Below are 144179 nucleotides of genomic sequence, written 5' to 3' on the forward strand. Positions count from 1 at the left end.
TACTCTTGAAAAAAAAAATTTCAAGTCTTTCAATAATTTTTGGTTGATCTCTCCATAAAAATGGTTATAGGTATATATCTCTGTTATGGAATTCAAGAACTGTACTCTGGAGCAGAGTCTAATTGATTGTTTTCTTGCATAATAGGAATATTCTGAAGCTATGAACTCCACCAATAAACTATTTTAGGTACGGTATTTTATATTTTTTATTACTGAGTTTTAAGAAGCCCATGATGTGTCAAAATGATTCCATCAGTGGTATCCTTGATCTCATGATAATTTGCCAGCAATTTTGAAATGATTATGGAGTATGAGCATTATTCTTATGACTGAGTGTTAAGATATATTTGCATGCATTTGATTTTAGAAATGTAGAACTTTTAGTTTGGCATTGGGAGTTTTCAGTTTCAATTTGGAGTTTAGTTTAGCTGTGGTCAGAAGTAGAAACTTTTATATGGCTTATTGCATTGCATTTTCAGACTAACTCTTAAGTCACATAGTGAATGAGACTGATTCATAGAAGAGTTTAATGGTAGATTTAGCCCATACTCCCTTGAAAACATGGAATGTTGGGACAGTCTCCTGAGGCAGGATGACAAATGCAGTTGTTTCTGTATTTTCCTTATTATAAAAACTCAGTACTACATCTTTCCTATTATACTGAACATACCAATTTTCTTTGAGTACTTCATTGAGCAGACCTATTTTCTCCTATATTAAATTTCTTGATTATGTAACTAAGAAACATGAAGCTATTCTCTCTTGTGTTGAGGAAGACTAGAGGAAGATCATTTCTTACACAAATTGTCACACAAGAACCATTATATTTTCTCTCATTAAATAATTTGGCAGGTTTTCACTAGAATATTGTTCCATCCTGAGAAATTATAGTTATTCAGTGACCTCATTGTCAGAGCAGAAATCATTTACGTCTTGGAATCTTAGCAGGTGCAATTTAGGAGTCAGCAAAATAGACTGTGATGGTATTTGTGGAAAGGACTTTAAGACATAAAATAAAATTAATGGGAGGCTATTCTTTGGAATGAGCTTCTGCATCCATCTCCAGCAGACCAAATCAAGTCAGATCTGAGACAAGAGAGATAGGTGATGCATAATTACACTGATACTTGAATGAACAGCTTTCCAAGATGAAGAGATTCTGTGGACCAGTCAGGAATCAGCAATTGGTCTAATGAGGATGTTTCCTCTGTCCATACAACTCAGAGAAAATAATGTTGGAATATTGAAACTCCCCCTTTTCCTGGTTTCTGCTTTCTTTAGGCTTTTATGACTATAAAATTTGCCTCTTTGATTTAGTTGGAATCTTTTTCTATTTTATTGAAAGAAATATTTTATTACAGTTTATTATCAGGTAAAATAAAATAAAACTGTGTATGTCTTTGTTGCCATTCCAAACAAGATAAAAGCTCAGTGTTTGTCACGAGAAAGGGGATCTTCTGATAAGTTCTGCAGGTGCAGAACCCATAGGAGGGAACAGTGAACACTTGTCCTGTGGCTATGAAACAACCATGGGGTGGAGCAGAAAGATTAGAAGTCTAGAAAATGCAGGATACTGTATAATAGCTATGCTAGTATAGACGATGTTTATGTTATCAGGTAAAAGCAACCTCATATTTGCTTAAGGTTTTATAAACACATTTCAGCTAGTGCAGCAGATGGACAGCCCCATCTGATATAACTATGGAATATAATATAAATATCTTATGTCACAGAAATACTGTTATGTTTATAGTAGATGGGAATTTATCTTAGTACAGATCCTGACTACATTATCATAGGGCAACCAGTTATAGAACAGTGAGTATTTAATTCATACAGAGATGCTAAGAGTACATTTGCACTATTTTGCAAGGTAATTCCTGAAACTTAATTTTTTCCAGTCACATGTATGTGTGTCTCTCTTTGTGCATATGAGATGGAGTTACAGGTGGCTGTGAGCCACACGAACAAGGTGGAGTTACAGGTGGGACCAAAGTCAGATTATCTGGAAATAGCAAGTGCCATTAACTGCTGAACGATATCTCTAGCCCTAAACAATATAATTTTATAAGTTGCAGAAATATGTGCATATAAATATGAATATTCAAATTAATTAAAATGTAAGTGTACTGAAGTTATGTACTGAAGTTTATGAATATGTCTTTGAAAACTATTACAACTATGGTAATATAGGACTACATATACTTGTGTAGCTAACACAGATCCAATAATAATTGCAAAAGTCAGATTAATTATAAGATATCTACATAGTCTCGGTCTATAATGTGGAGCTTCTATGTGCTTTCCATGGACAGAAGCATGGGACGACTTTAAAGTACTATATACAATGATGGCAGCAATTAGAAGATGACTAAGTTCCATAATAGTTTATGGCTGAATTCTCTTCCACACTTTCTTCCCTCAAGTATTATCTTCAGCTATTTTTCAGGTCTACCTTAGTGCACACCTGACTGCCCTCTGCATCTCAGGTGCTTTGAAAATCAGGTCTGTCATTAAAATTGTGTTTGAGTAGCTATGCTGGGTAAATACTGTTGATAGGTAATGACAGTTAAAGGAAGGATGGCAGACAGGTGAAATGATAAATGGAGTTCTCTGGTTTCATGCAACAATATAGCAGATGGAGAGGAACAGCACTGCCAGGGTTAATCAAATATTTTTTCTTTTTTATGTTTTTATTTTTTATTATTTAAAGTAGAAACAAGATTGTTTTACATGTCAATCCCCGTTCCCTCTCCCTCCCCTGATCCCCTGCCTCCCACTAACACCCTACCTATCTAATACCATTTCTGCTCCCTAGGGAGAGTGAGGCCTTCCATGAAGGGTCTTCAGAGTCTGTCATATCCTTTGGGATAGGGCCTAGGCCCTCCCCCATGTGTCTAGGCTGAGGGAATATCCCTTTATGTGAAATGGGATACCAAAGTCCATTCCTATGCTAGGGATAAGTACTGATCTTCTACAAGAGGCCCCATTTTTTTCAAGGCCTCCTCACTGACACCCACCTTTATGGGGTCTGAATCAGTTCCATGCTGGTTTCCCAGCTATCAGTCTGGGGGCCAAGAGCTCTCTCTTGTTCAGGTCAGCTGTTTCTGTGGGTTTCACTAGCGTGGTCTTGACCCCTTTTCTCATCACTCCTCCTTCTCTGCAACAGGATTCCAATTCAGTTCAGTTTTTAGCTGTGGGTGTCTGCTTCTATTTCCATCAGCTTCTGGATGAAGGCTCTTGGAGGGTATATAAGTTAGTCGTCAATCTCGTTACCAGGGGAGGGCATTTAAGGTAGCTTCTCCACTGTTGCTTAGATTGTTAGTTGGTATCATCCTTGTAGATCTCTGGACATTTCCCTAGTGCCTGATTTCACTTTAAACCTATACTGGATCCCTCTTTGATGGTATCTCTTATTTTGCTCTCCTCTATTCTTCACCTACACAAACTTCCTGCTCCCTTATGTCCTCCTCCCCTTCTCATTCTTGTAGGTCCCTCTCCGCTCCCCCCATGCTCCCAATTTGCTCAGGAGATCTTGTCTCTTTCCTTTTCTCTGGGATGTTTCACGTATGTCTCTTTTAGAGTCCTCCTTGTTGTCTAGCTTCTCTGGTGGTGTAGAACGGCAGCCCACAGATTGGGAAAAGATATTTACCAACCCCATATCTGACAGAGGGCTGATCTCCAAAATATACAAAGAACTCAAGAAGCTAGTTTCCAAAACACCTAATAATACAATTAAAAATTAGGGTACAGAACTAAATAGAGAATTCTCAACAGAGGAATCTAAAATGGCTAAAAGACACACAAGAAAGTGTTTAACATCCTTAGCCATCAGGGAAATGCAAATCAAAACAACTCTGAGATACCATCTTACACCTGTTAAAATGGCTAAAATCAAAAACACCAATGATAGTTTATGCTGGAGAGGATGTGGAGAAAGGGGAACACTCCTCCACTGCTGGTGGGAGTGCCAACTTGTACAGCCACTTTGGAAATCAGTATGGAACTCCTCATGAAAATGGGAATCAGCCTACCACAAGATCCAGCAATTACGCTCTTAGGCATATTCCCCACAGAAGCACATTCATATAACAAGGACATTGGTTAAACTATGTTCATAGCAACATTATTTGTAATAGCCAGAACCTGGAAGCAACCTGGATGCCACTCAACTGAAGAATGGATACAGAAAATGTGGTAATTTATACAATGGAATACTACCTATCAGAAAAAACAATGAAATATTGAAATTCATAGGCAAATGGGTGGAACTAGAAGAAACCATTCTGAGGTAAACCAGTCACAAAAAGACAAACATGGTATATACTCACTCATGTATGGATTTTACACATAGAGCAAAGGATTACCAGCCTACAATCAACACTACCATAGAAGCAAGGCAATAAATGTTTCTGTCTTTTTTCTTTTCTTTTTCTATTTTTTTTGAGACAGGGTTTCTCTGAATTTCTTTGGGGACTGTCCTGGAGCTCGCTTGTAGACCAGGCTGGCCCTGAACTCACAGAGATCAGCCTGCCTCTGCCTCCCGAGTGCTGGGATTAAATGCATTCACCCCCAATTCACAGCCAAATGTTCCTTTCTTAAATGGAGAGTTTGCTAATAAAATCTGTGTACACACAAGTACATTGAAAATTAAATAAAGGTACTTTCAATTGAGTCACTAATGTAATAATATCAAGATGATGGGATTTGACTAGGATCACCAAAAATATTCTATTTATAGAGTAATTTAATAAATGTACACACAACTACAAATTACATTAGTGTTGTAAGTAGTACAAGAAAATAATTGACATCTTCAATAATATTTGAGAGACCTCCAGTCTCTTGCAGAAGCATACATGGTAGTGAGTTATTGTCTTATAGCTTGACATCAGAACTTTGGTACCTACTTCAAGTTGTCTGTTCTATTTTGTTTCATATCCTTCCTTTTAAGAAATTCCAATATTTCCTCTTTGATAATAATAGAGTAAGACAGAAAATCCTTCCTGCAAGCTGTTCTGATGATCAGGAAACTATTACATTCAGATCTTGGCAGTATGATTTAGGTTGAGAAACAGGACAATATTCTAATAGAAGCCCTCTCCCTATTTTCCTCTGGACTATGTTTTCTCCTTGTGGTCAACTGATTCTATTGGAAAGGTACAACATCAATCCTGTAGCTATAAATTTGGAAGCATAAAGAGAATCTGCTGAACGTTTTCGAGTTTTGAAAATAACACAGAGCCTTGGAATGAGCACCAAGTTACTATTATCTATCTACTTCTAGAGTAATGGGTAAAAGAAGAGACAGCCCATCCTTGTTTTTCTCTCTGCTAATTTGCTCTGTTCTCTCTAACCTCAACCATTACTGTAATCATTGCCCTACTGTTGTCTCTGCTCTCCCAAGGGAATATCACAGCCTGTACCTAACTTCTTAATATTTCAGTCTGTAAGTTTGTTTAGGAGAAAGGAATCAGGAATCAAATAAGATTTTTAAGTGGGATGCTCATGTGGACAATGTCTGGTGACCATGCATCTCCAAACATAAAGGCAGTAGGTACCCTCAACAGAACAGGTCTTGGGAAATAGGTCCCGCCCTCAACATTCCTCATCCTTATCTAGAAGGATGGATTTTCAGTAAAAGGGACGAACAGACTTACACCTACTATGATCTGTCAATATGGGAACTTGGCTTCTGCAGCATACATATCTGAACCAGAATAAATAAGACTCGTCAGAGTACAACCTAATTCAAATTTTGTAGGAAACTTCAAGCTTTTGCATGCATCTGAGAATGGGCATAGATGGAGCCATGGGCAATGAGAGGGTGACACAAAAATGTGGCTATGGCAGAGAAGGGGCAGCCAATGAGGGGCCATGGAAGAGATGGGCAGGGCTAATGAGTGGCTATGCAGAGGTATAATAGGATTTGGGTTTGGGGCTAAGGCAAGAATAAAGTGAGGTCACGGTTTGAGTAGGGTTAAGGTTGGAGCAGGGCAAGGTCAGGTTGTGGCTGTATTTGAATCTCAGAGTCTGTATGCTTCAGACTCTCAAGGCTAGGTTCACACTGGACTGATTTTAACTTGAAATTTTGTGTCTGTGGAAAACGAAGGTGATGCTACTAGATCTACACTCCTTGATATTAGCACTGAGTCACTATCATCTACTTATTTTTAGAGTAATGGGAAAAGGAAAACTTACATGTTTATTTCAGCCTCTGGAATATACTTAGGATACATTCAGCTGAAGCTACTAATAGACACAATGCCATTATAACTTAATCTGCACTCCATATTTAAGTACAAGAACTTGATATTGTTAATATTCAGATGATTCATACTCACTGTCTTGCATGCTCCACATTAATAGGTACTCATCAAAGTTTATTGAGTAATAAATATATTGTGGTTTGGAACCAAAATCCTCTGATATACAGATGCCATTACAGTAGTTGTAAGAGAATTTGGATACTAAAGTCTCCATCTTCCCATTCAAAGATTTTAGTTTTGTAAAAAGAAATATATCAAAAATTAAATTTCTTGTGTCTAAAGAAATTATTCTGGGTCTGGATTGGAATCACTATCTCATTACATAGCCACAATTCTCACTATATGTATATTTGTTAAATTATTCTGTCTTTATTCTATATGTATTGGTATTTTGTCCTTATTTGTACATGTACAGGTGTGTGTGTGTGTGTGTGTGTGTGTGTGTGTGTGTGTGTGTGTGTGTGTGTGTCTGGTGTTTGAAGAGAACAGTGATGGCATTATATATCCTGGACTGGAGCTACAGATGGTTGTTAGCCTCCCTATGTGTGCCATGGACTTGAACTATGGTCTGTAGAAGAGCAGCCTGTGCTCTTAGCTACTAGGCTATCTTTCCACCACATTTACATTTGCTTTTGATGATGAGTGAAATTTTATTCAATTATGCTACTCTGAGCATCCAAGTGATTGAATTGACACAAAATGAGGAAATAAACTGACTTTGAAATTCTCAGTTAAACACACAGCAACACAGATGTAAGTCAATGAAAGATCATCACTTTTCCTTAGAAGATTCATCTTATTAAGTGATTATGAGCATATAATGTCAGTGGAGGGATAGTGTTGTACTTCATTGTCTCTTAGATGCCTTTGATGAACAAACAATATTTTATTTGATAGTCACTGGAAGGACCTTTTGTAGCTCTATTTGGACACAGGCTTTTGCTGTCCATCAGCATTGTTCTAAAAAGCAAGAATATACAGGTGAAGTAAGGTGGTTCAATAATTCCCAGAACCTATTATTACTTAAAATTTAATTTCTTTGAATCATTTCTCAACCCCAAATCATTGATTTCCATACTTCTTTTGAATCACCAGCAACATTCTGCTACCATTTCCAGGCTAAAAAGTGAGAATTACAATGTTATTTTTCAGCAGCCACTCTGCATGTATGGATGTAATTCTCTGAGAGCCTGCTTATTTATCCTCACCCTGTTTTCCTGTATACTTGATGACACAATAGGTGTTCAGGCAATTGCAAACTAGATAATGGCCTCCAAATAGTTAGGAATAATGGTAAGGCAGCAGGATGTGTTTAAAGGAACTGTAACAATAGAGGTAAAGAACTCATCAAACTAAGAAAAAGAGAGATAATATGGATAGTATTTGATAAATGGACAGAGACAAAAAGAATAAAGTGAGACAGTAATATACTCATGTGTAAACATATGAAAAGGGGGAAGCATTACATTCCAAAATATGATGAAAAAAGTAAACATTTTAAAATAATACAAAGAAATCTTAGCCATTAATTGACTTTCCTAAAAGTCAATGAATCAAAAATTAATCATATATTTTATTGATAAGCTTAAGGCAAAAGAAGGTTAGCATCAAAATGTTTGTTTTTCTTTAAAGAGTGGCTACAAATAATGCTTCAGACAAACTTCTGGAGGCCATGGCTTTCTTTGTGACTATACAGGAAGTGAGGGGTAAGAAGGGAGAGCATGCCTGTGTATAAAGACTAGTGGAGGGATCTGTGAATATCCCTGAATATTGAAGATCACTGATTTTCCAAATTAGTGATGTTTACTCTCAAATAAGTTAGTACTATGCCAGGGAAATCAAAACATTACCTCATTGAAATAAATATTAGCTTTAATTTTTAGAGTAAGAAACAGGTTCACTAATTGTCTCTCATTTAGCCATTGGTACCCTGCTTAGCTAATAGACGATAAAGATGCATTCAAACACAGATTTAAACCTCATGCTGAATCCAGATGGCATCCAATCCATCTCCACTTAATTTATGAGTTTTCTCAACGTTTCCTTGGCAAAGATTGTGACAACAAGCTTGCTACTGTATCAGCTTTTTGGGAGCTAAGTTTAGACAGTGTTTTGAAATATGGAACAGATTTCACAAAGAATATATATATATATATATATATATATATATTTGTATATGTATATTTGTATACACGTGTGTGTGTGTGTGTGTGTGTGTGTGTGTGTGTGTGTGTGTGTGTGTGTATGTGTGTGTGTGTGTTTAGACTGGCACTGCAAAAGACACAGGGAGACGCAAGTCAACACCAAGATCTATTCTTCCCTTTGTAAAAAATAAAGAAAAATTGACTGACCCACAATGTAACATCAATAGAAAAACTACACCCAGCCTCATTGTTTCCAGCAGGAATAAAGAAGTCTTTATCTCTCCAACTAATATTCCTGTGTCAGGAACACACACATATGTTATTCATTCACTTATTTCCCCTCATTAAGACTTTTCAGTTAAGATTGTATGTTTATTTTTGTCAGTGTAATGTCTGTCTGTGTGTACATGCGAGTGAGCATGTTGTATTCAGTGCATGCATCTGGGTACAGCTCTCTTGCTCTATCACTGCTCTTCTTACTGTTTTGAGACAGTGTCTCTCAGTGAACCCAGAGCTAAGGAAGAATCCTTCGAGCACCAGAAATCTTGCTAACTCCCCTGCCTCTGTTACATTGTGGTTATAGGTGTGCAAGTGACCACACCCAGGTTTCTTAGTTTGTGCTTGGATCATTTTTAGGTCTACATGCTTATGCAGCAAAATGAGTCATCTTTCCATGACCATTTAAGATCAACTTAATGCAAAAATCATGTGGTACCAAAAACTGGATTTCATAAGCTAATTTATTTTTTCTACATATGCACTCTTAATGTTGGAGGAAACACACACACACACACACACACACACACATGCAACCTCCAAAAAATTGAAACAAACAAACAAAAGACACCTAAACTTATCTCTTTAAATTCAGGTTATATATCTCATTTTAAATCTAATCTGCTTTTTTTCATTTAATTGTAGCTCAGCTAAATTCGAAGTTTGTTTTGTTGATTTGATCAACACAAATTCTGTAACTTGACCATTCATCCTCTCTGTAAAACTTATGTAGTATTTTGTTTTTCTATTTTTAATGCAAAAAGAATCCATGAATTGAAATGACAGCAAGGGAGGCTTGGAAGAGAGTAAAGGAAAGGGAGAAATATTGCAATTATATTGTAATCTCAAAATAGTAATAAAACACTATAATATACACCTGGGATACAGAAAAATCAAATTAATTAGACATAAAACTGCTACATATTTAATTTTTGATGTAGATTAAAATCTTATTAATGTGAAAACACCCAGTAAACTTGAGGAATTCTTACCCATATGAACCAAAAAAGGTGTTTTCTCTGTTACTTCCTGAATTGTGCAGAAGCAGGACTTTGAGATCAGCACTCTCCTGAACCCTGTGCAGAATTACTAATGACATTTGTTTGGCCTTCAGTTACCTCACTACAAATCTTTGGAATGACCAGAGCACAGGAGAACACATCCCCCCAACCAGTGTCCCTGGAACAAAGGCAACTCTGCAGAGCAGAACGACCTCGAATTAATGCACCATGAATTTCCAGTCCGTTAATTTGCTTTGTGGAAAATCCTTCTGAGTTAGATTAATGGAAATTTCTGTGTGGAGAATTTGGAGCAGATAGCCATGCTGTGAAAATGGTCGCAGTTAGCCCCTTAGACACAGGTTAGAACTTGTTGAAACAAGCAAGTTAATAAAGGTGTGAGGAAGGCTATACAATCCAAACATTTAGATGCTGAAGTGCTGCAGTCCCAAGGCAAAGCTGCTCATTTTCATATGGTGTTACTTATTGTATAAAAAGTGTATTATGTCACTGGGCAGTAGTGGTACATGCACACCTTTAATCCCAGCTCTTGGGAGGCAGAGGCAGACAGATCTCTGAGTTTGAGGATGGCTTAGGCTGCAGACTGAGTTCCAGGAAAGCCATAGCTATTTTGAGAGACCCAGTTTAAAAAAAAAAACAAAGAAAAAAATTTGTTGTTTTACATGCCATGTCATGTTAATGTTACACAGAATTGGTCTCAGGAGCTGCTTAGAACAAAGTAGGATGGGTCATTTTATTTTTCCTTTAATTGGATAATTTTCTACTTCTGTTCCATCCTGACTATCTTTCAAATTCATGGCATCTTTTATAAAATTAATTTTCGTTGCACACATACATACATGTATGTACATATATCCTGCTGCAGGATTTCTCTTAAGATGTTTAAATACAGCTGTTCTTTGCCTATGTCCTAAGAAGAAGCATATCTATACATAGTCTTTTTCTGAGTTTCTAGTTTCCTGAGTTACTAGCATTCTCAAAACCCCTTTGTCCACAAATAGCCATTTGGAAAAGATCTAAACTGAACTGATAAAGTGAACATTAATCTTTCACTTTTTCTGTTTTAGATCAATCTTTAATTGCCATTGGTTGCTCAATTGAGCATAGGTTCTAGACTCACCCGATGACTCACAACTATAGATTTGTGATTTCCTACTTTGTTTTTTTTTTTTTTCTTGTAGAAGTTAAAGAAATGGAGGAAAGAGGAACTAATTTGGTGCAGCAAACTTCAGCAGTCAACATAATTTGTATACATGTCTGTAAAGCGTGGGTATAGCAACCAGAAAGTTAAGAAATTATACAACAATGTAACACAGAAAAATAGTGTTTGTTATCTTGAATCATGTATCAACACCGGATTAAGTTACTGCTGCTTGTTACTACAGCAGTTAGCATCTATATACAGCCTGTTAACTATTGTCTGTCTTTTAACATTTAAAGTATGTTGTAGTTTCTTTTCCTATTGTTGTGAGAAAATGCTATGGCAAAAGCAGTTCAAGGATGGGAGGGATTACTGTAGCTCTCAACCCAAGGTGGCAACATGAAGGAAACAGGATCTTGAAGCAAAGGTCACAGTCAGAAAGAGAGAGCCTTGAAATGTATGCAACAACTCAGATGATAATTAGGTATAATTTATTTTTATTTCATTTATTTTTATTTCTGTTTAATTACTGCAACTTCTCTAAGGCACCTGCAAGAACTTGCTCTTGCATGGAGCAATCCACACTTAAACATTTAGTAAATATATTAAAATGCATGAATTTCAGTATCCTGTTAAATGAAAATTGACATTCTCTGCCTTTAAGATTGCATTAAGGCACAAAGATATCAAGTGATGCCTGGTGATGAGGTTGTTGTTGTTGTTGGTGGTGATGATGATGGTGATAATAAGATATTTATAGATACATGATAAATAGATAGATGATAGATGGATATATGATAGTGTTGAGCCCAAAAGGGGCACCGACTTCTGCAGATGCACCCTAAGAGTCACTCACAGGATGCAAGTTCAATGCACAAGCAAAAGGATTTTATTCCAACGCGTTGGGGTCTCTCTCTGAGAAGTTTCCAAAGCAGACAATTTTTATATCTTTTTGGTGACTAGGCAGGATTATGACAACATATTGATTGGCTATAACATACGGATTGGTTGGGAACTGAACGTACAATTTTACCCACGAGGGGTTTGGAATGTTATTTTGGCTTTTACACCTGCAAGGCCATGGGACAGCTACTGTTTGTTCCGGGAACAGAGTGACTTATACTTATTTTCAAAACTTGGGTGCTCTGGAGCAGGGTAACCCTTAACAATTTTTAGAAACCAGACATTTGTTGAAGATGATAACATTCCTTGGAAACTAGTAATAATAACAATTTCCAGAGACTGGTCATTATAACCGACCATTTCATGTGTTCTTTTTCCCAGAGCTGTGTGTGTATCCAGAGTGATATTCAAGTACATGCTGGTGGATATCAGGCTGGGTTTGAGTTATGGTCTTTCAATAGATAGATAATACATTATTATCTGTGATTATAATTGCATTATCAATTTTCACATAAAATACATATATCAAGAGACTGAAACTTTTTAAAAAGAAAATTAAACTAGCCTTTTATAATATACTTTCTATATATTTTAAGATCTAAAAGTGTCAATACAACTATGATATGTTATTCAAATTTAGTTGAAATATTGGGAGTTCTGCACTGAGATTGCACAGTTTGGTTTGTTGTCTTTTCAGGTTTTACGTATTGCATAAAAGCAGAAAAACTGAAAAGGAAAAAAAAAAGTTGCCCTTTAGGTTACACTTCTGGCAGGAACACAATAGTACAGCAGATGTCAAGAACCATAGTCAACATCTCAGGAAGAAAACATTCTAGTCAGCTGCTCACTGTGGGAAGCAATGGCAGGGTTAGAAATCTGACAAAATTGGTCCATAAAAGTTCACAGTTAATTCCCTGAGACAGACTTGAAGATCGGTTTGTTGCAAAATAAAGAGATGGTGACTCCATTCCAAATGGAGGTGGTTGTGTTACATTTGGCTTCCAATGTTGAAGGAGAGAACACGATTGTGGTGGTAATTAAAATATCTCATGATCTCAAGATCTGCAGGAAGAGCAGATCATAAAATTGATTGTGCTAATTGACTTCATGTCATTTAATTATCTGTGTGCATTTAGGGTGTGTGTGTGTGTGTGTGTGTGTGTGTGTGTGTGTGTGTGTGTATGTGTGTGTGTATTTCCAGAGACAGTACTTATTAGTGAAAAAGACATTCACCCTGCTGAAGAAGTATAATAAATATAATTTATATTTCCTTCCTTTTGACAATCAGTTGTTTCTATATTCTTTAAAATCAATCTGCATTACCTGAATGGTTTATAAGATAAAGGTAGTAATTTCCATATGATGATAATTTTCATATCCTGACCTTGTATTTGTGCCATTAGATCCCAGAAGGGAAAAGAAAGAGTGGGGTCAAAAATACATTTCAAGAAACAATGTTTAGAATACACATCAAATTTAAAGAAACCACATAAACTATTAATAAAAGACATTTAATAAACCAAAAACAGGATTAATCAAAAGAAAACCACAAACTTCTGGTTAATGGCTAAGACAATCTTGGTAGCAGTGAGAAAGAAACTAGGTCCTTGCACACAGAGGGGAAATGTTGGAATCCTCACAGACCACAGTATTCACAGGAAGTAGTAAGTTCCTCAGTACTGAAAAAGAGCAATCAACTGGAAATTCTACATCCTATTAAGATGGTCTTCCAGAATAAAAGATCAAGAAAGACAGCCCCAGGAAAAGAAAAGCTAAGAGTATTTGTTGCCAAAGGACTTAAATACAATGACTAAGGAATTTTCCATCAGGAAGGAAAATTTAAAAAGCACGAGTCTTGCAACATCAGGAATTGTTTCATAGCAATATGGTTAGACAAGATGTATAATGCTGTTTTAGGTTTAAATTTGTTTTGTTTTGTGTTATTATCTGTACTGTAGATTGATCTACCTGTTCCTTAGAAGAATGTGTGTTCTATTGCTGATGGATAGAATATTCTGTATTTGTTTGTTTGTATCTAGGATTCTAGGAGATCTATCTATTGATGAAACTAGGTTATTAAAGTTTTCTGTTATTTAACACCCTGTTGATTCTGGGAACTGAATCTGGTTCCTCTACAAGAGCAGTAAACATTCTTAGTGACTGAGTCATTTCTCCAGCCCACATTTTCCTTAATTTTGATATTGCATGCTGTTGATATCACAATTTTACATATTTGTATTGTGGATTTATTGAAAATTATTGTATATAGTAACAGTTTTCTTACTCTTGACAGTTGATGTAAAATTGATTTGCACATCACAAGTTACTCTGAAAACATTCTGAATTTGACTGTAATCTACCTCTATCAGTCAGTTTTATCATTTTATATGTTACTTACCGTATTTTTGTTTTAATCTGAAGAACTTTCCTGACCCTTGTCATAAGAAATTTCCAATGATGATTGAATAATGTATTTCTTTTTAGTTTCTGAAGAATAGCTTGGTTAGGTATAATGTTGAATATTGATTGATGATTGATAGGTTGATTTTCTTTCTTAGCATTTTGAGATAACAGTCTACTCTTTCTTGGACTGAAAGATTTCTGCTGAGAAACTCACTGTAGGTAATTCCCGTGTATAAAGGTTTTCTTTTTTTCTGCTTCTTTGAAGATTCTCTTGCTGTGCCTATATCTTAATATTTTGGCTATAATATGTCTCATCTTCTTTTGACTAATATAGTCATTGCTTCAAGTTGATTTAATTCACTAATATAGATGTCTTTCCTAAAATTTGACAAATGTTTTTAAAGATTGTTTCATTAAGGTTTCTAATCTTTTCTCATTCTCTTTTCAATCCCATAATTTATGGATTTGTTCCTATCACAGCATCTGACAGTTCTTGTATCTTTCTTCATCTTCTTTCATTTATTTTTATCTTCTCTTCCTCAAAATGGCTAATTTCAAGTAACAGGTCTTAATGTTTGCTGGTTCCTTTCCATGTTGTCTAGTCTGCTTTTGAGGCACTGTGTTATATTTTGCATTTACATCATCATATTGTTCAACTCTAGAATTTTTTTTGGGTCATTTTTTGTAATTTCTTAAACTTCTTACTTTGTCCATTCCTTTGTGTTTCATTTAGTTATTTATCATTTTTCCACTTGCATCTTAAAGAGTCTCATAGACATTTGTTCTGAATTCTTTGTCAAGTAATTTTTATATATCCCTTTCCTTGGGGTCACTGCCTGAGACTCCATGGTTTCCTTTGGTGATGTCATTCATATATATATATATATATATATATATATATATATATATTATATGTGTGCATCTCAAACAGTTAAGATCCCCTTAGTGATGTATTCACAGGTTAGTGGATTAACTCTGTGATCTCAGTTGTTCTCAGTTGTGTATAATTTAAGCTGCATCACATTCTGCTGCTGAGCCCATAATGGAGTCTGTGTGTCTGTTCCAAGAACTTAAGAAAACCTGGGTTGTGTGTAGGGACTGGGTATATTGGACTGCCTACAGAACTTAGATCAGTGGGTTTAGTGGAGAAAAGGCATGACAGGTTACAGGCATGTTATCAAGTGCACGGGCAGATATGGCTTTCTCTTGGTCTTGTCAGGGTCTTTCTTGTGTACTTCAATTAGTCTCAGAACAGGTCACAATCTCCTTGTGTCACAAATAAGATGAAACATAATTTTTGGTGTATGTAGGAATTACAGCTAATACTGATGTCCCTAGATACTGTTCTAAATTTCTGTGTGCGGGAGGCAAGTGAGGTAGGGCTGTTAGCAGTGTTGACTGTGAGTCACAGCCCAGCAAAGATAAATCAATGTTTTGGGTTCAAGGTCAGCAAGCCTATGCCATAGGGATGGAAGGGCAAACTTGCCAGTAAGTCATTTATGAGGCAACACTGTTTTCAGGTAACATCTGAGATGGACTAGAGCATAGTTATAGTACTCGCGTCTGCAGTGGAACAGAGGTCAGCCAGCTTGCCATACAGGGTAAGGATGGGCTTAACATTTATTGGGCCCTACAGCAGGTGTGACTGTTCTCATACTATTGCTCAGAGGGGCAACTGCTGTATTTGAGGGCTTCTTTGGGATCCGTAAGGAGCAAAGTGATTGGGCCTATCATCCAAATTGCTGGTAGGTATGCCTCATCTCATATCATTTGGTGGAGGATTCTGAGCAAAAATGGGATTATGATTGAGTCTACAAATGAACAAGGCCATGTCTAGGTCACAAAACCTACCATGGACATTAAACTTGCCACTGACTGTCTTCGGAGGCATCACTAGGCTACTACACTTATACAGGATTGCTAGATGAACTATAAAACTGACAATTGAAATAGGATTTTATATAAGCAAATATCTTTTGAAACAGGGACTTTCTATTTGGTCTAGAGTGGCCTTGAATTTAGCCTTATCCTCAAACCTGCTGGTATAATAGGTGTGAGTCTCTATGTGTAAATCAAACAATATTTTAGTTTAAGCACGTCCAAAATGTTGTTTAGCACATACTTATACTATGAAATCTCATGGTACTTCTAGAGATTCAAATTTATACAAATGTTGTGTAAATTTACTGGCTAGTCCAATAATCCTTACACTTGGCCTTTTTGTTATAAATTACAATGCACTTTCAAAACATGGGTGTGATACTCAGCTGGGTAACCACAGCACTTTAAAATTGTGTGATTTTCTGTGCAATCAACTTCCTTCCTCATGCACACATGCTCTCTAAAGAGAAGTTCGGGCCATTTGCAAGGAATCCTCTGCAGATTCTGGAATGTTAAAAACGTTGCCTACACTGTTGGTATACTGTGATTGACTCCCAGAAGACGTAATCCAGAAATCACTACTGAGGTGAATGTTCTATATTAGTAAAATTACAAATTATTATACTTGAGATGCAGCATGGTATAACTTTAACTTTGGTGATATAAGGTGAAAAGAGACCAATGCATATCTGCAGTCCTGCCTTCCCTGACAGATGTACCTCTTCAATGCTGGTGTCTCTGAGATGACAACTATTTGGAACATGGTTCCCAGAAGCTCCACCTATGACTGTACACAGAGCCTTGAGCAGTGGCTGTGGACAACTGTTATGAACCTAAATAGTATGTTAAATCATCAAACCATTTCAGCCTCTGGACAATAAGACAGTTTCCAGCCATTCAAGTATCCAGCTTTTTGCAATCCTTTCAAAAGTGAATTCATCAGTCACTGAGGATGCACTATTTCATGCTGAGGGTTAAAATGCTATCCTGGGTAGACGAAAAAAAGCAGCATTACAGCACTCTCTACTGCTCACCTGACAAAAATTTATTCAATGTAATTGATGTTCTGGTCAAAGCTACAAGAACAATTTCTAAAAATCTCATGAAAAAACTGATTTAGGTGACTCAAATTATGGTAAAAGAATTGAAATTGTTTAATGATTCATCCCCAAGATTAAGGAAACCTGTAAATTTGAGAACTCCTTGAATATGCCAGGCTAGTGTTTCTAAATTTAAATTCACTGTGGGCCAGCATTTCCTTCTACTTGTTAGCATTGAACCTTCAAGTAAAAACAAAATGTAAGGATGGGAAAAGTTAGATTAGTGAACTCGGAGGAGTAAGTGAACTGCAATCAGAGAAGCAGAGAATGGGCAGCTGCAAGCAAACTCGGAGAAGCTCTGCTCTAGACTTCCATATCAGCATTGCTGTTCTTGCTTAAACCATGTCTTCCTTCCATTTTAACCTTGTTTTCTTCATGCCTTAGGTCTGTGGAATTCAGTTAGGCATATTGTTGTATAACCTGGACAATGTTTATTCAGTGCCCTAAGATTTTCATTCTTCGCCTTACAAAATGAATGATAATATTGACTGTTCTACCCGGTAACACACACAACACAAAGGGTAATGCAATTCTGAATCTATTTTGGAAATGCTAAGCATCTATTCTGTGGCAGGTGAATCAAGTAGTAGCAGGAATGTTACTTTTGCCAGCACACAGCAAAATACTGTTTAAAGGACAAGGGAATTTATTTTTGTCTTAAGGTGATTTGAAAACAAGGTAGGTTTTTCTACTAAGTTTCTTCTTAGATACTTATATAATGAAGCTTTTTGACTACTGCCCCCTCCCACTTTCTCCTGGATCCATCCCATGCTTACAACCCCACCCCCATCCCTACCAGTCCCCTTTACATACTGAAGACTTTAGGTTTTGTGTCCCAGTTAGTTTAACCAGGGCCATCTGTGTGAAAAATGGATTAGAATTTTTCAGTGGAGCTTGGTGGGTTCATCATTTGGCATACAACTGAAAGTAGTGAAAGAAGATGATAACCCAGTCCTGTTTCAAACCACAATCTCTTTGGTTACTGCTCCCACAAAAATGTGAGGAGTGACCTCACTCTCCTGCTTCCATAGCAACAAGCTGTTCTTGCTGCCATGCCCCCTCTCACATCGTGCGCTATTCTCTGAAGTCATGCTGAAACAAATCCCTCCTAAATCAAGTTGTTTCCTGTCAGATATCTGATCACAGAAGTGAGAAAAATAGTTTTATTTTGCTACTATTTGCCACTACCTTATTATCATGGTTAAGAACACATACGCCTGGAGCCATCATCTCTGGGATTAAAAGTGATAAGTATGGCATGGGATATTGTTACATTAAGCAACAAGTTCATGTAAATAAAAACTCTCATAGGTGACTTCACAACTAACTGTTAAATAGTCACTCTGTTCTGATAATAAATTAACATGTAATTTGAGTATTACACTAGTCACTAATTTTGAGGTATGTGTGGACATTTTAGAGAATTTAATTTGCATATTCTGTATTCACCCTTTACTATGTCAAGTGACTCCTAGTTATAGCTTCATCTGGACAACAGTACCAGGGTTTGCCCCTCACTACACAAAAATACAAAAGGGAACCCAAGGCCAATGCCATCCCTGTCAGCCAACACTTGCCAGTGCTTTTGTTGGTTGTCAGTGGCCATGACTGCATTTATGGGAAACTTGGCCTGCTCATATAATTTTTTTACCTTGTCCATTTCATATTTGCCTTTTGCATTTCCTGGTACTTTTATCCCATTCACTCTTGGTAGTCTTGTCTCTTTTCATAAACTCTGGTTGTGATGAGCCATATTGCTTTGAGCTTAATGTCTTTGCTGCCTTCTTCTCATGTCCAGTATATATATATATATATATATATATATTATATATATATATATGTGTGTGTGTGTGTGTGTGTGTGTGTGTGTGTGTGTGTGTGTGTGTGTGTGAGAGAGAGAGAGAGAGAGAGAGAGAGAGAGAGAGAGAGAGAGAGAGAGAGAGAGAGTTTTCTGAAATCTACTACATAAGAGCATTCAGCTATTAGGTCTCTAAAAAACAAGTTTCAAGCCAGATTGGTGGTACATGGCTATAGTCCCAGGCAGCTTTAAATTTATTTACCATTTGAATATTAATATACACAATTTGATTGGTCAGGTAAAAATTCCAGCAAAGACACACATCTTTCTTGAAGTAATAGGGCAAATACTTTTAAAAGAACGTTTTTTATTAATTCTATGAGAATTGCACAGTTTGTTTTGTGTTTTTCTTTCCCTCAACTCCTTCCAGATACTCTCCCACCTCTCTACCCAACCAACTTCATGTTTTCCTTTGCTCTCTTTTTAAACTAACATTTTAATACTGTGAAGATAACATTCTAATGACACAGTATCTAAAATTATGAGTTAAACATATCCAAATTTCAAAAATACCATTTATTATCAAAATTTCCTCACTTTCACATGTCTCATTGAAGACTAAAAATGCACCATTTTCAAAGTACTTTCAGGATCTTTGTCTTATATGATGAAATTGACAGACTACATGATGCTCATGTGTGATGGGTCACTATTACACCAATAATCTTATGACTTCTTACAGTTTGACTTTTTGTCATCTTGAATGCATTTCCTGTAGGATGGAAGGTGATTCTCACCAGTCTGCATGATAAGAAAGGTAGAGTCAACATGACAGATTGGTAAGGCATTGTTTGGAAACTCTAGTAATACCATGCAGGTATCTTCAGACTATATTCTGATAGAATGCTTGAGGAGAATTTTATATTGAACAAACATTTAAAGAACACCTGTCTATTCTACATGAGTGCAGATTGCTTCTGACACCTTCTCATTAAGGAAAAGACAATACATTGACTCTATTACTGGCCTCATCCCACATACATAAGTCCTTAATTTGAGCTAACATATCAGTATCATTTTTCAACACTGTAGCTGTGGTTGAAATATTACCACAACACTATTCTTAAATTACTAACTTGGTGTGAAATATTTTAACTGGTGTCAGATTGTGTTGTGTTTTTGTTTCTTTAATTTTGATAACATAGTACAACATTGGAGAATTTTTTCTAGCTCCAAAGGACATAGATTTCAACTAGAGTAAAAGACTAGTGAGACAGCCACAGGGTGTGTCTGTGACCTGATGAATATATATGGTCAGATTTTAGAGAACTTTCTGATGCCTCTATCCTCCCTCCGAACAAGGGAGCCTGATAATGCAGTCTCTGAATGTCAGTGTCATTTCAGATCCCATGTGCCACCACTCAGTGTGTCTTGATATTCTTTTTTTTTCACTAAGTTCTTTCATAGGAGCTTTAGTAGAATTATGCTGCCAAATGAAAGTCAGTCTCATCCTCTTAAGAGCAGTCTCTTCTTTAATTGCCATATCTGGAGTCAAGGAACAGGAGATCATGAATATCTTTGGAGTGAAACCTGTAGTATCTTGTTCCATTCTGGACATTTCAAAATTGTAAGCAAGAGGCTATAGTGTTGTTGTCTCTTTGTCTCTCTTCCCCAGCTAGTGATGCCATATGTTATCAACCATCTTCATAACATCCTGTGGGCCAAGACTTCTTGGCTGCCCTTCTGACTTTGATGGTCATTGTGATGATTGTGTCTTCCTGTTTTCTGGCAGTTAAGTGCCATCACATGCCCTCTATTATTTCAATAATGCATTACCCAATGAATATTAATGGGTCCTGGCTGAGACCACCTTTCTTAACATAAGCTCTAGCTTGAAGAGGGCAGCCACCAATCACTTAGTATTCTTGATCCCCCCCCCCCAACACACACATGTAGATTACCTGCTTGGGGATGTTTACAGTGTTATGAAACATATAGCAAGCTCATCATTCTTCCTTTATCTTTCAAATTACTTGCTTATAATCTTACAGGGAAAAATGGATTCTTCTATTCTATTCTATTCTATTCATAGATAGACTATGACTCCCAGACTTCTTACAGTAAGTTTGGGTCCTAGTTGTTAGGGTGTTAAAATCCTATATAAACATCCAGGCATAACAAGTCTATAACATTTTGACTTTTCTGTGTTTTGTTCTGGTTCACTTGCTCATAAAATGCAATCTCAGGAATACTCTGGCATTTACTAGTGCGCACTTGGTGGTAGCTGCTTTTTTTTTTTTTTTGCTTTTTTTTTATAAAGGATAAATTTAATTGAGGTGATACCTTACAGTTTCAGAGGTTCAGTTTATTATCATGGCAGGGAGCCTGATGACATGCAGGCAGACATGGTACAGGCTACATCTTGACCAGAAGGCAACAGGAAGTGTGCTGTGACACAGAGCAAAGAGACTTCAAAGACTACGCCTACAGTGACACTCTTCCTTCAACAAGGCCAACACCTACTTCAACAAGTTGGCAGTTGCTTTAAAGAACAATCTCATCTTTACTTCTCTCACATATCCAACCGGGTGACCTGAGGGCTTTAACTTAGACATCTGCCTAACAGCTTTGTACAACAGATTGTGTACTTACATGTATATTCTTTTAGTGTCAGGTTAATATAAAGTAGGAGTAAGACAGGATCTTACAGAAGATCACTGTTTACTTGAGGGAGCATGGCATTCCTTGGTATCTTCCAGATGGTGGGTGTGGGGGTGCAGCTCCAAATGAATATCTAACAGTTTTTAGGTCAACAACCATTATTATGCTCACAAGACAGTGCATCCTTGATGTTATATACCAATTCCTCGGACTCTTACAGTCTTTCTGTCTCCTCTTCCATGATTATCCCTTAATCTCTGTAAGAGATAGACTGATATTGATGATCCATTTAGGGTTGCCACATTCTTACAAATGATCATTGTTACAATATTTGAATTATGATATTAGAATACAAAATATATTGACATGAATATTAACATGAAAGTAAAACACCTAACTGATTGTGTACTTACATGTATATTCTTTTAGTGTCTTTTAGTGTAGGATATCTGGACAAATGCCACACTAATTAGATATTAATGACAAATATTCAAAGAAAGTAAAAGAAGAAAAGAAAAGGAGTACCTCAAAATGTATCATAGGTTGTAAAACATACAAGCCCAAGCTGCTGTTTTCTAACATTTTTCATTTATTTATTTATTTATTTATTTATTTATTTATTTATGTGTTCCAGTGTTCATATACATAGTGCATATGTGCTTGGAGGGCAGAAGACAACTTGTAGGGGGTCAGTCATTTCATTTTTCCTGGGTCTTCATGATTTTCAGCCAATCTCTTTAGTCAATGAGCTGTCTACTCAGACCCATGCTCTTGCTTACTTCCTATAAAACCCTACAGTTGAAGATGCCACAGTCTTGAGGTATCAATTGTGGAGAGGTCAAGATGAGACTCATCTGGAAGCTTCGTCCCTGCTGACTAGCATTCAAAGGGTTGGAAGGTGCATGCATGCTACCAGAGGAAAAGTAATCACTCATCTTTTGACTTCGAGCCTTGCCAACTCCAACACTGAGCAGCCTGATAAGGCTTACCTACTGGTACAATAGTAGAACAAATGTCATGGGAATAATTAACCACTTTCAGCTTGGATATAAGACCCAACCTACCAGTTGAATCCTATATCGGCACTATAGCTAGATGGACCCTAAAAAAGGACCTACTACTATTATTCTGCTAAAGGGACATGGTATTATACAAGTATGAGGAGTTATCATAGTATCCATAGGCCAGTAATCAGAGACACTGATCATTAACTCTCATCATAGACACATTTTTTTTTGTATTAGAATGCACTTAACACAGAGATTCATAACTAGTAAAGTTGTGGAGAATAAGAAACTTCAGAGATCTCAACCCTAAATGCATCATGCATATCAGGCTATGTCTTCCAGAGGCTAAGGGATAATCATGCAAGAGAGAGGCAGTAAAAATTTAAGAGCTAGAGGTAGTATATGACTACAAGATGCAATGTTTTGTGGGCACAAAAGACAGTTGCACAATAAGAACACACACACACACACACACACACACACACACACACACACACACATTTTGCTGAAATCAGGAGGTGACCTTTTATGAATAGTATAAGCAAATGAAACAGTTATAATTTTATGATGCTCAAACCTATTTAATGACTAGGAAAATGGAAACTGACTTCATAATGAGATAACACTACACACCTACCAGACTGGATTAAAATAAGCAATGGCTATAATATCAAATATTAGCAAGGGTGTGGAGCACTGGAGTCTCTTATGTATTGCTTATGGAAATGTAAAGTTTTAAACTCATCCTTGGAATTAGTCAATGTTTTCTCATAAAATTTAATGAAGATTTGTCACAGTTACCCTATCTGGAATTTCTCCCAAAGAAATAAAAACATATGTTAATGTAACAACCTCTACCGAAATGATGATAATATTCATCTACAGAGGTTAGTCTTTTTTAAAATTTCAGGTAGTTTTCAATGCTTGAATTCTTGAAGTGTGGAATGTTCATGCATATGAAACAGCATAGAATTTTATGGATGAATCTTTGGATAGTTTTTTGTCAGTGCATTAAGCTAATCCCTAAAGGATACATGCTGTGTACTTTCATTTTCATTGCAATTTCAAAATAATAAGAGATTAGAGGTTTTCTATGCATTTTAAAGGTCAATTACCATAACTACATACATCATTTTTATTATAAGAATTAATTTACATTGTGAAATTTAATGAGTTTATGATGACATTTCCACATATGCTGGTATTATACTTTAAATGATTCTACTCTCCATACCTCCTATTATCTATCTGGAGTTCCTGGACCTAGTGCCTGCTAGGCACTTTCTACCAAGTCACAACTACAGCCCAAGAGAGTGACTCTTTAAATAAAAATAAATCTTAACACTTTACAATATAAAAACTCTTTCACCAAAATCTAGCCAAGTCCTGAGCCAAGAAATCATCACAGCATTAATTAAAGTTTGTTTCTTAAAAAAAATATTCAAGGGAGGATGGGCAAATGGAATCCAAAACAGCTGGAAGTAGACATCCTCAATCTTATCCCTTAGGTCAGGGCAAACATGTAGGATCTCAGTACATGGTGGCATACACTCTTTGTTACCAAATCATAAAGATACACAAGTACCCCAACTCTGAACCTCAATATTCTCAGGCTCCAGGAAGATCTTGGGGCCTAAAAACACTGACAAAATTTCCTGATCCTACCTTTTATCCACACAGAGAAGTAAGAAAAATGGCAAAGAAAAGTGAAAAATGTTTCTAAACCCTTCTGAAGAGCAAATGCAGAGAAGGCTTCAGAGGGGCTGAAACAAATGAACAGAGGTAGCCTAAATAGATAGTGTAAATAGGAATCTTTCAACTGTGAATTTATGATTCCTTCATCCTAAGTACACCGGCATGAGTACCTTCTGACTGCCACTCAGTCTTGATAAAACCCAGTTTCTACCTATGATCACTAGAGTCCAGTCTTCTTGGCATCAATTACAGAAGGCTTGGAGAGCTGGAGAGAATAAGCACCATTTCTAAATTACGAGCTACCTACTAGCAGTATCATAAAACAGAGACACTGGTGGTGCCTAACAGTGATGCCCTGCAGTGTGTCTTATGTTCTTCAAAATATTCAGGTATATTCTTTTCAAAATTCCTTACACTGAATAATGTTTTCATTTGTTTGTATACAAGTGCATGGTAAATGGCTTCTTCATCTCCCACTTGTTATTAGATTGTCCCCAGCAGTCATTAGGTACTGCTGACTCACCCTGTCCAGATGTTGAGGTTAGTATAGGAATATTTTTCTGTTAGGTTTGAGGATGAGTGAATCTTAATGCAGAGGCATATGCTACTATGTGTCTGGACCCAGGTTGTCACACAGTGCCTCACACACAGAACATCACAACACTCAGCTCAAATCTCTGCTCTCACCATCTTAAAACATATTAGTAGTTCATAAACCATAGCCTAAAAATTTTGTGCTCACTGAGTTCTGCAGATTATGTGACTGGTACTGGTTGAAGATAAAGTCATAAGTAAAGAATACCTGTCTCTTTCCAGAATGGCAAATGCTCACCTGTCCCGACCTACCTGAAAACTTATCTCTAAGGTGCATCAAAAGCTGATGAGGCCCTGAGTGAATGTGGACTGTTGACAAGAGCATAGCCATGTCATCAAGGTCAGTGCCTTATACCCATGGGAATTCAAGGCCTCCAGATGGTCTAAGCAATGGATGTTGACAAACAATGACCTTTAGTTAAAACCAGCAGCTTCCTCAAACTGATTGAGTGCATTCAGAGACTGCTCCTACACAGAGACCATGGACCAGGATCAGTAAAGTTTATTGCAGATTACAGGGTAGCAAACATTTAAGGGTAGGGATGGGCATCAGTCAAATTGAGAATGGGCCATTGTAGACCAGAGCACACACTCTCATGGATTAAGAGTGTGCAGTGACCAAAGGGAACCTTGTGCCAATCTACATTTTAGGCAGATTTTATGTTATTTCTAAAGTCTCTTAAACAAATTGTCATCATAAAGACCCTTGTGCTGTCCAGATAGTTGACATGCCTGTTGGTTTGACCCTTACTGGAGTGGACAGTGGAATGCCATTTTTATTTATCAGAAAGCCTATACATTAATCATGTAAGATATGAACACCTGAATCTAGGTTAAAAATAGTTGACAATTAAGTTCAGGATCCAAAATCTCTTCACAGTACAAGAAAAGACTAAGGTTCCATTCTTCCCACCTGTAATCTGTGTTCTGATGTTTATGGTCCTTGGTTTTAACAAGATGTTTATTAGGGGATGGAGGTCAACCACAACATCATGATGTCATCCAATCCTGATACTATCTAAGGAGCTGTACCAAATTGACAAGGTTATCCTTGACAAGGCCACCCTTGAGCACATCTAGAATGCAGGCTGCTTTTGAACTCTGTAGATCAAGATTTCTTGAATTTTCATTCTTCTTAGCTCAGTTTCTTCTCTCTCTCTCTCTCTCTCTCTCTCTCTCTCTCTCTCTCTCTCTCTCTTTCTCTGCTCAGTTTCTTAATCTGCACAAAGTTACAGAAGTACTTGTTAGCAGGCACAGCTTAAGAAGTCACTAATCAAAATCAAGCCAACTGACTTCTGAACAGGAGTTTAATTTGGTAAGATGACAAGAATTTCCCTAGGAAATAGAAGAACAAACAGTTTAAAGGTTTCCCTCACAAGGAAATATAGTTTTCTAACAGGAGAAACAGTCTAGTGCCTAAGCAGAGTGTGAATTAAGACAAAGTCACTGTGGCCTGTGAGGGCAGGGTGAGAATATGTGGTAGGCTAAGTAAGGACTTTGGCCTCTTACTGAGATCTGAAACTTTTGACCTCATACTATAATAGTTTTAAAAGAGGCAGGAATCAGAGGTGAAAATCATTAGCTGTGCTGTAATGGACCAAGCAAAACCTGTACCATGTCACATGAGTTGAGACCAAGGGACATAAAAACTGCTATTCCCTAGATGCATGGGCATACTTTCCAGAACTTACTTACCTCCTGGTAGTTTTTTGTCTCCTAAACTCTTTTAAGGTTAAGAATCGCTTATGCAACTGTCCTTTCAGAGACTTTTGTAAATATTGTTCAAACACTTTTCTTCAAGTTGAAGAAAATGCCTTGGGTGGCTGCCTAGCCCAGTCTCATTACTATGCATCTGCATTGCCCTCCTGTGACAGGCAGCAGAGAAAACATAGAGACAGGAAGGTAGGGAATTAAATTATGTGAATTTTTCTCTCCTGACAAGGTGATGAATCAAATAACCCCACTGTTCTCTGAATAACTATTATTTTTTTATTCCTCATTCCAGGAGTTTCCTTAGCAGGTAAGTAAAACAACTAGAAAAATCTAGAAAATTCACTAACATTAAGGATAATTGGCAGACTTTCACAGTATGCATTTTATAACTGAGTCCTAATTAAAAGTAAGCATAGTCATAAAGAAGACAAAATTGTAAGGGTACTTGAATATTAATGTGTTTCCATCGTTGTCCTTGTATGTGACTGGTCATCTAAGTGATCCCAGCAAGAAATGAAAAGCACTGTTGATGGAAAATGTTGGATGATAAGCTCCAAGTTTCACCTACCCTTCGTAATTTTTCTCATTATACAATTTCTCTAGGCATACCATGTTTTATTTCTATACGTGGAGTTTTTGTTGTTACTGCTAAGTAGAGCTATTGTTTTCAGAGAGAAAAATTGAAAAGTCACAGGGCTGAAGCTGGTCAAGGAAATAATGAAGATGGGAGTATACTAAAGTATACTCTTAGAGGCAGCAAGTGTTTGCACCTATTGTGCTCACTCGGGACAACATTAGACCTCAATTTTGAATAATACTACTTAAGAGAAAGACTACAGATCCTCAACTAAGGAAATCTAGAAAGAAAAAAGTTTGAAAGCATAAGGAGAAGGTCAGTGTGTGAATTCCTTATCTAGTCATAGGGCATGCTTTTGATACCCATGTATCAGCCATCTTTGTATCTATCCACTCATTCATTATCAATAAACTATCCTTCCTCAACCACACCACTTGCCCCTTTGCTAATTGTTTTGTTATATGTATATTAGAATCCATTAATATGTCAAAGTAGCAAAGGGCAGTATATAAAATTGATCAAAGCAGAAGTGCCTTTCACTTCAACAGCCTCAGGAGCCTGGTGATTCAGCCAAGCATTATGTAATGCTCCCAGCACCCTTTCAGGAAGAGCATAGAGAAACAGACTTTTCTGCAGAAGCCGCTATGCTGTTCTAACATGCATACATTTTAAAAGAGTGGGAAAAAAACACAAATCAAGGAGCTATGAAAAAAAGAAGACACAGGCAAACCACTGGCCCAGGAGTAGACACACAGACTGGTTAAATATGAGAAGTCATGGTTTACTAATGATGAAAAATAGGGTTTTAAATTAAAACTCATATAGACATAACTCTGAAAAACTCATGGACAAAATCCATGTTAGGAAAGCTATGAACTTATGATAAACAAAATCAAAGAAATAGCAAGAGATTCTGTGTTTACAAATAAGAACATTCAATATCATCAAGAGATCAATTTCTTTCTAGTTAATCTATAGATTTGATGCAATCCAGTCATAATCCCACCAAGTTATTTTGTTCAATTCATCTACTTCATTAGAAATTTCTTACAGAGAATTAAAAAAAAGAGATCCAGAATAGACAATCTTATATCAAACAATCATGTTGTTGGGGTATTTATACCACGTGACTTATTAGTTAGTATAAACCTGCATGAATTAGAGTAGTGTGACATTGCTAAAGAAACAGACACATAGATAAATAGACTAGAATGGGCATCCCAGAAATACACCACATAAATATGGTATGCTGATCTTAGACACAGAAAAAATAAGGCTGTATGGTGGAGCAGTGACAATCCTTTCAACAATCAATACTAGAACAATATTCATATATATATATATATATATATATATATATATATATATAAAGATAACATAAGCCTTACATATTTTACCAGAGTTAGCTGTTAAATTCTGGAATAGTGCCTATCAATGGTGTTATTGCAGAAAGACAGATGCCTTATAATAATTTGCTAGAAAAGAGAATGTTATTTTTTTGTTGTTAAAATCTATTGGCTCTTTGGAAAAGATACTACAGTGAACGAATTGTAATTTGTATAATTTAGCGTCAATTAACATTGATGGTATTAATTTGCATATGTGATGGTCTGTGTGGTGAACAAAGCTGACAGATAATTTTATTAAATTAACTCTGATTCATGGAAAATGCAAACTGAGAGAGAATCGCCTGACAAATAGCATAATGATGACTCAAGATTTTGCATTTACATTAATGTGTATTAGTGAATCAAATAAACCCTAGGAGCTGACAAGATGCAACCTGAAAGCTGTAGTTTGTAAGGAGAATAACAAAGACTCACACAGTGAGGAACTCTTCATTGTCCTCATTTCAACCTTCACCAGCAGAGGACATGTACTCTGCTAGTGCTTCCTTCCAAGGGCAGGAAGTTTTACCATGACCCAGTTTTCCTCTACACCTAGATACTCCTGTATGCTAAGGCAAAAGACAGCTGAATTGGGTTACATTGTCTCAAGCTAATTATTCAATGATAGATATACTGTCGCCAAAACTCCAATCTATATCTAAAAGGGGAAGTGGATTACATTGAGCTATTTGAGGCAAAAGGTTTCTATTTTATGGGATCATTTTTTCAAAGAAACAACTGAAATATGAACCGTATAGTTCATATTTCATTGTAATTCAATCTCAGAAAGCAAGCAGTCTCAGATATCTTCCAATCTCCAAATCAACTCAACAAACACAGGAAGACTAAGGAGTAGTTACCAGGTAGGTCAATGTGAAATCAAAGTCTCTTCTTGAATAGATATTGGGGGATGTATCTTCTCATAATACACACCACCTTAACTTCCCCGCTTACATCTTAACATCACTGCTACAAAGTTTATAGCAGATAAAATATCAACATTCAATTTATGTTTGTGAGTACCCAGTTTGCCAACTAGTATATATTTTCTTGAAAACTTCAAGTCTGACTGAGCAGGCAGAAGGTAAAGAAATCATTGATGATGCACTTTGTATCTATCCTGGAAGCAAATTCTATAGAAAGATAAAATGTCAAATATATTTCACTTTTGTTTTATGTTAGTTCCCATTCAACTGTAAAATATGAAGACAGAGACTTTACCAATTCATGTGAAGTGGTTTTAGTTGTCACGTCTAGGACAATATTTTGGGGTTATTACTGATATAGAAAATCATCACTCTATAGTATTAGCTTGCCTCCAAAATACACTTTTAAACAATGTGTTCACTGCTCCCATCTCTGTTACAAATTTTAATGTGAAATGTTACTGATATACATAGCTGTACAAACATCTGGACCACATATGGCAGTCCTCCTCTGGAAAGTCATAGGGCTTGTGAATGAATGGCTTGGTCCTGTTTCCAGTCTTGCTTTCTGCTCTTTGACCTTCTCCTTCCCACCCTACCATGTGAGAGGGTCCAATATTCATTGCCACCTCCAGGCAGTGGCCCTGTCATACCCTCTCTGCTGTGATAGACTGCACCCACTATATATAAACATTTCTCTTTCTTCTTGCATGGAGTATGTCGTCTTTTTTATTTTAGTCTCAATATCCCATGGTATTCTATTATGTGAACATGCTACATTTTTCTGTTATAAAGCAGAGAGCTCAAGGCCAACACTCTTGCCCAAAGAGAGGAAAGGAATTCTTCTACTCTGGCCCTGATATTTCTCTAGCTTCATTAACTGGTTAGAAGAGCAAAACATTTTATTCACTTATTTTTATTTCCATCAGGAAAGTTGCTCACTTCCCAATTTGACTCAACACCCACTCATTGCAAGTCTGTCCCGAGTCATCTGTGTCTCATGATACAAATCTCATTTGTTTCAGATCCTTGCCTGGGAAAGTATCAATAGTTTAAAATTATATTATATTTTATAATAGTTTATAATTATATTCGGCTTAATTGTTATTTTAGCTAGATTGCCAGCAAATTTTCTTCCACAAAAGTTACCAATGTTTATGGCATGGAAATCAAGTGATGAAAGCCTTAGCTACACAAGCACCACATGATCCTAAGGAGTTAGATCATAATATTTCACCAAAGAAGTAAAATTAGTATCTTTGCTATGTTATCAACTCTGGTATGAAGAAAATATTCTTGAACTGTCAAATACAGATAATTAAAAAGGGGATTGTAACCACTGAGATGTTTCATTAGTAAATATGCTCTTGTATAAAATATATGAAAAAGTTCTACAAAATGGACTTGTGGATGCTAAGTAACAGCATTCTGTGTTCTTAGGACTATTTACAAAAATCTTCAAATTCAGATCTAGTTTTACATGAAACACTAGGTTCAGCAAATGATCAGTAATTACTCAGAGCATAATGCTTAAGTATTAAAACTAATATCCATAATTGTAACACTTATTTTACTTTATTTGGGAATTGTAAACTCAAGTACTGTATTACATCATTTCCACTCCATTTAACATACTTCAGATGAAAGGCTTGGAGAAGTAGAGCTAGATCTAATTTGTATCTGACATGGATGCCTCCTTCTGAAGGACTGGCTATCATAACATCCAGAGTTTCTCTTCAGGAAGCCAAATGAGGAAAGCAATCAGTACTGCTACCCAGCCGTAAAGCCTTTGGACTGCAATAGTGACCAGAATGGCAAGATATACCCAAGGGTTCAATAGTGGCACTCATACCTTGGAGACAACCAATACTCATTTAATTTGATCTATAAATATGTTAGCTATATATGCCCAGTCACAGTGAGGTGTGTGCCAGCATAGAGTAAAGGAAGGATATGAAACCGTATAAAAGAAGAGCATTCCTAAGGAGAGGCAGAACCTCCAGTTACATTCTTTTCTGAAGGGTGATTTTAGAGTCACCACACAATATAACAACAGGAAGCTGGTGTCCTAGGCACTGTACCAACTAGGATATCTTCCCAACTAAATAAAATGGTCTTTAAAAGCCTCTGAAATACATAGGGTCCTTTTATTTTCAGTCTAGGAAGCTGAAGATCTACTAAAGATAAGGATAAAATGCTCTCACTGTCTTCTTGGCCTATTTTAATAGACACAGGGTTTTCTCAGAACATTCTAAAACCTGTTCATAATTACAAATTTCTTGTAAGAGTCTTACTTTGTCTTTCATTCTAGTCACAGAGAATGCCCATAGATAACAGCTCCCAAAGCTATGACTGTGGATTTAGCCACTCCCATTTGTTCTGTGATGGAAACTCAAGTCACTTGATGCTTCTCTAGAACCAAGAACAGAAAAATTACATTTCTATTATTATTCATCAATGTCTCCAGAAAATTCAGTGATTTTTTTTTTAAATCAGTGCAGGAAATTTGCCAGGATTGAGATAGGAATCACTGACCAATAAAATAGAGCAACAGAAGATGGTTTTAAAGTCATCGATCAGTGGCTGTTGGTGGAGCTTAGTAAAGTTCTGCATTAGTAAGCAAAATGTGCATTAAGTGGTAACATGTAAGGTTATTTAAGGCTTGGATTTTATTTCATCTTACTCTGGCAATAGAAAATTCACTTCAGTGACCAGTCTATTAACAGATAAAAAGAGTAAGTGTGAATTTGTACCACACAGATGCAATTTAGAATGAGTCTAGTTGGGGATATACTGTGCCTATAACTGGAGACAGTGCTGTAAGGAAATATCACATACAACACACTCTGCTTCTTAACTCTCATGTTTTTAACCTTTACTTTTTATTGTAAATATTTAAACAGCTGGTGACATGGAGATACAGTCTTACAAGTGCTTGGCAACAAGGCCATGGTTAAAATCAATACACACTGATTGCAAGTGGTGACCATGTCTCCCAGGATTCGTGTAGCCTACCGAGAGCTCTGCCATGTGCTCTGGAGATGAATGCACACAACCTGACCTTGTAATACATAGGACATGGAAGGTTATAGATTAGGATTAGAGTCCAGCACCTCTCCTCCCTCTAGCATCTTAAATCTAGCTACATCCTTAAACCTAGCTACCTGAACTGAATGCGAGAGTAATGCTATTGATTTCAGAGGCCATTAAAGATTATGAAAGTTATTTGGAAATATGTTTCAGTTGGTTCACTGCCTGGCACACAAGTATGATGTCTCTAGTTAGAACCTGAGTGAACACGAAAAACTCTGAGCATAGCGACAAATGCCCGTGTTACCAGTGCTAAAGAAGCTGAGACAGAAGGATGCCTGGGGTTCATCAGCTAATCAATTAATGCAGAATTTGGGAACTCCAGGTTTAGTTACCTTGTCTCAAAAATCAAGAAAGACAGTGACTAATGAAGACACCCAAATTTGACTTCTGGCCTCAGATGTGCATATGCAGATACATGTGCACCCCCGCGTGCACACCCACACCCCTCACACATACTTGCATGTATGGGAACACACACAAATAGTAGAGATGTTTGTAAAAATGAATGTGGTGTTTGGGTTTAAGAAGCTTTTAAAAAGCATTATTATTGAATGAATTGGATAAGAAGAGAAGCTAGGATAATTACAGAAAAATGGACTAAATAAAAATTTAAACTAGAGAGTGTAATGGTTAGCAGGTAGAATTCATGGAGTCTTTGTTTTATGTCTTAGAATCAGAGAATTTTAGGATCATATAGCAGCAAATCTAGCTCCATCATGCGTCCCTTTCAGGTTTCTGCCATTCCTTTAATAAAGGGGGAATCTTTATTGCCATGTCTCTAATTTATCTCTCTTTAGATTTAGTTATAACCTACAGAATCTCAAAATGACACTGTGTTATGAAATTCTTCATCTTTCCTCACATTTTGTTATAAAATAAGAAATCTCAAAATGGCTCATTCATTATTAATTCTACCAGTATACGTGGGTAAGGTTTATCAAACTACAAAGTGCAAATAAATGATTTTTGTGCTGTGACTGGCATAGTATTCATTTCAACTCCTATCCCCAATCACCCACAATATCACCACTGCCATCACATCTACAGAAGCATATTTTCATACATATGTTCAATAGTAGGATATATAAAAATCCTTGTTCTCTGTATGACTTTTGATTTAGTTGCTTTGAGGAATCCCTGAAGAGTTACAGACATGATAATGACAATTTTCAAAGCACTTTCTTAGATTTCTGCAGACTTCCTTATCTATGAGCTGTTCCCAAAGTTATCTCCAAACAACTTAAATATTGCCAATATAACAGGGTTTCACTCACCAATCATGTGCTCCAGCATACTCACTCACAGTCACTCCTTCTCTGTGGAGACATTCTTGATTTGTATACAGACCTTGGTCTCTATCGTCTATTGTGTATGGTTAATATATCAGTTCTAGCATACAACTGCCCTGAGTAATTTATACACACATCCTCATTTCTCCAGCACAATGAGGGCAAGCACCTCTATAGATCATTTTATAGTCCAAATCTGGCACCACACTCAGTATGTGTTTTCAAGATGAAACACATATTATAAGAGAGGGATTTTAAAAATACTCTAATATGAGGAAAGCACTGAAGCTCTTATTTTATGACACACACAAAATCACATGAAAAAAGACTACAGTATCAAAAGATCTCCTAATTATCATTTCTCACTAAAACATAAGGTACAAAAATTGGACACTCAGAAAAGGCCTATATAACACTTACATGAGAGTTCCTGCAAGGCCATGTGATGCTATTGATGTAATAGATTATCTTATAATGTGATGAAAACAGCACCTACATTTTTTTGTTGTTTTAATGCAGAGAAATATATCCGTTTCTTATGGATTCATAGGGTTAATTTATTGGCTCCCAGAATCATGGAGTTAATGCACTTCAAGTTTACCTATTCAATACCAAGCTTTATATGTAAACATGTGGTGAGAGGTGCTTTAGAGAGACACAGTTTCTTTAGTCTGACAATCAAATTATCCATGTGTCATGAATATCATCCTGCTTTCTTATTACATAGGATCACTTAGCATCCTTTTAGTCATGAGTTTGACAAATTAGTAATTAATAGAAGAGTTAAACATTTCTCAAGAAACTAAACTATCATTTTTTATTAGGGTGCAGATAAAACATATATACAAATTCACTAATTGATATATCTTGTCATCAGACTTTAATCAAGTTTTCCTTTCAGCAGTTTCTTGTTAATTACTCTCTTAGTTCTCTCCATGGCAGAAAGTACACCATTGGCATTTTCATTATTACGGATTTAATTTAGGGTTTTATTTAAAATGTTGCATTTTAGATGAAAAGTGGAAAATCCTAGCAAGTGGAGAAAAGTTCCTAAGTCATATATTCCATTTCAGGGATTTTAGAAAAACACACAAATCAAAATCTAGAAGATAATCAGTGCCCCCAAGCAGGCAGGATCCTGCTGCAATTCGTTCTTTTCCATTCCAACCTTACTTTAGAGATATGTACCAACTCTGATGTATATAGAGTGTTTTTGGAGCCACAGAAACTTTATATCAAGTTTGACTTAGAATTCTAAAGCTAGTTAATTTTTCAAAATCTTTTTTTTTCCGAGACAGGGTTTCTCTGTGTAGCTTTGGAGCCTGTCCTGGCACTGGCTCTGGAGACCAGCCTGGCATTGGATTTTTCAAAATCTTCTATCCTTGTTCTACTAGTCATTTTCACAAAACATGAGTGCAACAGCTTGTGTTTTTTCTCATGTCCTCCTCTGTATCACTCCTCTCTCTTTACCTAATTGTACTTTGTTCCTTTGGATATTCTTTCCATCTCTTTTAAGCAGCATCAGCTCTTGATCATAGCCAGTCCTCTGTGGAACTTTATTTTCCTTTAGCTAAAATTTTGTTTTCTTCCAAAAAATAATAAATGGAGAAAAAAGGCACAAAACCTTCTGAACTCCAATCATGCAAGTGTGGAGGAGACATCACTGTTTTTAAAAGATATATTTTATTATTAATTATCACTGTCACTATTTTTGTTGTTGTTGCATGTGTATGTGTGTGTGCAAGTGTGTGAAGTTTCCTATGTAGGTCAGAAGCATTGGATATGGATTTATAAGAAGTTGTGAGCTTACTGGGGTAGGTGCTGGGAATTGAACTCTTGTCCTCTGGAAAAGCAGAGCATACTCTTAATTGCTGAGCCATCTTTCCAGTCTGACTTGCTATCTTTCTTTCTACTCTTACAGACAAAATTTCTCTCCTTACAGGAGAAAATTTTCAATTTCAAGTTTGAGGCAAAGGCCAAAATGACTTCTGTCTACATTGCTTTTTCCCCTAAGCCTTCCATGTCTGCTTCGGTCTCCTAGCTATCTAGGGTAAGCCTTAACAGGACATATCTTAACCACCCAATGACAGCCCTGCTGCACCATCCAGGTTCCTACTTTACATCAATGATACAAAGTTAAGGGTGAAACTCAAAATTTGGCATCTCACATTCCTGGGTGGCTTACTTATAAGTTGGGAGAGAGATACATAGTGCCCCATTCTACTTTAAGCACCATAGGTCATTTTTTAAAATCTGTTTCTCAATAGAAATTTCTAAGAGCTATTATGAGGTCCAAACATTTTTTTTCTCACATAAAGTAGTACACTTATGTCAAATGTACATATTAGTTGACTTCCTGGAGGAGAATGATATACTACTTTTTCTAAATTCTCAAACATTAGTCCACAGCAAAACGACAAAGAAATTTATATATCATTCAAAATGACACAATAATTTTATTATAATTAACATATCATGTAACATAAAACCTCAACATGCAGTCCTGTAATTCATGAGACAATAACACATTATTTCTAAGATATTTTATATCTTAAGGTAGTGAAAGGCTTTTATAGATAAATTATGCTGAGTTATGTTTTAATGTTAACCTCATATTATAGATGCAGTACTTTCCTTGTTTGTTTTCCATGAAATCAGGCAAATGTGTGAGAAGTAAGTTTACAGTAAAATAGAAGAGATGCTTCATGTTAAATATTGTGTTCAAATAAGGTTTGATTGCAGGCTATGAGTATAATACTTCCCTGGTAAAAACAAAACAAAAACCAACAGGGATGCAATAGGAGTTTAGTGCATGTCCTTTCTCCCTCAATGAGAGTTTTAGAAATCCTATGCAGTGGATTTCCTGCTCCTCTACTTTAATTAGATTCTTGGATGAGCAGCTCCTTTCCCATCTCTTGTCATCCCCCCAATTATGCCCTTCCTATCCTGCTTCATTCTGAACTGGTACATTTAAAATATTTTGAAAAGTCAAAAGCAGATGGGCTATCACTAGTTGTCTGGCTCTTGGCCATGGGTACAAGTGTTAGTGCATAAAGGCCTGGGATTTGAAAACTCAATAAAGGAAGTGTTTAGGAGAAAGGCTTGGTTGCACACCAAAGAAGGAAAACTAATTTGTCTTTACTAGTACCTGAAAATACCAATATAATTTGAATATATACTTATATGTATGTATATGTATGTTTACATGATCCATAAGAGAAGTATAACATAAAATGACATGTCCCTGTCATGCTTCTAGCTAAGCACAGGGAGGAATGGATGTGGGGCAGGTAGATTCAAATCCTGAATGCTCAGAATAAGTCATGACACACTGGGAATTGAGCACGGTAATGTCGATGGAAGGGCCTGCTCTTTGGTTCCCAGCTCTGCATAGGGACTCCAGGCATAAAAAGACAAAGCAAGCTGAGCTAATGGTGCCACTGCTTATGTGCTCCCATTTCAGAAGCCATGGTTACCAAAGCCAGCACTATGTAAAGAAGAGCTATGATGACGGTGAGTGCTCTTGGTCCATTTGGCATCCCTTGGGTGACTCTGGTGTAGAGTGCAAGTGTTATTGATAAAGCATCACGAGGGACATCACTGTTTCTTGCCCAGTTTGTCCCACCAGACTAGCTGGCAGAATGTTATCAGGGTTGGAGCTGTGAGTTGCCTAGTCTGGCTTCAACCTTATTAACCATTTCTCTTGCCTGTTAACTTCCCGTTAACAAGGTTACACCCTATCAGCTTCCCTAACAGTAAGTTTCCATGAACCATGTGTCTCTCATCCCACCCCTGAGCATTCTCTGCAGTTCACAGGAGGCTTCTTCACTGGCCCAGCACTGCTATAGCTTTACTGTTTCATATAAAACTATGGTTTTACTTTCCAAGTTTATGTTCTCAGCTCACTGTTTCTGAGTTCAGCTTCTTTGCTTAGATTCTTCAGATGCTTCTCCATGCAGTTAGCATCATAAACCTAACTTTGTAAAAACGAACACATGCTGCTCATGTTAAAGTTTTTCCTGACTTGATAACACAACAGATAAAAATCTCAAGCCATCATCATTCAGGCAGAGTTGTTTTTACCTCTGCAGCTTTTCTTTATGCTCATCCACACTTTACAATTTGTCTACCAAGCGTTATATGAAATAGAAAAAGACACCAATGAAGAGTTAGATAAGTAAATAGACTGAGTTCTGTATGGCAATAATGCCATTTCTTGGAAAATCTTTTCCTGTTCTTCTTATTATTTGGAGAAAAAGCAACAGGACAGAAAGAAAGTACTTTGGGATAAAGTCTGAAAATGAAAGTATTATGTAGAAGGGGTCAAAATAACTACATTCACAGACACATTTTGATAAAAATATTGAAGTTGCATTCACATGCACCCATGCTCAATGCAATGAGACATTCAAATGCATTTATTGGTGATTCACTGTCATTTGCAGCATAACCTGCCGGCCCGGTCTGTATTAGCCCCACGTTGCAGGGGCCATTTATTATGGACTGATGTCTTCGGGGCTTCGAATGGAACTAGTCTAACAACCCTGGGTCTGACCCTGAGTGTGGATATTTGTTCGAGGGAAAGCTAACTACCCGATGGTGTTAAAGATGACACAGAGACACCTGGTCATGTCAGGAGGGCTATCAGTTTTAATACTGAAGGCCTCGGTTTATTGTTCCATCATCTTAAGCAATCATCCAAAGGTGGTGGCAATGGCAGAAGGCATCTATTATCATGTATAAACGTCTGGTAGAAAATATTTCCCTTAACCCTAGAGACACTTCTTTGCAGCAGGTATGCAAACCCTCAGGTACCCCACACAGCATTTCTCACTAGCCCTCACATGGTTGTAGACTCATCCTGGCCCAAGTGTTTTGTTATTTAGACTAGGAGCCACTGAGGCCAGGCTATCCTGTGGTTAACAGCAGACATCTCAAAGACAATAGAAGTTCTGAGCCCTCAGAACTGTGGCCTGGTGGAATATATTTCCAAAATATTATGTGGGCCCCAATAATAACTCTCCCCCTTTAACTTGTTCTTCATATCTGCACTCATTTTTTTGAAGGGGGAGTGTTGAGACAGGGTTTCTCTGTGGCATTAGAGGCTGCCCTGGAATTATCCTGGTCTACAAGAGCTGACCTTAAAGGTATAGGTGTGGGAGAGCCAACCCTGCGGATGTGAAAGCAAGAGAGTCGTTGGCCGGGCTTCAGGCTTCTGGTTTCTGCTCACTGTTGATTCTGGGCCCTCACTGGGACGCCACTTGGATATCATGTTGTGTTGTGGAGATCCTGCAGCTTTGGGTAAGCAGTACTGGTTCCTTCATGTGCTCTAGCAGATCATAGACTGGGTGGATGTTGGTCTGGGCCATCTCATAACCCCGAGGATGTGAAAGCAAGAGAAATGGCCCTGACTCTGTGCCTGGGTAGTTGTAGGGTTGGTCACCTTGCCAACTTCATCTCCCATCTTCACCTCCAGGGTGAACTCTCCAGCCTTATCCTTGCTAGTTCATCCCTAGCAGTGATGAACACAGTAGGTAGGGCCATTCCTAAAAATGAGTGCAGATGTTGGGCAATGGTGGTGCACGCCTTTAATCCCAGCACTCAGGGCTTTCTTCATTGGTACTAGAAGGAGTCTCAACTGAAACAAGCCCTGCCACCTCCCACCCAACTTCATCATTAGACTTTATTTATGTTGAAGATTGCTATTACCAATTTCAAGCTCCTTCACAGGGAATGATGGTCAACTCAACGGGAAGCCCTCTAAAATGTCGAAGATCCAGGAACACAGTGTCCAATTAATCATTTTATTTAGTTTATGATAAATTGTTGTAATGTTGCCGATTCTGATCTTGGACTTGAAAAATCAAATCTTCTTCTTGTGTCAGCTCACAACTAACTAGAACCACACATCGGCTGCCATTATAGACTAGTTGTATTTTACATCATCCATTGCACTTTTATCTTAAGATGTGGAAAAAGGCTTTCAATATGTTCATTCTCATTTCTTAATCCAAGGCTAACTTTTGCCTTGGAATGGCTATTCCAAAATATGGAGTTTTCAGGGAAAAGGGGATAAAGTTCTTGCTTGTGCTTTTCATTCACTTGTGATTATCTTATCTTTCTTATATTTTGCTTCATCTTTTCTTAGGATGAATTGTTTCAAATATTTTATACTTTGTAACCCATCTTTTATTTTAACTCATGTTCCTGTCATCTTTAAAACCCTTACAATTTAGTTTCTCTACTCACCAATTAATATATTATTTATGCAATATAGATTGCCTCATAGTGCCCAAATGAGACTTTGATTAACACTAAATACAAAGCAATTTTTTTCTCACTTTCTACTTTCCATAGTCATTAAAAAGATAATCAACTGATATCACATTTCTGCTCCTTGTCCTTATCAAACCTTGTGTTTCGTGATCTGTTCATCTTCTTGCTGTTACCACAATGCTCAAGCCATGTTTATTAGATGCTTCTGTTCATATATGCTACAAGGGCCAAATTATCTTGCTAGAAATTCAGAGGTTAGGAACTCAAGAAAATATATCTTAGTAGGAGAAACAAGTCACTAACATGAATGTCTGTAGAATATCAAAAGAATGAGTATAAGAGCAGGGATGGCTACGCAGAGTATAGGAGAAGACTGGGGAGGAAGAAAGAACTCAGAACACAGTTAATATGCACATGGTATGTTAAGGAGGGTGAGCAGAGAATTCTTACAGGGTGGAAAGTTGTGAAGGGTAGGTAAGATATTAAATAAATGTCACATGACAGTACTTGAAGGCAGAGGGGACTGGACATGAGGCTAATATTTGGCTAACATTTTATTTATTGAACATCGATAAAATGAAAGAACAGTGTTCAAATTTCTTTCCTGGTGCTTTCTAGTAATCAAAATGGTAAGTAGCTTGTGTCCCTTTGCTTTTATTTTCATATTCATAAAATAAGGATACTTACTACATCTACCTGATGGATTTTCAGTGAGAATTAAAATGCCTAGCAAAACAGGCTGGCACAAGATGAGTCTTAGCTAAATTTACTAACTGATATTTCTGAAAGGAGAAATGATGGACATCTCCTAGCTATTTTTGATGTTTCAGTGTTCTTCAAAATAATAGTGTGAGATATATAGTGAAGTGGCTGGTTGTAGGACTTAGGTGGGCAGTATGTAAAATGAGTATATGGTATTTCTATAAACTCAGAAAGTGCAATGAAAAGGTATAGGAATGTCTAGGAGCTGTGAAAGCCAGATGAAACAATCCTCAAAGGTCAAAGTTAGGATCCTTTTGGTAAATATTAGTTAAAACAGTACTGGATCATAAATCTAAGCATAACAAATCTAATTTGTCACTACTGTTATACATAAAAGAGTAATACTTCTATAAGGAAGGGTAAGAAAATCTTGTACAATATTACATCATTAGACACCCTGCTTTCACAACCTGGTGTTACTTCCTAATTTTGTAAGGGTGGACCACACATGGAAATTCCCTCCCTAAGAAGTACAATACAGAAAGGGCAGGGGTGACTCCATGAGATAGAAGGCAAACACCACCTATGCCATGTCAGTAATGTTGACATCACTAAGTCCTAAGTCTTAGTGATGGCATGCATTTTTATAAGTTATGATAACAATTATAATTTATCTGTGTGGATTCATCTCTCTCTCTCTCTCTCTCTCTCTCTCTCTCTCTCTCTCTCACACACACACACACACACACACACACACACACACACACACACACACACAAAAGAAAAAAACTCATAGAATTTCATTTTGGAATGTTTTACAAAATATCTCACCAAAACAATCAAGGTCATCAAAATCTAATCTGAGAGAATGTCACAGCTAAGAGGAAACTCTATAGGCATGACATACGTATAAGCAATATTGATCTCAGTGAGTGGCCTAAAACATAAAAGGTAATCAGAAAGAAACTAAGGAACTCTAAAGAGTGTATAGCCATTGGTAATAATTCCTCAGTGTGGTATTTTTAATTGTGACGAGCCTGTCATGCCAAATACATTGATAACAGGACAGAAAACAATGTTGGCATAGGAAAACTCTATCTTTGTTATTTTTCTACCAACTATATGTACGCAACAAGTTTATGTGTAAAATTCACATATAATCCTTAAAACTGAATTTGAATTCCACTCATTAAGTTTCATTGCCTTAATCCCAGAATGCATAATAATACAATCAACGAATCTATTTTATTGGGGCTATCACATCAGTAAGACTATTTAAACAGGAAAAAGACAACATAAAATAAAATAAACTTCAGTGATGTCTGCAATCTACCATTAATTATATCCTCCTCTATCACAAATATATATGTTGCTTATACTATTAATTATAAAAAATAATTGTTTGATAGAGAAAATTTGATGTCTTATAGCACTGACTGGAAAGCTACTCATTTGCTGAGAACACTGAAGAATGCTTGATGGAATAATGGAATGAATTCTCATTATCACCTGGTATTTGTTTTTGATTTGGCATCAGAAACCTGTAGATATTTTTATCCATGCTTGTAAATGGGCTCAGTGGCAATTGGCATAATTATTGCTTACCGAAATATTAAAAGAATCATAATTCTGTTGATCAAGCTAAAGGACATTGCAATGTTAATTATTGTCTAATTTCTTCAACTTGAAAAGGTTTCAACCAGACTGATATTTTTGTCTAATGTATCAAAATGTTGCTCCTGAGTCACCAAGTATGCATTTTCATTTAAATTACAAGGTTCTTTCTGTGAAACCAGAGGAAACTCAGACCTAACCTGAATACATTGAAGCTGCAAATGCAAGAAAATGTATGATATTGACTCTTAATAAGATAAAGGATTGGTGGAGAAAAACATCTATCTTCAAAGCCACTGTGAAAATTCTAACAGGCATATTCACATGAACAAATGTGTTTGAAGCCTGAGACAGCGATTTGAAAGGACAATATTTCTTTCCTAAGGTTTGTTCAACAGCATTAGACTTTTTCTAAAAGTCTCTGAGGAAAGAGGGGGGAGTGCTTTGACAAGAGGAATAAAAAGCCAAATTAGGTAGCCGGGAATATATATCATCAGGAAAGACTATATACAGAGCCTGGAGGAGTGGGAAATGAACCATGCGGTGAAGTATAATAGTTATAACCTCTATGTGATAGAATTGAGGGTGGGCTAGCTCTGGCCCCAACATTCTCAGTCAGATTTTGTCCTTGGTGCCCATTACCCATGCCTTCATTCTGCCTTTCAGGTTACAAGGAACCAATCAGGTGCAAACCATCGACATGACCACTCTCTAACATCTGAGATTCTTTCCCTATAACAGGTATGAGTTAAGGGCTTTCTTCCACTTGACCTTTTACAAAAGATTTTTATCTTTCAAAAGATAAGTATTACATAATGCTTTATAGGGAACCCAATTAAAAGTTTAAATAGGTGCACCAAACACATTCAACCTTCAACCATGGAATTAAAGTATTAAACTTACATAAGGTAGCATCCTCCTCCCTCCTCCTTTGTAGTCAGGGTAGAAAAAAAAGAGGCCATGGATTTGAAAAAAAAAAAAAAAAACATGTAGAGGGTTGATGGAGGGTGAGGGAGGGAGAAATGATATAATTGTGTAATAATCTCAAAAATAAAAATTAAAAAGTGTTGGAAAAATCCCTGTCCTTCTTCAAGGCCCAAGTTCCAACGCTTGAAAAGCAGGAGGACCAAGGAAGGCCAGAGCATCAAAGAATAAATCTGGAAGCATAAGACATCCTTCAGTTCCTCAGAGTGTAGATTACACATGCAGGTATATGCAGACAGGCATGCATTTCCGTACCCAACCAGTCATAGACAAACAAGTTACATGTTACACAAATATGACACACATATGCTGGTTGGTAAAGTTGAAGGCTGAGACCTTTGATCTCAAGGCCATATTGAAACAGAATCACATCAAAGTAGCATTATGCAAAAATAGTTATATAACAGCCTATATTATTTTTTCTTTGAGGTTCCTCAGATATTCTGTAAGTCATCTTATGTTGACTCAAACCCACTCCTGTGGTTATGTCATCTTGTTTTAATGGATTCATCACCGCTGTTCCCGCCAGCTCCATGTTGTGTAGCTGTAAACTGGCCCTTGGTGTCTTTGTTCCCAACACTTGGTCTTTATTTGTATTTCTTTAGAAATTATGCAATTAACATTTGTTTTTTGAAAATAATTAAAAAAGACACAGAAACAAAGAACTTAAGGAAGACATCATTTTATAAAATTATTTTGGAAATTTACCACTGGTCTAGTAAAGGATTAGAACATATGATCCCATCTCTCTCAATTAAAGTTTCTTTTCTATAATGAAGAACATAGGTTTCTCTTCTATAATAAAGAACACAGTTGAGAGACAAATTGCCTTAAATTTTTCTTCATTTTATACTTCATAAACATGAATTAGAATATTCTGTTCCTTACAGTTTCACTTGAAGGAAAAAATAGACTATTGTATCTGTTCCCTTTACTTTCATTTATTTTTCTTGACTTCGTGGTTTAATTAAAATATTTGTTTTTTAAAGTTTTTATTGCACTTTTACATCATGTGTATGTGTGTAGTACATTTATATTCACCTGTGTGTGCCTGCAAGAGTTCAAATGCCATGGCACACATTTGAAAGTTTATAGGACAATTTGCAGGAGTTTGTTATTTTCTTCTGTGATACTGTAGTCCAGAAATCAAACTCAAGTTGTCAGTCTTGAAGGATCTTACCTGCTAAGCTATCTTGCTGGATATTTCTTGATTTCCAAATTCAACTGTTGCATTGACTTTTTCTTTGATGGATCATAACTTTGCTTAAGACATAACAATATCCAGGAGAATGATCACACTAGAGAATTAACAGCACAACTGAAAGCTTTAGAAAACAAAGAAGCCAATAAACTCTGGAAGAGCAGACACCAGGAAATAATCAAATTGAGGGTTGAAATCAATAAAATGCAAACTAGGAGAATAATACAAAGAATCAATATAAAGAAGAGTTGGTTCTTTGAGAAAATTAAAAAGATAGACAAACCTTTATCCAAACTTACCAAACAACAAAGAGTGAACATGAAAACTAATAAAATCAGGAATGAAAAGGGGGACATAACAACAGAAACAGGAAATCCAGAGAATCATCAGGTCACACTTTGAAAACCTAAATTCCTCAAAATTCAAAAATTTAAAGGAAATGGACAATTTTCTGGACAGATTTCACTTACCAAAATTAAATCAAGAACAGATAAGCAACTTAAGTAGACCTATAACCCCCAATGAAATTGAAGCAGTCATCAGAAGTCTCCCAACAAAAAAAAAAGCCCAGGGCCAGATGGCTTCAGTGCAGAATTCTACCAGAAATTCAAAGTACAGGTAATACCAATACTCCTCAAAGTATTCCACACAATAGAAGCAGAAGGGTCATTGCCAAACTCTTTTTATGAGGCTTTAATAACCTTGATACCCAAGCCACACAAAGACACAACTAAGAAAAAGAACTACAGATCAATATCCCTCATGAACATTGATGCAAAAATTGTAAATAAAATACTGGCAAATCAAATCCAAGAACACATCAGAGAAATCATCCAACATGATCAAATAGGCTTCATCCCAGGGATACAAGGATGGTTCAATATATGAAAATCCATCAATGTAATCCACCATATAAACAGACTGAGGAAAAAAAAACACATGTTCATCTCACTAGATGCTGAAAAAGCCTTTGACAAAATCCAACACCCTTTAATGATACAGGTCTTGGAGAAATCAGGGATAACAGGAACATACCTCAACATAATAAAAGCAATATATAGCGAGACGACAGTCAGCATCAAATTAAATGAAGGGAAACTCAATGCAATTCCTCTAAAATCAGGGACAAGACAAGGCTGTCCACTCTCTCCATACCTCTTCAAAATTGTCCTTGAAGTTCTAGCAAGAGCAATAAGACAACAAAAGGAGATCAAGGGAATAGGAATCGGAATGGAAGGAAGAAGTCAAATTCTCACTATTTGCAGATGATATGATAGTCTACATAAGTGACCCGAAAAAATCTACCAGGGAACTCCTACAGCTGATAACACCTTCAGCAAAGTGGCAGGATACAAGATTAACTCAAAAAAAATTACTATATACCAATGACACATTGGTGGAGAAAGTAATCAGAGAAACATCACCCTTTACAATTGCCACAAACAACATAAAACACCTAGGAGTAACACTAACCAAGAAAGTGAAAGACCTGTACTGTAAGACTTTTGAGTCTCTAAAGAAAGAAATTAAAGAAGATACCAGAAAATGGAGAGATCTCCCATGCTCTTGGATAGGATCAACATAGTAAAAATGGCAATCTTGACAAAAGCAATCTACAGATTCAATGCAATCCCCATCAAAGTGCCAACAAAATTCTTCACTGACCTTGAAAGAACAATTCTCTACTTTATATGGAAAAACAAAAGACCTAGGGTAGCCAAAACAACCCTGTACAATAAAGGAACTTCTGGAGGCATCACCTTCCCTGACTTCAAGTTCTATTACAGTGCTATAGTCCTGAAAACCGATTGGTATTGGCACAAAATAGAAAGGTAGACCAATGTAATAGAGTTGAAAACCCTGATATTAACCCAATCACCTACGAACACCTGATTTTTGACAAACAATCCAAATATATACGCTGGAAAAAGAGAACATCTTCAACAAATGGTGCTGGCATAACTGGATGCAGACATGTAGAAGACTACAGATAGACCCAAGCCTTTTGCCCTACACAAAACTTAAGTCAAAATGGATCAAAGACCCCAACATAAACCCAGCCACACTAAACCTTTTAGAAGATAAAGTGGGAAATACCCTTGAAATAATTGGTACAGGAGACTGCTTCCTGAACATAACACCAGTAGCACAGATGCTGAGATCAACAATTGATAAATGGGACCTCCTGAAACTGAGAAGCTTCTGTAAGGCAAAGGACACAGTCAGCAAGACAAAACAGCAGCCCACAGACTGGGAAAAGAAATTTACCAACCCCACATCTGACAAAGAGCTGATCTCCAAAATATACAAAGAACTCAAGAAGCTAGTCTCCAAAACACCAAACAATCCAATTAAAAATGTGGTACAGAACTAAATATACAAATCTCAATAGAGGAATCTAGAATGGCTGAAAGACACATAAGAAAGTGTTCAACATTCTTAGCCATCAGGGCAATGCAAATCAAAACAACTATGAGATACCATCTTACTCCTGTCAGAATGGCTAAAATAAAAAACACCAATGATAGTTTATGCTGGAGAGGATGTGGAGAAAGGGTAACACTTCTTCACTGCTGGTAGGAGTGCCAACTTGTACAGCCACTTTGCAAATCAGTATGGTGACTCCTCAAGAAAATGGGAATCAGTCTACCACAAGATCTAGCAATTTCACTCCTAAGCATATACCCAAAGAAGCACATTCATAAAACTAGGACATCTGTTCAACAATGCTCATAGCGGAAACTATTTGTATAAGCCAGAAACTGGAAGCAGCCTGGATGCCCCTCAAGGGAAGAATGGATAGAGAAAATGTGGTACATTTACACAATGGAGTACTACTCAGCAGAAAAAAAACAATGGTATCTTGAAATTTGCAGGAAAATGGATGGAACTGGAAGAAACCATTCTGAGTGAGGTAACCCAATCACAAAAAGACAAACATGGTATGTACTCACTCATATGCATATTTTAGAAGTAAAGGATTACCAGCCTATAATCCACACTGCCAGATTAACTAGCAAACAAGGAGTACCCTAAAAGCGACAAACCTTGTCCCCTGGAGAAGGGAAAAGGGTCCAGATCCCCTGAGCAAATTGAGAGCATGGGAAGAGGGGAGAGGGAGCCAAGAGAATGAGAATGAAGAAGTATGCAAAGGTCATGAGAGAGCAGAAAATTTCAATCAGATGTAGTTTAGAAGAAAGGATATGTGATAGGTAGGGTTTTAGTTGGGGGGATGGTAGGAGAGGAAGGAAGGGAGAAGGGAACTTGGATTGTCATGTAATTCAATCTTGTTTCTAATTCAAATAAAAATGATTAAGTAAGAGAAAAAAGATGTAAAAATATCCTCATGTGAAGAGTGAAGAGTAAGCACCACCACCCGCAATTGGGGAGTGATTGACAAAGAATAGATGTTGGGAGAAGAGACAGTTTTCTCCAAGTAATTGACTCTGTCAGATCCATCAGTGGTAGGTCACATGTTCAAGGGTGTGTCTGCAGTAAAACTGAACTGAGTAGGTATTTAAAAAATACATTGATTTATGATGGTAAAAAAAGGGGTGCTGGGTGTGGGAGGAGTTGGGAAAGGGTGACTATGATCAAAACATATTGTACAAAATTCTCAAAGATCTCATAAGGAAAGTATTAAATAAAATAGACATTTGGTGCATGACCATTCAAGATTGAAACTAGTCTTGTTTTTAAATCTCTCATTTGATGCCACATTTATCACTATTTTATTTTATAGTTACTTTGTGCACAGGAACTAATGTGTCTCATTCAGAAAAAGATTTGTAATTGCAGAAGTTATATCAGCTCCAGAGGGAAGCATTGGGGCATGGCCACTCTAAAATAAGACTACTCTTAAAGTCCAATCACCTGGTGACTAACTCCACCTGTTGACTAATGACTTTGCCCGAATTTAGCAAAGACACCATCATGAGTCTGGGGATGACTATTTAAACATTGTAAAGAACCATTTGTACCAGAAAAACAATGACTTTTGCAGAAATTAGTAGTCTATTGGTCAGTAATAAAGTAATAAAGTAATAAAGTCAGATCATGGATAAAGGTGCCAAATTAAGAGGGAAACTGGCAGCAACAGCTATGACAACCAACTACTGCAAATAACAACTTTGCCTATTTATTATAAGAACCAATTGGCCAACATGTCAAATAAAAGAAAATGAGAATGCCAATCAACACTTATAATGACTTACAGTTTATTTTCTATGACATTGTTTTTATTAGCTTAGGATTTAATTTTCAAAGACTTCATGCCAATCAAATGTAAACATGTATAAACACTTCAATGTACACAGATATGTGAAAGACACAAACTTGATAGACTTGATATGAGATGGATTTATATATGTCTGAAGACATCTTAATGGATTATTGCTCTCATGTCTAAAGTTTACTTCCTGAAAAGCAGTAAGTAATCCACGACAAGATGACCAGCAAGTCTAGACATCTGGTGAAACACACTTTCAGTGGCTGACTTCCACATTTCAGAAACCTCATTAATCTTCTCACATGCTTATATGTGGGTGTTTCCATGCATATAAACAGCATTTTCTCTCCCACAAGTGAATATTAGGAATATTTTATTAACTGAATTTAAATAAAACTGAAGAATAAAACAATGCACAATTTAAAAAATTGCTTGGTGTTTATTGATTACTAAAATTTCCCTTTTAAAAAAATTAATTGATTCTCTAAGGTTCACTGTGAAGGATTGCAAATGACATTTCATCAGTGAAGGCAGCTTCAACTTGAATTTTCATTTGTTGAGTTTCAATACACATGACTTGGCAAAATCCATGTTTCTTCTGAATTCCTGATATTCTTACTCTGCACTTCCACTTTAAGCATAATTTTTTTATTTTGTTTCACACTAAATGCTCATGCCCAACAATAAAATGCTTTAATTCTTACATAACCTAAGGAGCCTTGGGAAGAAGAATGACTCAGAAACAATTGAGTTCCACCATTTGTGTGGGGTATGAAATGAAGAGTGACTCATGTTTATAAGATTCCCCAACACAAACAAAATTAGATTTAGAGATCAAAATTCTAAATCATTTATAAGCATCTGAAATTTGTTTCATTTCTCATATCACTTTAAATGGGCTCAGCTCTCCATTTAATTTGTAATCTTTCTTCCAGGATATATTTGCACAGTGGTAGAAATAGAATAAGAACCAGAACAGGAAACTCCCTTGGTCACTTTAATCTAAACACAGAGGTTGAAAATCCCAAGCAGGTATTCTGTACAATTCATTTTCTAAAGTTTTCACTTCTAAAAATAGCATTTATTGGCCATGTCATGTCCACCAACTAATGTGAGGAATAATTCACCTACCTTATAATTGACATTAGCAATTTTTCTTTAAGGTACTTTTTAATATATTTTATTTATTCTTTTGGAATGTCATAATAGATGGTTTCAAAGATACATATGGTTTGGTCATATTTAACTCTCACTTATCCCTCTAAATTCTGCTGAATCTACCTTCATCCTTCCACATTTCTTCAAACTTAATGTCATCACTTCTTATTTAATGTAGCCTACTGATTCCAAATTGTGCTGACTGTATACACACAGGTATAGGAGTCAATCTGCCAGAGACCACATCCTTAGAACTGAAAATTATCAACTTTCAATAACTTCTCAGCTAAGGCTGGAGGCCCCAGAGTTGCTCCCTATGCATCATGGAATGTTAACAGGCTTGATAATGTGCTGTTCTTTTGTAGGCAACTGCTGCTGCTATGAAAATTAATTAATTGGTTCTGTCGTGTCTGGAAGACACAGATAATATAGATATGCCATGCTTTATATGTCTTATAAATATTTATTAGTACTTTAAGAATTTCATATGTGTTACTCATATTAATCCAGCTGCCAACTCTTCCCAGATCTATTGTTCCCTTCTATCCACCCAACATTGTGTGCTCTTCCTTCATCAAGACAAATTTGTGGTACCCAAATATTCCTAGATATGTGGTCTTCCACTGGAGTGTGGTTGACTTACTAGGGACTAGATTTTTAGAGAAAATCATGTCACAGGAATAGCCAATTGTTTTCTGATTGGAGTTACATCCTGCTATATTAGCGGAAATCCGTATGTGTGGTATTATTATTAGACCAAGAACCACTAGCAACACATGTCATAGGCTATAGTGTTAAACTAAATTCTAATTACTTATTACCATCCCTATAGGTTAATATCCACCTCTCAATCTTCATTAGAGAGGCTGCTGTTTGCAGTTGATGGTCACACACAGAGAGACCCACTTCTTAATTCAGCTCTAAGTGAGAAGTATTTGTTGTACCCCTTCCTACAAAAGCGTAGAGATCACTGTGAAAGAGAGGCTTTAAGAGTTTAAGAGCCAGTACCTTAAATCCCCTTCTCCAATAATGAAATTGGTGACTACCTTATATGCCATTGTAGAACCTTCATCCAGTATCTGATGGAAGCAGAGGCAGACACCCACAGCTGAGCTAAATTCTGGAATCCAGTTGCAGCGAGGGAGGAGTGATAAGCAAAGGGGTCAAGACCAGGCTGGAGAAACCCACATAAACAACTGACCTGAACAAGGGGGAGCACATGGACTTAAGACTGACAGCTTGGAAAACAGCATAGGACTGTTCCAGACCCCCTGAATGAGGATGTCAGTTTAAAGGTCTGGTTAATCTATGGGGTCTCTGATAGTGGATCAGTATTTATCCCTCGTACACAAATGGACTTTCAGAGTCCACTCCACGTAGAGGAATACTCTCTCAGCCTAGACACATAGGGGAGAGCCTAGGCCCTGCTCCAAATGATGACAGACTTTGAAGATTCCGAATGGAAGGCCTCACCCTCCATGAGGAGCAGAAAGGGTTAGGATAAGGGGTCAGTGGGGGGCAGGGGAGGTGGGCAGGGAGAAGGAACTGAGATTGACATGTAAAACAATATTGTATTATGTAAATTTTAATAAATTTTTTTAAAAATGAGTTTAAGAGCCAGATGTAGTGAAGATTACTATGAAACAGTGTCCTCTTTATATATCAGGGAAGCTCCACATAGGAATTTACAAAGCTTGTTACAGCATGCACAAGACCTATGCAAGCCTAGGTTATGTAAAATAGAGCACAGAGAAGGGAATTGAGCATGAAATCCCATTCCAAACAATGTAAACCATAACAAGCATTAGTTTCTGGAAGGAGAGACAGTTTTCTTTAATATTTCAGTTTTAGCGATAAGACTTCAGTTATAAAACAAAGCAAATTGTTAATATATGTCTGTCTCACTGCAGATTCCATGCATTTCCTATGTTCTGAAAATAGCTACTTAGTCCAATTCACATATGAAGACCTTGATCCTATTCTTGAGCATGCCCTTCAGCAAACAGGCAGAAAGTGCCTCTCCAAATACCAATTAAATGCATCCATTTAGCTTGTTAGCAGTTCACTTGGAATTGTTGTTTCTCTTGTTGGTTCATTATGAAGCAATTAGATCTTAGGCCAATGACAGAGATAAAAATGACTAAATTGACTCCTATGTACAGCTTTGTCACTATTCCACCTTTGAGGTCTTGCTCATCTACTATTGAGATTGTATTTGACATCATGAAAGTTAGTTTCTCATATTTCAGAATCATAAAATTTTAAGTCATTTTATTTAGCAAAGAATACTAACTTTTTTCTGGAAAAGTACTTGTAAAATGTTGAACTATTCTCAATAGAAAGTGGATTGTTTTCTAAAATTTTCTGATGTTAAAATAGGCCTGATGAAAATCTTAGTGGCATGGATTCTGGGTAGTCCCATTTAGATAACTGTCTTGTTTTCATTTTTATTTGTACAAGTTACAGTTTGTAGAGAAGTCTGAGCTTGAATCACTGGCTGATTTTGTTCCAGCAGGAGGGATCTTCTTATTCAGGACACAAACAGAAATTTCACATGGAACACTAGCATTACAGAGACATCCCAACCCTTGAAAAATTGCATCATAACTGAACAAAACAGTGAAGAGAGGGAAGCTCCAATGTAAGGGTGATTCAGGGATGAGGCAGCCTGGAGAAGAGCACAGGTCTTGTCATTTGAATATATATCAAAGAAGGAAGTGAGTGGCACAAAGAGAGGCCATCCAGAGAAAAAAGTTTGAAGGGGATCCAATTTTAGGAAATATTCTGCCAAAGAACATCACAATACACCCTTGAGAGCTTTGGGTCTAGAATGAAATTAGCATGGCAGTTGGAAAGGGCTTAAGGGACTTCTATCTACAAAACTTCAGCCATATCTAGGAAACTTAAAACTCAGTTTTTAGGAGACATATCGATGGAGTTGGCTAATCTCTTGGGATTTATCTATGATTTTACCAATTATTTCTGCAGCCATTTATAAACTTGGTGGTAATACTTTTATAGTGCTTAGTTGGCTATAAACAGTCAGGAAATGATACAGGCAAAAAATTTTATGGATTTTTCTTTTCTGATATATCTTAAATTCTCAAATTTTTGTCTTTATTGAGTACACCCAATGAACAGATATGTTAGGAGGTAAAATTTGAAAGAGAAAGATACAGCCTGGACTTGTTTTATCTATTTATTGATTGATTGATTTGGCTTACAATTCCAGGCTTCTTGTCAAGGCACTGCAACATAACAACAAGAAATTAAACTAACTAGGAAATATGTTCTGCTATCTTTTTCTTGGCTCACTCTTCATTCCTCTGCCTTGAGCTCAAGAGATGAGCTCAAGAGATGAGACCTGATGCCAAGGCCTTAAACCTTCCTGAATACTGACAAACTCATTTAGGTTGGTGCAGAAAACACTGAAAGATTAGTGGTGTTTACCTTAAGCCTGGTTGTGAGGTTTCATTTCTTAAGCTATCATATAAACTATAACCAGTGTCCCTTGTGTGAGCATATAAGTAAAGCATGTAAGACAATAAAGCTCATTCTGAAAACTGAAGCAAATTTGGCCTGGCCAGATCAGTATTCAACACGTCTTTCTTTGACATCTAACCTGGCCCCAACTCAGGGCAGTCTAAGAGTCATTTGTGAAAATCCTTTTTTTACCATTTTGGGGACAACTTCAGAAAGGTATTCAGCTGGTCAAAACAATCTTGCTGTTTGTTTTTTGCTCATTTGTTTGTTTTGTTTTTTCCTACTTGACTTCTAATGAGAAATAGTTTCCCTTCCTGTCCTTGTGGCATTAGACCTGTATAGACTATGAGATTCTATTTTAAAAAGTAATAATCTTTTGTCAGTTGTCAGTGTTGCTACAACATCTCTAACAGTAATGGATATTTTGCCCCTTGCCTAGAATGGGGGAATTTCCCAACTCTTCTCCAGTAAGTTACAAGTTTTGTCTCTAATTCTCCTTAGAGCATGAGACCAATGTCCTTTTGTCATAGTTAGGGTTACTATCGCTGTGATTAAATACAACAGCCAAAACAAACTTGGGGAGAAGTTTATTTGGTTTATGCTTCTTCATCACTGTTCATCACTGAAGGAAATTAGGAGGCAGTAACTCATGCAGAGCTCATTCAGAGGTCACAGAGGGGTGCTGTTTACTGGCTTGCTCTTCATGGCTTGCTCAACCTGCTTTCTTACAGAACCAAGGATCACTAGCCCAGGGATGACGACACCCATAATAGATGGGGTTTTACCACACCAATAATTAAGAAAATTCCTTACAGGCTTGCCTGCAACCCAACCTTAAGTAGGAATTTTCTCAGTTAAGGATCCTCCTTTCCAGATGACTATAATCTATGCCAAGTTGACATACAACCTAGCCAGAACACTTTTTAACAGTATTTAAGGCTTTGTCTTCCTATAAAAGTAGATAGATCAAGTTACAGGTTAGAGTTTACTGCTTACATCCTATTTATCAATGCCACCGAGTCCTGCCCACTCTTTCCTTTCCCTGTCCACAGGTATTTTTGTGACCCCAGATAAAGGCTATGGGGGAGAGATTTACAAAATGTACTAGTCTCTTTTTGTCTGTCACCTCAATTTATTTTCTGCTTGACACCTTGGCCTGCTAAAATTTTAGCTGAGTGGTTACCTGCTAAGATGTAAAATAAGCATCTTTATTCTTTTGGGTGTTTTGAGGAGCACAAAACAGTTAATATGCTTTCCTTTAATTTTTTATTTTCTGTAGAAAAGGTCTTACTGTGCTGCCCAGCCTGGTCTCAAATTTCTGCTCATCCTGCCCCAACTTGAGTACTGGGAGAACAAGATTGTGCCATCATATTAGAGAAGCTTGAGTGCTATTTAGATTTATTTTTAAATGATAGGTTGAAAATGACTTTCTGTTTGTTTTCATTTATCCATTTTCAGTTATACTTCCAGCAGTGTATCTCAGATCATATTTCCAAAAACAGGATGGAAAATGTTTGCTGTTTGCTTTCTAACTCAGAGGGCGGTAAATGCTGTGTCATGAAAACAACCTTTTGCAAATGTGAAGACTGGCTAATGTGCCATTCTTTGCAGATTCAAAGCACTCAGATTCAGACAGACATGATTTCTGCTTTCAGAGAAAATGTCATCACATTTAACAATATATATTTAGAATAGGTTGACCTACTAATGTTCATATAAACAGTTCTACTGTTGGAGCTTTTAGGTATGCAGTTTTTTTTTTTTCACACAAAGCATCCATACCTGATCACTGCATGCCACGAGGCTGCTAATGTCTTTGAATGAGATTGAGGTCCTTTTTATAATATAAACTTAAATTTTGCCACTAGAACAGTGAGAACAGTGAGTATGTTTTGTAGGGACAGATTTTACTTCAGAATATAAAATATTTGAGCTCTAAATTTGGGGAGGGAATATTAGAAATTCAAACACAGAGTGATGATGGCCCCCTTCCTGATAGCCATGGAAAAACCCCAGTGCCAGTCATGAGAAACCTCTCACATGTTGGGTAGGCAAGACAAGAGTTTCCCATGATAATCCAGGTTATTGTCACTGGTTGCCTTTTGAAGGCAAGACCCTATTGATGATACCATAGACCTCAGGCACAGGACATGGAGGAATTGAGCTTGAATTGAGTTGGAGGCCTATTCCTTGAAGACTAGCTCTCATAGTATTTAAAGGTTCTATGTAAGCTGCCTAGGAAGATGAGCAATTGGTTGTTCTTGCCAGATGTAAAGTCTACCAACCACAAAAATGACTTGATTGGTGAGACTTCTCCAGTCATACAAGAGTAGTACTTTTATCTTGGAATAGGCAATAGCTGTCTGTTTGGACTTAAGGCATCTTTGTTGGAGGAAATCCATGTCTGGTACTATAAGCCTATGCAACTCTCCATGGCTGGGGAAGTCAGAGGAGAGCCTACTGCTGCCATTTTTCTAACCCAATGTAATGTCTAACTGTATTCTACATACTCTGCTTACACCCACAGATAAGTGTAGCTCTTATCCCTCCTTAGACATGCTTTTATGGGAAATCAATGGTGACTATTACAGAGATCCAGAACTACTAATTATGAAGAGAATAAGAAATGTCCAACCAGAATGTATAAATCTGCAAAGCAACTTCTACACCCAAGGCTCAAGGGAAAATCACAGAAGTGGGGAAGAAAGCCTCTAAGAGCCAGAGGCCTTATGCCTATTGCTAAGCAGTGTTCCCTAGTAAGACAGAGGGAATGCCTCCATGGAAGTTCAGCAATATGGTTCCCTGAACAAGATTAGCATGACAACAGCAGCAGTTGACATGCCAACACTGACAGAGTAAATTACACGTATCCTACCCCTAGATGAAAAGCTGTAACATACCTCATAACAAAGCCACAGGTAGATCAGTGCCTGCTGAGAAGGAGAGATGTAGTTTTCTTCTGGATGGAATTCCCACACAGGATGCTCAATCCCAAATGGTTAGTGCCATATACATGCATGCATGAGTAATAATAAATGGACTCAGAGGTTGTACACCTATGTAACAATAATAATTAAAGAAAAGGTTGTGAATTTAGGAAAGAGTGGATCAAGAAGAGCTTAATAATTTGAAAGGGGTGGTAGTAGATATAGTGGTTGTATATGAGGTTCTAAATGAAAAAAAATAATATGGCAAATGAGTATCAGGTAATGAAAAAGTAGTCTTACTAGAATGCTTTTCAGGAGACTGATTTGTCTGTAATGTGGCAATGGGATGTTCTGAAAATATCTGTGTTCTAAGATATGGGAACATCGCTGAACCTCATACCCAAGGTTAATATCACATCTTGAAGTCCCTTAAGACTGGTATGCTACTGTACACTAAAACTGTTTGCTTAAGCAGAGTTTAGGAGAACAATGTTACAACAAATCCTCCTTGCCTTGGATTTTCTGTGTAATCAACTACAACATATGCTAACACATTGCTACAATCTTAAGTTGTGAGCTCTTCCATGACTCTGATTCAGAGTAATCCATGGGTATAATTTGCTGAAAGCTGCAAACACAAAAGTTGAAAGGAGCTTCCTAAAATCTGCCACAAAGGTCAGAAGCAACTATTCATGACAATTGGTTGGTAGACAATGATGTCTGTTACCTGGGTCAGTTGGAGCCAGTGACTTAATCCCTTGTATAATTCTGTTAGAGATTCCTGCAAAGCATCCCATGTGCTGCTTTCCATGGTGTTCAATAAACACAGAGTTAAACCTTTGCTAGAGACAGATATATACAACACAGAGAGCTCATCCAAAAGACACACACCACACAGACAGATTCACAGGACAGCCTTCAGGTGGGCAGAGATTTAGACTCACACAATAGCTGACAATATGGAAGACACAGGAAGCAAGAAGTAGAGAATTCAAATCTTGACTGGCTCTTGGTTAAAAATCTTCCAAGGGGAAACAACTTACCTATTTCCCTAATGCCACACTGATGTATTACTGGGTAGTGCGAACAGACTTCCTACTGGACAGATAAGCTCACTCTCCAAGACTGTTCACACATCAGACAGCACTTATACACAGACAGACACTGCTACAACATACACACAGAAACACACAGACAAAAGCAGACACACAGAGAGACAGACACACAGAAACAAACAAATTCACAGGACAGCCTTCAGTCAGAAAGAGATTCAGACCCACACCACAGACAGGCAAAGAGCAGAAGACACAGGGAGCATAAAGTAGAGAATTCCAATCTGGATTTGCTTTGGGATAAATGACTCCATGAGGAAGCACTTTTATTTTTATTTTTATTTTTAAATGTTCCATGGGGAAATTATTATTGTCAGAGTTAATCTCTAATGTGTATGATCCTGGAGTGGTGAGTTTTCCTTTTCATAGCTGGGCAGACAGTAGCTCCTGGTGAATTTCTCATCTCCTATTGGCTGTTTCTCCCAGCCAAATAGGAGTCTGGGTTGGTAAAAGTCTTGTCAAAATAATGTTAAAACTCACCATGTTCCATGTTCCTTTAAGAGTCAAATAGCCCAAGTAGTTAGATATAAATTCTTTTAGGGATTTCATTAAAAAATTTGAAGTAAAACATTGTGTCTTAACTTCATTTATGTTACTCTAAAAAAGTGCCCCACAAAAGAAACAGAAGGGAGGAAAGTATTTGACACACATTTCATGTCACAGTATATAATCTCTGTGAAGTCAAAGAGATAGAAGCTTGAGATGTGTGCTTACAGCACATCCACAAACATGAGAAGAGAAACTAATGCACCCAAGTTACTCATGCAAACACAGCTTTCTTATTTCTTATACAGTTTAGGGAGGAACCCAAGAACTGGCTGTACCCATACTAGGGTGGGCTTTTACATATCAATTAACAATCAAGACAATCCACTATAGACATATCCACAGGCCTACCTCATCTAGGCAATTAATTAAGGAAGCTTTCTTTGTGATTCTAAATTTTCTTCAGTTGATAGTGATAGTTAACACATGCATACAAGTAACATTAATCAGACTGAGCAAATTATATTTAGGAATATATATATGTATGTATGTATGTATGTATGTATGTATGTATATATATATTAGTTTGGTTTGTTTTTGTAGTTTGTTTGTTTGCCTTTTAAGACTCCTTGGCTAGGTGTCACAGTTGGAAACAATAACACATATTATTAATGATCTCCTCATTTTACAAAAGTTCTGTTATTTCTCTAAGTTTCTGAATTTTAGTTGATATTTCTGGTTGCTAACAGCAAATAGTCAATATTTTAGACACTCTAAGAGGAAAATACTAGAATACTTTTTTTTTCCTTTTTTAGTTAGTGTTTGACTTTCACTCATAATTGATTGCTATTAACTTTTCCTTGAGCAACAGAAGAATGAGAAATTAAAACAGTGGCTCACCCAAATAAAATTACCACATTTTAAAATTTCAGCAATGATAAAAAAGCCTTCAGGACATAAGCTGATTTATCTGTATTGAGTTATAGGAGGCCCCTTCCTCTCCCGTTATTCCCCCACTATTAAAATATTTTTTTCTGCTATTTCACACAGATGAATTTGTTTTGTAGATTGACTCCTGCTATCATCCTCACCAAATGATTCTTTTCTGCTCTTGGTTTTGCTTCTAGCTGTTTCCCTTCTCTGACCATACACCTCTACCATCTATCTTTAGTTATTTACATGTTGATTACTTTTAGAACCATAACTTCAGATGTTATTTATCTCTAATCTTCACAGCCTAAAACACTGTTACATTTATTTACATCGCTACATACATGGTTATAGATATCAAAATAAAGTCATTTCTTGGCCTGACTCCTTCTCTCTGGTGTTAGTAATGTTATCATCTGCATTGTATGCTTCAGAGTGGAAAGGTATCACTGGCTTATTTGCTTCTCCTTTCTTATGATCCGACATACTCCCTTGTACTGACAGCTTTTCATTTAGCCTCAGAACTGTCCTCAGAATCCTGCTCATCATTGATCAGCTATAGAATTAAATATCTACTATAATTTTACAATTTTTTTTTGTTTTTTTTAGACAGGGTTTCCCTGTGTAGCTTTGGAGCCTATCCTGGCACTCGCTCTAGAGACCAGGCTGGCCTCGAACTCACAGAGATCTGCCTGCCTCTGCCTCCTAAGTGCTGAGATTAAGGGCATGCACCACCAATGCCCAGCTAATTTTACAATTGTTATGAATCAGAATGTAAACATCTGATATGTGACCCCTGTGAAAGGGTTGTTCAACTCTCAAAGGAGTCACAACCCATAGGTTGAGAACCACAACTATATTTTATGTAATCAATTATTTGTATGTGGGTTATATTTAAAACCATATCTTTAAAAATCTATTTATTTCAAGCTTCAGTGGCTATAGTGCTACCTGAACACTTACACCTAGTGAGGCTATGTGCACATCCATAGTCCACCTCTTATTTTCCTTTTGAAATATCAGGACATGAAAACCATTTCTTTTCTTCCCTTTCAAGGAACAAATGTTTTCTGTGCATAGATATAGGTATAAACGCCCTGTGTGTGCATATACAACATGAGGAAAGTATTTTTTCTCTCACTATTATCTGTGATCTTATTTAATCTAGTTCAAATTGCTGTTTAATATTCGTATCTATAAGGAATCACAAATAGCCATTTACTAACTAGGAGATGATCACGTGAGAGAAGGGCATAAAAAGGCCAAAATCTTTGATGTCCTGTAATATTTACATTTCCACATAAATCCCCATTACCTGGGAGTGGGAGAGTTATAGGAACAACAGCAAAAGACTCACTGTTCCAAAAGAACTTCCTAGTTTGTAGGAGAATTGTCTGAAATTCTCATTATTTCCTTATAAATCCTTGCAGGAAAAATTTCAGACTCACCTTTCCTAACTGCATGAGTCTCTGAAGAGAGCCTCTATCTAGAGAAGAATGAATGTACCACCCATGGCATTATTAGATAGAATTGCAGTGATAATGTCCCTATACGTAGGGATGCCAACTAGGTTTCACAAAATTAGTGACACACCTGCTAAAATTTAACGTACTGCATCTAGATATGAAGACTGCATCATACTTGTCCTAATCACCCATCTTTATTTCTCATGATGTTTTGTTTTAGACACTCCCTTTACAGCATGGTTGTTTTCAAATTTACAGCAAATCTTCTTTTGCCTCCCAAGTGCTGAGATTATAGGCATGTATAGAGAGACATTCACTGAGAAGTAAGAGTTCTTTGTGAAGGGTGGGCCTGTCCTTGAATGGGTGAATATGCATGCTTGCATAATTGTTTTAGAAAAGAAATGGAGCAAAAATATCTTATGAAACCATGAGGATGGAGATGGAAAATAGTGTTTAGAGTAGCTATGTCAGGAAACTGAAGAAATCACTTCTGTTAATAGTCCTCTGGTGACTAGAAGCTTCAATAACGAAGCATGCATGGTGGACATATCTTTTTTTAAAAAAATAAAATTTCTGCTGTCTTTTAGTGACATTTCTCACATGATGTTTTTGTTTGAATGGGTCATTTCTGGGTAATATAAAAATGCAATGAGCTCTATGTTTGACTTGTGCAAAGTCAAGATAGATGCTCACACATAGGGATGTATTGTTTGGTGAACAATGAATTGACAGAAATATTCATTCATTTTTTATTGTTTTACACCATGAACTTGACATTTCCAAAAGTATGCATTTACCTTCTAAGTAAAAAAAATGTTAGCAAACTATCATTATTTTTGCAATATGTATTTGGGAATATATCCTATGGTACACCTCTACCTTTTAAAAAATGTCAGAGATTTTTTTCAGTTTCAATTCAGAAGATCCAATCTTGTTTTTTTAAAATCAACTTGTCCTTTGATAACTCATAACATTGAGATGTGCTACATGAACAAAGGTTAAAAATGAAAAATATTTTTAACAAATTTGGAGCAGAATTTATCTTACTAAAATTATCAGGTAATCATATTTTATTAAAAAATGATTACCAGAGAATAACCTATGCTTAAAGGAAGAGAGGCAGGGTGTATCTGGGAAAGGTTCCAATTCCATTAGAATTTTAAACAAAAATACAAGTGTATATGAGCATACACTTTACAACCTAATTATATAAGTTTGCTTTTCATGGCTAACTATTGCTATTCCTGTCTTGTGACTGAAGAAACTAAGATTCGGGGAGCTTGAGAATGCTAACCAAGGTCACATAGCTCATTAGCCTCAGCCAGGTGATACAAAATTCTAGGCAAATTGGAAAAAATTATTCTTTCCAGATACCTGCCGCTTGGCTGTTAGCAGGATTTCTGCTCCATACCCCTTCAGGCCTGGTTTCCTTGCCCAAGATAAACATCACTAAGTTTTCCTTGACTGCATATACATTTGAGACCCTTGCAATGCTTACATTTTTTTTTTTGCCAATGAAAGAAATAATGAGGTCTATTTATAAACACATTGGCACATGGGCTGCAGCCAAATTATCTTTGTACCTTGACCTCCAAACAGAAGCCAATGTTTTTACTAAATGATGATGACTTTGGAAAGCCAGCAGCAATTTTGTGGTGAGCAGCCCATGTCTTGATAAAAGATGAGAATCAGACAGGCAAACACATGTGTTAGCTATGGAATTACATCACCAGCTAAAGATGTTCTCTGTAGAAACCACAACACAGACAGTGTTTGCTTCCCATCACAGTGTTTCCTCCCACAGAAACCAAGTTTCAAAAACAAGGATTACTTCTGTATTTCATTATTATCTGAACTGCAAGGAAAATGTGAAAATTGAGTAGTTTCAGATAGTTTATATTTGTTGCAATTAAATGGATACAAATTTGTCACAAACCTTAGTTTTTCATTTTCTTCAAAAAACCAATATGAATAACAGATATTAAACACAAAACAGCTTCCCTCATAAATTAAGCTTTCCATTTAAAAACTGAAATATATTTTTTATAAATTATTTACTTATGATTTGCAGGACATGAAGGTGAGGTGATATTTAATAAAAATATTATAGATAGGACCTGATTGAAAAAAAAGAATTTGTGAAGTTTTTTATTGTTTTAAAGAGTTTGTTTATTACATATTTTAAGTCATGTTATTTCCCCACCTAAATTTATCTTCAATTGTTTGCATTGTTATTGAGACAAAGAACAAAATGATTTCATGTCATGTGAAGCTCTAAAAATATGCCTGTAGTGGTTTTGCTTGTCTTTCTTTCCCCCTACTTCTCTTTGTTGTCTTTCACTAGACACAGATTTATTAACAATGTACATGTCCACTGATGCAGATGACAATGCAGGTAACAGTGTTCGTAAGAGGCACCTCAGTCATAGCAGATATATTCCAGATGAGCAATAAGAAAAGAAACAGCTAAGGATGCCCAAGACCAAGTTATCAGCACAAAGAATTATTTGCTCAAGAGGGACAGAACGCAGGGAATAAGAGACAAAGACAGGAGACAGAGGAAAAGGGAGAAGGGGAAGGGAACAGGAAAAAGGAGCAAGGAAGGGGAGAATGAAGGACAGCCTCTGGATACCGAGGGGACAGATATAGCACATAGGAAAATGGAGGCTTATAAAAGTACAAGGGGAAACCCTTGATAGGATGAAGTGTTTAATTTTAATTGGGAATGTTATTTGTTGAGCCAAAAGGGAGCATTTGCATGCTGTACTTCAGTAATTTCATAGATGGACCTTAGTAGTCAGACTCAGGAGGAGGAAGGGTCCAAATAAGGGAACAGACCTTGGTGGCTAGCTTTAGGAATGAAATGTAATGGGTTTGTTGTTGTTGTTGTTGTTGTTGTTGTTGTTGTTGTTTTTAAAAGCAAGACAGAGGGAATCAGGGAGAAGGGGAGAGCCATGAGCCGTGCCTGCCATGCTCAAGATGGCCAGATTCCATTCACATACAGTATGCTTGAGATGGTAAATGACAAGAGAGAAGAGTGAAGTTTTAAAGGATTGGGGGCATTTACTTTAATTTTATGGCCAATTAGAAAAGACACAATTTAAACAAGAATTGGATGAGAAAAAACCAATAAGCCAAGACCCAGGTCATAGCATCCATCTGGAAAAGGCACGAATAAAATATAAAAGGCCTTGTTCTAGTTTACATTCTTTTTAGAATTTTATTTAATTTAGTGCAAGAAAGAATTCTGCCAAAATAATATCTTGATTAATAGTTATTCTGTTTTTCAGGTGCCCATGAATATTCATTCATTACAGTAGATGAATGTTTTAATTTTTATCATTTTTTAATTTGAATTAGAAATAAGATTGATTTACATGACAATCCCAGTTCCCTTCTCCCTCCTGTCCTCCCCGACCACCCTCCCAACTAAAACCCTACCTATCACATACCCTTTCTTCTATTCTTCACCTGTCTCAACCTTTCTGCTCCCTCATGACCTCTGCATCTTTCCTCTTCTTCCCTTCTCATTCTCGTAGCTCTGTCCCCCCTCTTCCCATGCTCTCAATTCTACTTTACTTTTATGTTGCTATGATAAAGCAATTTAGACTAAAAGAAACTTGGGAGGAGTTTATTCCATAGTTGAGGGAATCCTAGGCTACACCCCAAGCAAAGGCAGCAGCAGAAACTAAAGCAGAGACCTTGGAGGAATTATGCTTGCTGGCTTTGCTCTCTGGCTCTTGCTTAGCTAGAATTTTATACAGCACAGTTCCATGTGTCCAAGGATGTCAGTGCTCACAGTGGGCTCATCCCTCCTAAATAAATTAGTAATCAATAAAATGCCCCATAGATAGTACCACAGTTTAATCTGATTAATACATTTCTCAAGTTAGAACTCCCTCAGATAATGGGCTGTGTCAAATTGAGAGAGATCTTTCCATGTAGTAATCTCATACTGAACTTTCACATTCTAGAATATTCCATAAGGTTATACTGCTTTCTGCTACCTTAGCTTTAGGCCTCTCCTGGATAACTTTTATTCTATTTTCTACTCTCTTCCCGTCTTATCTTAAACACTATTTTGACATAGAAAATTTCCATGATCTATAAGACCTTTTACACTGGTACACTTCACTTAAAGAGCACGTTGGAATTTCCTTTACAAACCTTTTTACATTCTCAGTTATTTCTTCATTATCTGTCTATCAGCCTCCAACTAGTAGAGGGTGAAACCTTTGTCCTTGCTAAATGCCGTAATTCCAGACATTTATACAAATGAATTGCTTATTGAAAAAATGAATAAACAGAAGATTTGGATACCATTTGTGATAATCTTCCATCTAAGTTATGTGAATTTATGATGGGGAACATCTTACATCACTTTCATCTTTCATTCCTTAAGTTTCCCATGCAAAATATGGAAGTAATAAGGTACGCCTGATGTGTATGTATGTGTGTAAAGTCAAAGAAAAAAAGAGACACAGAGAGAGATAGAGACAGAACAACACACCGAGTTGTTGTTGGACAAATATGTCCTATCATTTGGAATAGGGAACAGAGCCAACTATTACTTTAACATTATTTATGAGCAAGAATTCACTAAATGAAGACACTAATTCATTCCAGACAAATATTTATTTACTTTTTAGAGAGAGACTATTAACTATATTAATAATAATCTCAGCCCTCCATTGAGGCCTGCTCTCTGGAAAGATATAGAAAAGCCTATGTACGATGCAGGATTTCTAAATATTTTTATATAAATTAGTGGAGGGATTCATACTACATCATGATAAGAACAAATGGGGAAACACAAGCTGCTGGCAAAGTTCTGAGCCCTAGTGTAAGTCAATTAAAGCAGTGGTTCTCAATCTGTGGGCTGACCCATTTAAGGTTGGATATCAGATATTTACATTAAGATTCATAGTAGTAGCAAAATTAGTGTTATAAAGTAACAATGAAATAATTTTATGGTTGGGTCACCACAACACAAACTGTATTGAACCATCGAAGCATTAGGAAGGTTGGGAACCACTGCTTTAAAGTCTCTTTTTTGTAAAAATACACAGTAACTGTATCTGTGATCCTTCACAATTTGCAAAAAAAAAAAAAAAGAAAAAGAAAAAGAAAAGAAAAGAAAGAAAGTTTTCAGCTCTGTAAAATATGACCCCATACTCTTTTAACTTTTAAAATTATTTCTTAAGAAATAAAATAATTATTTTTAATATTTTTACTTTTTGTGGAGCTGGGAATCAAATAAATACAAGGCCTCACTTATATTAGACATGTGTTCTATGCCTGATTCCTATCCAGAGATGCACATGAGTGCTAGCTATTAAAGGTATTTTAAGATTTTTTTATGAATATAAACACTGTATATAGGTTTCACTTATCATGAGCATCATTTGATATAAACCTGTCATTTTTATAAAAGGACCTACTTTGTCACTAGCCTATGCTCAGCATATTAAATATCATATGTACTCTTAAATATTTGACTTCAGTCACTGCTATCTGTTGAGAAAGAGAAGCATTGCCAAACATTAATCCTCATTGTTTTCTGTAATTTACATTATATTTGTAAATTGTCATGTGCTATTTTAGCATATTTCAAGCTGATTCTTTGATAGAGGATGCCCTCTCTGGCGCATGTTCTCTGCCAAACCCATAACAAGGAGACAGAAAAACAGCAAGCAGCCACAGGTCCTAAACCATCATGTTCTTGAGAAGAGATGGAAGATCAATGATTTCCCACAAAGGTTACTTAGTTTATGCCATGCACTAAAACTGCCTGCAGTAGGATAGGAAGGTCCTGTTCTGCCCTGGACTTTTGATCAAGGAAATCCAGCAAGACAACTGTTCTAGCAGGATTCCCTCAGTTGGTTTCTACTGGATGGTTGTAAGCAACTAGTTTATTGATATTCTTTGTTCATTGCTATTTGTTCTTTTACTTAGAAGCTTCACCCAAGGGCAGGCTCTGCACTGCTGTGACCCTCTTAACTCAACTAACTTGATGATGTTATTCTTGTTTGCCTTCTCTCAGGCTACTTCAGTCAGGCTGCTTCAGTTGTCCCTGATGTTGTGAGCACTGGGTATGTTTTGCTCTTTTGGCTACTTCTGCCTATCTGCTGCTTGTATTTTGCTGTTTCAGTTTTGCCTTTTACATGCCTAATAAAGTCATTTAAAACAGAAAGCATGGCTATTGTATATCATTCTCAAGATCTTAAAGAACAATGTAAGAGAAAATTGAAGAATATTTGATTTTCTTGTGGAAAAGGAATTTTCTTGTCTGGACTAGAATGATAAAATTGCATTTATCTACAAAAGGATAAAGTTGTGATATTTAAATGACACATAATATATATTTACACAAAAATATTTTAAATTTTTAGAAAATTCTATGAATTCTAGCAGGAAAGTCTTTAATACAATACTCATTAATAGACCACATTCATTTTGTACAAGGGCAATTTCTTGTGCTATTGCTCTTTTCCTTTCAATTTTCCACACATACAACACCACAAATATTAACATTTTGGCTGAGCAGAAAGTAAAAGGAAGTATAAACAATGCAAGACATTCATGTTGCTTCTAAGATGCTCATAGTAGCATGGGGGGAACTGATCCACTCAAGATAGCAAAACGGAAAAACTCAGTACATAGAAAAAAACATTAAATTTGACTATTAAGCAGTCTATAAAGTATGAGATACCAGGGTTGAAGTCTGAGACCTCTGTGGTTTAAATGTGAACACGTGTCTAAAATTTCGGGTGTTTGAACAATTGTTCCCCATCTGGTAGTCCTGTGTTGCAAGTTTGTCAGACTTTAAGAAGTTGACTCTCCCAAAAGGAAGTAAGTTATTTGAGGTGAGCCTTATGATGTAATAGGTTATCTCACATCCTGTCCCCTCTCTGTCTCTTGACTGAAGATGCCCTGCTATCAGCCACTGCATTTGTACTTCTGTTGCCATGCCTTCTCCACCTTGATGGACTGTTTCTTCTCAGACTGTAAGACAAATTAAAGCTTTCCTACCTTATGGTGTTTCTCCTCAAGTATAAGGTCACAACAAAATATAACTAAATTAGCCATAAGTATAGAGTATAGCCAAACTCAGTAGTGATGCTTTAACTATAAGACTTAAGTACCATGATACCCCTCTCCCAAACCCACTTGTCTGTGATTCCAGTGAAATGATCAGAAAAAATGGCTCTATGTGTTATGGGTAAGTCCCTTTTAGCTCCTTTAGCCTTGTTTCTTAATTTTTCTTCAGTACTGAGAAATTTTTATCCCACCCCTAGTATATAGGTCTACAAAGCAGGTACACAATTGAAATATGTACTGATGATAAATCATAAAGAAATAAACCTTAAAACAATCCTTGGTACACGTAAAATGTTATTATTTATTAAAAAAATAAAAGCAAATTTGCAAACTGGCAAGATGGATGTGCTTACTTTTATTTTAACATAGTAAAGTCCAAAATACACTGATTTAATACATTCTGAATAGTGATGGTAGGAAAATACTAAAAGCATAATTTTTGGAAATATTAAACCATTTGTTTGTATTAGAACAGGAACCTTTGTAGGTATAATAAAAACACTAAAGTTCACAACACAAAGTACTCTTGAGTTTGAGCCAAGGTATTTTGGGCTCTATTCATTGGCATTATTTGACATCACAGTGTAAGCTGTACAGAATGTGAACAATATGTGATCAGAACCAAGTTTACAGTGAAGTCCTGTGATACAAAACAATGAGTGCTGCAAGAATCACTTCTCATCTGTCACATATTTAATTTTGAATCGATTTTTGGTTCAGGAACCTTTTATTTTAAAGGACCCCCTTGCCATTACTATTTATTTGTATTTATCTCATATAGGTATTTATATGGAGGAGCAGAACAGCACTTTCTGGTGGGATTTTCAAGGAGATGAAAGTATATAGTATGTTTGCCAGGAAAGCTAATCCACATCCTTTTCAAGGCAGTCCCTCTGCACTGTACCAGTTCATTGCCAAAAAGAAGTATGTAAAGCTGAAATAATGCACTACAAAAGCTAAATTTTTAAGTGAAATACTCAAGCAAAGAACTTTGAGGGCAACTGTTATCTTTTGTTTGCTTGTAGCAGTCTCACTATGTTATCTAAGTGGATCTTGAACTCCTGGACTCAAGGCAGCCTCCTGACTTAGCCTTCTAGTAACTGCAACTACTGAGACTGCTCCTGATGTATATGTGGTTTTGATGAATGTAAGACACATACATGGCTGTTTGCCAGATTAACTGGTCCACCTCTTTCCTGTTTTCCTCCTTGCAGTCAGTGAGTATTTTCCAATACCTTTCATTATAAAAGACATTTTCTCTAACAAAAGAAAACAATTGTTTCCCTCCTTGATCCTTCATTTGTAATTTGATAGTAGTTTGGTATGTTGCAAATGAAGTTTCAAGTATTTTCTTATCTACACCACTCATTCAAGTTCTGAAGTAGGATATGACTTCTACCCCAGGAGCTCAAGTTAAATGAATTTGTATGGTCTAGTGAGAGAATGATAGAGGATTTTCCTACAGGTAAGGTTAGCATATCTCACTGATAGGGATACCTCTAATAACAACAGCAACAGCAAAAAGTCATATTGATTTTTCTCTTCGGCATGTAGTAAAGTAGCATCAAGTATATTTGCAATAGTTGTGAAACCAATCTCAATTACTTCTTTCACTTTAATAATAATAATAATACCTCCACATCCCCCCTCTCCTGAGTATTGATAAACATCATTATATTGTCTGTCCGTATGACCTTGAGTAGTCTTGTTATAACATAGAGGTAGGGCCACACTCTCTGTTTTCTCCATCAGACCCAATCCCCCAACTGAAGCCTCTCTTCCCCTTGTACATTCCTCCCACGTATCACAGATCATTCCCTTCTCACCTCCCATAGATCAGCAACTAGATCTACAATCATACCAATCCCAGATATGTAGACACCAGTGTAAAAAGACAATAACAACCAGGATGATATGTCTCCACTAGAGCTCAGCTACCCTACTCCAACACAGCTGAAGCACAAGAATAAGATATCAGAACTACGTAAATGAAGATGACAAAAGAACTTAAGGAGGAAATTAATAAATCCTTTAAAGAAATCCTGGAAACCACAAATAATTGGAGAAAATTAATAAACCCTTTAAAGAAAGCCAAGAAAAACCCAAATAATAGAAATGAATGAATAAAACTGTATAAGACAGGAAAATGGGAATAGGAACAATAAAGAAAATACAAATTCAGGGAATTCTGGAAATTTAAAAATTTAGGAGTACAAACAGAAACTACAAAGACAAACTTCACCAACAGAATACAAGAAATGAAAAAAAGAATGTCAGGCATTGAAATTATGATAGAAGAAATGGATACATGGGCCAAATAAAATGTTAAATATAAAAATTTCCCTACATAAAACATCCAGGAAATCTGGGACACTATAAAAAGACCAAACCTAAGAATAATACTAATAGAGGAAGGAGAAGAAACCATCTCAAAAACCCAGAAAATATTTTCAACAAAATCACAGAAGAAGAAAATTTTCCTAACTTAAAGGAGATTACCTTAAAGGTGCAAGAAGCATACAGAATATCAAACAGGGTGGGAACAGAGAAGAAAATTCCTTTGGCATATAATAATAAAAAAATCTAAATATACAGAACAAAGAAAGCATATTAAAAGTTGCAACGACAAATGGAAACTCAAAAAGCCAGAAGGGCCTGAACTGATGTGCTTCAGACTCTAAGAGACCATAGATGCCCATATAGGCTACTATATCCAGCAAAACTTTCGATTGCCATAGATGGAGAAAATGAAATATTCCATGATAAAGTCAAATTTGCATAAGTACTTGGGTGTGTTTATGTGTGCATATATAGAATACATTAAGTAATCATTTAATCATGCCAGGAGAAAAATAGACCCAACATGTTATAAAATAACACCAGATTTTTTTTGAATTGAATGTTAAGTATTTCTATGAGAAAACTATATTTAAGTTAAAAATTTAAACTAACTAACGATATACTTGCAAAAAGTCAGTATGGTAAACTTGTAAATCTATGAATGAAATAACATTATAGCTATTTCCTGGAAATTGAATTATGTGAAACATAAACAAGAAAATGCTATATATAATAGAAAATGGGACAAACATTAGGAGTTTATTCCTCTTGTGTTGATATATAGGAGTAGTGTAGAATAAGAATGTAACAGTGGGGGGAATAAAATTCAGAAACATGTTTGTATTATAGATTTATCTCCAGCATAAAAACACATGAAAAAAATCTACTGGATACAAAACCAGAGCACTAAGAATGTAATAGATATGTTTAAAAGTATTGGGGAGCCGTCAAAGTTGAGAGTTTTTGTAGGGGAAGCTGTAGCCATGCCTACTTAGGGGCTGGCTACAGGTGTGCCTGACCACGCTTTCGAGGGCGTGGTCAGGGTGACGTAGTGTGACTGCGTTTTCTCTTTCGGTTTCTCTTTTGGGCTTGCATACAGACTGCTGCCACGCTGGCTGGCTAGGTTGCTCTCTAAGTAAGGCTTTACCCTATTAAATACCCTTATATTTCTATCCAACTCCATATTGGTAATTTCCCACTATCAGTTTTATTTGTAGCTTACTGCACTCATGGACATGCATTCAGTGAAATCACCAAAGTATACAGTTGAGGAGCGATGGAGACCAGGACAAGTATTGAGACAGACTAGCACTGGAATAGATATATGACAAATAACAAAAATAACAGAGGTGACGAAGCAGATGAAGAGGAAACTGAGCAAGAAGGACAGGCAGAGGGGACAGCAGCACAGATATTAACAGAAGATTGACAGCTTCGAAAAGAGGAAGACTTATCAACAATAAGTAAAACACGACTCCAATAAAGAGGATCGTAAGAAGCCTGCAGGGCCTTCTTAATTCAGATAACAATCATTTCCATTAAATCTGGCCATAATTAACTTTCTCCAAATAGGTTGAGGAGAAATGGCATATTACCACTTGGTGTAGAGTTTCTAATAAATATAATTGGTTTTATTGGAGAGTTCCCCAGATGAAAAATTAATAGCTGGAAGGCAGAAGGGAGAATGCAGAATTATTCTTTTCTTGTTTTTCTAAATTTTCAAAATATTCAATAAAAAGATATTTTATTTGGTGATAAGAAGCATCTAAAAGTGGAGAGAGCCACTTGTGAGCTATTTATGCTCCTGTGAACAGTTTCATACCCATCTTTTCTGAGTAGTCCCACTTAAACCCAGTGGGTCACAAGGAAAAGTACAGAAACAAATTCATAAAGTGTGGTGTGGCCTTGGTGGGGCAGGGGTGGGGATGCAGGGCTGGTAGGGATGGAGGGTAAGAAGGCAGAGGGATGAGTATGCTGGAGATTTGTTATACATGTTATGAAATAGTCAAAAATAAATTAACATAAATAAAAGGATGGCTCAGGACAAAGAGTGGATTATTCTTGCAACAATTTCTTGGGAAGACAAAAAGAAATTGGTAGACAAGGTTTATACTTTAAAAAGTTTTGTATTTTAATGAGGAGCTGTGTGAATTTTACTAGATTTGGTGTTAAGGCCATTTAGGAATACACAACCAATTACTTATATTTTTTTAATGAAATGTGAGAGTTTTGTTAGCTTCCATTTTTCATAGACACACTCTCACACTCTGTCGCTTTAGGCTTGGCAACATAATATATTCTAAAAATATAAAGCCACTAAAATTGTGGGGTTGCCATGGGAATATAATAGTGGCAGGTTAACATTAACTTCCTTGACTCTCAGCAAGAATGTCCAAAGTACAGTGTTGCAAAGAAAGTGGGGATGATTGTTTGCCAGCAGTTGGGAGTATTTTTTCCTTGAACTATGAAATGCCCTAGGTTGTCCCTTAGGTTGCTTTGTATAGTCTTTGTAAAAATTCAGCCTGAGGTACATTTATGTGGATGTGGATAGCCAACAATGAAAATATTTGACACCATCTCATGTAAGCCCTATATTCAAAATCTGCAGGATTACCACTGTTGCTATTTCCTGACCTGCTTTGAAAAAGAGATTTGTACACTCATGCATCTGATTATCCAAAGTTTGAGGGTTTTTTGTTCTATATAAATATAATACCATCTAGACTATGTAAATATCTATTTGATTTTGAATTTTTCCACTTATTCCAAGTCTACTCACTTTTTATTCAGTTTATCCTCAAATGGCCAAACTTAAAGTACAAACTGTATCAACGATAATATATTTAATATAAAAACAGTTCAAGTTCAAAGAAAATTGTAGCACTGACCTATGCATTCTTCTCAGTGTGTGCAAATAATAGATTCAGTTGTCCTTGTGTGAAAGAGATGTGTGTTCATGTGCTTCAACTAACTGTGTCTGTCATCAAGTCTAATGTTTATATTTAAGTTGTAGAGCATAGGTAAGGTATTCATGACTTTTTAAAGATGTGTTTACTGTTGACTATCTTATGAACCTTTTGTTTCTTTTTTATTTTAGAAATACGTTTTCTTTCTTTAATTTTTTAATTTTTTAATTTAAATTAGAAACAAGCTTCTTTTACATGCCAATCTCAGTTCCCTCAACCTCCCCTCCTCCCCTGACCCCTATGACACCTTATCTGCTCCCCAGGAAGACTGAGGCCTTCCATGGGGGAATCTTCAAAGTCTGTCATGCCATTTGGAGCAGGGCCTAAACCCTCCCCAGTGTGTATAGGCTGAGAGAGTATCGCTCTATGTGGAGTGGACTCCAAAATTTCATTTGTGTGCTAGGGTTAAATACTGAACCACTACCAGTGGCCCCATAGATTGTCCAGACCTCCAAACTGACTTCCTCATTCAGGGGGTCTGGAACAGTTCCATGCTGTTTTCCCAGATATCAGTCTGGGATCCATGAGCAACCCCTTATTCAGGTCAGCTGTTTCTGTGTATTTCTCCAACCTGGTCTTGACCCCTTTGCTCATCACTCCTCCCTCTCACAACTGGATTCCAGAGTTCAGCTCAGTGTTTGGCTGTGGGTGTCTGCATCTGCTTCCATCAGCTACTGGAACAAGGCACTAGGATGACATATAAGGTAGTCATCGATCTCATTACCAGAGAAGGGCATTTAAGGTAGCCTCTCAACTATTGCTTATATTGTTAGTTGGGGTAAACCTTGTAGATCTCTGGACATGTCCCTAGTATCAGAATTCTCTTTAAACATATGATGGCTCCCTCTATGATGGTGTCTCTTTTCTTGCTCTCCTCTCTTCTTTCCCTGACTAGATCCTCCTGCTCCCTCGTGTCCTCATCTTCCCTTCTCTCCTCCCCTTCACTTTCTTCTAATTCCTCATTAGCTTAGGAGATCTTGTCCCTTTCCCCTTCTCTAGGGGACCATGTATGTCTCTCTTAGTGTCCTTCTTGTTTCCTTCCTTCTCTGGCGGTGTGGATTGTAGGCTGCTACTTCATTGCTCTACACCTAAAATCTATATATGAGTGAGTACATACCATGTTTGTCTTTTTGTGACTGGGTTACCTCACTCAGGATGGTTTCTTCTTGTTCCATCCATTTGCCTGCGAATTTCAAGATTCCATTTTTTTCCCCACTGAGTAGTACTCCATTGTGTAAATGTACCACATTTTCTATATCCATTCTTCAGTTGGGGGGCATCTAGGTTGCTTACAGTTTCTGGGTGTCACAAATAATGCTACTATGGACATAGTTGAACAGATGGCCTTGTTGTATGAATGTGAATCTTTTGGGTTTATACGTAAGAGTGGAATTGCTGGATCTTATTGTGGATTGATTCCCATTTTCCTGAGGAACCACCATACTGACTTCCAAAGTGGCTGTGCAGAGCTGGCACTTCCACCAGCAGTGGAGGAGTGATCCACTGCAGATCCCAATTTGGCCAGTTCCAGCCCATCCAGAGACTGCAAGGGTCATAATTAGAATCACTATTATTTACATATCAATCCCCCATCCCTTCACCCTTCCATCCTCCCATGTTCCTCACCCAACCCTCCAACATCCCCCACCTATTCCCCAAGGTTAGTGAGGCCCTCCACGGGGGATCATCAAAGTTAGTCACATCATTTGGGGGAGGGCCTAGGCCCTCTTTCTTGTATCTGGGCTGCAATAGTATCCCTTCATAGGGAATGGGCTCCAAAAGTCCATCTGTGTTCTAGGGATAAAGACTGGCTCCACTGTTAGTGGTCCCATAGACTGCCCTGGCCTCCTAGCTGGCACCCACATTCAGAGGACTTAGTTTGGTCCAATGCTGGTTCACCATCTTTATGACTGCTGTCTTTCCCAAGAGAGCAGAGTCCAGGTGACCTTCCCTCCCTTAGCCTTTCCCATGAGAAAGGACACAGGACACTATTTCCCTATTTGTGTGTATACATTTTATAACTTTTCCTCAATACAGTATATATGTACTGAGAGCTTGCAACATATTCAGATATATAAAAATATCAGATGGTTAATGAAGGACTTATGCAGTTATTAGTATTTCTATATATATATATATATATATATATATATGTGTGTGTGTGTGTGTGTGTGTGTGTGTGTGTGTGTGTGTGTGTGCTATGTGTACACACACACATGTGTATGGAGTAGGGGATGAAAATAATACGTGTGTGTGTGTGTGTGTGTGTGTGTGTGTGTGTGTGTGTGTGTGTGTTTGAATGTGAATGTGGTACTTTGACTGTAACTGTCCTACATAAACTCATAGGGAATGACATTAGTAGGAAGTATGACCTTGTTGGAAAAAGTGTGTCACTGAAGGGATAGGATTTGAGGGTCTCAAATCACTTCCTGTTGTTGCCTGTGGGACAATATGTAGGGCTCCCAACTCCTTCTCCAGCATCGTGTCTACCTGCAAGCCACCAAGTTACACCATGATAAAGGACTAAATCTCTGAAAATGTAAGCCTCTCCAGTTAATTGTCTTTCCTGTATAAAAGTTGCTGTGGTGATGGTGCTTCATCACAGCAGTAGAAACCCTAAGACAGTGGATGTGGCAGAAGCCCCAAGAAGACCAATTCAGTAAAAGAATGCATTGCAAATAACAAAAGAAAAGACATTTCAAGAGAAATTTCTGACTTCAAATTATGAGTGTTTCCTATATCATGCAATCATGGAGGAATTATGTAACCCTCTGAAACTGTAAGGCATAATCAGCAAATCTGCAGTCTCTTTTTCTACATCAAGCATGACCATGACATTGCCCCTAAGCAATGCTTAATGGACACCCTCTTGTCTGTGGTTATACATTCCTTAGAAATATAACCCTTTGTACCCACTCTCAAGCACACATTGTTGACAAGATGAAGTTTGTTTCATGCATTGTTCTATAGCTGCAGTAAGTCCTTCACCTTCAAGGCACATTCATCTTTAGGCAGAGATCATTACTGTTTATATTTCCATACTTAGCTGGACTTATGCTTGAATATTTGAACAGCACAGAACTAAACATTGAATGCCTTGCATTTTCCCTATCCATTCTTAATCGTGTTTCCTTATCATACACCAGAATAAAAATATGTATGTACAAAAATAGCTGAAACATTTTAGAATTTGACACCAAAACAGTACATTTAACACAGAGATATGAAGTGTCCAAAACAAAAATTTGATGAATTTCATTATTCGTGTAAAGGGAACTAAAACATCATAATTCTATATGCAAATGAAAAGGTTCCGAATTACTATTTCTACTAGTATTTGCCAATTTGAGTTGTTGTTACATAGAAAGATTTGGTTTTAGTTGTAGCCTTATCATACACAAAGGAATTAGAATTTAGTCATTTCCCTGTCCAGCCATTCCAGCTCTTCATTGTTTATAAAGATGGATCAGCATTGGCAGGATCCTCCAATGTCAGTCATCATACTGGGTCTCTGGACATTTCCATATTCACGAATTCCATTTATCTTTTCTCATTCTTATGTTCCCAGTATGTATTCATTTGTAATAACTCAACTAGAAAGAGTGATTTATGCATCATCAAAGTCATTTCTTACTTGTAGTTTATCACATTCTTGAAAAATATTAAGAAAAATTGGAAGTGTCCCCAGTATACCTGTACATATATATTAAAAATTAAGTATATACATTTGGAACATATATGTTGACTTAGCTTGGTATAGTCATTCCATGATAAATAGCTATTTTAAAGCATTAAACACTACTTTATAGTTTACATGATACATATGTTTATGACTTGTTTGCCATTTAAAAGTATTTCAAAGATACCATGATCATCTTCTTATTTTCTGAGAAAGTACCAAAGCAACTAGATACAGTGACCAACACCTCCAAACTCAGTACTTGAAACTTGAACACAGGAGGTCATTGCACACTTCAGCTGTACAGTGAAATTGAGACTATAAAAAGATAGGGACATTACTCAATACTGTAGCATTCACATTTATAATATGGAGATCACCATAATTTGGAAGAGTCCTGTTTTTAATATTTCTTTTGACTATAGTAAACATAATATTCAACTCATTTCAGAAGACTATCTTTAGCTTAAGGAATTATGGTCTTTCAGTGTGTAGTTAATAGCTATCATCCCAAGACTCAAAAGTCTGAGGCGGGAGCATTGCTGAAAGTTTAAGGCTATGTTGGACTACAGTGGGATATGCTATTAAATAAATAATTAAAACAAACCATGATCTTACATACAAAGATGATTTGTATATTCATGGTGCTGCACCCCAGTCTCACACAGTGTCAGCTTCTAGTCATGTATTACCAGCAGTTGAATTCTGGGAATCTCCTAATATCACCCATTATGCACAACTCTACTTTGTTTTCTCCAGGCTTTTTATTAAGCCATGGGTTCCTCCTCATCTCCAACCCAGATTCTCCATAAGCAGACTAGAAGAACAGGAGGTGTGGGGCAATGCTCTCACTTGGGGATAATCCTCAACTAGAGAGTGTTAACCAGAATGCCTGATCTCTGCCCAGTCATACCCGGAGGCATCTTGTAGGTCAATCAGTCCTAGGAAATGAATACAGCAGCATAGTCATTGCATATCATAGGAAACTTCCCTCTTCTAGGCCTACTCACTCTTCCTTCTCCCTTATTCTGACTTAAAGAATTTCATCTCCCTAAACAGCAGGTAGGTTTGTGAAAGCTGAGTTGTTAAAAAGAATCAAATTGGAAAAGACAAACTTAGAAGTGATCTGATGCAATTCATTCAATTTACATTCAGGCAGATAAACAGCCAGAGAATCCAAGTTGCCTTGCTGAAGACACAAAATAAAATAAAAACTCACTCTGGAGCTTTAATTCTTTGAGCTATTATCACATGTGTTTCTGTAAATAAGGGCCAGAGGAAAGGGTTATTCATTGTCTCATTCATATGTCCCCCAACCCTCAAAGATACACACACACACACACACACACACACACACACACACACACACACACACACTGAACTTCTTTATCTCACCCAAAAGACAAATTCAAAATAAAGGACTATGCTTTTAACAGACTTAGAGATATATAGTGATGTTTATTCTTGCCCCTGTTGATAGCAAATATTAAGTATGTAAATCTCTCTGCATTAGAAATGCCAATTCTGTCTACTGTGAATTCCTGTGGTCTTTCCTGATAGGCTTGAGAAAATAACTTGAGAAGAATTTCTATGAATTTTAAAGTAAATTGAGTACTCGGATACAAGAAACTAGAGAGGAAAAATGATTCAGACACAAAATGTTTCAGCAGTTACAGAAATCAGTAACTTTCTTTCAATAATAAACATCTCTCTGTGACAGCTAGCTACAGCACACAATTACTAAGACATAAAGTAAGGTACACAGATTCATGATAAATCTAGTCTGTGCATAGAACAACAAAAATAAATCGATTGAAGCATCAGAAGTATCAGGGGGACTAGATTCAACCATGGTAATATTCTTTTTTAATGCTAAAAATTCACTTTGATTTTGTTTTCTTGTATAAGCTTGAGTTTAGATTATAAAGACCAATATTTACATGTTTATCTACCCATTAGTAGTTATACCAGTCTCAATTTTTTCAATGGATATTATAATTTTATTGTAAACAATAAACATTATAATTTTATCTTTATTTTCATTCTCTTAAAGCATGGCTGTTTATCTTCATAGAAAGGTGATCTTGTCAAACAATAAATTATAGTAATGTTATTTTTATGAGCATTAATATTTAGGGTAAAAATTTTGATTTCCAAATAATAACTTCCTGTATATATTATAATTTAAAAATTATAACAATTTTGTTAGTCCCATGTTCTTCCCATATGCATATTTTTTAAGGATAGCAGTATTATCTGAACAGAGTTGTTTTGATAAATCACCAAGGTTTTCAATGACAATTGACTTTGGTTTTCTTTGACCTCCTGAGATGTTTGGCAATGTTCAATTTCACTAAAGTCCTGTTAACATCAACTAGCTATTATTTCACAATCCCCTTATCATTAATGTTCAAACCTATGGTCTCTTGTGCTGGAGAAATGACCCAATGGTTAAAAACAATTGCTGCTCTTTCAGAGGATTGGGTTTGGTTCCCAGTACCCATATGATGACTCACAACTGTCCATAACTCCAGGGTCAGGGATTATGGTACTGTCTCTGTAGTCATCAAGCACAAATCACACAGGCTGTGCACATACACTCATGTACATAAAATAAAAATAAACCTTTCAAAAAGAAAAAAAAATATAAGCCCTGTGGCATTAGCAGAGAGGACACAAAAAGTTTGCTGACTGTATTTCTATCGTTTTAATACTGATTTTACAGTCCTTAAATAAATTAATACATGATTCTCTGGATTTCCTCAGGGTCCCTTGCTAAAAAAATCAGTAGCTCTACTATATTTAGAGGATAAATCCAATGAGAAAGAAATCAGAGAAACATCACCCTTCACAATATCCATGAGCAACATAAAATATCTTGGGGTAACACTAACCAAAAAAGTGAAAGACCTGTACTGTAAGGACTTTGAGTCTTTAAAGAAAGAAATTAAAGAAGACACTAGAAAATGGAAAGATCTCCCATGCTCTTGGATAGGTAGAATCAACATAGTAAAAATGGCAATCTTGCCAAAAGTAATCTATAGAGTCAATGCAATCCCCATCAAAATCCCAACACAGTTTTTCACAGAGCTTGAAAGAACAATACTCAACTTCATATGGAAAAACAAAAGACTCAGGATAGCCAAAACAACTCTGTACAATAAAGGGTCTTCTGGAGGCATCACCATCCCTGACTTCAAGCTCTATTATAGAGCCATAGTTCTGAAAACAGCTTTGTATTGACACAAAAATAGACAGGTACACCAATGGAATTGAATTGAAAACCCTGATATTAACCCACACATCTATGAACAACTTATTTTTGAAAAAGATGGTAAATCTATACAATGGAAGAAAGATAGCATCTTCAACAAATTGTGCTGGCACAACTGGATTCTGACATGCAGCAGAATGCAGACAGATCCATATCTGGCACCATGCACAAAACTTAAGTGCAAATGAATCAAAGATCTCACAATAAATCCAGCTACTCTGAATCTTCTAGAAGAGAAAGTGGGAGATACCCTTGAATGAATTGGCACAGGAGACTGCTTCCTGAACATTACACCACTAGCACAAACATTGAGATCTTCAATTAATAAATGGGACCTCCTGAAACTGAGAAGATTCTGTAAGGCAAAGGGCACAGTCAGTAAGACAAAACGACAGCCCACAGAATGGGAAAAGATCTTCATCAGCCCCACATCTGACAGAGGGCTGATCTCCAAAATATACAATGAACACCAAACAATGAAATTAAAAAGTGGGGTATAGAACTAAGTAGAGAATTCTCAACAGAGAATCTGAAATGGCTGAAAGACACTTAAGAAAGTGCTCAAAATCCTTGGCCATCAGAGAAATGCAACTCAAAACAACTCTGAGATACCACCTCACACCTGTAAGAGTGGGTAAAATCAAAACACCAATAACAATCTATGCTGGAGAGGATGTGGAGAAAAAGGAACACTTCTCCTTTGCTGGTGGGAGTGAAAACTTGTCAGACCACTTTGGAAATCAGTATGGCAGTTGCTCAGGAAATGGGAATCTGTCTACTCAAGATCCAGTGATTCCACTCTTAGGCATATACCCAAATAATGCACATTCATACAACAAGGACATCTGTCCAACCATGTTCATAGCAGCATTATTTGTAATAGCCAGAACCTGGAAGCAACCTTGATGCCCCTCAACTGAAGAATGGATAGAGAAAATGTGGTACATTTATACAATGGAGTACTACTCAGCAGTAGTACTTAATACCTGGTTAGTTTTATCTAAGTCTTGGGCCACAGTGTGTCAGGTTCACCCTTGGGTGTTGGGAGCTACATATGTAGGCACTGCCAGTCCCGTGATTGATCTCCAGTGAAATCCCTGGGCACTGAGACTCAAGTGAGCTATACACTAGAGCTGCCACACATGATTGCTGGGGAAATTCATTGCTGTCTGCCTGAGTCCACTGGGACAGGATAAACAGAGGTTGATTTTGAATTTGTAAAATATGCTTTATTGACCTGTTCTCTTTTCTGAACCTAATGTATCTTCCTTTACTGAAATGAAACAACAGTGATGAAAAATTGTTCCCAGTACTTTGAGTCTTTTTGTGAGTCAGAGGTTTTGAAATCAGACATGGGACTTCCTGGGAGACAATGTGGACAGAGTATTACTATTGCTAAAAGAAGGAAAAGTCAGGGGTACAGTACTGTAAAGTCAGGGAAAGATGAGTGGCTGTCCATTTTGTGTCGTTCATACTCTGGACACTTGCTGTTCAGAGAAGAGAAGAAAAGAAATGTCTGAAGGGCTAAAGGTTTGAGGAAGTAACTATAAATTCTATGAAAGTTAAATGTCACACTGATTAGGAAACTTCTGTAGTATTTAGAAAATGCCAAAAACCCAATTGAGTTGTTGATCCTGAATTTACAGTGATCTCACTTTCCAGGTTGTTGGAATTTTTGTAAGGTGATTTATATTTCTGTCACTTTAGTTTGAATGTTTTTGAATATCCAAGAACAGTTGTCAATAATATACATATAGGGATACATAATGTTTCTGTTATTGTTTTTTAATGGAACTTCCAAACACACTTGCACACAACTGTTTTTATTTTATTTTATGTGTTTTGCCTGCATGTGTGTTTGTGCCCATACAGGTCAGAAAAGGTTGTCAGATCCCTTGGAATTGAGATACAACTGCCTTTGTACTGCAATTCAACCCAATCCTCTGGAAGAACTGCCAGTGCTCTTAACTGCTGAGACATTTCTTCATTCCCCACACAATTGGTTTTACCTTCATTTCAGATAAAAAATGAGTGGCTCGGTCCAATTTTATTATAGCCTTTCTGCTGCCTATTTATCTGTTTCTGTGAGCATGTACCATTGTAAGGTTTTAATATGACATTTTACTATTTTTTGAAATTTTATGCATGCACAAAATGCATTTTGATTATAGTTTGCCCTTGTCTTCCAACTAACTCCTCCTGGATCCAGCTCTGCATGCCCCAAGTCCTCCCAATTTCATATCCTATTGCAATTTTTGGAAATATTTTTAAAACTAAGAAACATGATCATAAAGTCTGAACAACAGGACTGTCTAACCACAAGCTGAACAAGGATGATAGCCATAGACATGTCAAAGTGGACAGGAGGAAGACCAAAAGGCCTCAACAATACACAAAAAACTGCAGGCAACTAAGTAATACTGAGGGTGGAAGAAATAATCTTCTCCAGGGAAGAACACAGCAATGGGTTATCTGATACTAGATGGTCAGCCTTGGAAATACTCATATGGGTAACATTAGATAAACTGAAAATGCTATCTAGGCATATGTAAATGTACGTATATGCATGTAATTGCAATTAATTAACAAAAGATACCATGGATTTGATAAGGAGCAAGAAGTGTTTGGGAAGGTTTGGAAAGAGGAAAGGGAAGGGAGAGAGATGATAATTATATTAAATAATCTTCATAATAGAAAAGAAATGATGTTTGTACAGGCATTGACAACTGCCGAGAGTTAACGAGTACAGTGGCTCTGCCATACCTAAGGCTATGCTTTCCCACTTCTCCAGACTGTGGCTCTTACAATCTTTCTGCCCCCTCTCCCTCAATGGATCCTGAGCCTTAGGGAGCAGGGTTTAATATAGATGATCCATCTGTGCCTGAGCTCCTTGCAGATACTTATTCTCTGCACTTTGACCAGTTGTGAGTTTCTGGGTTTAACACCTTCCAATGCACAGAGAATCTTCTCTGACAAGGTCTGACAGCTGCAACAAGTAGTTTTCGACTTTGTTTTAAAAGGCCAGTAACTTTTATATTTTTAATGTACTATTTTACATTCTCTTAATGTACTTTGGGAACCATTATGTCCCCTGTTTAGATTTTTCTGTCTTTATAGTAAGTATAAAATATTCCATGGAATAAGTGTGCCTTTGATTATTCACCATTCAATCTAATCATTGCCAAGCCAATTGTCATTTTATTTTATTTCACTGCTCTAGGACTGGCTAAAACAAAGATCTTTGTACATATATCACAAGGATAAGAACAGTTTCTCTTGTATTTGGGAGAATGTTGTTGCAAGTTGAGAAAGCCACCAAGAAAATGCTTTGCAGTTATTTTTCTAATATTTAAACTCTTAACACGTAAGGAATTTATTGTACAAATGATGCAATGTAAATATCTGATTTTTTTAAGAACAGGTATTTCGGAATAGTTTACTAAGAGCATTCCTCATCAAAATTAAACAGCAGCTTTCTAACATATTAAACTGTGATTTTTGACATGCTATGAAGTCTGCATGTTTTCTATGTCAACAACACCTCAATCTAAGTTTAAAATTATTTTGCTTCAGTAAGGAAGTGTCTTCTCTTGTTGTTAGCCTTCACATACAGTGCCTCTTAGGGTAGAAGAGCATCCTTATTCCTTCATATGAAACTTTATTAATACTAGGAATTATCCTGAATATTAATCAAAATGTTTTCTGGACTTGAGTGTAAATTATTAGTGTATGCATATAAAGACACATTTGGATATGTATTTGCATTTACATACACACACATAAGTAATTTTTGAAGATGGAAAGATGGCTCATTATGTTGTAAAGACATCCATACAAAGGAAATTTTGATACTATTTATTGTTATCTTGCTTTATAACATGGAAAAGCCTAACTTTTCTTAATGTCTTGGTTATTTCAGGTCAGGTGTCATACAGCAGATTTATACTTCAATTTTTTTTTCAATAAACCCATGTGGAGTTTATTGAAGGGAAAGGGAAGAAGAAAGGGGGGAAGGGGGAGAGAGAGAAAGAAGCAGAGAAAGGGGGAGAGGGGAGGAGAAGTGAGAGAGAGAAGAGGGGGGTCTAAGTGTGTGTGTGTGTGTGTGTGTGTGTGTGTGAGAGAGAAAGAGAGAGAGAGAGAGAGAGAGAGACAGAGAGAGAGAAAGAGAGAGAGAGCAAACATGTGGAGATGCTAATTTAAGAGGGAGAGCTTGCACATGCTTACTGAGTCCTTACGCAGTCCCATAACGCGTGACATAGCTATGATGTGGCTATGCAACACAGGGCCCTTTGAGTTGCCTAGTTATCTGCCTGAATGCTGATATGTGTCCTGAGCTCCCATTGTCAGGGGGCGGGATCAGCATAATGCTGGGTTCCAACAATCTCACCTCTTATTATTAAAATGGTGTGGAGTTGGGTGTAGCAGGTTAGGGAATAAGGGTGTCGAATTCTCAAGACTGCTTCCTGCTGACCTGGGAGATGTTGACCATCTTTGGGGGACCCGAGAAAGCTGTGGTGCTGCCATGTCCTGTGGTAGCTGGTTGTTTCATTGCAGTGCAGGCTGTATGGAACTCTCTGGCTTTTACTTCTGGGAGACATATGATAATATTTGATTTATTATTGGATTTACAATATACTCTTTGTACAGTTGCCTTCTCAAACACTCTGATCAAAGTTTTATCTTTTTGATTTCCATAATATATCATGTACCAAAGTGGGAAGTTGAGTTTTAAACATTTCCTATAATGTAGGAGGCTTACAGTTATTCAGATAACTGTCCTTCCCTCGTTTTTGTTCTTTGGGAGAATCTATACAACTAGCAATATATGGTAACTGCTCTTTCACAGTAAATGTAGGCATGAAGCCAATATGTGGAGTTTTACCTACTAAAGTCAATAAAGTGCTTCATTTCTGACTTTACACAGGAGTTGGAGGTGACAGACAAATTTTAAAAATGGTGACATAACTGCAAGATTGACATAAGGAGGAAATTTATATAATCTCTGGAATTGGGGGTCACAGATAGATCTGAAGTCTAAAGGTGAGCAATGAGTCACAATGTGGAAGGCTCCCAGCAAGAAAGGAGAATGCAGTCACCTGCTATTGCCAAGGATGCTATGAGTCACTGGGAATAGGAACCTTACTGGTACTTATTCATCCCTCATCACTGAATGCATGCCATTGATCCCAGCTTCCTTTTCCGCTAGGAAGTGAACAGGGGAGACACATTTTGTAGGAGAAAGTCTAAATAGAATTTAATGCAGACAAGTTTCTCTGGCATTGCTGTGATTGTGGAGAAATTAATTACATCCATTACTTTTATAATAATTGTCTTTGAAAAAACAGAATTTGTTCAATATGCTGGTCTACTTAGTGTGTACTTTGGAGATTCACATATCCATATTTTCATAAAAATCTATATCTTTTTAGGTAACTTTAGGCTGATAATTTTTCTCCAAAGAAATGTTAGCAATTTTCTTCTATTATTTAAAAATATTTTGAATGTAAAACTGTATTATATTTTGTGCTTCTCTAGAATTAAATTATGGTATCACCTTATTCACTTGATATAATAATTTATCAAGGAGGTATTTTAAATTATCTATATAGATGGTTATCTTAAAAAGTAGTAAGAATTGTATGTCTATCCTTCTAATTTATGTATTTTTATTACCTTTTTCGTCTTAAAGGTATTAGATAGGAATTTAAGCAAAAGTGCTAAATGGGAATTAAATAAAGCTCTATAATTTTCTTCTTCTGGATTTTGCTAAGAGTATTACACTTTTGTTTGCAAACTCAGCTCTGAGTTTGTTCATTCACTCCTAAAACTAAGGATTTGGGGCCAGAAAGGAATAAATCACAGAATGCATTTATTTTGATACCTTGAAAAGATATCAAATTTTGAAATTAAATTTCCAGTTAAATTATGCAGCCTAAGCATAGAGAATTGGCATCAAAAGTGTTCCTTCAGTAAAATCATCAAGCAAATTTTAAAATAACACAAACCAAGAACAAGGAAACTTTTTTATTTTAAAAATGGCAATATAGACTGCCCTATTGTTCCCTGCCCCTCCAAATGGTCCCTTTTTATTGTTCTGGTTCATGCATTTACTCCAGGTTAATATATATACCTAAGGAACAGGGATCATTTGGGAAGTGGGAGACAGAAATATTCTAAAAAGCCAGAGGATAAGGAATTTTGTTGTAAGATTCTATCTCCTAAAAATATTATAAGGTACATCATGAAGTATCACCAACATTGTTATTTAAACATGATCTGAACAAGGAGTACACCAGTAGACAGGCTAACACATTAAGAGGAAATTCCTCATGGCCTCAAGCCTAGACAAAGAATCATAAAACACTGAGATATGCTGAAAGCTAGAGTTATAGTCTTCCCCAGGGAAGAGGACACCATATGCTATACCAAATGGTCAACCGTGAAAACATATATGTACAAGTAATATTGTATAGACTGAACAAGTTGTATTTATATATTTGGGAATATATTCTCATGCACATTTTAATAGTTAAGCTAAACACACACACACACACACACACACACACACACACACACACATACACACACACAAAGTGAAAGAGACAATGAATTTAAGGAGAACACTGGGGTGGGTTTGGAGAAAATGAAAGTAGAAATGATATAATTATAATATAATCTAAAAATAACCAGTAAGTAGAATGAGAATCCTTGAGATTGTTTTTCAAGTCACTATATTACTTTGTGTCTTTTGTGGGTTTAGAAAAAGAATATCTGTGATGAAGTACCATAACTCTCAGTGGAGTAGCTCTTGAGCAGCTAACTTCTCTGGTCTTTTTGGGCTCTGGTATAAATCCAGGTAGGTCAAATTCATCATAGTCACACATGTTGTATGATAGATATAATAATTTGATCATTTACTATAGAATTAAATGCAAGAGCCATTTTATAAGAATTTTTCTTAAATACATATTAACACAATTTAATAGGCTTGAAGTTCTCCTTTACAACCCAGAGTTACTCTTTGCTTTGGGTAGTCCATCATGTTTTGATGAAAACTGTTTTAGAGAAATTACCATAATTAAACCAAATAGGTAACTAGATGTTCCTTGTTTTGTTTTTGTTTGTTTGTTTTTTCATACTGCTTCAACCCTCTATTTTTTTTGAGACATGGTTCCTCTGTGTAGCTTTGGAGCCTATCCTGGCACTCTCTCTGGAGACCAGGCTGGCCTCAAACTCAGAGATCCACCTGCCTCTGCCTCCTGAGTGCTGGGATTAAAGACGTGGCCACCAACACCTGGCCACTTCAACCTTCTTACAGCAATCTTTACAACTGAGGTAGTTTGGGACATTCTGTGATCCTAAATGTAATGAGATTGAAGAATGGAAAGAATAGAAACATCCACCTGCACAAGGTATAAGGCAAAGACTTTATATGCTAATTGTACCAGCTGAGGAAATATAAAATTCAGAATGACTCTACACTCTACAGAAGTTCATTCAGATGTATAGAGTTGGAGACTAAGCAAGTGTTTATGGGAAGTAAATTTGTTCAAACAAAAAATAATATTATCTACTATATTAATATTTTCCATGCAATTAATAATTTTCCCTTATAAGACAAGATAGGACATTTGTTTACGGACCATATCAGTTAGCAAAATGTCTTGTCAATGATAAGCATTAAAACAAGAGAAAACATTTTAAAGTATCTTTTCCAATATTTTCTGTAGCAAGTTCTGTTTTGTAGATGTTTTATTATTCCAAGAATAAATTTTGTTTTTCTTACTGACTCTACATTTTAATCTTTTAGAATTATAACTGATTTTACACTATAACTGAAGTACTTTACAGATTTTTCTTTTCACCACCTTTATACTGTATCGACTCAGTATTGATAAAATACTGCTAATTATTTCTTATTTCCCTCCCAATTCCATTCTCAAGAAATCTCTCTCTCTCTCTTTCTCTCTCTCTCTCTCTCTCTCTCTCTCTCTCTCTCTCTCTCTTTCTCTCTCTCTCCTTCATCTTTTTAGCTCTCTTTAAAAAACTGATAGTTAAGTCTAGTGTCACTGATATGGCTGAGTAGTTTTGATTTCTGTTTTACAATATTGAATTTAAAAATTACTCCTTTTTCCTATGCTCAATTTATTGGTAGGAAAAAGCAGCTTCTGCTTCAAGTCTGAGTATGCTTGTTAAATATGGATGTGGAAATCTAGATTCTCTATAAGTAACGATGCTTCATTTATGCCCCAGTGGAAGGAGTTTGGTTTAATTCCAGTTCTCAAATGACACTGTGAATTCTCATGTTAAAGCATCCTTAAATTATGTTGAAGGATTTGTGCAATTTCTTGGGGAAATAATAAAAATTTATGTATAGAAATTAGACAAGTTTGTTCAGTTCTGGGGGAATCCTTATTAATTTAGCTATTCAATTTAGAAAAATGGCATACCAAGTTTTACCTTGATTTTTCCTTATGGCACATAATATATTTTTCCATGTTTCTAAGAACTGATGACTTACACACTATTGTCAAATTGTTGATAACATTGAGATACAAGGAACACCCCTATCCACTTGCCAGTTACTTTAGTTGGCACATAAACCTCAAGGTTGCTGGAGAGGCAACACAGAAGTAGAGCATAAAGTATAAAAATAAAACACAGATTTCAAAACAAATATGAGTACAAAGTATATGACTACTGTCATGTACATTATGTTATGCACCCTACAGGTACCTTTGTAATTTTAATCTTGTTATTTGTAAGTCTGTCTCATGACTACAAACTAAAACTGGTTTGTCTTTTATTTTTTTCACCGAGACTCCACAGGCTCTTCATGTAGATAAAAAGACACTCAGTTTTCATGAGGTAGGGTTGTGTAGAAAAATTCTACAGAAGAAGGATGTCCCAATGTAAAATAATAGAATTGGAAAATGGGATGGAATGTCATAGCTAAGTGAACTTGGGAATGTAATGAATAATTCATTTTCTCGGTGTGTCTTGATGATCTTCAGTGAGGAATTTTCCTAATCTTCACTACAAATGTTCTGCTGTTATTGAATCTTTTATTCTATATCTGCTATAGTGAATGCTTCAAGGTAGGCATCATGCTACTTGGTACACTTGCCATTTGACAGTAGTCTTGCTATGACTTGATGGTCACTGTGCTGAGACAGAATACTTGACAAGAGCAGTTTAAGGAAGGAAGGGCAAAGAATTCAGTCCACCATGGGAAGGAAGAAATGACAAAAAGAGATGACTGGTCACATTTTCTGTACACTCAGGTGTCGGAAACCCTAAATGCATATGATCAGCCTGTTCTTTATTTATTCAGTTGGGAAACCCAGCTCATGGTATGAAACCACATTTAAGGTGAGTCTTTCCAACTCAGCTAACTTGATCTTGATAATCTGTTACAGACAGATCTGGAGATTTCTTTCCCTGGCGATTCTAAGTCTCTTCAAGTTGTCAGCTATCAAAACTAGCCATCATACCTCCTGTTTTGCACTTCCATATTATTTTTGATAGAGAGCCTATTTCTATTGCTGTGAAGAGCTGCCATGCCCATGGCAACTCTTAGAAAGGAAAACATTTAATTCGGGTAACTAGTTTACATTTCAGTAGTTCAGTCCTTTGTATCGTGGTGGGACTGGAGAAGTAGTTGAGTTTCCTACATTCTTGAAGTCATCAGGAAGTGGTCTAAGACTCTGAGAGGTGGCTTGAGCATATATAAGACCTCAAAGAGTGCCTCCACAGTGACACACTTACTCCAACAAGACCATACCTACTCCAACAAGCCCACAACTCTGAATAATGCCACTCTCTCTGGGGGGCATTTTCTTTCGAACCACTACAAGCTAAAAGATGGGATTTTCACTCACTGCTTTTCAGCTATGGAGAACTACTTTTCAGGATCAACTGATGTCTTGTTTGATAAGAACCTGAGTATCCTATGTCATTTGAAAGTATTTATGAGCTAAATTATTTTATTGTTATATTTCAGTCAGTGTCCTATAAATTCTCTCAAAGTTTGATGGAAAATTTGTTTCAAAAATCTATGGATGAAATGAGTTTTCAACTATGCAAGGGCATATTCCCAAGGGGGAGTTTAGCTTGTAGTTATGCTAGAAATGATTGGGCATGGAAAGTGGTACTTAAGGCACAGGAGTTTGTATGTATTATACAAACTTGTTGTGACTTCCCTGGGACAATGTGAACAAATGTCTGCTTACACTCAGATAGAAAATTAACAAGCCTCCAAAATTATTCTACTTAAATCTAGCTTAGTGAACCTGTGAGTTAATTAAGATGACTTATAATTAGATGGAAAGAGTTACAGTAAAACCAATGACTCGTGGACAGCTAAATCATCAGGAATGCCAGCACATTCTGTGTAATACTCAAGAAATGTGCATCCTAGAAGACCCCTACATAACTGGCAGAGATCAGCTTCTCAGAGAATGTCCTTTCTCTTGAAATTTTTATAGTTTCTATAATCTTGGGAATAGAGTTTATAAATCTTAGAAACTACCCGATATCCATTGTTTACTTCCTGAGATCTAATGAAATATTTCAACTTGTAGAAAATAACTACATAAATCCTCATTCTCTCTTCTGCCCTTATATTCTTCCTGTACCCTCTTCAGAGATGTTCCCTGTGTCTTGGAAAGGATATTAGATGACTGTTTATTTTTTCCATCTATGGCAAAGTATTTTGCCACTGTCCCACAGCAATACTCATTTATTGCAGAAACATGATTATAAATGTCTATAGTTTACCTCCCATTTCAAGATACATCCATGACCAATTAATCCTGACAGCAGAAGTAATAAAGCATGTAAACATGAATGTTCAGAAGGCTGTTTGATAGGCATACAGAATTCATTTAACAAAATGCTATCAGTGGCCTCCCCACTGATGGCCTCCCCAGCTTCAGGCTTTTGTTTTGACTTACAATACCAGACATGCTTTCTTTCCTATAGACTGTGCCTTAGATCCAATGGGTATGGTTTCACCCAAAACAGCCATTCCACTATTGCATCATTCAATACACTTTGCCTGTCATGGTGATACTATAGCACACATAGTCCCTGGGATACTAACTCTTGGTAACAATTTTCCCTAATAACCTACATGGCACCATCTGGCCAATAGGAAGAGAACTTCCAGTTGTACCCCAGCCTTGTTTCTCTGCACCCTACAATCAAAGCACATGGCATTTTCACCAGTAGGGACCTGGTGAAGGAACAATATTCTTTATGGTTTGTGGGGCCTCAGAGGCCTCCTTGGCTAACAACTCATGGCATATATAACACAGAGTTCAATGAGACTCTTTTAAGTTTTCATTTTTTATTTGAATTAGAAACAAGATTGTTTTACATGTCAATCCCAGTTCCCTCTCCCTGCCCTCCTCCCCTATCCCAACTAAAACCCTATCTATCCCATACCCTCTCTGCTCCCAGGGAGGGTGAGGCCTTCCATAGGGGGCCATCAGAGAGACTCTTTCAAATTTTTTTATTAATTCTTTGTTATTTTCACATCATGCACCCCAATCCCACTCATCCCTAGTCCCTCCATATGCACCCTCTGCCCTTGCAATCTCTCCCCCAAAAGAAAACAAAAAGTTAAAAAATTAATAAAAAATGAGAATTAAAATATCTTGTAATTGTAGCTGGGGGTGTTATTGGGTGTCACGCCAGACATCTGTACTTGCAAATGTTCATTGCAATGAGTTCTTGGTCGGGTAAGGCCTCTGACTTTTGTCATACTATCACTAATAGAGCCTCACCAGAATTCTTCTCGAATATCCTGCTGTCACCCTGTGTCATGGAGATCCTGTAGCTTTGCATTTGCAGGACTGGCCCCTTCTCAGGATCCATCAGTTCTTAGACGGGGAAGATGTTGGCTTGGGCCAACTACAAGTCCTAGATCTGGGTCTGAGTGGTCCCTGAATTGATCAGTTGTCCCCTTCTCCTGCTTGGGGCAGTTGGCAATGGGTGGGATTAGTTCTCCCTTGTTCACAACTAACACTGCTGGGGCCAGCTCCTCTGCACTCCCCTGGCAAAGTGTGGGGCCAATTCTCTTGCTCTCATGCCCTCAGGGCTGGTTCATACATACTAGTCCCACCAGGGTCAGCACTACTGTGCTGTCCAGGCAGGTTACAGTGCCCACTATCCCAAGTGCTGCAGCCAGCAAGCTCAGGACCTTGGGGCGAGCTCTCCCATGCTATTGAGGGGAGGGGTAGGGCCAGCTCACAACCGATGAGGGATGGAGCCAGGGGGCAGCCCAGACCAGGAATGTCCACATGACCTTTGGTGGTGACATGGGCTATGGATATTTGCCCAGATACTGGGTGCTTCAGGCACTTTTGATAGTGGCTTTGACTTTTTTTTATATTTCATGAAAATATTTCCAAGAGGCCTGAAGCAGTGTGGCACAGATGAAGCATATTTGTATCTCTCACCACCAGGCATAGACTTATGCAGTCTGCCTGCCAATCTCACATGAGACAAGTTGATTAATAAACTTGCTTAATTATTGTGTCCATCTGTGGAAACTTTAATTTAGAATATGCCTCATGTATTTGGAAAAATTGCAAAATATTGGAAAATTTCATATGCATGTTAGTGGTTTTATCTATTTTTCAGGATTTATATGATTTTATATGAGCCTGGTAAGAAGTTTCCAGAGGTACCTGAGGACAGACAGTTCTTGTTTAAGTGAGTAAATCTGCCTTTTGATTTCCAGGAAGATGAAATGGGCTATAGGCATCCATATAGAATACTACCAGGTGCTCTGATTGCTAATGAACATATATATTTCCTTTACATCTGGTAACCACACTGTGGCCAATAAGACACTTATTAGTACTCCTTTCCACATTGGGCCATGTTTATATTCAGGTGTCTGATTTTGGCCCTGTTCATTGTAAATTGCCACAGGCCAAATCTCAGTACTATCATCAGCACTCTTCTCAACCCATTCACTACTGTTCTCCCTGGTTTCTCCACCTACATGGTGCTTGTGCTCACCTATATTCCTGCAACCAAATGTTCCTGTCTGATAAACCTACACCAGTGAACATGCCAGGATTCATAGGGGTCTATGATGTCCCTTCCAACATTTTATCTGACATGGCTCTTGATTCAATTCCTGGATGGTGCCCAAGGATGTGAAATAATACTCTTTACAGCGAGGTCTGGATGGCATTAGTGACAGGCTTGCAGATACAACAAAATAGTGTTAAAAAATGCATGTCACCTTTACAGAATTTGGTTCTATGCCATCCCCAAAACAGTCTCCTCCAAAGGCCAAGCATTCCAACCTTTATTAAATTAGCCGCTTTCATGATTACTCAAGTGGAGCAAGTGATAAGTTCCTCCTGTTGTCTCTGCCAAAGAGAATCTTTATACTACTACGGGGATATTTGCACATTTATCTTCCTTCTTGCTCTATTCACATTAACCAAGCAATTAAAACAGCCCAGAGATCCAGCAACTGATGAATGGGTAATAAAATGGTCATGAAAATACACAGTATCATTTTATTCAACTTAAAAAATGAAATTCTGTTATTTTTTGGAAAATGAATGGAACTGATAATCATATACCTAGCCCAAGAAGACACTTTGAATTCATAGACCAATGTATATAACTTAAGAGTGCCTTTAGGCCAATAAGGAGACATTAGATAAGGAGGGGAGAAAGATAACTCAGTGAATTGGGATAGAAAAGAAGTAACATGTGATGGACTGAACGAAATGGCCTACAATGGCTCCTCTATTTGAACACTTGGTCTCCAGTTGGTGGAATTGCTTTTGAAGGATTCAGAGGTATGGCCTTATTGGAGGAGATGTGTCACTAGAAGTGGACTTTGAGGTTTCAAGAATCAATTTCCAGTCTCCCTCCCTCCCCCCTCTCTCTCTCTCCTCTCTCTCTCTCTTTCTCTCTCTCTCTCTCTCTCTCTCTCTCTCTCTCTCTGTCTGTCTTTCTCTCTCTTTATCTTGTGGTTGTAAGTCAAGAAGATGCGAGCTCTCTGCTATTCCTGCTGCCATGCTTTTCTTACATTATAGATCTCAATCCTCTGAAAGCCCGATTAAATGCTTTCTTCTATAATTCTTCTGTAAGATTTTTCATCATGGTGTTTTGTCACAGCAAAAGAAAAGTAAGCAAGACAAAAATAACAGTAGGATGGGGCATATTAAGGGTTGAGAGCTTGAACAGGTAGGAGGGCAAGGAAATACTGGAGGGGTAAGGGAGGCTGAGCAAAACTAAGAGTGTACATAAAAGCATATGGACTCTATCATTTAGTGCAATTATAAAATATGTGATTTTAAAATTGTAGGTAATGTATATTGGTGGATCCCAGTCTTGGGTATAATTCTATTCTGTTAATTGTTTGCTTTCCTTGGTGTATTACTAGACTTTTGTGGTGACACTAAAATATGTCACTACTCTAAAAAAAGACTTTAAAAAAAGCATGTATCAGAAAAGAAGAAGAATATATCTTTCTTAAATATGTTAACTTACCTAAAACCTAGTTTAAAAACTCAACTCTTCTAGGTATAATAAATGAGCTTATAAAATTTACTAAGTACAAGAAAAATATACCAAAGTCAATCACATTTTAATATACTATAAAAATTAACCAGAAATTTATGTACTTGGAGCATTCCAAATTGCAACAGGATGAAATTACAATGGGATGAACAATGGGAAAAACTTGTGCACCATGAAGTCTAAAATATAAAAGACATGTCAAAAATTAAGAGGACACAATCTCACAGCAAACTCTCTGGTCCTCTGACTCTTACAATCTGCCTACCACCTTTTCCATAATAGTCCCTGAGCCTTAGATATGAACGTGTTTTATAGATACATATTTTGGCACTGGGCTCCACAGCTGTGAATTTTGATTGAGTGTGGTTTTCTGTAATGTTCTCTTTTTGTTGCAAAGGGAAGTTTCCTTGATGGTTGACAAGGATGACACCAATAAACATATCAAAGTAGACAGGAAAAAGCCTATGAGGACTCAAATTGCAGTCAATTAAAAAAATCTGGGAGTGGGAAAGGCAGTTCTTCTCTAGGGAAAGAACACTAATTGGTTGAGAAGTACCAAATTGTCTTCCCTGGAAAAATTAATTCATTTAACATATGGACTGATTAGATTATATTTAAGGACATATATGTATGTACATGCATATATGCATGCCATAAAATTTCATGGGAAAAAAAGACCTTGGATTTGAAGAAGAATAGGGGTAGAACTTGGAAGGACTTGAAGGGAATAATGGGAAGGGAGAAATGTTATAACAGTTCTTTAATATCAAAATGAAAGTAGAAAAAAATTAAAGGAAAGTTCACAATAAAGAATTACAGCATTGAGTTCAAAAATATAAAAAATTTAAAGGTATTATTATTTCTTCCTAGACTTACCTACAAATCCAACACAACCTCAATCACAATCACAGTGGGCAATTTTTGTCCAAATTTTCAAGCCTGGTCTAAACTACATGAAATTGCAAAGGAAACAGTTTCTGGAGGCTCTGAAAATGAGCATAGTTGAGTGTGAATACGCAACAGTCAGAACAGCCTGCTCCCTCCTGCAGACACTCAGACAGACTAAAGGGTAAAGAACACATAGTCCAGAAACAACTTAAATGTGCAGATAATTGATATCAATAATGGAATATGATCAAAGAACAGCTCTTCTATACATTTTGCTGAAGCATTTAGTTACCAAATAAAATTTATTATGATAACAGTCCAGATCTGTTTTTACCATATACAGACAGTAATTCAAATGCGTGGTAAACCTAAAAGAAGCTCAGAGAAGCCCAAGTCCCTAGGAGAAAATGATTGTCAATTAAAGCAGGAATTTTCTGCAATGCAGTACCAAACTCATGATTAGACATCATCTAATTTCCTGAAAAATTATTTTCCAAAACCACTAGCTTTGAAAATACAGAGACTAAAAAAGTTCTAAGAATTTCTCATTAAATACCAATTATACACACATATGCATATATGCTTATATAAACACACATATGCGTGTGTACTTCCATATTTATATGTATGTATGTATGTGTACAATACTAAATAATGAAACAAAACCACAAACTTTGAAAGATTAGAATTTTGAATTGAGAGCTTGCCAAATGACCATAATGGAAAGTAAACAGGATATCATTAAGCTTTCAAGTAAAATTATGTTATTAATCATAAATGTTATAAATAAATGAATTCACATGAATACAATAATTTGAAGAAAGTATACATGATTTTTCTGCTTATAAAATTGTATAGTAGTGTTCCCTGAGTCCGAAAATACCTCACTTTTCCTTCCCCCTCCACCAGCCCGACTTCTCGTGAGCCTGACCTCTCCAGAGTCAGGGAGGACCTCCTTGAGTCTGGAAGTACCTCATTCCTCCTTCCCTCTTCACTGGCCCAACCTCTCCTGAGGTGAGTGTACCCTCTGCTCCTGCCCTACTCCTGCACAAGAGCTATATCACCCCAGGATTTCTCTGGGCCTGCACCTGCATAGAGTGGACCCTCCTAGACAGGGAGAACATTCCCTGAGTCTGGAAATACCTCACTCTTTCTTACCCTCCGCCGCCGGCCTGACCTCGCCTGAGTGAGGAGACTACCAGGAGAGGTAAGACTATCCAGAGTTGCAGACATTGTAGTCTTGGCCCACACCCACCACTGGGTGACAAGAGGAGGTAGAGAGACCTCTACCTGCTCCCACTGGAAGAAGGCAGAATAAGAACACACTCAACAACAGAAAGACCAATATGACACCACCAGAATCTAGGGACTCAACACCAGAAAATGGAAAGATCTCCCATGCTCTTGGATAGGTAGAATCAACATAGTAAAAATGCCAGGCTTGCCAAAAGTAATCTACAGAGTCAACACAATCCCCATCAAAATTCCAACACAGGTCTTCACAGATCTTGAAAGAACAATTCTCAACTTTATAAGGAAAAAAAAAACAGGATAGCCAAAACAACTCTGTACAATAAAGGATCTTCTGGAGGCATCACCATCCCTGACTTCAAGCTCTATTATAGACCCATAGATCTGAAAACAGCTTGGTATTAGCACAAAAATAGACAGATATATCAATGGAATCGAATTGAAAACCCTGATATTAACCCACACATCTATGAACAACTTATTTTTGACAAAGGTGGTAAATCTATACAATGGAAGAAAGATTGCATCTTCAACAACTTGTGCTGGCACAACTGGATTCAGACATGCAGTAGAATGAAGATAGATCCATATCTGTCAGCATGAACAAATGTAAGTACAAATGCATCAAAGATCTCAATCCAGGCAAACTGAATCTTCTAGAAGAGAAAGTGGGAGATACCCTTGAACATATTGGTACAGGAGACTGCTTCCTGAGCATAACACCAGTAGCACAGACATTGAGATCAGCAATTAATAAATGGGACCTCCTGAAACTGAGAAGATTCTGTAAGGCAAAGGACACAGTCATTAAGACAGAATTCCAGCCCACAGAATGGAAAAAGATCTTCACCAACCCCACATCTGACAGAGGGCTGGTTTCCAAAGTATACAAAGAACTCAAGAAGCTAACCACCAAAACACCAATCAATGAAATTAAAAAGTGGGGCGCAGAACTACATAGAGAATTCTCAACAGAGGGATCTAAAATGGCTGAAACATATTTCAGAAAGTGCTCAAAATCCTTAGCCATCAGAGAAATGCAACTCAAAACAACTCTGAGATACCATTTTACACCGGTCAGAATGGCTAAAATCAAAAACACCAATGACAATCTATGCAGGAGAGGATGTGGAGAAAAAGGAACACTCCTCCATTGCTGGTTGGAGGGCAAACATGCAAGAACACTTTGGAAATCAGTATGGTGGTTGCTCAGGAAAATGGGAATCAGTCTACCTCAACATCCAGAAATTCCTCTCTTGGGCATATTCCCAAATAATGCACATTCATACAACAAGGACATATGTTCAACGTGTTCATAGCAGTGTTGTTTGTAATAGCCGGAAACCGGAAGCAACCTTGATGCCCCTTAACTGAAGAATGGGTAGAGAAAATGTGGTCCATTTACACAATGGAGTGCTAGTCAGCAGAAAAAACAATAGAATCTTGGAATTCACAGGTAAATGGAACTAGAAGAAACCATCCTGAATGAGGTAACCCAGTCACAAAAAGACAAACATGGTATGTACTCACTCATACATGAATTTTAGACATAGCGCAAAGAATTACCAGCCTACAATCCTCTTTACCAAAGGAACTAGAAAACAAGAAGGACTCTAAGAGAAAAAGGCATGGACCCTGGTGATTGGAAAGGGGCAGGTTCTCCTGAGGTAATTGGGAGAATGAAGGTAGGGGAGAGGGAGCAGGCAGAATGAGCGGAAGAGAAGAGGAGGAGAGAGGAGGAAATGGAGGAGCAGAAAGTTTGAGTTGGGGGAAGTGTAGAGGAGTGCAGGATGAGAGATTCCATAACAGAGGGAGCCATTATAGGTCCGAGGAGAGATCTGGCACTAGGGAGTTTTCCAGAGATCTACAAGGATGACACCAACTGACAATCTAGGAATTAGTGGAGAGGCTACCCTAAGTGCCCTTCCCCTATAATGAAACTGATGACTAGTTTATATGCCATCCTAGAGCCCTCATCCAGTGGCTCATGGAAGCAGAGGTAGACACCCACAGCTATATACTGAACTGAATTCTGGAACTCAGTTGCAGAGAGGGATAAATGAAGATCAAAGTGGTTGGGACCAGGCTGGTGAATCCCACAGAAACAGCTGACCTGAACAAAGGGGAGCACATGGACCCCAGACTTCTCTTTGGGAGGCCAGCATGGATCTGATCCAGACCCCTGAATGTGAATGTGAATGTCAATGAGGAGGCCTTGACACTCTATGGCACCCCTGTTTGTGGGTCAGTATTTTTCCCTGGGATTTTGAGAGCCCATCTCAGGTGAAGCCTGCTTTCTCAGCCTGGACACATGGGGGAGGGCCTAGGCCCGGCCCAGCATGATGTTGTAGAATTTGGGGAGCCCCAATGGAGGGACCTACCCTCCATGGGGAGCAGAGGGAGCAGGGAGTGGGGGTTGGTGGGGTGCTGGGAGGCAGGGGAGAGAGAGGGAGAAGGGATTGACATGTGAAGCAAGCTTGTACCAAATTTGAACTAATAAAAATTTGTAGAGTAGGAAATCTTACTGTTTATTTAGTATATGGAATAAATTATACATGACAGTGGGAGGCTTTGAGTCACAGATGTGTTCTTTGACTTTCAGTAGCAGTGATGACAATTTCTCAGACATACACATACATGTGCCAAAGCTAATCAATAGAACACATTAAATGTTTATACTTATCTCCATAAAACGTTAATAACTAGAATAGACAAATTCAGTATTACCAGTAAATTAAGACAGAATATTCTGAAAAAAAATTAGATATCTCATCAAAGAAAATTTTAATGTATCAAACAAATGAGAATTTTTATTTGTATACTTTTAACTAAAAAGAGCCCATGAAGAGATTCATAAAATCACCTGTTAATGAACCTATCATATAGCATAATAAATGCACATGTACACCAAAGACATGTACAATCTCATGTAATGTGATATAATTACCATGATATACTTCAACATTGGAGCCCTCGGAAAGGAAGTGAGGTGAATACTTGTACTTCAGGAAAGCCTCAGAGAAGACACCTCATCCTCAATGATAGTATGCCACATCATGATTTTTGCCTGTATTCCAACCCTTACATTGCCCAACACTTTTCTGACCTACTCACAGACATCAGATTAATTTACACTAGTGATTACTCTTCATAGAAACCTCCACGTATTCCCCAGTGTAAGAATTTCTGTCCACTGTATCCTTCCCCTTTCTCTGTTTCTCTCTTCCTTTGATTCCTTAACATGCATTATTTTAAGAATTATCCTTTCTTCACTATGAATTCTTAACTCATAAAGATACAAGGGAAGGAAACACTCTTAATTGCCTTGCAGATTCAAAGAAAGAATCTAGAATATGTGTAGTGCCATCATTTATATTTTACAAATCCTTATGAAAGAAACATAAATGATTGGGCCTGGAGAGAAAAAGGAATTAACTGAATATATCTGTATGTGCTTAACTAAAGCTATAAGAACTACAGCAAAACATTAAAACTTTCGTGTTTTTTCTATTAAAATAGATTTCTCAAAATATAATAGGACAAACCTTGAGGTGATAAGACAATCATTTGTGAGCAATCTAAATCTCAAGGAAAGAGAAACTCATTTGTACCCTAAACGAAATTGTCTTTACCTGCTTAAGTGTGTGCATTAAAAGCCCTCTATAAAATATTCATTAATTCCTTTGTATTATCCTCCTTGTAATTGGAGCATTATAGAAATGAGATGCGAAGAAGAGCTTAGAATGACCTAGCAATTCCACAAGATAAATAATTTGCAATAAATTAGTTCTTGTTGGAACATAATGTACTTTGGGAATCTGACCTCAGAGAAGAAGAGAACCACAATTAGTGCTGGAGAATGGAATGTTACCTTTGGAAGGAGTGAGAAGCACAATGGTTGTGTTAATATGATGGAGGGATTTAGAATACCATCTGTATTAAAAAGCAAAATAGATGAAATTTTTGTTTTTTGTCAAAATATTTATTGGCTTAGTCAGTATTCTATAGCTGTGAAGGCACACCTTGTTCACAGCCAGCTCTTACAAAGAAAAGCGTTTAATTGGTGCTTGTTTATATTTGCAGAAGTTTAGTCCATTATCATCATGGTGGGGACCTTAGCAGCACACAGGCCAAAGAGGTGCTGGAGGAATAGATGAACTTTCCACATCTGTATCTGTAGGCAGCAAGGAGAAAGAAAATATGGACTTAGAATGAGCATTTTTGAAACCTCGATGTCCACTCCCATTGACATGCTTTCTCCAACAAGGCCACACCCTCTAATCCTTTGAAATAGTGCTACTCCCTGGTGACCAATTATTCAAAACTATGAGCCTATTGTGGTCATTCTCATTCAAACCATCATATTTAGCCTAGTAAAACTGTGACTATCTTGAATTAATTTTCACCAGATCTTATGTTAGGAAATAGCACAAAATTGTCCTCTGATTTTCATTGACATGATTTCAGCAATATTACCTCACATTATGGAATAAAAGGATACTGCTCATGGGGAAACACTGTAAAATATCACACAGTCTTTAAATATATCCAAAATTTTAAACTATTATTTCCAATTTATGCATGTATTCATATGGTACAAATTATGCTGCGCTTTCAAGAGAACACCAAAATTTTGTTGCTAATAGATTTCCAACTCCTATGAAAATTTTGTGTTTACTTAAGTCAGGGACCCTGCCATTGCCATCTGGGACTGGATAGCTATAAAGAAGGGATGCTCTAGACATCATGCTGCTCCTCAGAGTACCCACCCTATACCCCCTAGATGGTTAGCACATCTCTTGAGTGGTGATAAAAGTGACTACAGAAATTCCCAAGCTTTCTATGGGCTCAAATCATGTCATCTGAAAATTAAAATGATGTTTCCCAGGGTCATTAAAACATTTGGGCTTCCCAGCAAAACGGAATTTGAACTTCTTGTCTGTTATGTGGTATGTTTGTTAATCTGTGTAATTACCAAAAACCTCTTTCCTTTCCTGAAATATAGATGTGATATACCCTGACGTAACTTACCCTTAAATGCATAGTATAAAATGGTCACTTAAAGTCATGCTGACCTTATCATAATTGGTTTGAAAATGTTGCTCAAGTTGTCCTCAAAGATGGGCTCAGTTTATACTTTCCCATCAACTTCCCTAAGTAGTCGGACCAAGGTATACAAATACATCAGGCTCCCACCCATTTTAGCCTTAGCAGTGTTTATTTTAATTAACGTGCTAACATTAAAACACTCACTTAGAAATTCAAATAGCCTTGCTATGCTTTAGTATCTACTTACACCAACAAAGCACAAATGATAAATTGAAAGTTATATCTAAAAAACAAACATGAATTATGTCTGTCATGAAAGGGAAACAGAAAATGTAACTCTTACTCAAAAAATGCACAAATAGCACCCAAATAGTGTTCAGGCTATAAGGCAAGATTTTCCAAAATGTAAAAGGCAAACCTGACTCACCTCTACTCACATATGATCAAAATCTGTCAGTTAGCAAATCTTATGCATGCAATTATACATCACTTTATCATAGTTACCACTCCTTTTTACTTTCCACTTAAATATGAAATAAAGCTTATAAAATACTTGAGTAATACTTGAGAAGTAACAAGGAAAAAAATAAATGTCAAAATCAATACAGCAGCTTTCCTGTTTACCTTCCCTGGGGATGGACTCAGTATCTCCCACATGCTAGTATGATATTCTTCATTTCCAGTTTATGGGGAAAAATAAGTATAAAATCCCAGAAACAAGCATTGCATTTAGTATGTCATCCTGAATACAGTTGTGAAATCTTACCTTCCTTGACACCCTCACATATGGAATACAAATTCCTCAAATCAATGTATCTATGTGGTATATACTACTTGCCCATATTTCATTTTGTACCTTGCTTGTGTGACTGTCATAGCATCAAAATACTTAGGCTCAAATAACCCTTACATGGTATCTTGAAATAATGTCACAATGACTACATACATCATCTCATTGAATTTCATCTCACAGGTACTAGATTTATAATCCCCTCTCATCACAAAAAGAATGAATACAGAGAAGTAAGATAATTTTGATAGACAAGGATATCATGGTACTTTTACTCTTATTAACTGTAGTGTTACCATTATTTTAATGTTACTGTATCTAAATATTTTATAAAGGTATTTATACATAGGAAAAAGTCTATTACCTGCATGCTTTGATACTAACTATAGTTTCTGGTATCTGTGAGTAGTGTTGTAAAGTATCCTCAATGATTTAGGAATGAATACTGAAAAATATTTTTAAATGGCCACAAAGATAAATTAAAAAATTGAAAAAACTTTAATAGGCAGAAATTCTACTCTTCTGCCTATGTTCACATATTCATAGGAAGCAACCAATCGACAATAAGACCTTTTCAGAAACAGAAACAAATTTCTAAAAATAAATGATTTCTGTGTAACAATATAAAGTTAATGTAAAAAAATACCAAAGAAAAAGACTTTTTAACTTTTATTACTTTGCAAAACAAACCCAACATTGTAATAGAGAATAACAAACAAGAAAAGAAAATAAATAAGAAGAAAGAGAATGGTAAAGAAAAATGAAGACATCACCCATAAATAATCCTGTTCTTACTTTTGTGTGTAAATATGCCTTGCTGTTATTTGCTCTTCTCCCATATGAATACTTTCATTGTTATAAACATCAAATGGTACATTTTTATTTTACAAATACATAATACACTTACTTTAGATATAGGTGTTATAGTAACTTGACCAAAAATTTTATTTCTTTTAATGCAAACCAAATTGAAGTAATATGCATCAAATAAACCATCTGTCAATCATTGGAAATTTCAGGTTTATCCAAGTGTTATTAATGTAAATAACACCACAACACATGTGTTTGAGCAAATGCTATTTGATTATTATAGTCATAAATTTCCTGGAGGCAAAAAATAAAAATACAAAAAATCTTATTTATCCAGGAGCAGCTTTGTGGTTCTTGATATGTATCTCATATTGCTCCTTAATAAGATTATACCAACTAATAATAATGTGACCCATTATTAAAGCCATTCCAAATGTCATAGATTATAATTAAAGCAAATTTTATTGCGGGGATAGTGTGAGATTTATGACTACAGTGATTATTATCATTTCTCCCAAATACTCAAAATTAGAGAAGAGTTGGTCATATCTGTCACATCCTTTTCTCCACCAAATAACACAGGCTGTTGCTAAGACTATCAGTTGCTTTCCACAAACTGACAGCTGTAGGGAGACACTGTAGCCCCGCCTCCTAGGAGCCCCTACAGGTGTGCCTGGCCAAGCCCGTGAGGGCGTGGTCAGGGGGTGGGAGGAATACTGGGGGGGGGATTCTTAAGGGACTACTGACACGTAGAGAGCCCCTTCTCTCTGGCCTCTCTAGCTTGCTGCCTCTGGGCACGCTCTGGCTTGCATTTGGCTGGTGTTTATCTGAATAAAGAAATCTTAGCCTTAGGGACTAAGGATCATCTTCGCCATGCAATAGACAGCCAGGCTCCATTGCTGAAGATAATACCTACAAAACTCATCGAATGTGGAGAAGTTGAGCTGGCGGCTACTAAGAGCCTTCACCCCTACATGCTAAAGTCTTTGATACAGGCAGGTACTCTGCGCACTAACAAAAGAGCAGACATCAAAACAGCCACAAAGCCTTCGATCTACAATGGTGTCCTGCCTGTAAGATATATTGCGCAATGGTGGCACAATATTTTTGGGAGTAAACAACCAGTAACTGATTTGACTTAAGGCCCACTCCATGAGATATAACCCATACTTAACAATGCTTGGTTGACCAGGAACCAGAAACTAGATAGGTCAGGGATCTAAGATAAAGCCAAATACAACTGGCCTGAAAAATAGTAATGATAAAATGACTCCTAATAATATTCTGCTATACTCATAGATCAGTGCCTTGTTCACACATCATCAGAGAAGTTTCCTCCTGTAGCATATGGGAACAAATACAGACACCCACAGCTATACATTACACACACACACACACACACACACACACACACAGAGAGAGAGAGAGAGAGAGAGAGAGAGAGAGAGAGAGAGAGAGAGTGCTTGGTTGTAACACTAAGCCCTACATCATGGCTTGTCTCTATCAAATCCCTCCCCATAGAACTTAGGAAACCCTGTGGAAGAAGAACAGAAAGTGTAAGATCAAGAGGGGATGGATCACACCAAGAAAAGGAGGCCCTCTAAATCAACATAATCAAGCTCATATGAACTCAGAGTGACTGAGTCTGCATGCACAGGGCCTGCATGAGTCTGCACCAATGCCTCTTCATATTTATTATGGCTTAGTGTTTTTCTGGGATTTCTGAATGTATGAATAAGTAGGTCTCTGGTCATTGTGTCTTCTCTTAGGTGCTGTTCCTTCTGTTGGTGTGTTTTGTCCAATTTTAATGTGATAGTTTTTGTTTTATCTTATTTAATTTATTTATTTACTTATTATCTCTTAGAAGCCTATTCTAAGAGAGATAGAAAGGGAGTGGATCCAGATAGAAGGGAAATGAGTAGGAACTAGAAGTAGTATAGGGAGGAGAAACCATAATCAATATACAGTATATGAGAAAATAACCTATTTTCAATAAAAGGAAAAAAGAAAATATATAGTAGCAGAAAGCAGTTTTTAAATAAGAATTAGAATGCAATATAGATGACAAAATGGACACTGGGGATTAAATTGTATTCCCAGCATCTGATTAACAAGAAAACAGTTGAATGCAACAGAGAATGACATGTTATCATGTAAACAAAGTGAAAAAACACTCTAAAGTCAAAATATTCTTTTTCTAATTTTGACAGTTCACTAGTTAAACAACAAGTGGTTTGATGCTGCATTCTTAGACATATTCTCACATCAGGGAAAAATACTTCTTCAAGTTCCTAAGCAGGCAAGGAAAAGGAGACATGTACACACAGGCAAATATGCAGCATCAAAGCTGTTGATAACAGTCTGGAGCAGTCTAAGAGTTCAAGACCTGTCCCCAGATGTCAACCTTTCAAAGTATGCATTGCTATCAAACTCTTCATGAGTGATGATCAGATCTAAGGGTGAATCCAGTAATACAAGAAACCTTTAAAGCACCTGTGACAAATAAGAGCAACAGCTTATTCTACATTTAGTCAAATTTTCCTGTGTGAAAGATAGCCAAACTGAAATAGCTTAAATACACAATGGGTACTTTTGAATCATTGGACAGTGAACCTCAGAAGGAATTTTAGAGGACACATGTGCATTTAAATGTGTTGGAGTTGTAAGGCAATTAAATAGAAACAGGTATTGTAGAAAAGCAGCAAACAATGAACCCAACAGTAAGGTCAGGATGTTTTGTGAGGAAATGGAGGAAAATATGGAATAACATCATGGATGACCTAATATGCAATATGTGAATATTAATCAAGGCTTAAACTGGTAAGTAAGAAAACAATAGAAAAGTCAACATTGAAGTACTGTAAGAAATATTTGGAAATGGTGAATATTGGTTGAATTAAGACAATGACAGTAGAGATAAAGAGGCAGGTGGTGTAAAGGTGCAGATTTTCATTAGAAGTCCTATTATATTATCTCAACACAATTACACATGCATTCCATAATGCTAGAATGGTTTAGAACTCATGGTCTCCAAATCTCCCTGTTTGTTTTAAGAAAATGGGGTGAATAATGCAAAATTTCATACTTGGAATCAATTTCAGAATCTAAGTGTAAATTTTGCCAAGGTTTTTATTGATCTTCTATGGCAAGTGTGAAAACATCCTCACCATTGCCCCACCTCTATCCCCCCACCCCCATCACCACCACCACCCCCTCCCGGGCAGAAGAAAATTCACACTTAGGCTGTATATTATGTCTAATATCTACCTGGTATAAACTATCTTTGTTGTCTAGCCATTTGTTATCTTTGCAAATTCATCTCCCCACTCCTCCTCCAAACATCCTTCGACTCTACTGAAGAGCAGTAGCAGTGTGAGACTTAGAGTATCAGTGCCTCCTTAACACTCACTGATTGAAATATCTCTTATTTTTCTTGTGGAATTAAGGATGGTGTCAGATCAGACACAAACTCAGGGAGGTAGGATGTAGGGACAATGATAACAGATACTGTCAAAATAGTAAGTCATTCATGAACAATTAATAGTAGTAAATTAGTGTCAAAATAGTGCAGGGCACTTTACATACCAAATCTTACTCATCTCTAATGATATGCTCTCAAATATTAACACCTCTTTCTGCTTTATAGATAGACATATAGAATATTTTTATGACTGTAAATGATGTTTAAGTTCAAAGATTATGGCCTTACATAAAATTGCTTAAATAAATAAAATGTTTAGTTTTATGATTTGATCACAAACAAGATTTTTATTTCATCTTCCTTTCAAGGTTAAAAATAAAAGAAATTTCAAAATAGAATAAACCAAAGTAAAACAAAACAGGTTTTGTGATGCTGCCAGGTATCCATGCTTCTAATATTGAATTCTCCTATTACTCCAAGTAGGTGATTGCACTTTTATTTACTCATAATCCAGGGCTGACCACTCTGTTTCCTTAATACCATTTGTTTAGGCCAGCAATGTAAAGATTCCTCAGGGGCAAACGTCAATGTATATGGCTGGGGAAGCAAAAATGACACGCAGAGTAAATATCAGCAGAAATAATAAGATTAGGAAAAGTCAATAAGAGATGCTGAGATAGCAAAGCCACATTTAGAGATTAGACACCCCTGAGGAAGCAAAACAAACAGCCATAAATATGGATGGCACTGATAAGAAGCAGGAGGTCAAGTGGGATAAAACACCAGTGTGAAGCTCACTCTTCACCCTGTCATAGGAAACAGGAAATAGAAGTTTGACTCCAAGTTTTTGATAAGTTTTTATTTCTAGTTCTGATTCATGTCAACTTTGAGTTTAAAAGAATAAAGAAGAAAACAAAGTAGCACATAGGGAGATTGTATATGTCAGTAAATATTAGGTAATAAACACATGTGATGTTTAGAATTAATCTCTGATAAAGCCAGATCATTTAAAACTCTACTCCAGGGAGGGTGTTTTAGTAATGTGCTTTTTTTACTCATGAAAATTACTTTAAAGGAGAGGTTTTGTGAAATTGTCTGACTGGTTTGAATTAGGCTGCTTGGATTTTTGCAGTGTTCTAAATCTCACTCAGGTTTGAATATAGACACAGACAGGGATTTTCTAAAAAGGGAATAATACCAAGAATTGATGAATAGGATTGAATGAAAATGAATTTTTTCTGTAGTAATCAACTAGGGAAGAGATAACCTACAGAATAGGAGAAAATCTTTAGCATCTACTCATCTGAGAGTCAAACAGAAGCCAGAATATACAAAGAATTCAAAACATTAAATGTCAAAAACCCAATAATACAGTCAATAAATGGTAAATGAATTAGATATGACAGTTCACAGAAAAAGTACAAGTGGCTAATGAATGTGTAAGAAAAAATGTTCAGTGTTAGAGCAATGACTCTGTGATCAATAGCAATGGATGAGGACCAGACTTCAATTTCCAGCACACATGTAGTTGCTCACAATCTATTTCCAGGAGATTTGATGGCCTCTTCTGGAACTCCACAGACAGTAGGTATTCACACAGCACACAGACACACATGAATGCAGAACACTCATACACATAAATTTTTTTCAAAAAAAAGATAAGATGCTCAACATTGGGGAAATTCAAATCAAAACTACATTGAGAATCCATCTCACACAAGTTATCAGGAAGATAAAATGTACTGATAGGGATGTAGGGTCTAACAGAACTCTTAGATACTTAGGGCATGAATGTAAACTTGTATAGTCATGGTGGAAATCAGTATAAAGGTTCCTTGGAAAACATAATTAGAGTGTTATCATATGACCCAGTTATGCCACACTTGCTGGATATGTACTTGAAGGAATCTAACTCTATATACAATAGAAATTCCTACATATCCATGTTTATTTTGGTGGTATTAGTAACAGCAAAGAGCCCACAATTACAGCTGCTTTACCAGAGGCCAGGCTTGTTCTTGGAACCCAGGTAAGACATCCTCCATCTCCCTACACTCCTTAAAATGCATCCCCTCCCCTGGGCTCCATATTCTGGACCCCAATATTAGCAGAAGATTTCTGCTTGACCTGAGGCCAGAAGATTTCTAGGGACCCAAGGTGAGACATTTCCCACACTCAGCTGATACTCCCTAAAGCTGGCCCAAGAGTCCCCAAATGCACCCCTTCCCCTGAGCTCCATATCCCACAACCTTTGCAGAACTTCTGCTTTATTGAAGACTACCAGAGGCCATGCATGTACTTGGAACTGCAAAGGCAACTTTGACACCCAAAACTCCAGAGGCCTTGCAGATTGTAAAAACCCCAGCAGAGATAACCCACTGGAGCTGAAGTGTCAGTAGTCAACAGAACCCTGGCCATTTAGACCAGAAGACCAGAAAGGAAACAGAAACCAAGGAACAAAACACACATCCAACAAAGATAAACTCAGTAATCAACACCTGTGCCTGTAATCACCCCAAATTCACATGCCTAAATGCCAGGGTAAGAACAGCATCAAGAATAGAAAGGGCAAATGGCACCACTAGAGCCCAACTATCCTATGATAGCAAGACCTGAACATTCCATCACAGCTGAAGCACAAGAAAATTACCTTAAAAATAATTTCATGAAGATGATAGAGATCCTTAAAGAGGAAATTTTAAAAATCCCTTAAAGAAATGGAGGAAAAAACAAAAAAAAACCAAAAATTAAGAGGAAATCTATAAATCCCTTAAATAACGCCAAGAAAGCCAAAAAAAAAAAAAAAAAAAAAAAAAAAAACAGATGAGGGAAATGACTCAAGACCTGAAAATGTAAATATAAACAATAAAAAAAAAAAAAAACAGAAACTTGCCCAGGGAATTCTGGGCAAGTAGGAACTACAAATGCAAATATCACCAACAGAATACGAGAGATGGAACAAAGAAAGAGATGGAAGAAAGAATCTCAGTCATTGAAGATATGATGGAGGAAACAAATTCATCGATCAAAGAAAATATTAAATCTAAAAAAGTTGTAACACAAAATATCCAGGAAATTCCAGACACTATACAAAGACCAAACCTAAGGAAAATTTTTCTAACCTAAAGAAGGACATGACTATTAAGGTACAAGAAGCTTACAGAAACAAAATGAAGACAATTTTACAAATGATGCACATAAAATTAGTGCTGTTCAATGAAATATATGAAAGGAAAATAAAACATTTAAGTACAATAAAAACATGACCAGACTATCAGAAAAAGAGGGAGATTATGTGAGCTGAATTAGCCCAAGGAAACCTGAGACAGAGGATGTAAATTTAAATCCTTAAAGGTAAGTGGTAGAGAATGGCAGACATCACACCTAAAACCCGTAATTCCTGATTTTTTATTTTTTATTTTTTTAATTTAAATTTATTTATTTATTTATTTATTTATTTATTTATTTATTTATTTTTGGTTTTTCGAGACAGGGTTTCTCTGTGTAGCTTTGGAGCCTATCCTGGCACTCGATCTGGAGACCAGGCTGGCCTTGAACTCACAGTGATCCACCTGCCTCTGCCTCCCGAACGCTGGGATTAAAGGCATGTGCCACCAATGCCTGGCTATTTTTTATTTTTTTATTTTATTTTTTTCAAACATTTTTATTTGAATTAGAAACAGGATTGTTTTACATGACAATCCCATTCCCTTCTCCCACCTGTCCTCCCAACTAAAACCTTATCTGTCACATATGTGAGGCCTTCCATAGGGTGTCATCAGAGTCTTTCATATCCTTTGGGATGGGGCTGAAGCCCACCCCCGTGTGTCTTGGCTCAAGGAGTATTCCTCTATATGGAATGGGATCCCAAAGTCCACACCTATGCTAGGGATAACTACTGGGCTTCTACAGGAGGTCCCATAGATTTCTGAGGTTTCCTCACAGAAACCCATGTTCCTGGGGTCTGGATCAGTCCCATGCTGGTATTCCAGCTATCAGACTGGGGAGCAAGAGTTCCCAGATGTTCAGGTCAGCTGTTTCTGTGGGTTTCACCAGCCTGGTCTGGACCTCTGTGCTCTTCACTGGTCCTTCTCTGCATCTGGGTTCCAGTTCAGATCGGTGATTAGTTATGGGTGTCTGCTGCTACTTCCACCAGCTGCTGGATGAAGGCATATAAGTCAGTCATCAATCGCATAATCAGGGGAGGACATTTAAGGTAGCCTCTCCTCCATTGCTGAGATAGCCGGTGTCATCTTTGTAGATCTCCAGACATTTCCCTAGTGCCTGATTTCTCTGTAAACCAAAAATGTCTCCCTCTATTATGATATCTCCATTCTTGTTATCATGTATTCTTCCCCTGACTCATACTGTGTGCTCCCTCATGTCCTCGGCATCCCTCTTCTTCTCCCCTTCTCATTCTCCTAGCTCCCTCCCTCCTCTTCCCATGCTCCCAATTGGCTCAGCAGATCTTGAACCTCTCCCTTTCTCCAGGGGACCATGTATGTGTCTCTCTTAGGAACCTCCTTGTTTATTAGCTTCTTTGGCTTGTGGATTGTAGGCTGGTAATCCTTACTCTTTGTCTAAAATCCACATATGAGTGAGTACATATCATGTTTGTCTTTTTGTGATTGGGTTACCTCAATCAGAATGGTTTCTTCTAGATCAATCCATTTTCCTGCAAATTTCAAGATTCCATTGTTGTTGTTTTTTTTTTTTTTCCTGCTGAGTAGTACTCCATTGTGTAAATGTACCACATTTTCTCTATCCATTCTTTGGTTGAGGGGTATCTAGGCTGCTTCCAGTTTCTGGCTATTACATACAGTGCTGCTATGAACATCGTTGAACAGATGTCCTTGTTATATGAGTGTGCTTCTTTTGGGTATATGCCTAAGAGTGGAATTGCTGGATCTTGTGGTAGACTGATTCCCATTTTGTGAGGAGTTGCCATACTGATTTCCAAAGTGGCTGTACAAGTTGGCACTCCCACCAGCAGTGGAGAAGTGTTCCCCTTTCTCCACATGCTCTCCAACATGAACTGTCATTGGTGTTTTTGATTTTGGCCATTCTGACAGGAGTAAGATGGTATCTCAGAGTTGTTTTGATTTGCATTTCCCTGATGGCTAAGGATGTTGAACACTTTCTTATGTGTCTTTCAGCCCTTTTAGATTCCTCTATTGAGAATTGTCTATTTGGTTCTGTACCCCACTTTTTAATTGGATTGTTTGGTGTTTGGGGGATTAGCTCCTTGAGTTCTTTGTATATTTTGGAGATCATCCCATTGTCAGATGTGGGGTTGGTGAATATCTTTTCCCAGTCTGTCAGCTGCCATTTTGTCTTCCTGATGGTCTCCTTTGCTTTACAGAAGCTTCTCAGTTTCAGGAGGTCCCATTCATCAATTGTTGATCTCAGTGTCTGTGCTACTGGTGTAATGTTCAGCAAGCAGTCTCCTGTACCAATTAATTCAAGGGTATTTCCCACTTTGTCTTCTAATAGGTTCAGTGTAGCTGGATTTATGTTGAGATCTTTGATCCATTTTGACTTAAGTTTTGTGCAAGGTGATAGGCTTGGGTCTAACTGCAGTCTTCCACATGTCTGCAACCAGTTATGCCAGCACCATTTGTTGAAGATGTTCTCTTTGTTGCATCATATAAATATGGATTGTTTGTCAAAAATCAGGTGTTCTTAGGTGTGTGGGTTAATATCGGGGTTTTCAATTCTATTCCATTGGTCTATGGATACCAATATGGATACCAATACCAAGCTGTTTTCAGGAGTATAGCTCTGTAATAGAGCTTGAAGTCAGGGATGGTGATGCCTCCAGAAGTTCCTTTATTGTATAGGGATGTTTTGGCTATCCTGAGTCAAGTGCCTTTTAATGACTAATTTCACTACAGGAACTTGTACTTGTTAATGATTTACCTTATCATCATGATTTGTTATTTTTCATATACACATTTGTGCTTAGTTGTTTTCTTTGTGCCTTTCTAAGATGCAAAGCCTACTTTTGTTTTAGTTGTCAGTTTTTCAGACAATAAATTCTGATCGTGCTGTTCCCCCCCTCTGTAAATCTTCCTAGATTCTCCCCACTTCCCACCCACACAACTCTATACTCTTTTTTTTATCTCTCTCTTGAAAAACTAAGCCAGTATATAAAACAAAAGCAAACAAACAGGAAACACAGACATGCCACCGGAACACAAAATCACAAGCCTTACTATACAAGCAAAGCAAATAAAATAACATCAAAATCCCTAAACCAATCATTATGAGATTAAAAGCCTAAGAAATATTGTTGAGTTCCTTCTGCATTGACTGTCTACTGTCAAGCATGGGGCCTGCTCCTAAATGTGGTTTATATACCAGTGAGACTGTTGGAAAAAAAAACATTTTTTTTTTTACTTTGTAAACAGCAGACATTCTATTTAAAATGCTACTTTCTGTTATTCTTTGGAAATTTTATGTATGTTTACAATGTATCTTGATAATGTTTGAAAACATCTATACCTTAAATTACAGGAGAAGGAGGTCTGGCATTTTCATGGATGAATTTGCCCTATTGTTGGAATACTGTTCTGGGGCCTGAATTTTCCTGAAGCCCAGGCCGTAGGGCATTGCCTCAGTGTAACTTTGAAATCATGTAGTGAAAGAAGTGATGAAAAGCAAAAACAAAGGAAAATCCTGCAAGAAAAAAAAAGCCTTTTGAAAGAATTCACATACTTTAAAAATATTAATACATATATATATATATATATATATATATATACATGTGTACACACAATATCCATCCATTCATACACACACATATATACATACATACACACATGCATACATACATACATACATATATACCCAATTTCACTCCATTAGAGTCTCAGCTTTGGAGAAATTGGAAGGAACAAATTGTTAGTTTCTTCTCAGGTACACATGACAGTGCCCAGCTCTCTAATTTTGGGTATGAAGCCAATTTAATTGTTTTTACTAACTATTACTCCATTCATGTGTTTTTAGGAACACAGAAATAAAAATAAAACACAACTGCTAACAATAAAAGATTTATTAGTATGCTCTCTGAAAACAGTTGTTTAACATTTAAATCTCAATATCCAGGCTGGGGAGATTGCTTGACAGTTCAGAGCACTTGCTATCCTTACAGAGGATCAGACTTTGCCTCTTATGGCTAACATCAAGTGGCTTGCAACCACCTGTAACTCTGAATCCAGAGGATCCAATGCCCTCTTGGGGCTCCCACAGGTATCTGCATAATACATACACACATACATATTCATACACAGAAATGAAAAATATTTAAAAAGAAATATGAATATGTCTCAATATCCTTTGCATTGCCAAACATTATTGTGGAAATCATGCAATGTGGTTATCTGTGCTACAAATACTATTATATATCAACATTTAATTATATAAAAATCACCATTACATTATTTCTGCGTCCTCTTTTAAGATGTTCCCTGAGCTTTGGATGGGGGAGGTTGATACAGGTGACTCACGTATAGCTGAGAAATCACAGTTAATTATATTCATCACTTTGACCAGTTTTGGGTCTACACAGAAACTGCTGCCATGGCAAAAAGAAGCTTCTCTGAGAATGTTGGAAGCAACCAGTTCTATGGTTATAAACACAAATATTTAGAAGGCCATTGCGAGCATGGCCTTTTAGCAAAGCAACATTAAGTGCTCACATAGGGCTTAAAATTTCCCAAGTAAAGCACTTTTGGCTAGGTTTATAGTACCAGACATGACATCTCTTCTAAGAAGTAAGTCTCATATTCAGTTTGTGAGATTCCCACATAAGTATCAAGCCATCACTACATCCTTGGGCACACTCTGCCATATAGGCTAGCAATTTAGTATGCAAGATCTGGGGTAAGACCATTGATGTATGTTGTAGTAGCCTGCAAAGTACCTACTGGAACTGTGGAAGCTAGATTGCAGGGAGAGACTTTCTTGTTCAGATAAGGTTTATTTCTCTGTGTTCTGCATCCAAAGCAAGTGGTTATCTCTGGCAGTCACACTTTTACTTCCCTGTTATGGTGGGCAACTGAGAAAAATAGCAATAGCTTGTGCTGATTTGTTTGTCTCTGAAGCTTCCCTGAGGTATCTATGCCTGACACAGAGATTTCCACTTAATATCTCTTGTTTCCTGGGCCAAGCATCTTTTGGGTTTTACCATGAGTATATTAATCTGAGTTTCGACCATTCAACTAAACATGGGGCTATTCATATCAGGCCTTGTCACTTCAAAGATTTGTTGTAATAGTTAAAATATTGCATGCCAACATAAATTTCAACACAAATTATAATTGTCAAATGCATGCTGACATTATATTAGTTAAGCTAAAGAAATATTAATAGACATGGTACAACAATTGAATACACAGAGAATATGAAAGCAAAACACATCAACAATATTAATATAGCATATTAGGGCCTGTGCTTTGAAGTGTCACTACTTTCCAAATGACACAAAATCTCTTCATGGTCATTGGGGATTAAATTTTACCAGGACTTTTTCAAGAATGGTATAAAACTAGCTACCTTTTCACAAAGGGTACCAATGAAGATCAATACATCTAATAGAGTTTCTTCACATTGTACTGTTATAAGTACTCTTGTTACTTGATTGGTATTCTTTGTGGGATCTCAGAATTTCACTCACCTTTGATTCCTGTGTTTTTTGTTAGCTCTGCCATTATCTGTCTGCTTCTCTGGCAGTGGCTTGGTGGAGATTTTTTTCTCACAGGCAACCGGCTATGTCACTGCTGCCAAATATAACTTTTAAGTAAATTTCTATCATTTGATTTAACAATAAGACTTGGGAGTCAATGCTCGGATGGAAACCTGCTAGCTCAGATAAGTTGAGTAACAACTAGCTGGCCTTCCCTCTTTGCCAGCATCTTAGAAATCTAGCTTCCTTCTGCTACACCAAAAGATCCTATGCTTCCCTAAATTCCTTCTTACTAATTCCTGTGCAACTCCTTACCATCTTACAGACACCATATGACTCTTTGACTTTCTGTCAAGTAGTTTTTAACTTGGCCTCCAGACCCAAGGTTGATTTTATTCAATTAATGTAAATACAAATTTGGGGCTCACAGTGAGATCCAATATCCCACAACAGACAGTGAGGTTTTAGGTTTTTGCTCTGCTTGTCTGAATTGACAATATTAGCTATCCATTCATTTATATGTTTGAAAACCTTCCCAGGGCACATTACTAGGGCCAGAGTACAATCATTGCATTACCTCTTTTTGTAGTTGGACTGAAGGAATTCTGAATATAATATCTCACACAAGATTTAAAAATAAGCCCATAGAAAAAGTAAAAAAAAAAATACTAAAAGTAACACTTCAACTTGCAGATGGTAGACTATGATCTTAGATCCCAAGAAAGAAAACAATGAGCAGTACACTACCAGTCATTCTTAAAACAAAAAATTTCATATATTATAATCATGGTTCTTCATCCAAAGCACATGCAATTTCAACAGTTATGGCAATGTCTTGTTGGATACACATGGCTATATAGTTTATTATAAGATATTGGTCAATGTAGCTATGGAATCTAAAAAATTATACCACCTGGAAGTGCAGGACAATGAGCTATATACATGTTTAAGTCTTGCCAACCACATGCTGGTGCTGTAGGTTCTGCCAAAATTTGAAGGCTCGAGATCAAGAACTGAAGGCAGCTGTTCAATGTCCCAGCCCAGGCAGCCAAGAGCAGTTACTTCAACTTACTTCCTTGATGGACTGGATGAAGCCCACTCACACGGAAGAGGGTCTTCTGATTTATTCAGATAATCAATTGAAATGACAATTTATTCTTCAGACAGAGAAATAGTGCTTAAACAGCCACTTGGTTATCACACGGATCAATCAAATTGACGTATCCTATTAATCATGACAAGTACACAAAACCTATAACCATATGTAAATATTCACTCCTTTGACTCTTATATAATGGAAATTTTTTAAAAAAATACCAAATCCTTTAGTAGCATTTTTATTTCTTTTTATTTTCTCTGAAAAGCCATCCAAAATTCTCTCTATTCAGCATCTATCTCTCCAGGGAATGCTAACACTCCCTGAAGTAATGTGTAACTAGTAGTGAGCTAAGGAAGTCATAATCTTTGAGGAGTTTGCAAAATAAAGGGTAAGAGAGTCTTCCTTAAGACCATGAGAGTCTTCCTTAAGACTATCTGGATCTGTCTGAAATATATGAATCAATATTAAATTAGAAAATATGTTTATGTAGTTTATCATTATCACTACTTATCTAAAAATATTTCAGAAACTTCAGGGTTTTAGCAGTGTTCCATGAAAGCCAACACTTGTTTATGAAACAGTCAGTAGTAAAGGTTAAAATGTTGGCTGGGAAGGAATCATTATCATTAATTAATTCCTTGAAAGGTTGTGACTTTGGATCTAATGTCCTTGGCCCTTTAGTCTGGCTAAGATGCTGATGGATGTTGTGGTTGAACCTGTCTTTCCATTGACTTCTTTATAAACTGGGATATTAACAGCATCTATAGTTTTATTGATTCAATAAAAAAGCTTGGATAATCTAAGTACTATGATAGTGTCTGATGGAAAAATGCTTCTTATATAATAACTACTCCTTTCAAGCCAACACAAGAGGTTATTGATGTTATTTTTCAGTTATTATTTCACTAAATATAATACCAGGAAGTACTGAATAGATTCCTTCATATCATTAGTGGTTTTATCACAGGTTGCCATTATCAGTATACTATATTATTTTATTACTGCTTATGGTTTTCACTGAATTTCTTAATAGTCTGCACAAAAAAAAAAAACATTTCCTGATCAAAAGTTGCTACACAATTGGGATTTCAGCAATGATCCTCTTTCACATTTTACTGTGTTATAGCAAATATATATAATTAAAGCTTTGGGGGCTTTGCCTAGTCAAACCTGCAACAACTTAAATTAAGACACAACTACCATTAACCATTACTCTGTACTATGTTTTCATGCTTTCTCTAAATTGAGTTCTACCAATCTATGTAACATGTAATTACTTAAATTCAGATAACATGTATGAAAAATAAATTTTTTATCATAAAATCTATCATGTTTTAAAGTATTGTGATTTATGTAGTAATAAGACTTTTTCAATGAATGGGTATGATTGGCACAGTATGGCAATGTATATAACAAAGTGTTCAAAAACTACATAAATAATGCCTATATAAATGATTCTTGTTAGTCCTGTTCTGAACTGTGCTCTTTTAATCAATAACTACTATTGTATGTCTACATGAAAGATGTTGCAAAGAATATTTTACTCAGTGCTCTCCCCTACTCTCTCATTCTGTGTGTCTGTGTGATGTGTTTGTGTGGACATATTCAAGTACTTTACTGGCTGAGACACCTCTCCAGCCTTGATTCACCTCAGTTCTTTTCAAGTTAGGGCAGTAAGTATTGGAAGAGAGAGGAGAGAGAGAGAGAGAGAGAGAGAGAGAGAGAGAGGGGGAGCGAGAGAGAGAGAGAGGAGAGAGAATAAACTGCATCATGTTGGTAAAACTGTTTCACAACAGGTAATTGAAGAGACACACACACACATAAGAATGTACCAGGGCTTTGCAACATGATGAATTGCTCCCTGAACAGCCATGCAGGGTATCAGACAAAAGTTATTTTTATTCCGCTGGCCTGACCCCTACCATGGTAAGAGTACCCTCTGCTCCTGTCCTTTTCCTACCCAACTTTCCATTCACCCCTTATCTCTCTGGGCCTGCACCTGCTTAGAGTGGACCCACCCAGGCAGGGTGAAGCTCCCTGAGTCTGGAAACACCTCAACTCTTCCTTCCCCCTCTGCGGCCGGCCTGACCCATACCAAGATGTGTGTACCCTCTGCTCCTGCCTTATTCCTACTCAATGTCCCATTTTCTGCAGAATCTCTGGACATGCACATGCTTAGAGTGGACATGCCCAAGTAGGGAGGAGCTCCCTGAGTCGAAACACATCACTTTCCCTCCCCTTTCCACCACCAGCCCGACTCTTAACAAGTGAGGAGACAACCAGGAGAGGCAAGACCATCCAGAGTGGCAAACATTGAAGTCTTGGCCAACACACACCACAGGGGGACAAGAAGAGATAGAGAGACCCCACCTGAACCCACTGGAAGAAAACATGAGGGGAGAATGAATAAGAACTCACTCAACAACAGAAAGACCAATATGACACCAACAGAATCTAGGGACTCCAAACCAGCAAGATCTGAAAAGCCCAACACAGAGGATGAAAAAGAGATGGACCTCAAAAATTATCTTAGGAAGATGATAGAGACCTTTAAAGAGGAAACAAGAAAATCCCTTAAAGAAATAGAAGAAAAAAGATGCAAAAATTACACAAAGTGGAGGAAGAGACAAACCAAAAATTTCAAGAAATAAACAACACTCTTAAAGAATCTAGAGAAAGCCAAGAAAAAACAAGCAAACAAGTGAAGGAAGCACTAAAAACAATTCAAGGCATGAAAGCTGAAATAGAAACAACAAAGAAAACACAGAATGAAGCAATGCTGGAAATAGAAAGGTTGGATAAACGATCAGTAACTAAAGATGTGAGTATAACCAATATAATTCAAGAGATGGAAGAGAGAATCTCAGTTGTTGAAGACTCTCTAGAGGATATACAGTCATCGACCAAAGAAAATCTCAAGTCCAACTAATCCCTAACACAAAATATCCAGGAAATATGGGACACTGTGAAAAGGCCGAACCTAAGAATAATAGGTATAGAAGAAGGTGAAGAAGAAATACAGCTCAAAAGTACAGAAAACATATTCAACAAAATCATAGAAGAAAACTTCCCCAACCTACAGAAGGATATGCCTATGAAAGTACAAGTAGCGTACAGAACACCAAACAGACTGGACCACAAAAAGAAGTCCCCTCAACAAATAATAATCAAAACCTCAAACCTACAGAATAAAGAGAAAATACTAAGAGCAGCAAAGGAAAAAGGCCAAGTAACATATAAAGGCAGACCTATCAGAATCACTCCCAACTTCTCAAAGGAAATTTCGAAAGCCAGAAGGTCCTGGATAGATATCCTACAAACACTAAGGGAGCATGGATGCCAACCCAGACTACTGTACCCAGCAAAATGTTCAATCACTATAGACAGAGAAAACAAGATATTCCATGACAAAACCAGACTTAAACAATGCATATCCACAAATCCAGTATGACATACAGTTCTGGAAGGAAAACTCCAACCCGACGAAGATAACTTCACTCACAAAAACATAGGCAATACATAATACAATTCTACCAAACACGAAAAGAAACAGGAGGGAGAAATACACACACAATGACACCACCAACAATAAATCCAAAACAAACAAGAACCAACAATCAATGGACATTAATATCCCTCAATGTCAATGGTCTTAACCTGCCTATAAAAAGATATAGGCTAACAGAATGGACATGAAGACAGAATCCATCCTTCTTCTATATACAAGAAACACAACTCAACTTCAAAGACAGGTGTTACCTCAGAGTAAAGGGTTAGGAAAAGATTTTCCATCATACGGGCCCTAGAAACAAGCTGGTGTAGCAATCCTAATATCTAACAAATTACACTTCAAACTAAAATCAAGCAAAAGAGATGAAGAAGGGCATTTCATACTCATCACAGGAAAAGTCCATCAAGATGAAGTCTCAATCCTGACCATTTATGCCCCAAATACAAAGTCACCCACCTTTGTAAAAGAAAGATTACTAAAACTCAAACCACAAATAAAACCACACACACTTATAGTAGGAAACTCCAAAACCCCACTTTCACCATGAGACAGGAACACCAGACAGAAACTTAAAGAAACAAAGGATCTAATAGAAGTTATGATCCAACTGTGTTTAACAGATATCTATAGAACAATCCATCCGAACACAGAAGAATATACCTTCTTCTCAGCGCCCCACAGAACCTTCTCTAAAATTGACCACATACATGGCTACAAAGCAAACCTCCACAGATACAAAAGAATTGAAATAACTCCTTGTATCTCATCAGATCACCATGCTTTAAAGTTAGAATTCAACAGCAATACCACTTGCAGAAAACCTATAAACTCATGGAAATTGAATAACACCCAATTACACCGTTCCTGGGTTGAGGAAGAAATAAAAAAGAAATTAAAGACTTCCTAGAATTTAATGAGAATGTAGACACAACATACCCAAACTTATGGGACACTCTGAAAGCAGTGCTAAGAGGAAAGTTCATAGCAGTAATTGCCAACATTAAGAAACTGTAGAATAGTCACTCTAGAGAATTGACAGAACAACTGAAAGCCTTAGAGCAAAAAGAAGCAAACTCACCACTGCATAATAGACACCAGGAAATTATCAAATTGAGGGCTGAAATCAAAAAAGTAGAAACTAGGAAACCATTAGAAAGTATCAATGAAACAAAGAGCTGGTTCTTTGAGAAGATCAACAAGATAGACAAACCTCTATCCAAACTAACCAAAAGGCAAAGAGAGAGCATGCTCATTAACAAAATCAGGAAGGAAAAGGGGGATATAACAATGGACACAGAGGAAATCCAGAGAATGATCAGGTCATACTTTGAAAATCTGTACTCCACAAAATTTGAAAATCTAAAGGAAATGAACAATTTTCTGAATAGATATCACTTACCAAAATTAAGCCAAGAACAGATAAGCAGTTTAAATTGACCTATAACCCCTAATGAAATAGAAGCAGTCATCAAAACCCTCCCAACCAAAAAAATCACAGGGCCAGTTGGATTCACTGCAGAATTCTGCCAGAAATTCAAAGAAGAGCTAATACCAGTACTCCTCACATTGTTCCACACTATAGAATCAGAAGGGACATTACCAAACTCTTTTTACATGGCTACAATCACTTTGATACCTGAGCCATGCAAAGATACAACTAACAAAGAAAACTACAGATCAATATCCCTCATGAATATTGATCCAAAAATATACAACAAAATATGAGAAAATCAAATCCAAGAACACATCAGAAAAATCATCCACTATGATCAAGTAGGTTTCATCCCAGGGATGCAAAGATGGTTCAACATATGAAAATCCATCAATGTAATCCACCATATAAACAAACTGAAAAAGAAAAAAAAAAACACATGATCATCTCACTAGATGCTGAAAAAGCTTTTGACAAAATCCAACATCCCTTCATGATAAAGATCTTGGAGAGAACAGGAATAACAGGAATATATCTAAACATGATAAAAGCAATATACACCAACAGCCAACATCAAACTAAATGCAGAGAAACTCAAAGTGATTCCTCTAAAATCAGGAACAAGACATGACTGTCCACTCTCTCCATATCTCTTCAATATTGTACTTGAAGCTCTAGCTAGAGCAATAAGACAAGAAAAGGGGATCACAGGGATACAAATTGGAAAAGAAGAAGTCAAACTTTCACTATTTGCAGATGATATGAAAGTCTACATTAGTTACCTGAAAAACTCTACCAGTGAACTCCTAGAACTGATAAATACCTTCAGCAAAGTAGCAGGATACAAAATTATCTCAAAAAAATAAGTAGCCCTACTATATAGAGATGATAAATGCAATGAGAAAGAAATCAGAGAATCCCCAACCTTCACAATATCCACTAGCAAAGTAAAATATCTTGGGGTAACACTAAACAAAAAAGGGAAAGACCTGTACAGTAAGAACTTTGAGTCTTTAAAGAAAGAAGTTAAAGAAGATACCAGAAAATGGAAAGATCTCACATGCTCTTGCATAGGTAGAATCAACATAGTGAAAATGGCAATCTTGCCAAAAGTAATCTACAGATTCAAAGCAATCCCCATCAAACTCCCAACATAGTTCTTCAAGACCTTGAAAGAACAATACTCAACTTTATATGGAAAAACAAAAAACCCAGGATAGCCAGAACAACTCTCTACAATAAAGGGTCTTCTGGAGGGAGGTATTACCATCCCTGACTTCAAGTTCTATTATAGAGCCATAGTTCTGAAAACAGCCTGGTATTGGCTCAAAAATAGACAGATGGCCAATAGAATCAAACTGAACACGCTGATATTAACCCACACACCTATGGACAACTTATTTTTGACAAAGATGCTAAATCTATACAATGAAAAAAGATAGCATCTTCAACAAATGGTGCTGGCACTATTGGATTTGGACATGCAGAAGAATGCACATAGATCCATATCTGTCACCATGCATAAAACTTAAGTGCAAATGGATCAAAGATCTCAACATAAATCCTGCCACACTGAATCTTCTAGAAGATCAAGTTGGAGATACCTTTGAATGAATTGGCACAGGAGACTACTTCCTGAATGTTACACCAGTAGCCCAGACTTTGAGATCTACAGTTAATAAATGGGACCTCCTGAAACTGAGAAGCTTCTGTAAGGGAAAGGACACAGTCAGTAAGACAAAACAACAGCCCACAGAATGGGTAAAGGTCTTTACCATCCCCACATCTAACAGAGGGCTGATTTCCAAAATATAAAATGAACTCAAGAAGCTAGCCAACAAAACACCAAACAATGAAATTAAAAAGTGGGGTGCACTACTAAATAGAGAATTCTCCACAGAGGAATATGAAATGGCTGAAAGACATTTAAGAAAGTGTTCAAAATCGTTGGCTATCAGAGAAATGCATCTCAAAAAATCTCTGAGATACCATCTTACACCAGCCAGAATGTATAAAATCAAAAACACCAATGACTATCTGTGCTGGAGAGGATCTGGAGAAAAAGGAACACTCTCCCATTGCTTGTGGGAGTGCAAACTTGTAAGACCACTTTGGAAATCAGTATGGTGGTTGCTCAGAAAATGGAAATCAGTCTACCTCAAGATCCAGCCATTCCTCTCTTGGGCATATATCCAAATAATACACATTCATGCAACAAGGACTTATGTTCAGCCATACAGCATTGCTTGTGATAGCCAGAACCTGGAAGCAACTTAGATGCCTCTCAAATGAAGAATGGATAGAGAAAATGTGGTACATTTACACAATGGAGTACTACACAGCAGAAAAAAGCAATGGAATCTTGAAATTCTCAGGCAAATGGATAAAACTATAAGAAACCATCCCTAAGTGAGGTAACCCAGTCACAAAAAGAAAATATGGTATGTACTCACTCATATATGAGTTTAAGCATAGAGCAAAGGATTACCAGCCTACAGTCCTCTTCACCAAATAAACTAGGAAACAAGAAGGACTCTAAGGGAAAAATGCCTGGACCCCTGAGAATGGGAAGGGGCAGGATCCCTGAGCTAATTGGGAGCATGAGGGTAGGAGAGAAGGAGCTGCCAGAATGACAGAAGGGGAAGAGGAGGGGAGAGGAGGTAGGAAAAATGTTGAGTTGGTGGAGGAATAGAGGAGAGCAGGATGAGAGATACCATATTAGAGGGAGCCTTTATAGGTCTGAGGAGAGATCTGGCACTAGGGAGATTTCCAGAGATCTACAAGGATGACACAAACTGACAATCTAGGCAATGGTGGTGAGGATAGCCTAAATACCCTTTCCCTATGATGAGACTGATGACTACATTTTATGCCATCCTAGAGCCCTCATCCAGTGGCTGATGGAAGCAGAGGCAAACACCCACAGATATACACTGAACTGAACTCTGGAACCTAGAGGGAGCAGAGGGTGGATGGGTTGGGGGTTAGGTTGGGGAGGGGGAGGAGGGATGGGGTGAGGGGAGAGAGAGGAAGAAGGGATCACATGTGAAATAAGCTCGTTCCTAATTTGAACTAATAAAAAAGAAGGAAAAAATGTAAGAAAAAATAGTAATTTTTTTGTAATTTTTTTATTAGTTCAAATTAGAAACAAGCTTGCTTCACATGTAAATCCCTCCTCCCTCTCCCTCCTCTCCCCCCCAACTTTCCCCCCAACCTCCTACCTGTCCCCTACCCCCTTAACCCTCTACTCCCCAGCCAGGGTAGGGCCCTCAACAGGGGCTCCCCAAAGTCCACCACATCATCCTGGGCCGGGGCTAGGCCCACCACCATGTTTTCAGGCAGAGATGTGGAATGGGCTCTCAAAGTCCCTTCTTAGACTAGGGAAATATACAAATCCACAACCAGGGGTCCCCTGGAATGCAGAGGCCTCTTCATTGACATCCATGTTCAGGGGTCTGGATCAGTCCTGTGCTGGCCTCCCAGGCAGCATCTGGGGTTGATGTGCTACCCCCTGTTCAGGCCAGCTGTTTCTGTGGGTTTCTCCAACCTGGTGCCAAGCCCTTCGATCTTCATTCCTCCCTCTCTTCAGCTAAGTTCCAGAGTTCAGTTCATTATATATCTGTGGATGTCTGTCTCTGCTTCCATCAGCCACCGGATGAGGGCTTTAGGATAGCATAAAAAGTAGCCATTAATCTTGTTTTAGGGGAAGGGCATTTAGGTTATCCTCTCCACCATTGCCTGGGTTGTCAGTTCGTGTCGTCTTTGTAGGTCTCTGGAAATCTCCCTAGTGGGAGATCTCTCCTCGGACCTATAATGGCTCCCTCTACTATGGTATCTCTCATCCTGCTCTCTGCCCTCTATTCTTCCCCCAACTCAATATTTCACCTCCTCCATTTCCTCTCCTCCACACCTTTTCTCCTGCTCTCATTTGGCAGCTCCCTCTCCCCTAAACTCATGCTCCCAATTAGCTCAGGAATCCCTGCTCCTTCCCATTCTTGGGGTCCATTCCTTTATCCCTTCGAGTCCTTTATGTTTCCTAGTTTCTTTGGTGAAGAGGAAGAGGATTTTAGGCTGTTAATCCTTGGCTCTATATCTAAAATTAATATATGAGTGAGTTCATACCATGTTTGTCTTTTTGTAACTGGGTTACCTCACTCAGGATTGTTTCTTCTAGTTCCATCATTTGCCTGTGAATTTCAAGATTCCATTGCACAAAAATTTAATTTTAGGCTACAACAGATTCCCCTCACCAGAACCTCTAATCTGACCTATATGCCACCTCCTCAGTCCTATTGTGGATCATTTGCAGTGATCAACAATTCAAGAAGTCCAGATTTGCTAGGAATGTCCTATGACTAAAGCCATGTGAAGGCCCACGAAAATTCCTTCAGAAATACAGCTCCGCAAAACTCAGAAAACAATAACTAATCAGATTCAAAAGATTTCCTCTGGGTTTGGTGTAGGTAAAAATTCCAACACCATGGTGTTAATGTCAGATGCAATGGTTTACTAATTTTTCCACTATATCTAAATTATAAAGGACAAGCTGCAGTATGTGAAATTTACCCTAAAACTAATGCTTCTGCAAACCAATAAAGTTTGTACAAAAGAAAAGAGATAATGATCACTGTCTCATCTGTGGTTGTTGTTTTCAGGCATGTACTCTATGTAAATATGACACTTCATTACTTGTCATGAGATGAAAGCTTTAATACCAAAATATGTTACTTTTATACATGCTTTTTATTCTTTTGCTTTGGGAGTTTCTCTGTAGTCCAAGGTGTCCTGGAACTCACTAAGTGCCCAAATAAAGCTAATTAAACTGATTTAGTCATATATGTATGTGTGTTCGGTGCATTTGTATTATATGTACATATATAGGTATGTATGAGTATACATGAATATATGTTACTAAAGTGAGTAATGTCAGAGTACTATTTCAGCCTTCTTCATCCATGATCACCATTTGAAATTATTTATAACAACTGGTAAATCATTTGTCTATCATTATGTTCTAGAGTTTTCACAAAATTTACAAGCAACATAGATATTAGACATGAGAAGGGGAAAGGGTCTCAATCCCCTGAGCAAATTGAGAACATGGGAAGAGGGGAGAGGGAACTATGAGATTGGGAAGGGAAGAAGAGGAAGGATGCAGAGGTCATTAGGGAGCAGAAAGGTTGAGTCAGGTGTATATTTGAAGAAAGGATATATGATAGGTAGGGTTTTAGTTGGGGGGGTAGGGGAGGAAGGGAGGGAGAAGGGAACTGGGATTGTCATGTAATTCAATCTTGTTTCTAATTCAAATAAAAAATGAAAAAATAAAAAATAAAATAAAAGGAATTTAGCATCAGAAAAAAAGAGTTAACAGTACACTGCTGAGACAGGGTAAATTGCCTTGGCTCTTGTGGATATTTTCTTTCTGTCTGGCATCATTGAAACGTAACAACTGCCAGCCTGAGAGTGAGATATCATATGCCTTTTGAGTATTAAAAAATGGGATACAGGGTTGATGAGTGAAAACGATTGGAAAAGATTACTCTGTTGACTAAACTTGCAGGGAAATGGTCACAAAAGTTAACTTGGTTCTGTCACTGTTTATCAGTGCTGAATAAACTTATGTCCCCAGATGTGCAAGTGAAAGAATAAACACATGTGGGGGGGGAAGAGATATCCTTTAAAATCGAAAATGCCCAATAGGTGTCATACAAAAAGTTCTTGGCAGAAGTAAAGTATAAAGAGGCTGAAACTTTTATTGAAAACTAAACTTCTCATTTGTAATATTTCTGTGGACAAAAAACATTCCTGAGAGAGCTTTCAGGCGACTGCAGAGGTAGATTGGGACCAACATGCATTTCAAGTGGACTCTTTCAATCTCAGTAATACAGATATTTTAAATCTGAGTGAAAAAAAAAAACAATAGTGTGTAGAAGACTGTCAGAAAGCCCCACCATAAGAGGCTTGGAAAAAAAAATCACAAATCCTCAAACACGTATTTGACCAATAATCATTACATGAGGCCTTGGGAAAGTATTGAAAAGACAGTGAAGGGAGATTTGAAAGGCAAACCACGCCTAAATGCAGAGAAGAAGCCAGAAATAAATCAAATTGATTTCTCACCTACTGTTTGACTCAAGGTTCACAAGGTGATCTATTTTAATTGTAATAATAAAGAGGTTGACAGTTTCATTGCATGTTAGGGGCAAAATCTCAATATGATTTGCAGATTAATTAAGTAAACACACAGCAATGCTAATAGAGTATTAAAATGGAATCCAGAAAGGTTTTGTTATATATAGCTATTGATTTTTACAGGGACTATTGAAAACACATTAAAAATGTCTATACCATTTTCCATAAATTAAAAAAGAATGTCAAGACAGGAAAATTTACCAGGCTCCTATTTTATGGAACTACTAGAAGGCTCTCCAAACAATTTTGTCTAGTACATGTTTCTTAGATGACAAGGGTGTTCCATGTGTACACTTACTCTGTTTGGTCAACAACAGAATACACAGCAACTGAACTTTACAGCGGTGAAATATTTTAAATGCCAGACAGCTGTGCACACATTAGGTAACAATTTGACCTTCAGTAAATGAGGCGAAGGTCAAACAAATGAAACAATCTATGCACATGCCCACTGTCTCCCATGAGCTGCACAGTCTCCCAAAGGCACTGTTAATGTCCACAGCCATGAGCCGGTGGCACCGACTTGAGTCCCGACAATGAGTTTCAACATACCTGTGCCACAAGCCTATCAAAACAGAAAAGGGATGTCAAAATGTTTTACACTTTATAATGATATTTTGGCAGTTTGGTCAAATAAACATATAATTACATGTAATCACTAGCAGGTATTTTCACTTTTCAGTGTGACCTGTGGAAAATTGAAAATCAATTAAGAAGCACACTGTTTGCCCCAGGAAGAGCCGTGGCCCACAGTCTCCATGTCAGATGCTGTCAGTCTTCCTCTGTCTGGCCTTGATTAGGCTCTGCTGTCTAGGCAGGACCCTGAAAAGAACTGTTGGGCTCCTTTCCATGCTCCAGGCAGATACATTGCTTCCTTAGGTGTGAAGAGATATGCTTCAACTCAAGTGTCTAACTGCACCTTTCCCCAAAACTTCTTCCACAGGTCCTGTATCCTCAGACCACTCTGCAAGCAAGAGGAATCAGGGTAAACAGGACTGTATTCTGGAGAAAGGAAGAGGAAGGTGAGCAGACACAAGAGATGGGAAGTCAGATCAAATAATTCTGTCCTACAATCTGACAATTCTGTGGCCTTTGCCATGCTGAGTATTTATAACTCAATTTTTCTTATTATAAACAGAGCAGAATAACAATTGACCTCATGGCAATTTAAATGGATCGTGTATAAAGTAGGCATTACAATGACTGATTTGATATCACCAGCTGCATCTGGTGCTGTCCTCTCAGAGATTGAGCTGTCACCTATTTCAGCCCACATGAGTGTGTTAACGAATTATTCCATCTATCACTACCTCATGTAGGATTCAGCCACATGATTATCAGTAACAAAGCACATGGGACATGGCTTCTGTTCCTGCTGATGATATTGTGTCTATAGCGAATTTTCTGCCTTACTAAGAAACCCCAATGGACAGGATATATTCCAATTATTTAGACAATAGACCCTGCTTTACCTTTTCTGACATTGTCTTTCCATTAAAAGTCTATCTCACCACCAACTTTCATCCTTCCAGAACAATGAGAAATGATGTTATACTGGAAAAGAATGGAAGGGAAAGCTGTCTTTAGTTTCCTGTAGAGTTTGCAGTGTTCAAAGAGACATAAATTTAGTGCTACATGATGAGTTTCTGTATCTTTCAGATTCAGTTAATAACTACATTATATTTGTTTTCATTGGCACTTATTGCCTTACAATATGGTGTTTTATTGTGTGTGCCTATGTGTGCTAATGGAGGCATGTACAAGACATTCCATGATGTGAGTGTGGAGGTCAGAAGGCTTCTGTCCACCCTGGTCTCTGTATCATAGGTTTGTGGCTATACATATCAGTTTAATTGGTCTATGGTCATCCAGAAATCCCCGTCTTTACTCCCCATCTTATCTTAAGAACATTTTTGCTTTACAGGAATCCAAACATAGAACCTCAAGCTTTCAGGGAATGTGTTTTACCCACTGAGCCATCCCCTATCCCCAAGAAGAAGATTTCTAATGTGATGCAATCACACTTACCTATTTTGGGTTGTTTCTTGTTCTTTTAATGTTTTATCTCCCAAACATCTGCCATTCTAATGCCCTAAACCATTGCACCTATTTTTTGCCTCATAGTTTCATAATGGCAAGTCTTTCATTAAAAAGTTATTCATGCATAAAGATTTTTATTTGTCTGAAATGCAAAATAGAAATGGGTGACAAAGCATTGAGATACTACTGTGAGTGACATTTAATTAAAATGCTGATAATTTATTGACACTGTGCAATGTGTTGAATTTAAATATGTATTAAGACAATATGTAATGCATGCTTCCTGAAGCAGATGAGTGAAACCATCCTAAGAGAAGCTTCCTTCTGCAGTAGATGGAAATGACACAGAAAGCCACAACTGGACAGGACAATGTGCAGAAAGTGACTTTGAAACACTCAGTACCAAATAGGATGATTACATCAACCCCTCCCAATAAGACTCAGGTGACTCTGCTGAAGAGGAAGCAAACGTATGAACTCACAGAGGCTTTGGTATCATGTGCACAGGTCTATGAGAGATGGAAATGACATAGTGTTGAGAGGGGAATAGGACATGAGCCCCACCCCTAATTCGGGAGCTGTCTCCAATTGAAAGGCACTCAATAAAGGAAAAATTATTTTTCTCCAATGGTGTCTCACTAGGTATACAAACCACACTTAAGAGAGTCCCCAAAACTAGCAGTAGATGGCCAACACAAAAGGAACTCCGTGGAAATTAAATTTTGGAGAATTTTCTCTCATAATAGTCTGTGAATATTTTATTTTTAACTTACATGGTTTTTGCTTATCTATTATAGTTTCCAATTTTTAGATTTTAGTGTGTGTGTTTGTACCTATGTGTTTCTTATTCTTTTTTCTTTTAATTTTTTCTTTGGGGCTAGAGAGATGGCTCAGTAGTTAAGAACAATTGCTTCTTTTCCAGAGGACAAGGTTCAATTCTCAGAACCCACATTGTAGTCACAGCTATTTGTAACTCCAGCCTCACAGGATCCTACATCCCCTTCCGGCCTCTGAGGACACCTGGCACCAACATGCAAGTAGGCAAAACATTTATACACATAAAAATAAATAAAAATAAATTTTAAAATAACAATTTTCAAAAGTGTTTCTTTGCTTTTGTATTAATCTAGTTTATTTATTTTCACATTGGACTATTCATGTCCTTAAACAAGAGTGTCTTAGAGTTACTATTTCTGTGAAGAGACACCATGACCACAGCAACTCTTGTAAATAAAAGCATTTAATTTTGTCTTGCTTACAGTTTCAGAGGTTTAGTCCTTTATCACCATGGCAGGGAGCATGGTGGCATGCAGGCAGACATGGTGCTAGAGAAGTAGGTGAGAGTTCTACATCTCTATGAGCAGCACCAGCAAGGGACTGACTTGGGCTTTTGAAACCTCAAAGCCCATACATGATGACACAATTCCTCCAACAATGCCCCTCAACTGAAGAATGGATAGAGAAAATGTGGTACCTTTACACAATGGAGTACTACTCAGCAGAGAAAAAACAATGGAATCTTGAAATTCTCAGGCAAATGGATGGAACTAGAAGAAACCATCCTGAGTGAGGTAACCCAGTCACAAAAAGACAAACACGAGCCTTCATTGAGTAGCTGATCGAAGCAGAAAAAGGCATCCACAGCCAAGCACTGAACCTAATCACTTTCAAGTTGTGCCACTCCCTATTGACCAAGAATTCAAACATATTGACGTATGGGGGCCATTCCTATTCAAACCACCACAGAGACAGGGAGAAGGAAGGCTTAGAGTTGGATGAGTGAGGGGGTGGAAAGGATACAGGAGGAGATGATGAGAGGAAACCACGATCAGAAATACTGCATAATAGTTTTCATAGAAAATACACTGAAATTAGCATAGAAACAAGAGGTACACAACTTAGAATTTACATAAAGATTATCTGTTTGAGTTTAGAGTGTATTTATGTGCAAGGTGAATGGGGGCAGGAAGATCATTGAATAAGTGTAGTAAACAGATTTAGTGGCTCACAGCTGCAAAAATTAAAAATAAGAAGTGATAGGTAGATATGAAATACCTTATTTAAATTCAGTCATGAGAAAATCTATTTTATTTAGGAGTATTTTCATCATTAACACTATGCTTCCAGCACAAACCATCTCATTTCCCATAAGCAATACTTTTGCTATTCTTACTGGATATAAGTGTATGTGTGTGTTGAAGTGTTGAAGCAGGTTTTGTTTTTTTTTTGTTTTTTGTTTTTTGTTTTTTGTTTTTTTTAATCAACACATTTGGAGGTCAGAGAATAGAGAGAACAGAATGAGATGTTGATCCTCTGGCACCTTCTAACTTTTACTTTTTTTGAAATTAGAATACAGTTACATCATTTCTCCCTTCCCTTTTCATCCTGGCTCTTTCAATTTACCGACTGTTAATTGATTGTTGCTACACACAGACTCTCTCTCTCTCTCTCTCTCTCTCTCTCTCTCTCTCTCTCTCTCTCTCTGTCTGTCTCCCCCTCTCTCTCTTAAATGTAACCTATTCAGACTTCATAATATTATTTTTATATATGATATGTTTTCAAGGCTGATAGTTTGGTATTGGATAACCATCTGGTATGTTCTCTGGGGAAGACTATTTCTCCAGCTGTGGTTGTTTGAAAGAAAATGGCCCCAAAGGCAGTGGCACTATTAGGTGTGGTCTTGTTGGAGGAAGTGTCACTATAGAGGCAGGCTTTGAGGTCTCATATATGCTCAAACTGCACCCTGTACACAGTTGCTTCTGATGCCTGCAGATCAAATGTAGAACACTTAGTTCCTTTTGCTGCTTCCTGCTAGGAAGATTATGGATTAAACCCCTGAAAACTTAAAAGAGATAAAACACATCTGGATTAGCATAAATTCTTTTGCAGACAGTCTTATTTATTGTAGCTTTCAACAAATTGCATTAAGAAGATCTGTCTTAACAATAATAGATACTTGGAAGAGTCAAACTACATAAAAACTGTAGGATAATTAAGGATGATGTTTGAAGCTCAAGTGATAACTAGAGAATCTCTTAGAAACAGTTGTGTCTGGATTTCTTGGTGGTGCAGGAATTATTATAGATTTCATAGATTTATGCACTTAATAAAAATAAGCAAAGTTAAGCTTAGTTATTAGCTTTTATATATGTTACCTTAATCAAATAAAAGCCTATTAATGTATCATTGCTTCAATCCCTGGCAATTTATTTCAGTGGGAGTGTAAATTATAAGCATTCCAAATTTACTGCAGCATATAGCCTGTGCTGGGAAGCACTGGGATTAATTCCACTCACCCTTTTGTTCCTTTGAATATGATCAACTGATTCTGCTAGTTACAGTCAACAGCATTTATAAGACACATAGACTCTATGAAATACAATCTTTACCACCCCTTTTAGTATTTTGATTTGGTCTACTTATCTTAAATCCCCTAATATTTACTGATATCCAAATTCAAAAGTTGACTCTCTCTGACCAAATTGTCAAGTGGACTAGCCTCCTTTCAACTCTGCTTTTATTTATTTTTATTTTATGTATATGATTGTTTTTACTGCATGTATGTATGTGTGTCACAGGCATGCTGATGCCCTTAGAGGGAAGAAGAGGTTATAGGAGTTACTGATGATTATAAGGTACCAGGTATTCTGGGAATGGAACCTGGGTTCTCTGGAAGAGTAGCAAAGCTCTTAACCACTGGGCTATCTCCTCAGCTCTATATTTTGGCATTTTTAAAAAAATCAGTCTCCTGGCTTATAACTTCACCTCATCCACACTTAAAAGTAATTCCATTATAATTTTTGTAATATTCCTGAAATGCTAATGAATTAATTATCTCCATTTCTAAAATAGGCTACTTTATTATACTTTAGCCAATCAGATTTTCTATACTTAAATTCACACTAGAGCATTCTTTCTTATATTTAGCTATTTCACAAAATGTTGAAAGTTTCATCAGCTATGATGATGGTTTCATATTTAACTGACTCTTGATTTCTGTTATGATGAAAAATCAATAATTAATTAAGGTAATTCCAATTATACAATTAGGATGCCAGGAATGAATTCATAGAGCAGATCACATTAATATTTTTGAATCCTTTTTAAGGGTTGATCTTGAAAGCTTAGATTATATAACTTGTTAAGAAATGGAAGGATAGCTGGTCCACTTCTTAAGTTTAAAAATTTGACTTGAAAGAGAACAGCACCAATAGGCCTTCCAAATTGGACAAGGAAAAGCCTAGAAGGCCTCAGCCCTGAACAAAAATTACAAGCAACTAAGGAATGCTAGAAGCAGGAGAAAAATCTCCAAGGAAGAATACACCAATTCATTACTCAATGCCAAGTGGTTATCCCAGAAAACATACAAATAACAACATTATACAGACTGAGTAGTTTATATTTAGAGACATATATGTATATACATATACATACATGAATTAATAGCAATTAATGAAAAAAGAGAACATGAATTTGAAAGAGAGGAAGGAAGGGTATATGTAAGGGTTTAGAAAGAAGAAAGAAACATAATTATTTTATAATCTCAAAAATAAAAAAGTGAAAAATAATAAGTTGTTGGCTTTTGCTTCTACTGTCTCCCAAGGAAACATATGTTTTTTAATGTTTGTTACACACCAGCATTTAAGTGTGATTATCCTCCTAATGTATAATAAATCTTGCTGAGTTTGTACTTCTCACAATATATTTATAGGGAGAGTTTTAAGTGCAATTTATTTGAACTATCACTCAAAAGAATATTATGTGTCCCCTCTCCACCCTGAATCATTGACTTGGACACTAAGTAGATTTAGTGTTGTTGATTCAAAAGCCATTTGACTTCTAAATTACTATTGGTAATAATATCAGCTCATCAAATCTGTCAGCTATCTTGAGTAAACAGGGAGATATCTGTCAGGAAAACTTAGAGGGTCATTTGAAGTCCATCTTATATGTAGTGTATGAGCCAGTTGCTGATAATAATGGCATTGCTGGTATTAACTTCCCAGACTTTTCCTGCATGTGTCATGAAAGTTTGGAACAACCCAGAAGTTAGAGGCTATTATCATTTGTTTCACAGATAATCATAGAAGAGAAAAGGGTTACACATAAATCATCAAGTTTTCTGGATGATAAATGGTGAGCTAGGATTAAATAACAAATCCATTTCCAACAGTTCCACATATTTTAATTTTGAAATACTGCCCATTTGACATTAGCTTTCCAGGTACATGTTGTGCATTCCTGTATTAACTGAAGTGATGACTCATAAGAAGATCCTGTGAAATGTTTCAAACTGATGAGTAAGGGAATTGTAAAATTCGCTGCAGGTAAAAAAAAGGCACAGATAATGTATAGTAATAGCATCAGAACAAATCTTGCACACTTTCTCCTTTCTTTTCTGTTTCTACAAAATAAAAACATGTTCAATACTTTAGGGAATTTCCCTAAATTAATATGTATTAGAAGCTTATTTTTAAACATTTAATTAACATTTACATAATTTGTACATTGTAATAGTACTATGTAACTTGGATGTGGTAATCATCCCAAGATGATTACCAAGAATTAATTAACATAGGCAACACCTACATCTTTATTACTTCTTGTAATTTAGTGTGTGTGACCACTGTATGAACAATGTCTACTGTACTATTAGAAATCAAATGAGCATTGCAGCATTTACAACTTTATTCACCACATTGTTAGAGGTCCTTAAAGAATAAATGAATAATTCTTTTAAAGCTACAAAAACAGAAACAGAGGAAAGAAATGAATCAAACAGTCCAAGGTCTGAAAGTGGAAATAGAATCAATAAAGAAAGCTCAATCTGAGGACAAATTTAGGCACTTTAATAGAACCTTAGAGGCAAGCCTCACCAACAGAGTAAAAGATGTAGAAGAGATAATTGCAAGCATTGAAGACATGCTAGAAGAAATAGATACCTTGGTAAAAGAAAACATTAAATCTAAAAAAATTCTGGCGTAAAACATCCAGGAAATCTGAGACACTGTGAAAAAACCAAGCCTAAGAATAATATGAAGAGAGAAAGGAAAAGAAATGCAAGTCCAAAGCATACAAAAATTTAAACAAAATCATAAAAAGACAATTTACCTACCCTAATGATGGAGATGTGTATAAAGGTACAAGAAGTACACAGACCAACAAATAGACTAGACTAGAAAAGTAATACTCTTGGCACACAATAATCAAAACACTAATCTTACAGAACAAAGAAAGAATATTAAAGGCTGCAAAGGAAAAAGACAAAGTAACATATAAAGACTGACCTATTAGAATAGTACTTGACTTCTCCATGCAGATTCTAAAAGCCAGAAGGGCTTGAGCAGATGTACTACGTACCCTTAAGGGGTCACAGATGCCAGCCCAGCCTATTATACCAAACAAAGACTTCAACCATAAGAGATGTAGAAAATGAGATATTGCATGATGAGACCAAATTTAAGCAATATCTAGCTAGAAGTCCAGCCCCACAGAAGGCAATAGAAGAAAAACTCCAACCTAAAGAAGTTAATCACACCAGAGAAAACAAAGGAGTGCTAATACCAGAACAGCAAATTAAAAGATCAGAAATAGACACAAAATAGCAACTAAATAAAATTAATCAACAGACACTACTGGTTAATATCTCTCATCAATGATCTCAATTTTACCTTGCGAAAGGGCAAATACCTCCTTCTGCTTTTTCTAAGAAACATACCTTAGCATCAAGAATATAAATCACCCCAGAGTGAAAGGAGGGTAAAGATATTCTGTGGTCATTTGCATAGGAACAAGGCACATAGACTCTTGTGTTTGGATGCTGGGCCCATAGGGAGTGGTGCTATTAGGAGATGGGGCCTTGTTGGAGTGGGTGTGGCCTTGTTGAAGGAAGTGTGTTATTCTTGAGGCAGTGTGACACACAGTCACCTTCTGCTACCTGCAGGTCTAGATGTAGAAGTCACAGTTCCTTTTCCAGAACCATGTCTCCCAAATACCAGCATGCCCCACCATGAAGATAATGTTAAATGTTTTCCTTTATAAGAGTTGCCATGGTGTCTCTTCACAGCAATAAAATTCTAAGATATATTCCAAACAAATGGACCTAATAAGCAAGTTGGTATATTCATTTTAACATCTGACAAAACAGATTTCAGACAAAAACTAATCAGAAGAGATAAAGAAAGACACTACATATCTATCAAAGGAAAAATGTACTGAGGATATTGCAATTCTTAGCATCTATGCACCAAACATAAAAGCAGTTAAGAGAAAAACTGCCATATCGTAAAGAAGATATTAACACACTGATCATGGAAGAATTTAATACCCAGATCTTGCTGTGAACTGATCTTTCAGACTTAAACCAAACAGAGAAATGCTATAGCTGATGGTATTATAATAGTGTATATAAGTACTATAACAATTCCACTGGAAAATTCGTACAGCTGATAAACACTTTCAGCAAAGTGCAGATAAAAATTAAGTCACAAACTCAGTATCCCTCTTAAATACTATTGCTATTATAGGTAAATGTAATGAGAAAGAAATAAGGAAGGAAAAATTTTCACAATAGCCTCAATATCATAAATATCTTTGAGTAATCCTAAGTAATCCTAGCCAAGCAAATGAAAGATAAAAGCTTTATAACACCAAAGAAAGAGATTGAAGAAGATATCAGAGAATGGAAAGAGCTATAATACTCGAGGATTAGTAAGACTAATCTAGAAAAAAATTACCATCCCACCAAAAGCAATCTACAGATTCAATACTTTCTCTCTAAAAATTCCAACACAATGCTTCACAACTCTTGTAAAGAGAATTTTTAGCTTTATAAGGAAACACACACACACACACACACACACACACACACACACACACACACACACACACAAACCCCAGGATCAATAAAACACTCCTGAATGATAAAGAACTATTAGAGATATCACCATCCCTGATTGCAAGTTGTACTACAGAGCTATAATAATAAAGACAGCATGGTAGTGGCCCAAAAACAAACATGTTGATCAATGAAATTAAATTGAAGACCAAGACATAAATTCACAGATCCATGGAAACATGATTTTGATAAAGAAGCCAGGAATACACACTGGAAAAAGACAACACCTTCAACAATTTGTGCTGCTCAGATTTGGATGGTGTGTGTAGAATAATCCAAATAGATCCATACTCATCACCCTGCATAAAAGTCAACTACAAATTTATCAAAGACTTCAACATAAAGTCTGATACCTATGGACATCTGATTTTGACAAAGAAGCCAGAAATACTAAACCTGATGGGGAAAAAAGTGGGGAATAGCTTTGAACTATGAGTGCTGGAGATAACAATAATTGAACACCATTTGCAAAGGCACTGGGCTAAAAAATTAATAAATGAAGCACATGAAACTGAAAATCTATACAACAAAGGACACCATCATTCAGACAAAGCTGTAGCCTACAGAGTGGGGAAAGGTTTATTTTTAATTACCAACTTCGCATCTTATAGAGGACTAACATACAAAATACATAAAGAAATAAAAAAAACTGGATATAAGAATAGCAAAGATCAACAACACAAGTGTCTGCTCCTGCTGGTGAGGATTCGAGCAGAGTAAAGGGGATGGAACACTCATCCATTTCTGGCTGGACTGAAACTTATACAGCCACTGTGGAAACCAGTGTGGCTGTTCCTCAGGAAGATGGGAATCAATCTTTCTCAAGATTCAGCTTTATCACTCCTGGGAATATACCAAGGGACACTCCTTCCTACCACAGAGACAGTTGCTCAACCATGTTCATTACTGCTGTATAAATAGTAGCCATAAATTGGAAACAACTAAATATCCCCCCAACAGAAGAGTGGATAAAGAAAATGTGGTTACAAATGCACAATTAAGTATTATTCTGCCATTAAGAAATTAAGTCATGAAAATCTCAGGTAGATGGATATAACTAGAAAAAAATCATATTTGGAAAAATAACCCTGACCCAGAAAGATAAATATGATATACATTTGCTTATATGTGGATGTTAGCTGTTAAGCTAATGATAACCAAAAGCTACAATCGATAGAACCACAGGGGTATGTATAGAGTAAGGAACTGGGAGGGATGAGGCAAATAGATATCTCTAGGAAAGGGAAATAGAATAAACAGCTTTGGAGGATGGGGGTGGAATGGAAGGAAGGATTAAGTGGAGAAGGGGAGGAAAAGGGCCATTTGTGGGGTAGGAGGGAAACTCAATACAGGAGATATTAACTATATGGAGGATATTGAAATAATTGGGGAGAAATTGTCCCAACTGGACATCTCTTGTCACTAAGTGAAGCTTAGTACCAGAATGAGTTACATATAATTGAGATTTTGGCCAAAAGGGTCCTGTGTGAATCCCCAAAAGCCCAGGCTATTGCAAAGACTGTAAGTTGCTCCTCACAAACTGATGGGAAGGCCCAGTTGCCGAAGATAACACCTATACAACTTATTGAATGTGGGGAAGTCAGCTGGTGCCTATATAGAAACTTTACCCCTACATTCTAGTGTCTTTGGTACAGGAAGGTACTCTGTACACCACTGACAGAGAAATATAAACACCAACCCAGCCACAAAGCCTTTGATGTATAATTGTGTCCTGCCTGCAAGACATGCTAGTGCCATAGTGGCACAAAGCTTGTGGGAATAACCAACTGTTAAATGATTTGAATTATGACACATTCCATGAGATAGAAGCCATAGGCCACACTATTTGGGTTACCAAGAGCCTGAGACTACATAGCTCAGGGTACTAGGGTCAAACCAAATACTACTCTTTTAAAATAATTGAAAATCAAACTGTATCAATGAAACTACTCTTAAGGACATTGTGCTATTCTCTTAGATCAGTGCTTTCCTCAGCCATTGCTATAGAAGAAGCATGCTCCTGAAACAGATGGGAGCAAACTCAGAGTCCCACAACTGCCAGAGGGATGGAAGACACCAAGAAAACAAAACAAAGACACCTCTAAATCAACATGATTAGCCCACAGGTCCGGGTTTTGTTTTATCATTTATATTATGTTTTATTTGTTTTTTTTCCCATAAAATCATTTTTGCCTTCTAACGAGAGATAGAAAGGTCATGGATCTTAATGGAAGGGCTAGTGGGGAGGACCTGGGAGGACTAGGTGGGGCAACACTAAGCAGGAGATAGTATGTGAGAAAGAAATGTATTTTAATAAAATTTAGAAAAGGAAAAGACAACTGGAATTTACTCATTTACTCTCCTTTTCTATATGAATAGAATTCAACAACATACACTGAAGAGTCTTTTCCTCAGTATGCTTCAGAAACAGCTCAGGTATGAGGCAAGAGTTAATTCTTGCCTTCATCTGCTTCTACATCATACATTATATTAAATTATTATCGTTGTTCATCTTTGTGTCAAAACATTCTCTTAATTATCACGAATGTCATATGGTAGAGAATTCTAACCATACTGATTTTCTCATTCAGGACTACATTTTCTGTTCTATCTCTGGTGTTACTAAAACTGCAGAATCTGCTCTCCTTTAGCTTGTCTGTTTGTTTGATTTTGGAATGTACTTTCTCGTCCTTTCATTCCTTTAATTTCTGAGATTATAATGCAATTATGACATTTCCACTCCAAACCCTTCCATGTATCTCTCCTTGTTCTGTCTCAAATTCATTGCCTGCTCCTCTCTTTTGTTTTGGTTTTTTGAGACAGGATTTCTCTATGGCTTTGGAGGGTGTCCTGGAACTCGCTCTGTAAACCAGGCTGTTCTCCAACTCACAGAGATCTGCCTGCCTCTGCCTCCTGAGTGCTGGGATTAAAGGTGTGCGCCGCCACTGCCTGCATTGCCTTTCTTTTTATTGATTTTTGTTACATGTAATATGCGTATACACATATATTGCTAAGTACAATCTGCTCAGTCTGTATAGTGTTACTTTCCATGTATATGTCTTCAAGCTGACCATTTGGTATTGGATAAATAATTGGAGTACTCCTTCCCAACTGGGGAAGACTATTTCTACTTCTCTCAGCATCATTTATTTGCTTGTAGTTCTTTGTGTTGGGTTGAGACCTCATGGTCTCCCTGAATACCTGTTGACTTTGGTATGTCTATCGACCTTGTTCAGTCCATGTTTAGGCAGTCATGTTGGTAAGTCTTTATAGGTGTAGCCTCTGACATTCATAGTAGACACTCACATAGCAAACTCACCCTTATTTTTTCTTTCAACATCTCTGCCACATTTTCTGTAATGAACCTTGTTTTTTGTGTGTGTGTGTGTGTGGGAGTGTCTTTTAAGTGTATCTTTTGGGATTGACATCCAACAACTGCATTTTGATTGGTTGTGGTTTTCTGTAGTGATGAGGAATGATGAACTCCCTTGCCTAGGGGTACAAATAAAGATATTTAGAAAATAGTTACCACTCATGCTGTTTAAATGGTAACTTTCCTTATACAAAGAACTGGACTTTGTTTTTTGTTTTTGAACTTTCATTGCTTATGAGGAGATGACAGCAAATGTGCCAGGACATTCACGAGGGTGGAGGGTGGTGTTGAGGAATTCTTGCAGGAGTCTGTTCTCTGCTTTTACCTTATAGATCCTGGGGCTCAGACTCAGGTCAACAGCCTTGGTGCCAATAGCCTTTACACACTATGTTACCTCTTTGCCCCTGAATTTTGTTTTTTGGTGTGATTCTTAAGTAAGATGGTAATCCTTTTGTTATTTTATGATATGGTAATGGTGTTTATGTCCTATTTCTTTATTAGGTTTAGATTACCTTTCTCTAGTGTGGTTCATTTTTTTGTGTGTGTCTATATCTGTACTATGTCTGGGTGGGTATGTACATCAGAACCTACATGTGTGTTTATCTTAGATTTAAGAAAACAAGTTTATTAACAGTGGAAATTAGCATTTTAGTTACCTTTATATTGTGTATAATAATGTTAAGTATATAATACTAATATTCAAGTATAGTGTATATATATTTAGAAAATTGCATATGGTACAAAGTATAATGAGTATTAAATGTATTATTCTTAGCCTATTGTAGTTAGGAGGATTAATTTATTAGAGCAATGATATAATCAGCATAATTTCTTTTCTCTATTTCCTTTGTCATCAAAACTTAAATTATAATTATAATTTAAAATTTTCTTCTGTAATCAAGTCAGTGATTATTTATATATTAATTCATTTTCACCAATGAATGATACTTTTATACCTGTTTTTATAGATGAAGGAATTTTAATTCCAATTCTAATTCTCTTTTTGTTCATCTAAAAAGTGCAAAACTAATTGATTTAATTTTTCTATTAGCCTTAGGTTCATAGAAAAAATAAATAGCAAATGTAGTTACCATATTTTGTATTTGCCCCAGAACCATTTTTTTCTTTCAGTAACAATCTCTAGTGGTTCTCTATGGCGTTTGTGGCTATTTGCATTTCTTTTGTAACCAACACCATCACACTGTGTGGCTGTGTTATAAATGGTTTATCTATTCCTATGTTAAAACATATCAATTCTCACTCCAGCCAGGAAAGCTGCTTTTGAGTCAGTGCTTCTCTGTGTAGCTCTAGCTGTCTTGGAACTCACTCTGTAGACCAGGCTGGTCTAGAACTTGCAGAAATCTGCCTGCCTCTGCCTCCAGAGTGCTGGGATTAAAGTGTGTGCCACCAGCTGCCTAGATTTCTTGTGCCTTCTCTTGGGTTCTTTTCCTTCTGTTTATTTGTTTTACCATGATCTGATGGGTTAGTTTATATTATATATTTTATTATAAAATTTTTTGTTGTTATCCATTAGAAGCCTGTTTATTTTCTAATGAGAGGCAGAAAGAAAGTGTTTGGAAGGGGAGGTGTAGAGGAACTTGGAGTAGTCTAGAAAAGTGAATTCATAGTCAGGATATATTATTTGAGAAAAAAATATTTTCAATAAAAGGGACAAAAAGATAAGTTACCTACTCTTCCCCATTCATAATTATTAATTATTATTAATAAAGCCACAATAGCATTTGTTTGCTGGAATTTTTGAGAGCATAGCTTTAGTAATTTTGGGTAGATGGTTTGAAAGTGTGGTGGTTTGAAAGAAAATGACCCCCAAAGAGAGTGGCACTATTAGGAGTTGTGGTCTTGTTAGAGAAAGTTTGTCACTGTGGGGGCAGGCTTTGAAGTTTCTTTTGCTTAAGCTTCCCTTAGTGTGAGAGTCAGTTGACTTCCTGTTGCCTCTGTAGGACACTCAGTTCTAGCACCATATGTGCCTTTATACGAACTTGTTCCCAACCACAATAATAGTGCCCTGAACCTCTGAAACTGTAAGTAAGACACCTAAATTATATGTTTTCATTTGTAAGAGTTGCCATGGTCATGGTTTCTCCTCATAGCAATAAAATCCCTAAATTCCCAGAAGTTGGTACTGGAAGTGGGTTATTGCTGTGATGGCCTGACCATGGTTTTGTTTGGAGGAATTTGGACTTTGATACTTTGGGTTTGGAAAGCAGTGGAATGCTTTAAGCACTGCTTAATGAGCCATACTAATAGGAGCGTGGAAAACAGTGGTGCTAAGAGTTGTACTATGGGAAGAGGGGGGCTCACTCAAGAGCTTTCAGAGAACAAATTAAATACGCTGCCTAGAGTTCATACTTGTGATATTTTGGTAAAGGAAGTGGTTTCTGTTTTGCCCTTTATTTTTGCTTTTTGCTTTTGATTTTACATGGGATTACTCTCAGAAGAGACTTTGAATTTCATACTTTAAAACATGTTTGAGACTATTATAGATTATGGGGACTTTTGAAGTTCAACTGCATGCATTATGATATGGCTGTAAAACTTTGGGGTCCAGGGAGTGGAATGTGGGTGGTTTGAAAGAAAATGGCCCCCAAAGGGAATTGCACTATTAAGAGGTGTGGCTTTGTTGGAGGTGTGTCACTTTGCTGTTTCTTTTGCTCAAACTTTCCTCATTGTGACAGTAAATGATTTCCTGTTCCCTCTGACCCAAGATGTAGTATTCTCAGCTCTAGCAACAAGTCTTCCTGCACACTATCTTGCTCCCCTCCTTGACAATAATGGCCTGAGCCACTGAAGCTGTAAGATAGCCCCCTCAATTATTTTTTTCATTTATAGGAGTTGTCGTGGTCATAACTAGTGTCTCTTCAGAGCAACAAAAATCTGTAAGACCCCAAGTAATGTGTTTTGCATTTCATGATAGCCCTGAAATACGTTGCCAAACATCCTTCCAAAATTGTTGGACCATTTGCATTTCTACCAGAAGTTGATGGTGATCTTGTTGCTCTACTCTTTTGATGGTATCTGATGCTGTCAGTGTTTTGTATTTGGGCAACCTACATAGTCATTAATATCACACTTGAGTTTTAATTTGATATTTCTAAGTACATATAACGATGAATACCTCTTGATATGTTTGTCATCTATACATTCTCTTTGTTGACTACTCAGATATTTTCTCTGAATTAGTGTGTGTATATGTGTGTGTTTTTCTTCTTCTCTCCTCTTGATATGTTTGTCATCTGTGTGTGTGGTTCATGGCTATGTGGTACCTACTTATGTGGTAAGTGTGGAGTGTGGGTATCTTTTTTTTTTTTTTTTATTCATTTGTGACAGGGTCTCTCACTGACCCTGAATCAAGGCTG

Source organism: Cricetulus griseus (assembly GCF_003668045.3).
Source record: "Cricetulus griseus strain 17A/GY chromosome 1 unlocalized genomic scaffold, alternate assembly CriGri-PICRH-1.0 chr1_1, whole genome shotgun sequence".
NCBI classification, from domain to species: Eukaryota; Metazoa; Chordata; class Mammalia; order Rodentia; family Cricetidae; genus Cricetulus; species Cricetulus griseus.